The sequence below is a fragment of the Pangasianodon hypophthalmus genome, chromosome 15 (assembly GCF_027358585.1).
Source record: "Pangasianodon hypophthalmus isolate fPanHyp1 chromosome 15, fPanHyp1.pri, whole genome shotgun sequence".
In the NCBI taxonomy this organism is placed as follows: domain Eukaryota; kingdom Metazoa; phylum Chordata; class Actinopteri; order Siluriformes; family Pangasiidae; genus Pangasianodon; species Pangasianodon hypophthalmus.
Window position 1 is genome coordinate 13,419,273 of NC_069724.1, and position 144,179 is coordinate 13,563,451.

At 38.9% G+C, this 144,179-nt stretch overlaps 4 protein-coding genes across 11 annotated transcripts; 1 reads left to right on the forward strand and 3 right to left on the reverse strand.

Annotated features, from left to right (window-relative positions):
• The first annotated feature begins 335 nt into the window (after positions 1–335).
• ppp2r2bb (protein phosphatase 2, regulatory subunit B, beta b) lies at positions 336–62,783 on the forward strand. Of its 3 annotated transcripts, none has more exons than XM_026941512.3 (9): positions 336–1,080; positions 49,784–49,881; positions 50,794–50,959; positions 51,554–51,666; positions 56,527–56,704; positions 57,804–57,968; positions 58,097–58,266; positions 58,468–58,559; positions 61,960–62,783. In XM_026941512.3, exons 1-9 carry the CDS (start codon positions 1,002–1,004, stop codon positions 62,237–62,239), a joined length of 1,341 nt encoding a protein of 446 aa, XP_026797313.1. In that variant the 5' UTR covers positions 336–1,001; the 3' UTR covers positions 62,240–62,783. The 3 variants fall into 3 exon arrangements, with proteins under 3 accessions (XP_026797313.1, XP_026797312.1, XP_026797314.1); XM_026941511.3 differs by lacking the exon at positions 336–1,080 and adding an exon at positions 30,663–31,439 and having other exon boundaries at positions 61,960–62,782; XM_026941513.3 differs by lacking the exon at positions 336–1,080 and adding an exon at positions 42,995–45,985.
• Positions 62,784–62,879: 96 nt separating this feature from the next.
• Positions 62,880–82,204, reverse strand: tcerg1b (transcription elongation regulator 1b (CA150)). The gene is made up of 20 exons (XM_026941505.3): positions 82,066–82,204; positions 79,898–80,126; positions 79,505–79,657; positions 78,940–79,207; positions 75,502–75,759; positions 74,430–74,630; positions 74,200–74,306; positions 74,032–74,120; positions 73,753–73,913; positions 73,561–73,639; positions 72,659–72,794; positions 69,624–69,713; positions 69,393–69,511; positions 68,591–68,741; positions 68,138–68,302; positions 66,159–66,341; positions 65,584–65,763; positions 65,159–65,242; positions 64,971–65,071; positions 62,880–63,526 (listed from the first exon to the last, which is right to left on the reverse strand). The coding sequence occupies exons 1-20, from the start codon at positions 82,179–82,181 to the stop codon at positions 63,325–63,327; spliced, it is 3,072 nt and encodes a 1,023-aa protein (XP_026797306.3). The 5' UTR covers positions 82,182–82,204; the 3' UTR covers positions 62,880–63,324.
• Positions 82,205–82,262: 58 nt separating this feature from the next.
• Positions 82,263–88,737, reverse strand: LOC113543376 (SRY-box transcription factor 30). Of its 4 annotated transcripts, XM_053240445.1 has the most exons (6): positions 88,037–88,716; positions 87,665–87,940; positions 84,714–84,953; positions 84,394–84,591; positions 82,907–83,150; positions 82,263–82,774 (listed from the first exon to the last, which is right to left on the reverse strand). In XM_053240445.1, the coding sequence occupies exons 1-6, from the start codon at positions 88,326–88,328 to the stop codon at positions 82,483–82,485; spliced, it is 1,542 nt and encodes a 513-aa protein (XP_053096420.1). In that variant the 5' UTR covers positions 88,329–88,716; the 3' UTR covers positions 82,263–82,482. The 4 variants fall into 4 exon arrangements, with proteins under 4 accessions (XP_053096420.1, XP_053096419.1, XP_026797308.3 ...); XM_053240444.1 differs by having other exon boundaries at positions 82,263–82,771; positions 87,665–88,726; XM_026941507.3 differs by having other exon boundaries at positions 87,665–88,717.
• Positions 88,738–91,729: 2,992 nt separating this feature from the next.
• On the reverse strand, positions 91,730–116,826 carry clint1b (clathrin interactor 1b). 3 transcript variants are annotated; one of them, XM_053240443.1, is made up of 13 exons: positions 116,576–116,826; positions 115,485–115,654; positions 103,969–104,073; positions 103,504–103,600; positions 103,143–103,251; positions 102,066–102,236; positions 99,990–100,170; positions 99,505–99,739; positions 99,105–99,186; positions 97,293–97,370; positions 95,604–95,848; positions 95,265–95,460; positions 91,730–93,655 (listed from the first exon to the last, which is right to left on the reverse strand). In XM_053240443.1, exons 2-13 carry the CDS (start codon positions 115,487–115,489, stop codon positions 93,312–93,314), a joined length of 1,848 nt encoding a protein of 615 aa, XP_053096418.1. In that variant the 5' UTR covers positions 115,490–115,654; positions 116,576–116,826; the 3' UTR covers positions 91,730–93,311. The 3 variants fall into 3 exon arrangements, with proteins under 3 accessions (XP_053096418.1, XP_026797239.2, XP_026797237.2); XM_026941438.3 differs by lacking the exon at positions 115,485–115,654 and having other exon boundaries at positions 95,265–95,409; XM_026941436.3 differs by lacking the exon at positions 115,485–115,654 and having other exon boundaries at positions 116,576–116,825.
• Positions 116,827–144,179: the final 27,353 nt, after the last annotated feature.

Here is a 144,179-nt window from a genome sequence, read left to right on the forward strand (position 1 = left end):
TTTTCTTAAAATGTGACTTGTCAAATTTGTTACCTGTATGGCTGGGTGAACAGCAAAAAACACACTGAATCTGATACGTGGCAGTGCAACGATCATAATTCATGCGACTTTTACGTCAATCCAACTAGACATTCGTATAAGTTCGTGCTACCGGGAAGGAAAGATGGAGGATAATAGTGAAGAAGGATTTCAGAGGTAGGATAGTGAGGTAACGGACCTCAAATCTGTTCCCTTTTAAGTCTGGTTCCTCTCAAGGTTTGATGTTGCTGTACAAGCAAAATCAGAAGGCACATATCGCAACTGCTCTGTGTTTGATGAGATCTCAAAAGAAATGGCCGAACGCGGCCATAGAAGAACCCGGCTGCAGTGCCAGAAGTTAAAAGTTTTAAAAACAAAATTTAAAGAAACTAAGGACGCGAACCAAAGAAGTGGCCGAATAACGCGCCGTTTTTTAAAGCGAGCTTGAACGCATCACGTGATACATTGTTCCTTTGCGCATGCGGGTCAGTTTAAGAGAGTGATCTGTTCAGACTAATGCCAGCCAGGTATAGGCCACATTGAGAACACAGTGTAAACAGCCTAACAAAAAACAAAAAGAAATCGGATTCGGGCCACTTTTGACTGCTGTGTGAACGTAGCCTAAAACCAGCCCTCTGCCTATCCGCAACATTTCCTAACTTCTGACACAGTAAGTATGCGAGCAGTGACGAAGCAGGTGCTAGTGCTGAAACCAGCCCGTCTCGCGCTTACCGCCCTCACTTCGAAGCACCGCCCCCCTTCTCTTCCCGCCCTCCCTTTCCACCATAAATCCTCTCCCACCGGCCTCGCTACTGAAATAAGACGTACTCGCGTCTGCTGGAGAGTGGAGGAATCAGTATGGTTCACCGCAGCGCCGTTTCTCCTCCCTCGGACGCTCCATGTACACATGAACCGAGGCTGAAGAAAGGAATAAGCTTCTCACAGTTGTGTGTCTGAGCAGGAGTGATGCGCGCGCTAAAAAGATGAAATGCTTCTCCCGGTACCTGCCTTACATCTTCCGTCCTCCGAGCAGCATCCTTTCTTCCAGCTGTCACACTGAAGGTAACAACTCAACAACTGTACAATGTGTACAGCTAGCTAGCTGTGTGTTCCCTGCCTCTGTGTGTGTGTGTGTCTGTGTCTGTGTGTGTGTGTGTGTGTGAAGTGTTCTGTAAACCAGCACACGCTGCTTGCCTGTGTGTACAGCTAGCTAGCTGTGTTTATGTGTATATGTAGGCTATACCCTAAGTACTAGAAAGCAAGCTTTAAAAAAGAGTGACTTTATCAGCAATGAGAACCTTACATGATGATATGAAAAACTCCAGCGTCATGCTTTCCTCCTCCTCATTACATTATTAATGTTCTTTCATGTGGTGTTGATGGAGCACACATACAACGAGTCACACTACCTAATGAAAATAAACACACAGATAGACAGATAAATGACGAATGGAAATAGCTACAGCATAAAAACAGATGTAAACATGCATACAGACACATAGACCTACATATGTTTGGCTAACAAGAAACACTGTAATACACAAGTGTGTAAGAAATCCTCCTGTCTCATATACTTACTTCTTTCACAAAAAGATAGATGAAGCTGAATGCAAAAGATTGGATCTCCCATGGACAAAAAGAAAAGTGTAAAACAAATCCAAGACAAAAGCAACAAAAGTGAACATAGGCTAAATTAAAATTATTGAAAAGAATGAAAAGCTTATAGGAAACTGTTCGCCATGACTCTCAAGTCTCCAGACCTGATATGAAGTAGGCAGACGTAAAGAAGTATGGACAAACATTGGCTGATCAATCAATATGTCAAGAAGCAAATGGGGCAAGTTTTTCAGAGGATATGAAAGAAGTTGGAGGCAGTTGGGCAAGACATTAGAGTTTTTTTAAATATCACATTTAGAAATGAAAATGCAAACGTTTGAATTATTTTTTACTAACATTTGTATTTGGCCACTTTTGTTACATAATAATAAAGAAACATCTGTCAACTTTACCACACTAAATGCATTGTTGCTATAAATAAAATTTGTTATAAATTAAAATTACTTTTGTCATAAGAGTATGCGCACTTTTACAGTCAATTGTATATGGCTAGATAAACGATAGATAATTAATAGATAATAGTTAATAATTAATAGGTATGGTTAATCGATAGAAAGACAGACCCAAATGTACAGATACTAGTGAATGCTTTTAAAATACTCACATAAAAATGGCCTCTTTGGTGGGGAAATTACAAGTGCCACTTGTTTAATTTGTTCAATACCTTTCAATGCCAAGGATATACACTAAAAGTGAAATGAGTAATGAAGTAAAATTTTCAGTGTATTATTAGGGTAATGTAGCTTTAACCTTATTAATCTCACTCGCAGTTGGGGACAGTTTGACGTGTCAAGTGCTCTCAGTTTTCCTCTAAATGAAGCAGGTCCAGTTTGGTAGCACTTTTAATTAGGGGTAGGCCATATGTCAAAAAAATATCATATGATTCTCAAAGGCATTTCTACAATACACAATACGTATCATGATATATAACTGCCAGCAATATACTAGTGCTGCATTTAAAAAAACTATTATAAATAATAATGCATTGGTGTATTATTAATAAAATATTTTGTAAATTTTATGTTTAAAATATAACATTTTAGTTCTAAAATTATAAAACTAATTTCTTTATAACTTTTAAAAAATTATACTTTTTTACATTTTACAATTTTAAAGATTGAGTACAAAATATTAACATCACATCAGTCTTTTTCTATCTTCAGTGAACATCTAGTTGGATTGTAGTTATTAAAATTAAAATAATTAAACAAAAATATGACAGTATTCATGATATCTCTGAAAAGCATATTGTGACATAATGTATTACAATATTGATATTATATCATACCGCCCACCCCAATTTTAATTCCCTGCTCCATGCTGAAAGAGCTGCTGATGTTCAGGGTCAGGAGTGAGCCTGTCTCTGACTTCTGTACTAGGTTCACTGACAGATTAAGGCCTTTAACAAAATTTTGAATTGCCCAGATTAGGTTCCTGTGACCTCGCAGAAAGAGTATATTGCCAGACGTTACATTCATTCATTTGCTAACTGCTTTATCCTGGACCAGTTTTAGTGAATCCAGAGCCTATCCCAGGAACACACCCAGGATGGCATGCCAGTCCATTTCAGATCACCCACATATATTCATACACTCATTCACCCTTCGGGGCAATTTAACATAGCCAGTTCACCTACTAACATGTTTTTAGATAGTGGGAGCAGAACCCAGAGGGAACCCATGGGCACATGTGGAAGACATGTGAAATTTGTCACACACAGTAACCTGAGCTCAGGATTGAACCATGGAGCCTGGAACTGTCTGGCAGCAACACGTCCCACTGCACCACACTGCTGTCCCAGATGTTACGTAGTATAATCATTAAGTCAAGATAACCATTTTGTAACCATTTGTATGATTTATGTAACGATCAAAATGTACTGTGTAGTGAGTTATGGATGGGGGCCAAGCTTTTTATACACTGTTGTTAACAGGTAACTTTTATATTGGCCAAAAAGAGCAAGATGGTGTTTTTTAGAAGCTGCATGGTTGTGTCCACTAGAGACATTTATTCATTTATATTTAATAAACTTTGATGAAATATGATGGACAGTCCAAATGAGGACGTGACAGGTTGAGAAAGAGAAACAGCAATAATATACACAGATTAGCCGTAACATTAAAACCATCTGCCTAATATTGTATAGGTCCCCCATGTGCTGCCAAAACAGCTCTGACCCATTGAGTAGTGGACTCCACAAGACCTCTGAAGGTGTGCTGTGGTATCCTGCACCAAGACGTTAGCAGGAGATCCTATAATTCTTGTAAGTTGTGAGGTGGGGCCTCCATCCCACAGATGCTTGATTGGATTGAGATCTGAGGAATTTGGAGGACAAGTCAACACTTTGGATTCTTTGACATGTTCCAAACCATTCCTGAACAATTTTTGCATTTTCGCATTATCCTGCTGAAAGAGGCCACTGTCATTAGGGAATACCTTTGCCATGAGGGGGTGTACTTGGTCTGCAACAATGTTGAGGTAGGTGGTACATGTCAAAGTAACATCTACATGAATGCCAGGACCCAAGGTTTCCCAGCAGAACATTGCCCAGAGCATCACACTGCCTCCGCCTGCTTGTCTTGTTCCTATAGTGTATCCCGGTGCCATTGCTTCCCCAGGTAAGTGACTCACACGCACCCGGCCGTCCACATGATGTAAAATGAGATGTGATTCAGCAGACCAGGCCACCTTCTTCCATTGCTTCATGGTCCAGTTCTGATGCTCACGTGCCTATTGTAGGCGCTTTCGGTGGTAGGCAGGGGTCAGCATGGGCACTTTGACCGGTCCACGGCTACGCAGCCCCATACGCAGCAAGCTGCGATGCATTGTGTGATACCTTTCTATCATAGCCAGCATTAACTTTTTTAAGCAATTTGTGCTACAATAGCTCTTCTGTGGGATCGGACTAGATGGGCTAGTTATATTTTTAATGACCAGCTTCAGAGTTTTTTACCAAGTCACAGAATGTGGGGATTAATGTGCCTAGAACAGTAAAGGAAACAAATTCAGGCAATACCTAGTGTTAAGACTGTTACCATAGCTTTAAATCTTTAAATGAGCTCTCACAAGCACTCGCACCTGAATGTTTCCTTTTCATGTGCTGATTCTGCCAGGCTAATTCAGATTTGCATTACACCAAATTTACATTTACATTTTCATTTGGATGTAGCTACTTACTATAATTTATTTTTTACTATAAAAAGTGCTTTGAGGATAGATTTTATTGATGCCACACCACATTGAGAAAGTACAGCACCCTGTCTGGCAATTAGGTTTGAATTATTTTACTGTTTTTGAATGAATTTAATGATTAAATTTGTTACACTTGTTGAATATTTTTTGCAACCCTACAGGAGACACAAGCTTTTTATTCCTCACCTTTTCACAGAATAGAAATGGGTTACAGTGTGTTATATATTGTTATATTTGTGTTATGGTAACGGAGGTCTTTTGTTGTGACATTTACTCGCATGAGCGGATATAAGGCAAGTGTGCGCAAGCATTTCAGTACGGAACGAGACCTAAGCGCACATGGTTGTAGCGTCCAACGTTCATGGTTTTCAAAGGTTAGAGAGATTTAGCTCCTGGTTTGAATGGAGAACAAGGTACGAATATAGACTTCCTGTTATCTGTTAGATTTGTGTGATTGTTTGGAGTTGTTCTGTAGTAAGTTGTTCTGTTGTTTATGTTATTTGATCTTTGCTAATAAGTTTATTTATGTGTATTTGGTTTGATGTATGTTTGTTTCAAAGTTTATTTATTTTGGTATTTTGTTTTCTTTTTTGTACAAGCTCTTACATTGATTCTCACTGAGTTACGGCTGCATTCTACATTCTACAACGATGATCTTATCTGTGACGGCTTTCAATAAAGTGTGGGAATCATCAGTCGGAGGGTCTATCCTTTTTTAAGCCAGGGAGCTACACAGTGCATTAAAATGTAGATTTGTATCATATAATAGTAGCATTAAAATTACATTTCAAATGTTTTCACGACATGTATGCTTCTTATTAAACTTTAGATTAGATAATAAATAGCTTCCCATAAGAAACTCATTCGTGTATAATTTTAAGGCCATTCAGTTCAAGTGACTCATCAATTAGGCTTATAACTATAATAGCTAGATATTACCTATATCAGTGATAGTTGTTCTTGGTTATAGTGATCTCTATTATGTTATTAGTAAATAACAATAATAAAATCACAGTTTTGCTGCCTGTATATCGTAAATCTTCAGGGGTTTCCACACTCCACTTTGAAAACAATGGATATAATCAGCATATACAGTATTAAATAAAGATCATAGGTCAGCCTTCACTAAACCAGTTTACATGGTGTAACTAACATTAAAAAAGCAACTTTTATGGAAAGATCCTATGGTCAGGGTGGAGACAGGTTTTGTAGCTGTAGCTTTTGCTACAGTTTTAGATGCTTGTTTTTCTTGGCTTTTCCAGTGCTGTTTGTCTGTCAGTCTCTGTCTTCTGCTCAGGCACGATCGATCAGCTCATAAAGGCTTCGGTTTCATTTGCTGCTGTACCTTTGTTTTGATGCCAGCCTGCTGTCTGGAAGCTGCAGGCTTTAAGTGATGAGAGTGGGTGGGCTGGTTTTCCCCAAGCCTAGAAAGAGTTCTGTAGGAACATGATAGAGATAATAAAGCCATGCAGTGTGGTTGGTGTCGGGGGGATTTGGGGAGAGAAGGAGGGAGGGTGAGCGAGAGGGTGAGCGAGAGAGTAGAGGTTATGAAATTACCACATCAGTGTATTTTGTTCTCCCTGTTGCTCCACAAAAATGTAGCCTTAATTCACAAGAGATGAATTTGTGAATTGAGTGAAAAGAGATAGCGAGCTAGAGAAAGAGAGTTTGCTGGATTCTAAGTCACTGTTGTAACTATTAATTTGGAGATTGTAAGAAGCCTTCTGTTTCTATAATTCTGGCAGAACTACTAAAGAAATGGAAACTAACACAGCTTAGCAGTATGTCACTGGGTTGAATTTTAGTGGTGATGGCATAATGTTTTTGGGTTGCCTGTCCGTCTGTCCACCTGTGCGTCCATCCGAAATTCTCATTAGCATGATATCTCAAGAATGAGTTGAATGTCTGTAGGATTTATATGGAATTACCATTGTAATTACCAGCTGATGAACTGCTTAGATTTTGGAATTGAGCCAAACAGGATCAAGGTCACAGCAAGGTCAAATGGTTCTTCAATAGCTTCCTTCCTGTTTCAAGTATATGTAAAGGGTATTTCTGGCATATAAATTAATAAGAAGAAGGACTAGACTTGTGGCGAAACCTTTTTCATTAGACTTGGCGGTCTAATATCTCTTTGGTTAATGGTTTTGTACATTACCTACAATGCTGCTCAATAGCCCACTGTTAGTGTCACCAGTAGGAATTCATCTCTGCCTAAAGCATCCAGTGCAGCAGCTCTTTAATACATTTCTCTGTCCAACTCTCACCTTCCCAATGTATACTCTGGTGCAAACACATTGCGTTCCAAAATTTCAACTGCCATAATACTTGATGTGTCAAAGATCAGTAAGTAGCCAAGCCCAGTTTTTTTTTTTTTTCAATATCATGTCCCTTAACTCACCGCAAATGTGTTGTATAGCTGTTGTATGGAACTTGGAGTCCACGTTGGAGTTTCGTTGTCTCCTCTACTTCTACTATGGATTTCGCAGTAATATGGCATTCAAGCTCACTGAAAAATGGTGAGTGAGGAAAAAAACTATTGCTTTTTTTGTTTTTAGGAGCTGACCTAACCTGACAGTTATCACTTATTTTTGATATTGTTGAAAATTTTTCTCCTATTAAACTCCAACACTGGGGAAAAAAAAAAAAAAAAAAGATATTTTAGCAAGTGAAAATACACTATACAGCCCAAAGTTTGTGGACCCCTGACCATCACACACACTTGTATGTGCTTTTTGAACATCCCATTCCAGAGTTAGTCCCCCTTTGTTGTTTTAATACTCTTCACTCCTTTAGGAAGGCTTTCCACTAGTTTTTGGAGCATGGCTATTGGGATTTGTGCTCATTCAGCCATAAGATCTGGTGAGGTAATGTCTTTCTAGAAGGCCTGGGATGCAGTCAGCGTTATCTGCCAATAGAATAAGAAAAAAATAGGCTTGAAATGAGTGAAAAATTAAAAATACCACACCAACCAACAAATTAGCACCATAATTGCATGCATATCTTTTTTAAAAGGTGTTGGTGAAGAGGTTACTAAAGAACCACTGTTTAATTAAGTGACTGCACAATTTCAAATTGATTTCTTGATGTTAATATAGGCATTTGTAGTCACAGATTACTGATTTGGAGTTGTGTGCTGTACAAACCAGAGAACTGTTCTGTGAGTCTTAACTCTTCAGTTCCACAGCAAGGGATCAGGCATGTAAAAGGACTGGAACTGCAGTAAGGTGAGGTGGATAGGGATAAAGAAAACAGATATAGTAGGTTGTTTTTTCCCTTGCATGCACACAAGCTGTGTAGTTAACTGTGGCAATATGGGGTTAAGAACATGTTACATAGGAAAGAGAATATAGCAGGTGAGATAGGCAGAGAGAGTGATGTTAAAGGATAAAGAAACCAGGACCATAGTCAATGTATAACCCGGCTGACTCCTGTAGTTTTTCGATACACAATCATTTCAAATTTTACCAATTTTTTTCTTTCTTCTACCCAGACATATTTTTGGGTATATATCAAGTTATTTTCAGAGAACACTGTAGAAGTACTGTATTAGATGCATAATAAGACACAGTTTCTCTCAAGACATTTACTATGTAGTCAGCCACTACATTGTGTTTCACTGCTGTAAAAAGTCTTGTCGTGTTGTGAAATGCCAGTTTATCAGTGGTTGAATTTAGGTCACAGGTATTGATTTTTAAAATGAAATATGATGCACTATTGCAACCTTATTTGGTATAACGATTTCTGGCTCTCAGGGCCACTGCTGAAATTAGTCACCTAAACATAGACATTTTCTACTTAAACTGCAGCAAGGCACTGACTTGTGTTTTCACACTGTGAAAGGACCACACAAAACACAGTAACTACTAATACATATATTTGTAACAGCTTAACAATTTTTATTTTAATGCTAAGGGAACACAGAAATTTGTCAGTTGTCTTTAAAAAACAAGTTCATGTTTGTCTGTATAGAACAGTAAGTTTGAATTTATTTATAAAATCAATACTTATCATATTTGTATGTTTTATTATTATATTTGTATGTGGAGAATTGCATTCTCATATGCAAAACTCCACCATTCAGGTATTTTGTCATGTTTAATAAATTTTCTTCTACAAAGTTGATGCCTTCATGAAGCCACTGCCCACAATGCCACTACTGGCATCTCTGTTACATGGAGGGCACAAAATTATTGTAATTCTGTCACCGTTTCATTTTAATTAAATGATGGCTCACTTTATTTGATGGTCATTGTGTACACATTCTTCTCTGATGAATGCTCTTGGTCTTCAGAGAATACTTTATGTAGATTTAAGTAGACTGATGGTGTATGTAAGGTCTCAAGGTTTCAATTCTAGCAAATGAGCAAGGTTGTCACCTGCACACCCCTGTGAGCACTCCTTGTCCAATCAGAAATCCCTGTTCATTATGTAAAGCCCCTCTCCTTCATCTGTCCCCATGACCTGTTAATTAAAGTTACTTTGATATGCCATGGCATAATTTTACAGTTAAATTTCTATTGTAATTCATGTATTGTTGGCACTAGTGTGTATTAGTTGTAGGAGGTTTTGTACTGTACCATGATTCCATTGTCCTCTTTTATGTATTGTCAGGTCAACTCCAGTATCCTCAGAGATCTCCGCTTTCCAGAACATACCGTGGCCTACAAACATGGCCGCCCTGGGCTACACTTCCCAAAGCACACGAACTCCATCATGTTCACAGTCACTAGACTTTTAATCATACACATCTGTTGCCATTCACACCCAATGTATAAATAGGACTCACCATCATCCATCACCTTACCAAGCTGTTCATTAAGTGTACTGATATGTTGGTTTTTTATGTCGCTTGCTATCTGGTTTTGGATTTGCCCTGTTTGTGTGGTTTATCACCTGATCGTTTTTTGATTACGCCTTCTGCCTTATGATTTGGATTTGTCTGCCAGTTCTTACAATAAACTCGAACTGCATTTGCATCCGCTTCAGCCTACCTTTCATGACAGATTACTTTGCCGCTACCATGGATGCAGCAGGAGAGCATGACTGGTGGCCCCCGATAGAAGCACAAGGGCAACTGGTAGGCGGACAGCAACAATGCTTTGCAGATCTGGACGCTAAGGTGAATCTGATTTCGCAGGCACACTGCTGCCACACTGCACCCGCTGACACTTGCAGCTAGCTCACTAATCCCCCGGCCAGACAAATATGCAGGTGAAACCTCCCCTTGTAAAGGCTTTCTGCTGCTCAGAGCCTGAGCCCCAAGATCCTCACGGAGAGACAAGCTGACTCTGGACTCCTTGACTGATCTCACCATCCTCCTGGATCACCTGCTTCACAACAGAATGCCTCCAATGAAAAACAAGAGCTCACTGGGGCTAAGCAGCAATTCCGAACCCATGCAACTGGGCCGTGCCAGTTAAAGGTGATTGGGAGAAGTGTTGCAGAGAACAACGGTGCTTCTACTGTGTCCATTCTGACCACTTTGTGGGACAGTGTCCCCTCTGTGCCCAGCCCTCAGCCAAGCCAAGCCCAACGGTTGCTGATAACTTCTCCAACCAAGAAACCGTAAACAGATTAAACATCCCGACTCAACGTATACAACACCCCCTAGGTATCCATGCCATTGACAGAGGACCCATCGGCGATGGTGCTATCACACTTTGCACACAGTCCCTCCTCCTCTAAGTCAGCATGCTGCATCAGGAGCTCAATTCTTTCCTCGTCTCTGTGACCACAAAGCACTCCATCATCCTGGGGCTCCTGTGGATTCAAATTACATCACTGTTACGACCACTGTCTCAGAGTGCCTCAGCTGCTAATGGCATCGACCAAAGTAGAAAGTCCAGAGAGTCACACACTTCTCAATAACCCCTATGAATGAACACTTCCCAAAGATCATTTTAGTAAGATTAAAGCTAGTGGTCTACCACCTCACCGCCCCTATGTGCGATTGAGCTTCTGCCCAGGGCCACCCCAAATCACAACAGAATTTACCCTAACTGAATGCATGCCATGGAGGAATACATTCAGGAAGCATTGGAACAGGGGTACATCTGTCCATCCACATCTCCCACCTCAGGAGGCTTCTTTTTTGTGGAGAAAAAAGGGGGTGGTCTCAGACCCTGTATAGATTATCAAGGGCTTAATCAAGTAACCGTCAAGTACTTGTACCCACTGCCACTGGTTCCCACAGCCCTCGAACAAGCGCGTTCAGCTCAAAGATTCACAAAACTTGAACTCAGAAGCGCATATATTCTGGTACAGATTCGGGAGTGAGACGAGTGGAAAACGGCTTTTAGCACCACCTCTGGCCACTACAAGTATTGTGGTGACAGTGACATTCTACGAGACATGTTAGGAAAATTTGTCATAGCTTACATCAATGGCATCTTGATCTACTCTCTCTACCTCAAGACTGATGTCCGCCATGTCCACCAAGTTCTTGAACGCCTATTGCAAAACCAACTATTTATTACAGGAGAAAAATGTGAAGTGAAGTGAAGTGACTTGTGGCCAAATATGGTGACCCATACTCGGAATTCGTGCTCTGCATTTAACCCATCCAAGTGCACACACACGGTAGTGAACACACACACACCGTGAACACACACCCGGAGCAGTGGGCAGCCTTTTTTGCTGCGGCGCCCGGGGAGCAGTAGGGGGTTCGGTGCCTTGCTCAAGGGTCTCACCTCAGTGGTGATATAGAGGGTGGGAGAGTCCGGTTGCAAGTCCGACTCTCTATCCATTAGGCCACCACTGCCCCATGATAATTCCACATGTGCATGATTTCCTTCCTGGGATATATCATCAGCCCGGGAGGAGTAACAATGGACCAGGCTAAGGCGTCTGCCATCACTGAGTGGCCCACACTCAAAACTGTAAAAGATTTGCAGAGATTTCTTTTATAGATGTTTCTGCAAAGGATGCAGCTTGATAGCCCATCCATTGATGTTGCGCCTCAAGAAGGGAGCCAAACAGCTGGCAGGGAACAACACAGCTGAGGAGGCCCTCAACAAGCTCAAGACCTCTTTTACCACAGCCCCGATTCTCAAGCATCCAAACCCATCTCAACTTTTCATAGTGGCGGTAGATGCCTCTGAGATGGGCGTAGGAGCAGTTCTATCACAGAGGTTTGGTGACAAGCCCATGACCTTTTTTTCCCAAGAAGCTGTCCCCCCGCCAAAGAGAACTATGACATTGGGAACAGAGAACTACTGGCCATTTATCTAGCGTATGAGGAATGGCATCATTGGCTGGAGGTGCCCACACATCCTTTCACCATATTCACCAACCATAAAAACCTTGAGTACATCTGAATCCTCGCCAAGCCCGATGGGCCCTGTTCTTTGCCTGATTTCACTTCAACCTCTCATATAAACTCAGTTCCAAGAACACTAATGTGGACTCTCTGTCTGCCTGTACGCAGCCCAAAAAAGGATAGTGAGGAGCACAACCTTCCCTCCCTCGATGAAGAACACACTCATTTTGTTAATGAAGTGATAGTGATAGTGAAGTGACTTGTGGCTAAGTATGGTGACCCATACTTGGAATTTGTGCTCTGCATTTTACCCATCTAAGTGCACACACCGTAGTGAACACACACACCCGGAGCAGTGGGCAGCCTTTTTTGCTGCGGCGCCTGGGGAGCAGTTTTGGGGGTTCGGTGCCTTGCTCAAGGGTCTCACCTCAGTCGTGGTATTGAGGGTGGGAGAGAGCACTGGTCATTCACTCCCCCCACCTACAATCCCTGCCAGACCTGAGACTTGAACCCACTGAGACTTGAACCCACAACCTTCAGGTTCATCTTCGGGTTGCAAGTCTGACTCTCTATCCATTAGGCCACGACTGCCCCCTGTTGAAGGTATGCAGTGAGCTTCCTAAATTTCAACCCAGGAGGCAGCCATAGTGCACAGTAAATGGGATTTAAGGGAAGAAAGCATCTTTTAACCTGTGTTTTAATGTGCTTGTGCAATCACTTCCTTTACTGAATGAGATAATCTGTATTTAGACCCTTTATTGTGCTCCCCAAAGCACATATAGCTGATCAGTGACCTGTCAGCTGGCGGTTACTTCCACATAGGGCTTGAGAGTCCTCACTGGACCCATGTCTTGCCTGGCAACATTCTCATCTGCAGGAATGCTGCAGCATTGTGACATGTTCAAACTCCACTGCCCAGTGCAAACACTGCATGCTGACTGATAGTGTATGTAATTCACTATCTTGTCTGGACATAATGATTTGTCATTTTAAACACTCACTGTCCACTTTAATAGGAACACATATACACCTACACATTCATGCAGTTATCCAATCATTCAATCATGTGGCAGCAGCACAATGCATAAAATCATGCAGATATACAGTTGAGGTCAAAAGTTTACATCCCCTTTTCAGAATCTGCAAAATGTTCATTATTTTACCAAAATAAGAGGGATCATACAAAATGCACATTATTGTTTATTTAGTGCTGAACTGAATAAGATATTTTACATAAAAGATGTTTACATATTATTTCACATAAAAGATGTTTACATTTAGTCCACAAGAGAAAATAATAGCTGAATTTATAAAAATCACCCCGTTCAAAAGTTTACATCCCCTTGATTCTTAATACTGTGTTGTTACCTGAATGATCCACAGCTGTGTTTTTTTGTTTAGTGATAGTTGTTCCTGAGTCCCTTGTTTGTCCTGAACAGTTAAACTGCCTGCTGTTCTTCAGAAAAATCCTTCAGGTCCCACAAATTCTTTGGTTTTCCAGCATTTTTGTGTATTTGAACCCTTTCCAACAATGACTGTATGATTTTGAGATCCATCTTTTCACACTGAGGACAACTGAGGGACTCGTATGCAACTATTACAGAGGGTTCAAATGCACACTGATGCTCCAGAAGGAAAAACCATGCATTAAGAGCTGGGGGGTGAAAACTTTTGAACAGAATGGAGATGTGTACATTTTTCTTATTTTGCCTAAATATCGTATTTTTTCACTTAGTACTGCCCTTCAGAGGCTACAGAAGATAGTTACATGTTTCCCAGAAGAAAAAATAAGTTAAATTTACCCTGATCTTCAAATTCAAAAAGTTTTCACCCCCCGGCTCTTAATGCATGGTTTTTCCTTCTGGAGCATCAGTGTGCGTTTGAACCCTCTGTAATAGTTGCATATGAGTCCCTCAGTTGTCCTCAGTGTGAAAAGATGGATCTCAAAATCATATAGTCATGGGGAAAAATGAGATCTCTGTGACTTTAACCATGCCATGATTGTTGGTGCCAGATGGGCTGGTTTGAGTATGGTGAGAAAAACAAAAAACATCCTGTGTGTGGAGGGTCTGCAGGCTGAAACACCTTGTTGATGAGAGAGATCAGAGGAGAATAACCAGAATGGTTGCTGTTGTAGCCCATCCACCTCAAGGTCCGATGTTTTGTGCATGCTTTTGCATGCAAGGTCCGATGTTTTGAGTTGCTTTTCTGCTCACCACGGTTGTAAACAGTGATTGTTTGAGTTACTTTGGACTTTGTGGCAGCTTGAACCAATCTGGCTATTTTCCTCTGACCTCTCTTACCAACAAGGCATTTTCACTCACAGAACTGTCACTCACTCATTGTTTTTTGTTTTTTGCAGCATTTGTAAAAGAGTGTAAACTCTTTTCTTTTCCCAGTTGCTTACCAAAGATGTAATCCCTATAGGTGAGCAGGAAGAGACAGAGTGATTCAATTCAATTCAATTTTATTTGTATACCGCTTTTAACAATGGACATTGTCACAAAACAGCTTTACAGAAATAAATGGATTCACAAAAAAAAATATATTGTACATATGTGAATTTATCCCTAATGAGTAAGCCAGAGGCGACGGTGGCAAGGAAAAACTCCCTGAGATGATATGAGGAAGAAACCGTGAGAGGAACCAGGCTCAAAAGGGAACCCATCCTCATCTGGGCGCAACAGATAAATTATAAATAAATCCCTTCTATTATTGTGTACTATATGGACAAATAGTGCAATTGTGCAACCAATAAATTCATCTCAGTTGTTGCAAGAAGTCCGGTTGGTTAAAATCTATCCACTGTCCACCGATGGAGTCCTGAGTACGAAGGTGTTCGTGGCAAGTGCAGCCTCAAAGCCACTACAGCAATCGCAGTCCCAGGCCATTACAATACAGCTCCCAATATGTGATCCCCAAGCCATCTCCACAGCCCCCTGGTGGGACTATCCCCAGCAAACCGTCCATATAGGGCCGCTCCCAGCAGCAGCGAGCGAACTCAACCAATGAGAACTCCAACCAGAAGTAGGGCATCGGGATGGGTCAAGCAGCGAGGAGGCGCAGAAGGGGCATCAGGATGGGTCAAGCAGCAAGGAGGAGCAGAAGGGGTCAGGATCTCTGGCATCTCAGAAGTAGCATGTGTAGCTCGACAGAGAGTGAGGGGGAGAGAGAGAGAGAGAGAGAGATTGTTAGGTAAGCTTTTGTCCTCTAATGGTTAAGGACAATGTACTTTGTGTGCAGAGTGCAAGCAGGGACTCCGGCAGGACTAGCTATGACAGCATAACTAAAAGGGAGAGCCAGACGCTAACACAGACATGAGGGCACCCTGGGACATAAGTCAGCCAGCCACTCCACCATCGATATTGATAGTGATAGCCACTCCACCGTCGATATTGATAGTGATATTGAGCTTGCTGGAATATATAACAGTACAGCTTTTCAGGCAGCAAGAAAAAATACTTTTGTCTCAGATCATACACTCATTTTTGCTTTGTAGCAGCCAGGTTGCTCCACCTGCTTGCTGCTCCACCTGTATCACTTTGTGTGCAAGCAGTCACTCATTAAAACTGAATGGGGGGTGATTTTCAACTCCTGTGTGAAATCTCATTTACATAGGAACATATTTCTAGCTGTCACAACTTCAATCAGCTTTCAGCTCTACTTAAGTTATTAGTCATGCCCTCACCTCACATTTAACCCCAACATATGGAGCAAAAATAAAGATGCTGGCCACACAAAACAACCAATAGACAAAGATTTGGAGCTGTTCAATTTTGTGAAATTCTTGTTGAGTGCATATACAAATGTAGCATAATGTAAAATGGTAGTAAAATGTTAATAAATTGAGAGAAATACTAAAAAAATTTCCATAAGCACTTAGATGAATCTTTAGAAATGTAAGCTGGGGAGCTCTTCATTTGGTTGACATTATCACAGCTCAGTTGTGTCAGATGCAAGGCTTTGTAGCAAGACCTACCGTGCTTAAATAATTCACTGAAAGCACTATGCAGTGTCTGTATGATAGGTGTATTTTAAAATTGCATTATTTGGAATATCAGATGAAGCATGGCCTGACCAGTGAACTTCAACCTCATTTGGGATTATTTTGTATATTAAAAATTTATTAGATACTCATCTGCACACATACTTGCCTCTGGTAGTAAGTTGGCTTTACTTTTAACTGCAAGAGTGTACACAGAAAAGTGACTGTGATTTCCTCATACAACAGCTTTGCTTTCGGTTAAAAACAGAGCAGCTTCTTTGTTGGTGCAGTTTGGGATTGCATAATATGGCTACAGTGAAAATCACAATTATTTTACTCAGCAAATAATGGTTATTTATCATTAGTACTTAGCCAATTCAGGAAAAAAAATAGTCATTGTCATTATCATTGATAATTTATCAAATTATAATTTTTAAATGAAAATGAAAAGACATTTCTTTCACATTGTGCAATATAAATATATATTCTTTCATATGGGTAAGATTCTAATCAGGATTTAAAAAGTTTGATTGTGAAGACTTATTATAACCATATATTCTGCCATTGTCAGTACAATGTTGCGAAGGACGCCAGTACCACATAGAAATCATTTACGCTTCAAAGAGAGCAGCTATCAGTGTGTCTAAGTATAGAGCCTGCAATCTCACATGATTTATTTATATCACTGTATACCCCGGAAATATCGCAGACACCAGTGTTTAATGCTTAATGACAGTGTTCACTGTTGAGGTAAGCTCCTACCTATTTAGCAGAGAACAGCATTTTTTTCCATGTTACTCCATTTAGAAAGATAACAAGACCAGGCAATGTGTTTGAATCACCCACCTTCACAGCAGTTAGCCCATCTTTAAGGCCTGCCAGTGTGAGATAGCCAGTTAATGTCATACTTTGTGTAATAGTAAATGTTTTTATTACTACTTTTTTAATTACTACTTATTACTACTATTACTGCTCTGAGATGCAGAGGCAAAACAGTAAACCAAATATCTAAAGTTTACTGATAATTGTAGTGCCATTTTTTGCTTTTGTTCCAGACTGCTAGGCAATTTCCTTCTAAACTAGTGGAACCATGTATCAAAGTCATCACCAGTGTTCATTCTGATGGTGTACCTTACAACACTCATAAATAGTGCTAATACCATACTTTATTTAGACTGAGAATAAGCTTTTTAGGCAATCAAGGATGAAAAATCACTCAAGGTGCTGATATTGTAGACATTTGAATGTACCAATCACTCAACACCTTAATATATTCTATTGAGTGTGAGGAGCATTCACAATGGAAATAGAACTACAGAGCCTTGAGAGCTTTGAGATGAAGCAACATTCATACTGTATCTGGCAAAAGTAGATGGTGAACTGTATGTTGCCTTTTCACAAATGTCTGCAAGTGACATTCCTCTTTGTTCATAGTTGACCTCTGTTCCCCAGCACAGATACTGCATGGAGACCAATAACGCCTGCAGTTTGCATACTTGCTGGCCATAGTGCTGCCTAGTAAAAATGCTGTCTAAATCAAAAGCCACTTTATTTCAGCATCTTTTGGTTTATTTTACAAGTTCCCCAAACTGTTTTGCACCAAATTTACAACCCCTGGCAAAAATTATGGAATCACCACACTTAGAAGATATTTACCCAGCTTTTTTACTTGATAGCAAACAAACAAATCACAGATATGACACAAAAAAGGTTTTGTTCAATAGCTTAACATTCTGGTTTGTGAAATATACATAAAAAAAATTCAAGGACATTTTTTTTTATTAATGGCATGTCTTTTTCCAAATCAAGTAGAGGAAAAAATTATGAAATCACTCAATGTTGAGGAAAAAATTATGGAATCATCAACAAAAAAACCACAATTAATACTTTGTTGCTCCTCCTCTGGCTTTTATTCTTTGAGGCATAGACCTCACTAATGAAAAACAATATTCCCCATCAATCTGGTTCCAACTTTCTCAAATAGCAGTTGACAGATCAGCTTTGCAGGGTGGAGCCTTAACATGGACCAGTTTTTTTACTTTCCACCATAAATTTTCAATTGGATTGAGATCCGGACTGTTTGCTGGCCATGTCATTGAGTTGATATACCTTTCCTGAAAAAAAGCTTTAAAACTGTTTGCTCTGTGGCAAGATGCATTGTCATCCTGAAAAATTATTTCATCATCACCAAACCTATTTTCTATGGATGGAATGAGAAAATGTCCAAATTTTCACTGTACAACTGTGCATTGACTGCTGAGGTAATGACTGCCATCTCCCCTGGTCCTTTACCTGACATGCAACCCAATATCATAAATGAGTTGGGAAATTTGACTGATTCAGGCAGTCATCTTTATATGTTTTGTTAGAATGGCACAAGACAAAAGTTCCAGCATCAACTCCTTGGCCAATGCAGATTCATGATTCATCACTGAATTTCACTTTCATCCAATCATCCACACTCCATGATTGCTTCTCCTTAGCCCACTGTAACCTTGTTTTCTTCTGTTTTGGTGTTAGTGCTGGTTTTCTTTTGGCTTTTCTATATGTAAATCTCATTTCATTCAGCCGGTTTCTTACAGTTCTGTCACAAACATTGACTCCTGTTTCCGCCCATTTGTTTTTCATTTGTTTTTCATTTGTTTTGTTGTGCATTTTCTATTTTCAAGGCATAGTGCTTTGAGTTTTCTATCCTGATGCTCTGACATCTTCCTTAGTCTGCCTGTATATCTACCTTTCATAACCTTCCCATTAAGTTTATACTTGCAACAAATTTTAGACACAGCTGACTGGGAGCAACAAACCTCTTTGGCCACACTCCATGTTGAAATTCCTTGTTGAAAGAGTTTTATAAACCTTTCCATTGTTTCAACTGACAACTCTCTCATTGGAGCCATGTTTCTTTTCAATTAGCCAAGTCCAACAGCCCATTAAAGTGTGTAAGCACTCCCTTTTAACTGCTGACTTATTAGCATTTTTAGACTTGTCCCAGTATTTGTTTTAGAAATGGAAATTAAAAATTGATTCCATAATTTTTTCCTCAACATTGAGTGATTCCATAATATTTTCCTCTACTTGATTTGGAAAAAGACATGCCATTAATAAAAAAAAATGTCCTTGAATTTTTTTTATGTATATTTCACAAACCAGAATGTTAAGCTATTGAACAAAATCTTTTTTTGTGTCATATCTGTGATTTGTTTGTTTGCTATCAAGTAAAAAAGCTGGGTGAACATCCTCTAAGTGTGGTGATTCCATAATTTTTGCCAGGGGTTGTAAATCCAAAACAGTAACCAAGGGCAAATCCAAAGAATAGTCAAGAACACAGCAAGGGTCTAAACATGGTAAGGCAGATACAAGACAAAGTCTCAGAACTCACGCAAATAAAGATAATCGACATAGCTTTGCAATATGGCATCGTGTACTTGCTTCCACAAACAGGAAATGAGTGTGACAACCGATTGAGAGCCCTAGAATTTGGGGGAGGGACCCCTCTGGTGGTGTGATGGAGAATTGTCTCTACTGAATGTGACAAGACACTTCTAGTTGACTCTACGAAAGCTCTAAAACACTGTTCACTGTGCAGGACTAAGGGGTTTATGCCCAGTGTTTCGCACCCAGTGAGAGAATTTTTCATTTGCCTGCATAGAGCAGGCACATCGATGCAGCACTTGCAAGTGTGACTGACCCTTTGTGCACAGTATGCTAGGATCCCTCCCAGGGGCCAGACCCAGAATTTCAAGGTGGGTGAACTACTATCAATAATTGTTACAGTTCCCAAAAAAAAAAAAAAAACATCTTTTAAGCATCTGGTGTTCTCATTTAATTTAAAAAAAAAAAAAAAAAAAGCCTCTGGATCCAGTGCCTACAGGACCAACCGCTCAGTGGAGGATGCAGTCAAAATGGGGACTCCACTATGTCCTTGACCATCTGGACAATACTGGTGTCTAGGGCAGAATCCTTTTTGTGGATCTACAAAACTATTACCCCTGAAAGACTGCAACATCAGTGTCTGACCTACAGATAACTTGTTCAGTACTGATGGCTGTACTGAATGTGCAATACATGTTATTTGTATACTACTTCAAAAGAATGTACCTCATATGATTAATATGTTTATAATATGTATGTGTTATTGTCTAAGCACTTGTCTGATCTGTTTCTGTATCTGTATGTTGATTTGTGGCTCAGTTGTGGTGACTCAGTGTTTAAGACATTGTACCTCTGATTGGAAGGTAAAGAGTTCAAATCCCAGCTCTGCCAAGCTGCCACTGCTGGGATCTTGAGCAAGGACCTTAACCCTCAACTGCTCATTTGCATAAATAAGATAAATGTAAGTTGCTCTGGATAAGTGTGTCTGCCAAATGCCATAAAACGTTATGTAAGATGTCCACGGCACTGTCGCATCAAGAGAAATTCCAGCATAATGTATTTGCAAATAAAGTGGGTTCTGCTTCTGATGCCAGTTATCTGTTCATCTGGTGCATAGCAGACACTGAGGGCCTATGAGTAATATTCCTGTTCCATAGGATTAATCAGTGATGTCCTCATAGCCTTTAGAACAGTATTTTCACAGCCTGTGTGCAGTGCTTCACGTGTCTCTAATGGTATTATGCTGCAGTTCTTTAGGTGCCTGCATCAAAGTTCAGGTGACAAACAATTTGGGAACTGATCATGTCCATCATCCAATTCCACTAGCTTGGCAGAATACACCATCCTATCCTGAAATACACAGGGTTGGGAAAGTTCACAACATTTCAACAATTACTAAGCTTATAAAATTAGCTACTCCCCCAAACTAAAAAAAATTGACTAAATGTCTTGTTTACCCACAGACAATTGTGGTAAATGAATCAAATATTAGGATTACAATCACCACTTCCTCAGCTCCTCAACGAGATGAGAATGGGAAACAGGACGATTGTAATATAGTGGGGATCTTTTATAGGCTATGCACTTGATGTCTCAGTCACCAGGTGATATCTTCGCTATTGATACCCAGCAAGGAAACAAGCAAATGGGGAGAACTCCACTAGTTCCGGAAGGAAACTGGCCGCGTGGTCCAGAATGAAAGGAAGTAGAACTCGGATTTGTGCTAAATATAGTGACTTTTTAATGCCAGACAATCAGTAATGCCAGTCCACGATAAGTGTGATAAGTGTGATATCACTTAGATAGTAGGCATTGAGCAGCCAGGACATTTTTGCTTTTCCATCTACACCTGTCTCATTCATTTAAACTGTTTAGGCATTTACAAATCACATGAGCTGAGTGAACTGAATGAGAGATTTGTCATTATATCACAGTAGGTATTTTACCTCAGCAATTTTGAACTCATTAAGTGTTTCTGTTAAGCATCTCATGTCTGTACACAATAGAATTCCGGAAAGAATTGCATACATACAGATGCATATTAAAACATAGCAGTAATGTGGATGTTCAAAGTAACACAAACTAAAATGGAAACAGATGGAGCTAGTTCACACACAAACACAAAATTCAGCATGCATTTATGAGAAATACAGTTCAAAGAATCAAACTATCAAAGAAACATGACACTGTTTTCCACACTGTATTATCTCATCTTTAACCTCCAATGTCAATAGTAACCATTAATTAAACATAGAATTTTGTTTAGAGGATGAGCATAAATGTACTCATTCTCAGCTGGGCAATATGGTTATTGTATTAATGTCACAAGTAAATAGTGTAAAGGTAATGTCTGTATTTAACCTTTAGGGGGTGCTGCAGCGTAACAGCTGTAACAGTACAACCAGACACTGCAATGAAGTGACAGACAGCTGGGGATGAAGCCAGCTGGATGTATTTTTGTCTCCCTGTTCTGCTCTGCTTTGATACTATGTGTGTGTGTGTGTGTGTGTGTGTAGCTGTCTTTTTATTAAGGGACCTTTTCTTTCTCTGCCTCAGAGTACATATGGCTGTTGTGGCTGTCACAGGATGACAATTCAGAGAGAAGGACTAAATTTAACACTGAATTCGGTACATTGTTATCAGTTTAAAGCAGCACAGGACTATAAATTGTATTCCCTGAATATGCAGTACAGACCATTTCACTCATCGTGTGCAAATATATCGATCTCTAGAACTGACTTCAAAAGAAACAGAAGAATATGTTTTGCAATTTGTTTTGCATACACTAGATTGAATATATACATATAGATAAAGAATTATGTACACAATGAAGTTAATGTCCATGTATGAATTTATTTCTGAATCAAAATTATGTTGTACTTTAAAATGTAGTTTTTAATTTAAAATTAAAGTCACTCATAATCAACATGGTGAAGATTTCTGTAGGGAGACATTTATTTAATATTTCTGGATAGAGTCACCTGTGTGAGCACTTTGTAACAGTGAGATGTAAAGTCTAAGGATGGAGAATATGGCATTTTGCTGTTTCTTTGTAGCAAATTGTGTTTTTGAAGGGAATGACTGTTTATAGTTGCTATAACATACACAAACTAACTTGTTTTATGGATGTTAAAGATTAAATGTAACTGTAAATGGATAAAAAGTATGATGTCATTCTTCAGTAAAAAAAAAGAATTAGGCTAATTGTTGGCAGATTGCTTTGGTATGAGGCATAAAACACTTTGGGACATGCTGTTATAGGAAACTAATCAACACACTTAGCCCCATGGCTGATTATTTTCCTAAAACACTATGCTCCTACATGAAATCTCCTCTGCACAACACTGTGACATTTTTCTCCTTTCCATTTGTCATTGATACTGAGTGGAACAGTACAGCGATGAAACCTTTTGTTCTTTGCACTTTTTAAATTCAAATTTATATCTGATTCTATGTAATGAGTACAGTCTTAAGAAAGAAGGTTCTGTTGGGTTGGCCTGATTTTTTCTTTTCAGAAAGGGTTCCAAGTAGAGAACCTTTGGAAAGGTAGAATCGTTAATCATCCATAGAACCACTGAGGACTTTTAGTGGTCTTTTTGCTGGATACTTCCTCACTCTTACTCACGTAATTATTTGGTGACTACTATAACTAATACTATGTACATATAAGAACAGTATTCTTATTTATGGAATTTTTGGCTACTCTACCCACCCCTCATATGGTGTTGCCTCAATAAACTAAACAAACAGGCTCAAAACCAGAATAGACTACACTTAGTAGTAAATGCCTGGTAACATCAGTAGTGATTAGCTAGGGGTGATACATCACAGTGAATAGAGGTTTTTGGTGTCACACTGTCTGCCAGCAGAGGGAGACGAAGCACGCAGCCACCTCTCTCTACATGTCACCACATCACACTTGATTATTGCTTCTAGCCCTCATCTATTTTCAATCAGTAGCAAGCATTAATAGAGACTGAAAGAGAACTTCAGTGCTCAAACTACTCATCTCTACATTTTTCTGCTGAGTTTTTCCCCCAAGGTTTTCCTAGCTCCTTTGTTTTGGAGGACGTTGTTACATGATCTCCATTTTTTGTTTGTTTTTGTTGGTGGAAATAAAGCTGACTGGAATAAATTCCACAGTTCAGCTGCAATCTCTTTTGATTCATCTTTGTGAAGGGAAAAGAGTGCAGAAAGTTGAAATACCTGTGCCGGTATTTTGAATATTAACAGACGCCTCTTGAAAGCCCTGCCCCCTAAACCCCAAACTCATCCCTCTTGTTCTGTCAAGGTAAGTAGAAAATGTTTTGAGTTCATTAATGTGAAATAAAATTTATGAGTGTATGTCTGACTTAGCTAACATTAGACACGTATATATTTAACATTAGTTTATCATATTTATTAGGGATGGCGCCGAAAAATTTAGGCTGAAAATCGTCAAAACGGTTCTTTCAGTTTTCGGCCAAAAGAGAAAAAAAAGGATGGAGATTTTGACCCGAAAAGATTAAGCAGGCCTTCCATGAAATATCACATTTAACACTTTACAAAAAATGTTAATGGTGCTGATAATTACAGTTATTAAAAATGCTGTTTTGTTTTTCCTTTTTTGACTGGTGCTCTCGTGTCCCGCACAGGTGTAGGTCCTTACCAGTCACTTTTTCTGGCGCCACCCTCCATTAACAAACTGGTGATCAACCATGCGCTCACATTCACACTATTATATCAGAATGTGCTTTTTTTTTTTTTAAACTACGCTTATTATCCACCACTGAGCTGAGGTCACAGGTGTTTAGTATACTACCATCTGTATTTTTATTAACTGGAGGAAAGTTTTGTGGAATTTGTTATTCAGCTGAAGAAACCAATAGCCAGCGATACATACAACCTATACGTAACTATAGAAATTGCGTTACATACTGGAGGTTTGAAATGTATCATACTCATATTTGTATCACCAGAATTCAAAGCAAACAAATAGTGGGATAGTCCATGTGTTTACGTACGTTACTGATAAATTACATGTTAATCATTTGTTAAATACCAATATATATCATGTTTATTTAGCATAAGGTATGGACTTTTTTTTTGGATAAATTCCTAATTAAAAGAGGTGTGACTTGTGTAAATCTAATAACTTTACCAGTTTTGGTTGTGGCTTTAAGATCCCCATGTGTCATTGGGAGGAGACAACACTCTCAGTCTCATCAGAAAAAGTATGATGAAAAATCATACCTTTATCTCATGAATCAATGGTTCTATCCAGGCTCTGTGAATATCAGGCACAAATATATGGCCAGCCTCCATGGTGTACTCAAGATGTCTTGGGTATCGCTGTCCATGGTGCTGAATCCTTATGCTTTTTGATAATACGTTGATGATGATGCTAAATAGGACCTTTAAAAAGGAATGACAAAGGAGCATTATCCTGAAACACAGACAAAGACACCTCTCTAGTGAACAATAATTGATAACACACCACCTCCCTAACACACAGACCACCCTTACACAAAACCACACACACTTCTCAGCTACTTCTTCATGCTTCACAATGTCTTATTAGGAAGTGAGCCAACTCATCTATTTTGGAAATTGGGTAAAAAGGAGGGGAGATTAGAATGGGAAGGCAGAGTGCCACCCATGAAAATTAAGCGGATGCAGACTAGACAGGCAAAGGTGTGATGAATATAATGCATGCTGTGCGGTTGCAAGAGATAAAAAAAAAAACGTAATGGTGTGAGGGAAAAAAGATGTAAAAATGTAAGCACAATAGACCGAGCATGGAAGATTGATGAGCTGAATGAGGATTGTGTACAGTCACGTGAGTGTAAAGAGTAAGAAGATAAATGTGTGTCTTTTGTCTTTTGGGGGTACAGATTAAAAGGCATTTAAAAAATCACTGTTCACAGGGTAACAAATTGCAAGCTTGAAAAAAGCCAAATAATAATAAGACTTATAAGCTCTCATTTCTGCTGTGGGCACAGAAAGGATATACAGTACCTTTTTATTATCAATTTCTATGCTTTGATTGGTGCTATGACATTATTAAAACAACTGCAGTCATGTTCATTTAAATGTCTAGCAGCTCAGCAAGTGGGCCTTCTCCTAATTTGCCTGGGTACGATCCTGTCAGTGTGCCCACTGCTTAACTGTCATTGGCCCACCCACTTTCCACTAATGTGTTGCATGCACCAGGTTCCCTTCAAGAGTCTACTGTTTTATACCTGGATTTGTATGTTAAAACTCTTCCTGATTAATGTTTTCCTAATCTTTTCCTTTCTATTAAACCACTTTTCTGTTGACTGTAATTCACATTTAACTTACTAAAGCTTAGGCCCTTTCTGTGGAGTTAATAGTGTGAAACCTGATCTACATAAATACGGTGATCAAGTTGAAATATTATGAATTGCAAATATATAGTCCCTTCCTAAAGTATTGGAACAGCAAGGCCAATTTTTTTGTTTTTGCTACACCCTGAAGACATATGGGCTTGAGATCAAAAGTTGAATATGAGATGATAGATCAGAAGTTCATCTTTCATTTCCTGATATTTACATCTAGATGTATTAAACAACTTAAAACATGGCACCTTTTTTTTTTTTTTTTACCCCACCCAAAAATATCAAAAATATTGGAACATGTGACTGACATTTTTTTTGTTGCCCAGATGTGCCCTGTTGCCCTGTTGTTTAAACATTTAATAGCTGAATATATATAACTGAATGTCTACTCTTGGTTTGAGCCCTGGATTTTGCCTGTGAAGACTGCATTTGTTGTTAAAAAAAGGATGAACCAACATGAAGACCAGAGAGTTGTCTATGGGAGAAAAGCAAGCCATTTTGAAGCTGAGAGGAGAAGAAATCTATCAGAGTGGTTATGTAACAATGAAAAATGTATAAACATTACTCTGGTGAAACTTTTTATTTAAAATTTATGAAACATGACTTCAGTCTTCATTGTAAGTGATTTGAGGTAAAGCTGTTCCTATGTTGTCCACGGTAGGGACATTCTTCAGGATAGAAAACTGCATTTTGATATAACATTATATGAAAGTTAAAAATAGAATCTGAAAATATCCTTGCATAAGGCAGTTGTATAGTTGTCAATAACAAAAGTAGGCTGTTGGACCAATGACTTCTGGAGTCATTTTATTCAGTAGCGTAAGGTCTGGAGTATAGACCTATTATTCCAGTCCACTGTTGGTGATCATTTTAAGTATGTAATTGTTTTGTGACTACCATATTAATTGTGCCTGTTTTGCATCCTGTAACATTGCCATCCGAACCTATTGATCTGATGTAGTAGCAGTGAGTAAAGCTCTCTGTCATTAGCCCCTGCCCATCATGAGCTTCATGGCTTTGTGAGCTTCTTCAGTGGTGGGGGTGTTGTCTAGGGCCAACTCCACAGAGTACATCAAGGACATTCAGACACTGATCAGGAGTTATCATACACCTAGGCTAAAGACATTGAAACTTAATTTTGCACAATTCCACACATTTCATGTTACCATACATTCCCTGTGTTTAGTCAATTATTATTATTTCCATAAGAGATCATTTCAAAATAATATCTTAGAGACAGGTTTATTTTGGATTTTATTTACTATATCAGATTTTTGGTGGGTCAAATGTTTACATACACATGTTTACATGTTAGTATTAACATGTAAAGGCATTTTAGTTGCTTTTAGTTGCTTAACTTGAATCAAATGCTTGGAGTAGTCTTCCACAAGGTTCTCACAATGCTTTACCAGATTATTTGCCCATTAGTCCTGAAAGAACCATCAGGTTTGTGGCCCTATTTTTGTGTGTTTTTTTGTATGTTTGTGTATTTTCTATGGGATTCAGATCAGGGCTTTGTGATGGCCACTCCAATACTTTCACTTTGCTGTGTTTAAGCCATTTTGTTATTACTTTGAAGGTATGCTTGGGATAATTGTCCTGGTGTAAGACCCAGTTGCAATCAAGTTTTAACTTTCTAGCTTATATCTTGAGGTTTTTCTTCAGTATTTCTAGATAATCCTCCTTCCTCGTGATTTTCTGAAGTGCACCAGTCCCTTTTCAAGCAAAACACTCCCACTACATGATACCGCCATCCCCATGCTTCACAGCTTGTGCATGCCACACATGAGGCAGTCAAGTTTGCACTCAGCACTTGAGCAGTGCACATGTGGGAATAGTGCTTCATCTGGTAAGACCACTGGCTATGTAACATAAGCTTCAACTGCTTGTAGTGATTGTAGTGTAGTGATTCATCATCTTAGTCATACGATGCACCACAAAGCTGGGGCCTGAATCCCCCTGAAAGGTGTCAGTAGAGTACTTGCAGAGTGGCATATCAAACGCTATTATAAAAGGCCATTTTTAGAGTAGTTGTAACAGCTAATTTACAGTCTGTGGTAGGTGTCTGTGAGCTGGCATAAACTCCGCTACTGGTCATTGTATTTATCTCAGAGATGCCTGCTGCCAAGTCATAGATTCATCTAGGGAGAACTTTCGACTGTTTTCTTTTTGTTGTACTTGTTGGGTACCTAGAGAGTATGCTTTACTGTTTTCTGGGCTTTTTGTTATGCTTGTTGATCATTGCCAGGCCTGTGCATTTGTGACTAGCAAGCTGTTCAGGCTGAGAGGCATATGCCAGATTCAAATCTGTGCCAGGATTCAAATCTGACATTTGAACTTGCCATATCAATGGCATTGCTGTGCAGTTTGTCTGAGTCATACACAGTTTTCTTGAGATGGTCAATTCCAAATCAGTGAGCACATAGAGTAGCTGGTGCACATTTTCGCATAAGAAATTTAGACTAGCTGCATGAGTGCAAGTCTCGTAGTATGGTTATTTGGGGCTATCACTCAGCATAACAAGAACTATGTTGGCAGTCTGACCCAAGTGGAAAAAAAAAAAGTATATTGTGTGTTGTGTGTTTGGGATAGCCACTCCAAAACAATGAGCTGTGAATTAGCATGAATTCACCAACGTCAGCAGTATGAGGCTGTGTTTGTGTGTGTAACTACACACACTGAGCACTTTATTTGGAACACCTGTACACCTACACATTCATGCAATTATCTAATCTGCGAATCATGTGGCAGCAGTGCAGTGCATAAAATCATGCAGATACAAGCCAGCAGCTTCAGGTAATGTTCACATCAACCATCAGAATGGGGAAAAAATGTGATCTAAGTGATTTTGAGCTTGCCATGATTGTTGGTGCCAGACAGGCTGGTTTGAGTATTTCTATGACTGCTGATCTCCTGGGATTTTCACACACAACAGTCTCTGCTGTTTACTCCGTTTATACTCAGAATGGTGCAATAAAGAAAAAACATCTAGTGAGCAGCAGTTCTGCAGATGGAAACGCCTTGTTGATGAGAGAGGTCAACCATAGAATGGCCAGACTTTTTTGAGCTGACAGAAAGGCTACAGAACTCAGACAACCACTCTACAATTGTGGTGAGCAGAAGAGCATCTCAGAATGCACAACACGTCCACCCTTGCGGCGGATGGGCTACAACAGCAGAAGGCCATGTCAGGTCCATTCTGTCAGCCAAGAACAGAAAGCTGAGGCTGCAGTGGGCACAGGCTCACCAAAACTAGACAGCTGAAGACTGGAGAAACATAGCCTGGTCTGATGAATTTCTGCTACCACAGATGGTAGGGTCAGAATTTGGTGCCTGAATGAGCCAGCATGAATCCATGGACCTAAACTGCCTTGTGTCAACAGTCCAGGCTGGTTGAGGTGGTGTAATGGTGTGGGGAATGTTTTCTTGGCACACTTTGGGCCCATTAATACCAATCAATCATTGCTTGAGTGCCACAGCCTATTTGAATGTTGATGCTGATCATGTACATCCCTTCATGGCGACAATTTGCCCATCTTCTAATGGCTACTTCCAGCATGATAATGCACCATGTCACAAAGCAAAAGTTGTCTCAAACTGGTTTCATGAACATGACAATGAGACAGAGTGGTCTTCAGTGGCAGTAGAACACCTTTTGGATGTGGTAGAACAAGAGATTCGCAGCATGAAAGTGCACCTGAAAAATCTACAGAAATTGTGGGATGAAATCATGTCAACATGGACCAGAATCTCAAAGGAATGTTTCCAACATCTTGTGGAATCCATGCAATGACGAATTGAGGCTGTTTTGAGAACAAAGGGAGGCCTTACCCAGTATTAGTATAGTGTTCCTAATAAAGTGTTCAGTGAGTGTATATGCATGTAGAACACCTGAATTCAGCTGGAGGCAAAAAGGGTGAACATCAAATTTTTTTGAACATCAGAGTGTATTTGACTGAATCATTCTCTCTCTTTGTGTTGTGACACACCCATACCATTAAATGTATTGAAATCTGCTTTTGCTCTCTTTACATAAAAAAATCAGTGGCAAAGGTTTAATTTCACATAGTCACACTGTTCATAGCACCTGACTCATAGCACCTGACTACACATAACAATGACATATGAATGAACTATGTGCCAGCAGAGGTGACCCTAGATTATGTGGGGGCCCCAGGCAAAATAAATGCATGGGGCCCTTCTGACAGATTTTTGATGTTATGTCTTCATGTTACCCAGAGATATAATTATACAATGTACATTTAAAAGTAGTCAGAACACATCTAACAGAACATAAAGTATTTATTTATTTGTATTTATTTATTTGTTTGTTTGTTTGTTTATTTTCCATTTCTAATTATTTAAATGGTCAGCCCTCAGGAGCCCTCTCAGAATGTGGGACACCAGGCAATTGCCTGCCCTGTAGCTACACCTCTATGTTCCAGTAATATATCACTTTTAAACACTTCAAATGATATTTTGAACATTTTACCTATATGTTTCACTAAGCAGACTTACTCAAAATGCCCATAATGTGGAATAAATTTGAATAGTTAAGAATACAAAATAGGCAGCAACAAACAATGTCCAATTATTTTTCTGAGATAGTCATCATGGTTATGGGCATTATTCTTCGGCTATTGTGAGGAAGGAACTCCGACCCTGTCCCAAATGGTACCCTAAGCTCTGCAATCCCCTTCCAAGTCTGCACTTTAAAGACTTATTGTATGCAAGTCCTTGAGGATGCATAAATTTAAAAATGTGGACATTTAGGATGCAAAGTTTGTTCACTCATCCACATAGTCACACCTTTCTGATCTAATGTATTAACAAATACACTCATCAAACCCAGACACTGAACGTTGCCAGTGTTAGACCAGAAAATTGGGCTAAACTGGCCACCTTTGTCAGCCATTGCTAATAAACCACCAGTGGCTGTCAGACAAAACACAAAAAATATTCACTTGGCTAAAAGGCCACTTGAATGGACAAGAATGTGGAAGGAATGTGCTTCCAGTAGCAGTTAATTTAGCTTCATGTGCGGGGACGAAAAGACATGACGGAAATTTAAACTTGTATGCCGGTGTACCAGGCGGTTCTGAGACCCCGCATGCGCGCTCTTACGATCCTGCAGGAGAGAGGCGCGCGGTAGTGGGCGGAGCCAAAAAGGCAGGGTGCGAAGCAGTGACTGCAGCAGCGCGCGCCGCTTGCTCGTCCTCTCGCTACACAGATGCAGCTCGGCCACACATCTGTCTCCAGAGCATGGATTTTTACCCACCCCGCTTAGCACCGCTGAGTGTTCATTCCGGCCATTCTTCATTAAAGAAGTCGCAGTTCGTTAGTCGACACTGACACACCCAGAAATTGTGACAGCGCGAGCCGGTCCGCTTCTCTGCTGCATAAGGATTGCGTGTGCGCGCGCGCGCGCGTGTGTGAGTGTGTGTGTGAGTGAACTAGCAGCATCAGCTTGTTCTGTGCCGGCTGGATGTGGCTGCTGCGCGTGCGGACTCCTCGGATCTGAGTCGATGCGGCGGATCATGGACGCCGGCTTCTATGCTTTCTGTTTCCAGCCACACCGCCTTATACATGGATGAGGAAATAGACACCCGCAAAATCAACAGCAGCTTCCTCCGCGACCACAATTATGCAACAGAAGGTAGTCAAAATGATTTCAGTCTTTTAAACTGTTTAACTGCGCGCTGCTTTTCTTGTGCGTCTACAGGCCTGGTATATAAAATGTTGGACAGAGCTGTAAAATTGCTTGACAGAAGCGCAGTGATGTCGAACAAGTGCATGGTGTATTGTTGGTGGGTTTAATTTTTTTTTTTTATTATTGTACGAAACACATTCAGAATGTTTCCCTCGTCTACTGGCCAAAATAGAAGCAGCAAGATTAACACCCTAAGCAGATTCAGCGTATTAACCCTGGCGCAGAAGAGCTTAAAATAATTTTGGACTTGGGATGTTATAGTTTGGTGTGCTGGAACTAATGGGTTTAGCTAGAACCACACACCCAACTTTGGTGCATGAAAACAGCATATGGTAATTAGAGATGCCATGTATTACAGTTGGACTTACACTGGTCTGAAACGCTGGCTCGGTATCAGATCAGATCATGGTTTTGATCTGAGAACATTTTTGTATAAACTGTGAATGTGATGTGATATTTGTGTTAAGACAGGTCTTGCACATGAAAGTGTTGACTCATGTTGTCTTAAAGCATGCCTCGACTTGCAAACTTGTAATCAGACACATGCACAAAGTAGATTTGCTTACTAAGTGGTTACCGGTCCATATTCAGAGCTCTGACATTAGAACTGTATCAGAAATGGAAAAAAAATGGACTGCTTACTGTTTGTCTCTCTATTACTTCCATGATGTACAGATGTTTTGAGTTCACAAAGCTTACAATGATTTCCATCATTCACATCACTAAAAATAAAAGTCAAGCCTAGGATGAATGTCTGCCTCTGGCCTCCCTAAAAATCCATTTACATTGCTCACATCCAGTGACTGTTAGTGGATGAGGAGATGATGGTGGGCATTTAATGTGGTCTTACTCAAAATACTGCTGTGTAAGTGGAATCTGTTTACTACCAAATAATACTAAACAAGAGAGATAAAAAGTAGAAGAGATGGAAAGGGATGGTCAAATTTAAACTGCATTCCTTGGGCTCAAAGCAGGATATAAACCTTTTATATGAATAATGTAAAAATGGTTTAAGGAACTCAAGTAATTATGAGTAATGAAACATTTAATTAATAAAATTGTTTAATTACTGATTATTTCATATTATTTTAATTATTATGTAGTTATGTGCATAACAACAGCAATAATGTTAAATGACACATGCCAACCCAAAATATCCCCAGCACGTCACATCCCATATAGCTACCTCTTCAGTTCTCTAAAGCACTACAGTATTCTATAGGGGCTCTACAGGATCACACTGCAATCTGTAACACACTTTAGCGCAGTTCCATATCAATTGAATGACCTTGCTTCACCCACTGACCTAGAGACAGGTTGCCCACCTGGGGATTAAAATCTATCATAATCCTTGTCTTCTGGCTCCTGTCCTCTCCCCAGTCCTCTTCACTTCATTTTTTCAACCATGCAGTGAATTACACACGTGCTTTCCCCTCTCTCCCATCACCACTGAAGCTGCGTCACTGCGACTGCATCCAGATTTAATCTTGTATAAAAAAGAACGATTATGGTGCATTATTATATGGCTTTTAACCGTTAACATGCACATACTACAGTGGTTTTGACAGTCAGGTGAATAAACTGTGAAGTTTTTTTTGACATGTTTATTCAGTATCAACGTGCTTAATGTACAGTGCACTTTCCTGAGGGAGAAAAATACAATCATTTTACAGAGGATCCTCAGAACATCGTGTTACATGGATTTTGCTTCAAATGAGCTCTCCTGTTCTCTTTAAAGAGACAGATCTCCTCACAACATGTATACGGAACATAACATTCTGAAAACAAAAGCAGAATATAAGAGAAAAAAACAACTAAAAGTGAATAAATTTAATTTCTTACCAAATTAAATTATGTCACAAAATGGTTCAGTGACTCTGATTCAATAAGGATTAAAAAAATAATAAAAATAAATAGATTAATAATAATAATAATAATAATAATAATAATACCATTTACAAATATTAATGTATAATTTGTGAATTTTTAGATTATGACCTTTTAAATATTAGAGTTTTCAAAATTGCTTTTATGCACCTGTGCTTTCCTGGTTATTCTCTGATCAAAATCCCCAGCATTTTTGAGAAAGTGTGATTGTGCCAGTACAAATTTTAACCATAAAATGAAAACTCCAGCACAGAAAATATGCTTTCACAAACCTTTGTGAGCACAATGATACAAAAGCCCACACAGTAATGGTAATAATACAACACAGTGAAGGTCTGAGCAATAAATCAATACTTGATGCCTAAAAATATTTCTCTGAGAGTTTTAGTATCTCCATAGTGCTTCATCAAATCATTAAGAAAAGAAGCTTCTTTTTGTTTCTGTTTAACATATACTGTATTTTAGCCTCTTGCTGTGTTTTTTCTGTATTTCCAAAATATTATTTGGTAAATTTTAAGAGCCTGAAAGCCTACATAACACTTGGTAAGCTTTAGTTTTAGGAGTTTACATTATGAATTAGTGCTGAACAAATGGAAGAGGCAGGGTCACACACTTGCACGCTCCCTCTCTAATCTGTGTGAAATTCTTAGGAGGCTTACCCCTGCCCCCACTAGATGTTTCTTGGGCACTTGCTGGCAAGTGAGTAGATGCTTAACCACCAGACATCCACCAAGTGGACTAAACACTTTAAAAGCCACTCACAGATAAACCAAATTTCAGTAAAGGGAACTGGAATTAGCGGTGGGTTTGTGGAAGTTGACATGTGACATTTAATGTATGATTAGGTTTGAAACATGAGCAGTATCTTACTGGAGTGATGAAACAACACACCAAACAGCGCATCCACATTGAATACTGACATTGAGCAAGTGCAGTATTTAATTGAACTATCTTGGGACATGCTCTGCACACCTCTGTCTTTAGCGGGAGCTTTAAATAAGGCTGGGTCTTTAGGGATAGCGCACCAGTTCAAAGGGAAGAGAACAACAAAAGAAAACAGACAGAGGGGGCTGTTAGAGAGAATAAATAAAGCGCTCTGAAACATATTAATTCTTATTAACCAGGGACCTGGCTGACCTAAAAACATTGTGCTTTCTGTCTCATGCTAAAACAGTGTAACCCTGCAAAATCTTTATTTCGATTGTGAAAGGAGAGAACTTATAAACAGATCTAAAGCAGCTTGCTACAAATAAAAGTGTGTGTGCCATGTAGTGTGTCATCCCAGATTAAGCTAATATATGCTGAGGTGTGTAATGCTAGACACTGACTTGCACATATCTGTGCAACTGTAGAGTAAAAAAATTGTCTGTGCACTGAGTTTTTAATGTACATTTTTATTTTTAGCCTTAGAGCAGATTAATGAGCATCCCTTTGTCTCTGCACAGTGTGAGACACAGCAGAGTTGGCCTGTGATTACCAGAAGGACAGAGTCTGGGTTGGAATAATTATTATGTTAATAAAAGCCCTTGTGTCAAAATATGTGAATTTTTTTTTTTTTTACATGCATGTCCTTGAGCTAAGTTTATACGCATAGTGACTTCAGTGCATGCTGTCATCTGGCTCAGTCATCCGGTCACAGACTTGTAAGGAAGTTTACTTTATTGTTTATCATCATTTATCATCATTGTTTATATTTTTTTAAATTTGTAAATGCCCTCTTTGGGACTACATACAGTAGTAAAGTATAAATCTAAAATTAAAAAATGTTGGGTTTCCAAATTTAATTTCTTTATCACTGTGTTTTATTTAATGGTAAAAAGAAGAATATAATATCTTATTTATACATTTAACAATTTAATTCTGTAATTCATAGACTGATAAAAAAGATTCTGGGCTTAAATCCAGTAAATTATGGTGCATTAGGGCAGGGCAAAAAACTAATCTTTATGATATCTTATTAAAAGTATTATTATTAGAAGTAAAATCTCACTAAAGTCTGTGTGTTGGTTTGAAGTGAAGTTTGTTCTGTTACTGTGTTGATTATATTCTAGACGGTGGTTTATGAACGGCAGTCCTGGGCAAGCACTGACGTGTATTGCTGTAAAAGTTGGTCCTGGGGATTGTGCTTGAGGATCCCTGATCTAGACAATAAAGCAACTTAAGAAATTCTTATGTAATTCTTATGTCTGTTTCAAAAATCAAGCTAACTAACAAAATAACCATTTGTTGATGGTTAAAAGTATATGATTAGTTATAAATGATAAAAAAAATGAAAATAATTGTTTGCTGGAACTCTAAACTAAAGCAGTGCAACGTCAATTGACAATTACTATTTGTACAATTTGTTAAATGTTTGAACAAAGTTAAACTGGAGAGTATAAGGTTCCTTTTCCTAAGAGCTACAATAGCCTTGTAGCTTAGGTGTAAGACTAAAGAAGCAATCATCAGACACTAAATTTACCTCAGTGGCTGGTTGACTGCTTATGTGGCCATAAGAAAAACTTTTTTTTTTTTACATAATTAAGGACCTAAAAGGTCCACAACATTGTCTTTTACCCCCATTCAAAAGAACTGTACAGTTCACAATGTTCGATAGAATAAAAAACTGAAACTACTAAAAAAAACAAATAAAAACAGGAAAACAGTCTTTACAGTAAGATAACACAAACATCACAATCATGACCGCTTCATGTACCATTATTTGATAGTGTTGTTTAAAACAGTGCTGCATCCTGGTTTAATATCTTCGGCTGAAATGGGAATTCCACAGTGGAGATGCTTTGATAGTGATACAGTGACCTATTAGCATATAGCTGGAGACAGGCACCATTCTTCTCTCAATGGCTTTTTGTAAACCAACCCCCCTGGTTTAACTGCATCCATTTCACTCATTTTCGAGATCTGGCTGTTTATTACTTTCACAGACAAGGTTGACCCTGAGTTTCTGTAACAGCTGTAACTCTCAGTGGAAAAATTATGGCTGTCTCAAACAAGTTCTTTATATTCACACTGCTAATGTCTCTTTTTCTAGTTCCCTTTATATCCTTGTAGGACCAGTCTGAATATCCTTCCACCTCTCTCTGTGCAGTATGTATACTGTATGATAAAGCTAAGCCATATTCCCTTTGGCTGATATGTTGCTAGCACCATGGTGTCTACCTTCATTGTAGGTGCCATGAAAGACAGATTTAATTAATCAGCAGATTAATTAGATTGTCTTTTAAGTGATTCAAATAGTACAACTACAAAAATCTTCAGTTGATTTCAGGTTGTCATTAAAAGTGCAAGAGAAAGTGTTAACAAACAGCTTGTAATCATTACTTATTAGTCACATACATTTGCTAGACCTTTTAAAATGTGCATATTTTAAATATTTTATATACGTTTTAAAATATTAAAAGTGTTTTCCTTCCTTCAACTCACCATGTTCAACCTAGTTCTGGTTTGTTAATAATAAGTTGAATCAGGTGAGTTGGGAGGAGGTAAAACACCATAATGTACAGGGCAGAAGGTACTCCCAGACCAGGACGGAGAAACACTGATAGAGGGTAAGCTGTGGAACAGCAATTTACTTGCTATTACAGAAGATCAGCCTCTAGATGATAAAGCTGACACAATAGTCATTCAAAAGAGTTTCCTGGCAAGGGAAACTTCAGTGCCTTGCAGATATGGACCATGATTACAGTGGTTAAATATAGTCATCCTTATCATTTTCTGTATCCAGCTCTATACACTCTTACCTCTAACTCTTAACACAAACCAACAAGGATTGCACAGGGTGCTAAGCTCCTTTGGCCCAATCCAATGTAATCCAAATAATTAACTCCACTGTTTATCTTGTCTTGATCATACAGGCCCAGGTATTTCATACTGTGATGTATTGCTGATGCTGTTGCAGTAGCAAAGGAGAACTTAAAGAAGTTATTTTGTTTGAGGCTTTTCAGTTAGACACTACTCTAAATGCAATACACACTGGGAGCCATTCTCCTTCAAATGGATTACTCCATTTACCTATTATCTGCTTGAATTGTTATTATGAGCTCATTAATATGAATGCTTTTTATGGTGGCAAATGCTGAAGGATCAGGTTCTGGACCATTAATGGAAAATTGATTTGTTTTAATGATGGACATTATACTTACTTCATTATCCCATATATTTCTTAAAATGACTCAACGTGGAAGAGTTTCCACAAATCAGTGTAATGTCATCTCTTGCACAATGTCTTTGTATGCTGTAGCATTACAATTTCCCTGGCTGAATGAGCAAATCCACACAGCCACATTACAAAATCTAGTGGAAAGCATTCCCAGAAGTGTGGAGGTTATTTAAAGGTTATTTAGTTTAAAATGCAAAACAATAAAAGATAGACAACATTTAAAAGGACTGAGGAGCACTGCTTTTGGGGGTTTTAGGCAAATCATTGCGTTCTTAGCCCGGGTATAGCCTACATGGTCATGTGACCTACTAATGATTGAGTACACCTTGTGTGGCTGCACACAATATACATAGAGATTATTTATCCCATGCAAATCTAACATAATTACTACAGATGTTCTTTAGCAACATTACCTACATATGTTTGAAAATCTTATTCTGTCTGAGAAGTACTTAGAAGAATAATAGTAGAATAACACAATCTGGAATCTGGACCTACCTCAAAAAAAATCTCTATTTTAAAAGTCTGACCTATTATTTTGCTTGTGCTAAAATTTAAAACAGCAAGGAATTCAAGCTAGATAGGTCGCTGTTGGCCTTTATCTCTTTACAACCAATACTATGAAACTCAAGGTTTCCAATGAGAGTCTAGATCATTGGGGTCAAAGCAACCCAACCACTCCATTCCACTTCACTGATATAGTAGATTGGAATGAATGTCCCATAGCGTGGTGCTCATGGTGAGCAGCATCAGCTGGTTCAGCCTTGGCGTGGGAATCAGGGAAATTTGTGATGGTGGCATCTGGAAAACACCTGTGTTTCTCATTAACACACCAGCCCAGGGCCTCTGTGCCCTCCCTTTTCCTCTGGTGTAAGAATGCAATAACGAAACAGTAGAGATGGAGAGATTAGCAGGTGGACACAGATGTTGGTGTTATAGAGATGAATATCGCCAGTATGAAGGGAGATGTAGAGAGACTACTGATGCTGGTCCAGGAGTGAGCAAATCCCGGAGTCACACAAAGGTTTATTAATGTTCACCATATGCCACATTTGTTCTTTCTTTATGTTTATTTCAGTTCACTTTAGCTCATTAGAAACTGGTAGCTATCCCATATTAGACTGTTAGTACAAACTGCATGTGAAACTAAGAGAGAAACATATTGAACATATCGAAACTAAAATGCTTTTCATATTTCATGTCCAGTTTTGAATTCATCACATTACATGCAGTAGCTACAGTATTAGTGTACGTAAACTGTTATATAAATATTAGGGATGACAAACTATTGGAATATTTCATAATGATTAAACATGTTATTTTGTGCAGTTAATCACAATTAATCACATTTTTTATTTGCTGAAATTTGATACATTTGCAGCTTGCTGCTATCTTTGGTTGATTTTGGTTTTAGTGAAGTAGATAGAGATTATCCTACAGCAGTATAAGATCTTAGTCTGAAAGCATTCTTAACATTAGCAGTATTAAGTAAGAGACAAATTAGTTATTTTGTATTTTAAGCAGTTCTTTTCTTTATATCTACTCTGTCTCCTTGATATATTACAGACACAATGCATAGGTTTTTGTTTGGTTTAATTTCCACATCTCCACATCCAGATCAGTTTGAAACACTTACAGTATAGTTTTGATTTTAACCTTTGTTTTTCAGTTTTTGTTTCTCATTGTCTTGTTTGGATATCTGAATAGCAAATGGTTAAAATGTCTCTAAAATATGTAATGAAATAACACATATCTCTTCTATCTTAGTATAGTAGCTTAGTATAGTAGCCTGGACATGAATTTTATTTGTCCTTGGCCATGCTGCACAGTCTGGGATTGATTTGATTTCTCTCTTCCTGTTGATGCAGAGGTTTATTTATGTTAACTAGCTCTCCACAGCACTGCAGTGTTGCGTAGAGTGCAGCTACAGTATCTGAGCTCAGCATCCCACCTCTATTCATTGCAATCCCCTCTTTCAGCATCCATTTGATGGGCTTCTGGAGAGAACAATAGATAGATAATGCCACAGAGAATTCACTCTTTGCAGGGGAAAGGCCTCTGACAGAAATATTGGAGACCAGAGAATGGCAGCCAGGATCTATAAAATCTATGTATTTAGTTTGTTGGCATGTTCCTGTTATTACACAAGTTTCTAAACATACACATAATAGAGTTCGTTTACAGATACAGCTGAGGCAACAAATTTACCTCACATATGGTAGAGCCTGAAACGGTGTCTGTCCTTGGACCAGTGACACCCGGAGTAGAAAGCAATATTTCAGCAAGAGGTGTCACATTTCTGTTTGGGTGAAGCCAGCTGAATGCTTATTTAAATCAAATTTAAATCGAAATAAATAGATTTTAGTGAATGTTGGTTGCATTTAAAAAAAAAAAAACATAGTTCTATATACTGACATACTATTTTAAGAGTCATACACAAAGTAAAACACTTCTATGTAAATCTTTGATCTGGAAAATCTAAAAAAAAGGCAGCATATCTGCTTAGTCCAAATATTTATTTTTAGTAGTCAAGTCAAACACATGTTGGCTTTAAGCTTGCAACCTTCCTGACAAATAAACAGTGAGGGAGCAAAGACCTCTGACCAAACTGTTGGCTGCTCACAACAGACATGCGATCTCTCTGGATGACAGAATGGGAAGCTGCGCATGGTTCTTATTGACTGGGGCTAGCTAAGCATGGATGCCAAGCCAAACAACCCCCTGGCCACTCTATTCCATCAGATTTATTCATTAAAAAAATATTTCAGCTCCAGCCCCAGGAGACGCATTCATTATTCCCACCAACACAAAAATGCTCCAATGCATGATGCGCTCAGCATAGTGAAAGAGGGAGCAGGTGGTGATGGTGGGGAGGTGGGCGAGCACAAGAGCACAGCCTGATTCGTTTAGATATTCACAGATTTTTCTGTCCACACTACAATTCATGGAAGCCATTTTGGAACTCTGTACTACTTGTTTGTGCTAGGTTTAGATACTGCAAATTTTTTAAAGTAATTACACAGTCAGGATTCTGGCTATGAAAAATGACAGGTGTTGCATTAGGGAGGTTGTATGTAAGTAATTATGTATTACATTATTTATCCGAATATGTATTAAATTTAAGTTTCTAAAAAAAAAATTTTAATTAAATTTTAGTGTTCTACATGGTGCTCTGCGACCAGCAGTGGCTCGTTAGCGCAGATTTTGGTGGAGCATAGGCTCAAATGACATTAATTTCAGAGGCTTTCACACATGAACTGGCTACCATCTAGTGAATTTTTAGAGATACCCAGTAAGTTGTGAGTCAACAACATACAGCATACAGTGCAGCTCATTTTGAGTGGTTTTAGATGTACCTTTATTCAACTGTGTTTGAGATAATATCATTAACAAGGGTTGGTAGGTTTCATTAAAATCTCAAAAACCAAACAAAAGACCTGAAACAAGCCCAAAAAAATTTGGGCATCTGAAAAGAGAGAAATTCTTCTTCTATTTCTCAGGCTTTTCATGGGAGAACAAGTTTTTCACAAGTATTTCTGATGTATTTACATTATCCACTCCATAACCCCCTTTCCCTCTCCCAGTATATCTTACAGTAGAAATGGGTGTATATATCATTGACACATTGTCTGCACTTACACTTTTCCTTTATTAGATTTAGTTCAGATTATTTGCTATAAAACAAGATCTTGGCAGCTGCAGAGCCACACTAGGGGTTTTATGGTAAAATTCTTTTTTCCTCTGCCTGCTAGGATCTTCTTTTTAGCAATGTAGCCACCTCTGCATTGTGGTCCAGAAAGCACATCAGCTTTTTATATATATAATCAGATTTCTACCTGACCAACACCTTTACCACTTTTACCTTGGTCAGCTTTTCAGTTTCCTCAGAGCTTTTAATAAAATCAGAGCCCTGACCATTGTTTTTTTTTTTTTTTAATTATTTCTTGGCATATTCCTGGTGCCTCTTGAGCTAAAATGCAAACATATTGTCTCTCATTTTAATAGTGATATGGCCTGTACCTACTCTATCCCTGCTTCCCTCTGCACTTTAATTTTAGGCTGGCCTCTGACACAGCATTATCTCCATCCACTCAGCCCTAAGCCTTACATCTCCTGCTGATGCTGTGTATGTAGGAGACACAGTGCCATTCAATCTCATCTACAAAACAGAGAATATTACATGTGCGACAGGACACTGGAATCTGCAATCTCTAGTGCTCACACGCAATAATATGAGCATTACCATTTGTAATAGTATGATGGATATTTGTCGGTGAGGATGCTCTCAGCTGTTGTGTATCTTGGCTGCCTCTAACCATTTATGATCATAGCTGGCTTTATTTTTTTTTTTTATGAATTATTTTTTCCTAGGTCTCCTAACCTATGCTAATTTGGTTTACAAACTACATTGCTCACTCCCTAACCTTGATAGCTACTGATAGGTAACTGAAAATTAACTCCACTTTAATAGTGAGTACCAATAAAGCCTCTTACAAGTGTATCAGTAATTCATTTAATCTTCGTATGTGCTCCTTTCTCCTGGAACTCCAAATCCCAGAATCCCCAGACTGAAACCACACCCACTCTTCCTATCTTCGTGAACTACTATCACTCCAGCTCATAACTGTTCATCATTTGGTCATGTGTGTATTTATACTCCTTAGGTTCACATGCACATTTCTTTGTCTTGTTCTCAAGTCTCTGCCTAGACCTATGAGCCCTATTCGGATTGGATTAGTATATCAGGGGGATGTCAGTAAGAAATGTTTTTACACATTTCTTTAAAAAAAAAAGGGCTTGCATCCAGACAGTAATAAAATTACCACAGGAGGAGTGAGTTTCTAGTGGGTAGTATTTTCTATGAACCCAGATGTTTGCGTCAGGTGGTCAATTCCTTAATTATCTAATGATAAATGCTGATAAATTAAATGTAAATGCTAACTAGTTTGAATATAAACAATGAAAACATTTAAAGTATTAAGTTATCAGCATTTAACATGCAGGGAAAATCACAGACATCCGTATCCAGTTGAGAATAAAATGATCAGACGACCGCTGAGTTTGTCGAAAAACAGTACGTAATTCTCCTGTAATTTTTTCGCTAATCTGGATGGAAGTAAAGTCACAGAGTAGCACCTGTACAATAAGAAATTACCCAGGACTCCAGGTAAATTTAATCCTGTCCAGATCGGGCTTTTGTTTAGACTTTCTGCTCTGTGTTGTGGTCTGTGTTTGCCATGTCTGACTTTGCTTTGATCTTCTGTTTTTTTTTTTTTCTGTCAGTTTGCCTCCTTTCCTTCCTCATTTGTTTTGTGCAGCACGGTGACTTTGTTCCCCACACAACAGCAAAAAAAAAAAAAAAAAAAGAGAGAGAGAAGAAAAATCTGTCTCCCTTTTTGAGGGCCTGAATTTTTCAGGCTAGTTTCAGGTCTTTTGTGTTTTTTGAGATATAGTGGAAATTTTGCTGAACCCTGGCAACCGTGGATAATGCTATTCCCTCTTCTGTGTGCACCTCACTGTCGACGGAAAGTGTGTGTGTGTGTGTGTGGGTGGGGGTGTGTGTGTGTTTTCACATGTCTGGATGTAAGTGCCAGACTGTCTGTGATCACAGGACAAAGTAGCAGTGCTTCTGCTCTCGTCAGATTGGTTCAATTAATTAGCTTCTCCCATTCAGTTGCTCCCATATGTAATGTGTTAATAACGACAGGGAAACCCCAGTTTTCAGATTTGGCTGCCTCCTTTTAAGAGGAGATGGCAGCCTCACTTGATTAACCCACTGACCATTATAGGCTACAAAAGACGCTGTCACAATCCAAGTGGATGCATAAAGGACATTGGTTTCTCATTTTTACAGACTGCATGCAAGTTTTCCATCCACCAGCTTTCTATCTCCTTGCATGTGTAATTGTGTTCAGTTTGCCATATTACCAGGCTGGGTTTTTTGTGCTTTCTGTTACTGATAACGATGAAAAATGCTTTGAGAAGGAGTCAGAAAATTGGATTCTCCTAGGGCCTAATTAGGTCAGCATGTTTCACATCTCCGAGAAACTGAATTTGAAATTCAGATTCCACAAGGAATGAGAATATGATTTAGATGTAATTATTTGTGCCCCAGTACACCTCTTTGTGATACACCCTATGATGCATTGTGCATGATATGATTGTTTGACATGTTGACAGAGCAGCACATTGAGTGCAGTTATTATGGGGCTCTTTGTGTGTGTATGCGTGCTCAAGGTACAAAGCATTCTAATGAAAGCTCCACTGGGAGAACACATCTGTGGCAACACTGATGGGTCACACAAAGTCCTCTATTCTTGTCTTTTTCAAACCTATATGAACACAATAATCTGATCTTTTTAAAAAGATTTGGGTCATATGTTGGTTATATGTTCTTAGTTGGACACATATTTGATACAAGCCCATGCATGCCACTGTCAGATTGAAATTCATCTGCTGGATCCTCTCCTCTACCCACATAGAGATGGCAGTAGCTGATAAAATCCTAAACTAAAGCTATGCATCTGTTTTTGTTTTTTTTTGCTGCCATCTCTTCTGGATCATGAGCAACCACTGAAGCATAAATATCTTTGTGGTGAATCTGCTGATTCATTCATTTTATCACTACTGTTGCAATGAAGGATTGTCTCTTAAATATGCTTTTGTTATTGTCTTGACACATGTAAATTTCTGTCCTTTCAGACCAGGACATCTGATTCTAATAATAATGAGAGATGTGAGTTGCTTACACGCATGTGAACCATCAAAGGTAGAAAGATGGGATCTGAGCAAGAAATAAGAATGGAGTAATGGAGTAAAGCTTGTAATGGCATTGCAGGTCTACTTAAACTGAGAAAGCCTCAATGGGTTATTATGTGGCCCAGCTTGTCTGAGAGCTAAATGTGTTAAGTAGCTTATCACAGTTTGTGTGAATGATACAGTGAGAGAGATATAAGGTAGGGTTTCAATAACAACACAATAAGTATTTGTACTAGAGAATCAAAAGCCCTTACGTAAGTAAATGTTTCCTTATATTATGAAACAAGCCTTTAACCATGCACACAATGGCTCATTTACCATCAGGGGCCATTAGGTAAGAGCACCATTAAACAACTGTACCACTGTAAGCATAGTACTTCAGTCTGAGTCCAATTGTTCTATTTTAGTGTTTCTTACATAAGAGGGTACAGAGTCACTTCATAGCCACTAGACACTAGTAACTGTAGTGCAAGCACCACACTTATGGGAGGTTCTCCCCAACTATTGTGTATATACTGTATTCTAGGCTCTTCCCTGACCTGACTTTATACTGGTTTTGTCTGACATTTTGTCTGACGTGTTTTACAAGTTTATGACAATAACACAATCCAATTTAATGAGACAGACTGAGTTGCATGTCTCAGAATCTGAGTTGGATTGGATTTGGAACAACATACAAATATGGTTTGCATCTGACTGTATTTTTTTTGTCTGTTTAGAATGCAGCAATTCTTTCCTGCTCAAATCAGATATGCTGAAAATTAAGATTTGATTTGTGTGAGCATATGGGTTGTATGTTGCATTTTTGTTGAACAGTTTGCTTAAATAACATCCTTTCTACCCTGGACATTCGGGAAATGAAAAGTTTTTTATTCTGTTGACTGACAGCTTACAGACTGAACTTTTCATATGGTTACATCTGTTGGCCTCAGTACAATTAATAAATTAGAAAAGTTATATAAGGTCTGTGCCCAATTCCAAAACATCAACATAACCTCAGTAAAAGCTTATTTTTGTCCAAAGTGTAAATACTTCTGCCCCTTCTTGTCGAGGCTATTGCTAGATGTGGCTTAATAGTGTGTGCCAGTATTGAAAATCCTGCTGCTGACTGAATTGAGTGTTAATTCTCTAAATTTTGTGGCTCCTGTTCAAATCTCAAGAACAAAATCTGTGGAAGATTCACATAAAGCCTTTCCTCTACAGTCCAGAAAGGGTTGTCATGGAAACTGTGCACTTAAATTCTCCACTGAGACGATAGAAAAGCACATGAAGGTGTGTTGAGGGGTGAAAAACAACAATCTAGTGCTTCCTTTTTCTACTATTCTCTTTCTTTCAGTACACTATGAAGAGTTTCTGAAGAAACAAAGGGATTATTCACAAACCACCTCTTTTTGCCTTTGCCTTGAATTCAAGCTAATGATGGACAGGAGACTACTTTCAGAGCTCTGGGGATACTATGAGAATGTGAGGAGAGAGCTGATTAGATGCAAGGTGATACACTGCTGATACCAAAGTAGCCAATAGTGAAGAGACGATAGAGGGAGAGCAAAAGAGATAGAGAAGGCATCTAGCATAGCCGAGACAGTGCCTTTTCTTTTCTAGAGAAGGACTGCATAGCAACAGTGCATCTCAAAATCAGAGAAACAGATGCATCTGCTTGAAGAGGACCATCAGAGATGTGACAAAGGTAGGAACTCTTCTGCATTGCAGAGAGTTAACAGTTTTCTGATGAGGTCATCTATTGAACACAAATGTTCTTTTGTATCAACGAGGGCTGTTAGAATATAGTCATGTGCTGTTCAGTGCTGCCTTAGCTCGGCTCTCATTTTGAATTGGTCCATACCCATCGCAGGCTTCAAGAAAAGCTTCATGAGCAGTTTTGCCTTGGGTTTCTCTGGTATTTTTGAAAACCTGCCTTAAAGCAGTTGCTTATGAATATGTACTCTGATGCCTTAGAGACTGTTTTATTGTATTTTTGCCTTCAGCACTTGTTTGTATGAACTAGTATTCTCTGGTTTATTTAATTTGCACTGTGATTCATGTGTGAAAATTCCACTCCTCAGTGACAGGCTTTTGTGTTATTATAAAAAGCTACAGAATAAAGCAATTTAACACATCTGATGAGAGTAGTACTGTACATATTTTACATTTCTTTAGAATTACTCTACTTACTGAGATGTCAGGACTTTGAGGCTGATTTCTTTTTTTTTTAAATGATCCAAAGCTATCTGTTCAAACTAGGGGTCACATTTATGAAAACGTGTAGAAAATGTATGCACAAGAAAATTGGCATGTCACATGTATACACACAGTTGTACACATTGGATATTGATAAAAAAATAAAATGCTCTAAAATGCTCTGCTCATGCATGCACACACTCATTTACAAAAAAGACACATCTTCGGATATATAGTAAACAACTTGCCTTTAAAAGGGTGATTTTATGGGTGCAAGCTATTCCCCAAATTATTTGGAGCACCAACAATAGTGTGAAAATCTCTCATTGTTGTCTTTTCTTTTGTTTTCTTCCTTTGCTCAGCATTTTTCAGCACTTCTTGAATCATGGTCTTGCTTAGAGACACACACCAACGTAAACACACACAATTCAGTGCAGCTCAGCTCTTGCTGTGTGGCTCTTATCTCTCTGTCGTCTCCCCCCTTTATCTTCTCGCCACCACTCACTGAAACACAGAATGCTTGTTAGTAAATCACCCACAGGTGCAGCCCCATCCTTACCACTCACTCTCCCGACTCCACCCTCCATTCACAAACCCACACTGGACCACACCCCTGCCTCCACACCCATGTTCCTCCCAAATTGGGTCACCTGCCAGTTCCCTCCCACCAGCCAGCTCTTCCCTAGCATGCAACAGCTACCAACCAGGGAGAGTGAAGGCTAATGCAGGCTTCCTCCAAGACATGTGAAGCCAGCCTACTGCATCTTTTTGAACAGCTGCTCGTGCAGCATTACTGCCCAGAGCAACACACTCTGAAGAAAGCACACCTGAGCTCATAGAAATCCATGACTGTCTAGTGTCACTGTGATTGACAGGGGAGAGAGAGTATATCATCCCTCTCACCCAGAGAGCATGGCCAATTTTTTTTTTTCCAATGCAGTTTCTACAAATGTGTTGTCAGAAGTATTTCTAAATATATGCAAGTCTTCACATACAAAAATAACTTGATAAATCACATTAGAGGTTAGCTCCTCTACTGCATAATCCAAAGCCCAACTCCAGTATGTTATAAAGTGTGCTGTGAAAGTCACTGGCTCCATTGGTTCCATTCCTCACCAAGCTACACCAGTCTAGAGCAGTAAAATACAGATCCCTCCTGCCTGAAGTATCACATTGTGTCAAAGCCACACAATCAAAACCAGTAAAAACCTTAACAATGTCTTTCTCCTATTTTCACCGAACCAGCATCTTTCCCTGAAAACACCACATTCCACCAGGAAACATTAAACTGTAGTGCTGTGTTATGCAAACAGTCTGCAGTACTGAACTGGGACAGCTGAAACTTACACTTACCATTTTTCAAACAGTTTTGGACTTCAGTTTGCACAGAAACATGTGTACTATCAAACTTCTCCTGTGCTAGTTTTCCCCTGTAGTGGACATCCCAAAATATTTGTCTAGGAGTTGAGGTCTTAGCTATTTGTGGATATGAATTTCCAAATACAGGTGTGACAGAAAAAGCAAATAGAGGTAAAAGAGAAACTACTTCACACCCTCAATGTGTATTGCAAGGAAGAGGATTTCTGGCCAGTTAAGATTGCTTGCTTTGAACTGAAATATATCCAGATGTTCAAAAAACAGTGCTAATTTTTCAGTTCAGGTCTACAAATAAATCCCAAATGCACATCTACTTCTAAAATGTTCAGTGGTTTGCATTTGTACACAAAATATTCTCCACTTGTGGGTGCGTGTATGTTTACCATGGGTACGTGCAGACAGAGCGTTTTGCCATGGAGCTGATGTTAACATGATGCCGACAGAAATAACTGTGCATCAATATGTGGTATGACGTGTGCTGTATCAGATGATACCACATTCACATCTCATTGCAGAAATGTACACAGGTTGTGTATATCCACATGGACTGATGCTTTCTGCAGTGCATGTCAGTTTTGGGCTTATTAAGGAGTGAATTTTTTTGGGAAAAGAATAGCTGAGCAGAAAGCAGCCATTGTCTAGCAAGTCCCGTTTATTGTTCATGGCAAAATATTGTTGATATAGCAAGCATGGTGAATTTATAGCTTGACATTTGTTAATCAAATGGTGCACATTCTTACACATATTGTCACTCAGTGCAGCACAGAACTGTTTTGATATCCAAGCAGCAGACTTTACAGGGCTTCACGCTTTTCAAGTGGAAAGGATCCCCCCACTCCCTTGTTTTATTTCAGGATTTATTTTTATTTTTACTTCAGACTGTGCTGAAATTACACTCACAGCCATTTTATTAGTAACACCTCTACACCTGCCCATTCATGCAGTTGTCCAGTCAGCCAATCATGTGGATGCAGCACAGTGCATAAAATCATGCAGATACCTGTCATGAGCTACAGTTAATGTTAATCTCAATCTTCAGAATGAGAAAAAATATGATCTCAGTGACCATGGATGCTGGTGCCAGATAGTCTGATTTGAGTATTTCAGAAAATGCAGATCTCCTGGTATTTTCACACACAACAATCTATAGAGTTTACATAGGATGATGCATAAAACAAAAAAATAACTTCCAGTGAGTGGGAGCTCTGTGGGCAGAAACCCCTTGTTGATGAGAGGGGTCAGAGGAGAGTGGGCAGACTGATTCGAGCCGACAGGAACTCTCTGGTAATTCAACCCCTCTTTACAGGGTTTGGCCTTTTTACCTGTCTAGTTTGGGTGAGCCTGTGAGCACCGTAGCCAGATTCCTGTTCTTGGTTGACAGGAGTGGAAACCAATGTGGTATTCTACTGTAGTAGCCAATCCATCACAAGGTTTGGCATTCTGAAATACTTTTCTGCTCACCACGGTTGTGAAGAACAGTTATTTGAGTTAGTGTAGTCTTCATGTCAGCTTGAACTAGTCTGGCCATTCTCTTCTCCACTCTCTCATTAACAAGGCATTTCTGAAACAAAAATTCTGCCACTCACTGGATTTTTTGTTTGTTTTTTGCACCATTCTATGTAAACTCTATAGACTGCTATGCATAAAAAACCCAGGAGATCCACAGATTCGGAAATACTCTAACAATCCAGTTTGGCAGCAACAACCATGCCACAGTCAAAGTCAGTAAGATCACAATTTTACCCCATTGTAATGTATGATGTGAACATTAAGCTCTTAGACTGTACCTGCATGATTTTATGTTTTGCCACATAATTGGCTGATTGGGTAATTGCATGAATGAGCAGGTGTTTAGGTGTTCCTATTAAAGTGGTCGGTGAGTGTATATTCCTATTACTAATATACACATTATCTTTTTATCTTTATCCAGCTGACATCATATCCACTGTTGAGTTCAACTCCACTGGGGAGCTCCTTGCCACAGGGGACAAAGGAGGTCGAGTGGTGGTGTTCCAGAGAGAGCAGGAGGTAGGAGTATGTACTATACAGTACTATTCACTGCTAGCTGATCCCCATTAACTGACTGTTAGCCTCAGTTTCATACTTTATACCCATTCCTCAATAAAACACACAGTACTTTATAGTTTGATAGTAAACATAATAAATCAGGACTAATTTAATTGCACTGCTTTTGACCCACTCATATCTCACAAATTGTAACTACAAATTTATATCTAAAATGTGGTGGTTTGGTTATTTGTTAAAGAGAAACTGAGTAAGGCTGAGTAAATCCATCTTTGTCCCATCTTCCTCTCTTGTTTGCTGTTTGCTCTCTAAAGCCGTTTCATGGTACATGCTAATCTCTGGTAACAGTGAGGTGTCCCGCATTCCCCCTCCCTTTAAAACCCACCAAGGTTAAGCCTGGTCCCATTAAGATATCCCCCTCCATTCGACTCTTCTCTTTCCTGTCTATTGATTCTGATGCTTTCCGAAGAGATAGTCCACCCTTTGGGATTCCATGGCCTGATTGAGCTTGCCCACAATGACGAATCACCGAAAAGGCTTATGTTAATGCCTTGCTCTCTCCTTCTTAAAGCAAAGAGAAAAAATGAAATAATTACCCACACATGTGACATTGCAATGCAGTACAAATGAGAGAGGTCTGGGGATTTCAGCCACAAAGGAACAAGAAGAGAGATACATATCCAAAAGCCAACATATGATGTACTTATTTGTTCCAACCCTCTGACTAGGATATATGTATAATTGTATTGACACAGGGGCCATGTGTATACTGAAAATCAAGCATATTACTTTGCTGTGCAAATTGCTTTTAATTATCTGCCATTTTCAAAGGTATTCCTTTGAGAATACCTCTGAAAATGGCAGACACTTAAAATTTCTCTAACAGCGTAGTCTTTTATCATTGGTTTTCTTCAGAGTAAGAACCAGCCACATCGACGAGGGGAGTACAACGTTTACAGCACTTTTCAGAGCCATGAGCCTGAGTTCGACTACCTGAAAAGCTTGGAAATTGAGGAAAAGATCAACAAGATCCGCTGGCTGCCTCAGCAGAATGCTGCCTACTTCCTCCTCTCCACCAATGGCAAGACAGATCAGTTTTTATTTTGATCTCATGACTATTTAAATATTTAGAATCCCAAGGACTGGGAGGAGTTACTGGTTTAAAGGAAAGGTGAAAACTAGCAGTACCTGTTATAACCCCCAGGCCTGAATGCACCAACTCTGTAGCCTCAAGCATCATATTTGAACAGCTGTTACTGAACCCAAGAAAAATGTTATACATCACAGAGTTATACATCACTTGGGTAAAATGGCACAAGGGAATTAAATTTTGCTACCCTAGAGTTATAAACTCTCATATACCTAAGTTCACTGACCCATACAAAGCTGCAGTCTGCATTTACTTGCTTTGCAGATTAGACTGGGAAGTGTGCCAAGAAGCCAGCATGAAAGTGTTGGCTTGCTTTTGCTTTAATCAGGTTAATTGGAAGTTATTGATCTTATCTGATTTTTCTTCTATCTGTTCTGGTCATGCCAATTTTGTTCACTGTTCTTGCTTGCCCTCATCTAGTGAAGTGATTCAGCACATTTTTGATGTCCTGAAAGCACACATGGTTTGGCACCATACTCTTGTTATTTTAGACCATAGTTCTCATAGTTCTTGTTGTTGTCTCAGATAAAACTGTCAAGTTGTGGAAAATCAGTGAGAGAGACAAGCGACCAGAGGGTTATAACCTGAAGGATGACGACGGTAGGGTGCGGGACCCCACCACCATCACAGCGCTGAGGGTAAGATATCATGCTTCCTCACTCTTTTCTGTGGTGGTAGCAGACTGAATACCGAGTCTTAATTACTTGGCACTACAATGTGATATGAAAGAAAAGCTTATGGAACCAGAACGTTTTTATAGCTTGCCAAACACCAGAGATGGTCATTCAGGGATTTTGGGGGAGGAGATGATTTTGGGCTTCGGTGGAAAGACCTTTGCTAATGTTTCAGGTCCCCAGTGACTGGATTCTAAGCAGGTCCATCTGTCAGTGCAGACCTAGAGAGGGAGGGTCAAAGCCATGTTGGGTATAAATGCCAAAAAACATCTTCCTTCGCTCCCACATAAAAGATGATCACACTGGAAAGATAAAGCTAGTTCTAAGGGCAGCCCATAGATGTTAAGGATGTGGACAGATCTTTGGCAATGCCAGTTTAATACTAATTAAAGGAATAGTTCAACCAAACAGTGTTAGCGTGGCATTTTGCCATCTGTTCTTCTCCTCCTTTTTTGACTTTCTCGACTAAGACCGATCACCTTATCAAAATGCTGTTGTTGCATTATTGTAAATGCCATGTTATTACTAATCAAATGAGGAGCTTAGCTAAACAATACCAACATGGCTAACATAAATCCTTTTGGGATCTGTGTTGCATTTCTTCTACTTTTTTTGCCGTTTCGTCTTAGCTGAGGCAAAGTTCTTAAGCTCTTAGGATTTCTTAAAGAGCATCATCTGGGTCTATGATAGGAGGGCACACTATTGTGGTAAGCACAGAAAGTCTACACACTATTTTGACCTCAAGCAGTGTCAATCATCTCTATCCCTCCATAGTTTCATATTTCATGCAGCACCTTAATAAGCCTTTATTCACATCTTTGGAAATCAATTGCAGTTGCATTGGCTAAATGGGATATTAAGGCCAGCCTTCCCATTAGCACCTATTGCTCTGAGATCATCAAGTGAGTTGCTTATCATTTTGCTGTTATTGGGATACTGACATGACCAGTAGTCTGCGTTTTTTTTTGTTGTTGTTTTTTTTTAAAGATACATAATGATGTAGAGACAAATGTAATACCTTGGGAATGGTATGAAGAGTGGATAGTGTAGAGTAGTATGCAGCACTGAATTGCATTTTGTAGCTTTTTTTTTTTTTTTATTAGGGACAAAGGCTGTAATGCCAAGAAAATAAAAAAAATAGAAATGAAGTAAAATATGTCCTCTGGAAAAAGAGACAATATGCACAAAGGTTAATAAAAAATCTTCTGAATTGAAACACAATCCATGGGAGATACTTTATAGTCTCTTTTATAGTCTCTTTTATGGTTTCTGTGCTCAGAGTCAGGGTAATAGTGTGTTGCTGTTATTATTATTATTATTATTATTATTATTATTATTAGTCAAGTCAAACTTTATCTATAAAGCACATTTAAAAACAACAGAAGTCACTGTTTTAAATGCATGTACAGGAGGATAATTGCATTACTGTGCCATGCCAAGCTGTTAACAGATGGCTGTGTTAGACAGTACTCAGACAGTCACTCCCTCAACACACACATTTATGCTATTCTTTTCTTTCTCACTCCCTCAGTGCCTCTCCTTTTTCTCAGACAGCTACTGTAATGAGTCTTTTCCTTCACATAGCCCGTAACTAAGACAACACCCACTGCATACTAGACTGGGGTAGTGTTCACTAGCTTTCCTCCTGTTGTTGCACTTTAAAATTTATAGGGAATTTCCTAGCAGAATTGTGTGTGTATGTGTGTATTGTGGAGAGGAGAACCACTCCAAATAGAACAATAGCTTCCTCACATCACAAACAAATTGTGGCTTAGCTGTTCATTAGAAACAATAGCGTGTGATGGATGTTTGGGTGTGCTAAAAAACTAGAGATTTTTTAAGCCACATAATAGAGTAGGAATAGGGTAGGAAGCATCGTGAAGCTGATATAAATATATGCTCCCCTCCTCCAAACACACCAAAGACACACACAAACACACACACACACACACACACACACACACTTTGCCAGATGATTGCTATGACTTGCACAGATGACTGCAAGTCTTAATACATCAGTTCAAAAATAAATGAATGATGAAGTACTAGCAGCTATGCCAATATTTAAACATAATTGGCAGAGATATTATTACTAACTTGTCTCTTCCTTGTTAATTGCTGAATATCCCAGCACATAAATTTAATTAAAGGTTGATTCAAATGTAACCTCAATCAGCCTGTGTTTCAGTACTGATACTGACTAAAGGCCTTGCAAAGAAGAGCTATGTATATAATTATTAAATATACTAAGTTTTACTAGACATAAATGAAAGTTGACAGTGGTGTTACTATGGTGTTAAACATCTTTATTCGTCACTGCTCTTGTCTTGATTAATGGTGCATTTTATTTCCATTAAAAACTTTTAACAACTCAGTTTCACCAAGCATGATGTACATGGTGGAATATGTTTTCCATTTAGCTGTAAAGACTGTCTTTCCTCCCCCAAAACACCTTAAAAATACCCCCTGTGCAGTGATAATGACCTGCCTCAGCAGGAACGTTCAACCCTTCCCCCTCCCATCACTCTAAACAGCGAGACACATCTGTAGTGTTAGAGAGGGCTGTCATTAGAGGGGGTCTATCCCCATAAAGCAGGTGATGGAATGGAGGGGGTAAAAGCACTCTCCTGCAGGAGGGTGCATGTAGGGGCTGCACTCTTTAAATTAGTCATCATTAAGGGAAAGCTTTCTGACAAAAGAACTGTGATTCCTATTAGACCCCACTGTAGGAGCTCTTGGTACATAATGATAAATGGTCTGGCTGCACAGTACTGCCAGGGTCAAGTCATTTACTAGAGCCTCTGGCTGGATATGGAGGATTTGTGCAAGAGAAAACACTGTCAGAGGAAATGTGAGAATTATTTAAAAAAAAAAAAAAAAACTCCATATGCTTTTAATGTAATTGGGTGAACAGTGTAGGAATTACAGCACTTTTTATATGTGGTCCCTCCTTTTTAAGGGGCAAAAAGTAATTTGACAGTTGGCGGCTAACTTGTTCCATGGCCAGGTGGAACCCTCATTATTTCACTGGCAAGTAAGCAAATGAAAGATCTAGAGTTGATTTCAAGTGTGGCACTTGTATTTGGAATTTGATACTGTTAACTCTCAGTATGAAATCCAAAGAGCTGTCACTGCCAGTGAAGCAAGCCAACATTTGGCTGAAAAATCAAAACAAACCCTTCCTAGAAATAGCAAAAGCATTAATTGTGGCCAAATCAACTATTTGGTAATTCTTAAAAAGAAAGAACACCAAAAAGTTTAAAAACAACGGTGGTGGATAAAAGAAAAATTCTTTCAGAAGAAGAAGACAGAGTGACAGAAGAATTTCTTTCTATATCAAAGTCAACAATCAAAAGAAGACTTCACAAGAGTAAATACAGAGGGTTTACCACAAGATGTAGACCACTGGTAAGCCTCAAAAACAGGAAGACCAGATCAGAGTTGACCAGATGATCCCAAAACACCACATGTATGGCTACCAGTGGAACTGCTTCCCTCGTATTTATTGATGATGCAACTGCTGATTAAAGCAGCAGGATGAATTCTGAAGTATACTGGGCTATATTATGTGCTCGGATTCAGCCAAGTGCACCAAAACTCACTGGATGGTGCTTCACATTGCAGATGGGCAGTGACCTGAAGCATACTTCGAAAGCAACCCAAGACTTTTTTTTAAGGTGGAATGTTCTGCAAGTCATTCACCTGACCAGATTATAATTGAGCATGCATTTCACTTGCTGAAGATAAAACTGAAGGCAGAACACCCCAAGAACAAGCAGAAACCGAAGACATTTGAAATAAAGGCATGGCAGAGCATCAACAGGGATGAAACCCAGCATCTGGTGATGTCTGTGGTCCCAGACTTCAGGAAGTCATTTAGAACCAAGTATTAAAATTGAAAATTTTATTCTTTATACAGTTAATTATTACAATTAATTATGTAACTGTTAATTTGTCCAATTACCTTTGGTCCCTAAAAAGGTCCGGGGGGGTGCATATAAAAAGTGCTATAATTCCTACACTGTTCACCCAATTTGGATGTACATACCCTCAAATAAAAGCTAGATTAAAAAAAGAAAGAAAGAAAGAAAAGAAAAAAGAAAAAATAGATGTTCTCCTTTGGATAGCCTAAAGACTGCACTTTTTCCAAAAATATCTTACGTCTCAATCATTGAACAGTCCATAACTTCACTTTGATACAACAGATGTAAAGTTAAAACTGAGATGAGAAATGACTCTTATGTTCATACTCAAGTTCTTTTTAACACATGCAGCATTGCTTGACTCAGTATTCAGTTAAATAAGAGAAATGATTTATAATCAAACTATCTGGTGTTACCCGGATGAGGATGGGTTCCCCTTTGAGTCTGGTTCCTCTCAAGGTTTTTGCCTCATGTCATCTCAGGGAGTTTTTCCTTGCCATCGTTGCCTCTAGCTTGCTCATTAGGGATACATTTTAAATTTTAAATAAATTTTTTGTACCTGGATTTCTGTAAAGTTGCTTTGTGACAGTGTCCATTGTTAAAAGCTCTACATAAATAAAATTGAATTGAATTGAATTGAAAGTTTGCACTTTGAGCTCATATTCACTATTTAATTTCATCTCTGATATACTGTGGTAGATAGCTGAAATAACTTTCTAATGTCCAAATATTTATATTTATATTTATACCTGACTGTATGTGATGTATATAAAACAGCCGCAGATCTATTTTATAGCATTATGCTTTTGTGGGTGATACAGTACAATACAAAGACATTTTCTTTTAATTTTTCTCTCTCAACCAATCACACTCCTTCTCCTCCCCATCTATACACTCTAAGGTGCCAGTGTTGATGCCCATGGACCTGATGGTGGAGGCTACACCTCGGCGAGTGTTCTCCAATGCACACACCTATCACATCAACTCTATTTCAGTGAACAGTGACAACGAAACGTATATGTCAACAGATGATCTTAGGATCAACCTGTGGAACCTGGAAATCACTAACAGAAGTTTCAGTATCCTTTAAGCATGTCTGTCCTACACTATGACTTTTTTTACAAGGAGACTACAAAGGCCTTAGACATTTAACCATGACCGTCTCAGACTTGTGATATAAAAATGAATGAATTTCCAGTGATAATTGAAGATGAGGCCAGTTATCTTATTTCACTAAATTAAATAAAAAGCTTGGACAGGTAAACACCACAACCCTGGCATACCTCGTTTGAATTTTGCCGTTTCACTACCTACAGACAGTTTGCCTTAACTGCATCCCTTCGAGGGCTTCCCCTATGCTACTGCACAGCGCAATTACCCCTTAACTAGTGTCCTTACCAAAGGTCATCAGGAGACAACTTACAGGCACGTCTGTCCATTGGTCACTATTGATCAGCAGGCTAAAGAGTCAGAAGCTTGAGTCTGAATGCATGACTCAAGAGACACAGAGCCCATACTGAGCCTCTTATTTGCCATGTCTCTAGCAATATCAGTCAGGATGAAGTCAGTAATCTTTTGATCCCATGCCACACCATGACGAATATCCTGTCAATGCTAAAAATAAACCCGCTTTTAAGATTATAGCAGATGTGCATCACCAAACCTGTTGGAGACATTTGCCATGGAAGGGGTTGCTCAGATGTGTGATTTAACCTTAGTTTATAGACCTCTAACCAGTCATTTGGGAAATATCAAGAAAATAATACACCTGTATAACTAGAATCAACTCAGCTACTGCATTTTTAAATACAACTGTTATGGAGCCATTGTGAAAATGTACAAAGTTTGGGTGGTTGGGTGTGTCTGATAATTTCAATGATTGCACTCACTGAAGTATTATTTATATAGAGAGGTTTTATCTCTGAAAATTCTGACCAACCTAGAATGACTGTGGACCTCTAGAACCACTGTCATCCTGACCTGGATAAAACAGTTACTGAAGATAGATGGCTGGATGAATGGATGGATGGGTGGATGGATGAATGAATGTTGACTTTTACCCATGCTAAAAATGACTAAAAATTTATTTTACCAGGAAGGGAACATTTGAGATTGAAAGGTGGTACCACCTTTCCACACAGAGTTTCATGTTACTGTTCCTTCACCATAACTCTTCAGACATTGTAGATATAAAGCCAGCCAACATGGAAGAACTCACTGAAGTGATCACAGCAGCAGAGTTTCATCCCAACCAGTGCAACACGTTTATCTATAGCAGTAGCAAGGGTTCCATACGACTGTGTGACATGAGAGCAGCTGCACTCTGTGACAACCACTGCAAATGTAAGTATATTCAGCATTTAAACATTCCTATTTCTGTATGTACTCTGATTTACGATGGATTAATTAACAAGAAGTTGTTCACACACCCATTCATGTCTCATTAATATGGTTCATTTAACACCCTCTAGTCTTTGAGGAACCAGAGGACCCCAGTAATCGCTCCTTCTTCTCTGAGATTATTTCCTCCATCTCTGATGTGAAGTTCAGCCACAGTGGCCGTTATCTAATGACCCGCGACTACCTTACTGTTAAAGTATGGGATCTTAACATGGAGAGCAAACCTCTGGAGACCTATCAGGTACAAGAGTTGCTTTTTGGTTAGGGGACTCCAAAACGATCACAGCAGGCTGCATTAGTCACATCAAATATCTTGAGTCACAATGATCAGCCTATGATAATTTCTTGTTTTTGTTCTTAATGATCTATAACCCTTAACATTTCTGTCTATTTAGACTGAAATCTAAATCTGAATCTGTTCATCTTTGTCTTTCTTTTACAGGTCCATGACTACCTGAGAAGTAAACTGTGCTCCCTCTATGAGAATGACTGTATCTTTGACAAGTTTGAATGTGTGTGGAATGGAACAGACAGGTACGTTTATATGATAACAGTGGCACACAGCAGGGTTTTATATAATAAAATCTTCAAATAGTTATGTTTAGTGCAGACTAGCTGCATCACTGTCATTCATTGTGAACCAGATACAAGTATTAGGGCAGTCATACAAATAAGAGAAGACATGTGCATTCAGTGTATGACCTACAGTATCTTCATGACAATGAGGCTTTGCTGTTTTCCACAATCTCTCTTTTAGATTAGGATTAGAGCTGAAATGCCAATGAAATAACATTTTAAAACATAGAGTCTTTTTATGTTATGTCCTCTTGGGTTAATTCAAATGATCCATTTTAATAAAAAAAATTTTTTTTTACATTTTTTTTTTATGTTTTTTATGTAGCACCTTTTACAAGCCCAAGATAGTTGTATAGAAAGTACAGAGCAATAACTGTATATATGGGTGGACATCATAACAGGGGTTGAAAAGTGACTCCAAAATGTCTCTGAGGCTCTTCAGTGGCTGGCTGCAGTACTGTTTTTAACCCCACCCATTCCCATGTTAGTGAATGGAAAACAAGCAAAACTTTCATTTTATATTACATACCCACAAATTATTTTCAGGATTGGTTTCAGTTCAGTTCAGTTGACTTTGGCATCTGCCCCAATACGTTTATCCACAATAAATGTGTTTTATAGGAGTTATTAATTTATAGGGGTTGATTAAGTGGGGCTGATGAACAGTTAGAAAGAGCAGTCTAGCCTCATGAACACACACACACACATTCTAACATCCAGCTCATACTGAGACTAGAGACCAGCGAAATTCACTTGTACCACAGATTTCCAGTGTTAACAACTTGGATAGTTATGTAGTAAAGCAATTGCTGAGTTGAAGCACATTTTCTTCAACTCAGCAATTTTCAGGTCATGCCCCATATTTTCAACTAGATTTAAATCTGGGCTTTGACTCAGCCAATCCAAAACACAAACCTGCCTTTTTTCAAGCCATTCCTTTGTAGTTTTTGGCTTGTGCTTTGACTCTTTGTCCTGTTGGAACATAAGTGTAGATGTGTGGCTGACTGGAACAGGTTTACCTCCACAGAAGGATTATATGTGGCTCCATTCTTACTGCCTGTGATGGCAACAAGCTTTCCAGTTCCTCCTGCTGAAAAGCAACTCTAGAGCATGATGCTACCACATGAGCTTGATCGTAGGAATGGTGATACCTGGGTGTTGGGTTGTATTTGGTTTTCACCAAACATTATGCTTTGGCTTTAGACCGAATGGCTAAACTTTAGTCTCATCAGACCACAGCTCTAAAATCTTTTCCTAACTATGGTAAAATCAACATGCTTGTCACCGTGCATGTTCCTGGCATGAAGAAGGGGAGTGTCCATGATCAACACGGGAGGGCAAGAGGCAGACACACTGTCTGACCTCCTGTATCTACTGCACACACACTGTCTGACTCTGGTTTCGCCTGCTGCGCTTTATCATTCAAGATGGCGACCTTCAGTTCAACCAAATTTAGGCTTCAAAACCACACAATGGGGGTCAGTGGTGCCATGCTGTCTGCTCATCTATACAGTCATTGGTAGAGACAGCCAAACTGTTTCCACAGCTATACTCTGTTCAGGTGGTTTTGCCCTGACAATCTTATATATCCATCTTGTATCATCTTTTAGTAGTGTGTAAATGATTTCACAGGCCAAACTGAACTAAAATTTACTGCCAGATTTCTATCATACTCACTAGGGATGTCATCAAATATGAATACGTTATTCAGAAATAGGACTGAAAGATAATGTAATATGTTCCATCTGTCCGTCTATCCCAATGTCCGAGATTCTCATTAAGAATCACAAGAATGAGTGGTTGAATGTTTGTAGGATTTATATGGAATTATCATTTTAACCACGGGATAAACTTCTGTAAGAACTGATCCAGTGTCAATATCACAGCAAGGGAAAATGTCTATAATAGTTTTTCTTCAATAGCTTCCTTCATTTTTAGAAAAGGGAGACACACTTTTCTTCTTTTCCTCAGTCATTGCATGAGAAGCAACAGTGATGCGCATTTCTGATTTATTTATAGCGACGCCACTCAGTGTAGCCCACGCAGACTACACTCTGTGCACAGGGCAGCGTATCTCTGCTGGGGTGTCGAAAAAAATATGCCCATAATTAATTTTAAAAATATTAACTTACACATGTTCCTTGCATTTTTTTTTTGTCATTCTTAAATGAATGGTGTCACTTGTTATTAAAAGACAATCTTCCTGGAAAATTATACAGATGTTATTGACTGGCTTCCCAAGTTTATATTACATTCTGATAGCATGTCCAGCAAACTTTTCTGATCTTTCTGGAATCTAGAAATTCCAAAAGCTAAAGTATATCTCACTCACTATCTTGATTTGGGAAAGCCATTGTTTTGAAATATATTTAGCTTGATTACTTAGTCACATTAAGTCACAGCAAACGTCCACAGGGCATTTATAGGGCATACATTATATATATATATATATATATATATATATATATATATATATATATATATATATATATATATATAATGAGAGAGAGAGATATATATATAATGAGAGAGAGAGAGAGAGAGAGAGAGTACTGTGCAAAAGTCTTAGGCACATGCAAAGAAATGCTGTAAAGATGCCTTCAGAAATAATGAAATTAAATGTTTCTACGTTAAAAAAAATCAGTAAAAAAAGCAGTAAACAGTAATAAATGAAACAAAGTCAATATTTGAATATTTGATGTGACAATCCTTTGCTTTAAAAAAATTATATATATATTTATTTATTTATTAGTCTCAGGTACCATATATGCAGGTTTATAAGGAAGTTAACTGGTAGGTTTTACTGAAGCAGCCACAGTTCTTCTCGAGACTTTGACTGTCACACTTGCTTCTTATTTTTGCAGCAAAATCCAGCAGCCTTCATTATGTTTTTTTTTTTTTTTTCTGGTCTGGAAAGTGTCTCTTATGTAATATTCTGCTTGAATCTGAATCTAATGCAGAAGTCATAAAATAAAAATCTACTAAAAAAAAAATCTAAGTTTTTACTAAAGAAATATGCTCAGTACTGGGTATATGTATGTATGTATATATATGTATGTATGTATATATATTGAAACTTGAGGGAGTTTCCCTGTTTTAATTAGTCTGCTAATATGTACATAAACTCAGGAGCTTTTACAGGATATGAAGGAAAACAGGATTTTCATGAATACCAAATTTCTTGTGTAAATGCTCCTTGCAAATAATTTGTTCATATCCAGCCTGATAAACAAGGCCCATTATTATAGCTAATAATTGTAAAATTAAAGTTAAACTTGTAAGCATTTAAACCACCTTTATATTATGAAGCACTCATTTGTTTGAAGGTTGTAAATCAATCTAATTCTTTCTCACTCAGTGTCCTGATGACTGGATCCTACAATAACTTCTTCCGCATGTTCGATCGTAACACCAAGCGAGATGTGACACTGGAGGCATCCAGGGAAAACAGCAAACCTCGGGCCATCCTAAAGCCACGCAAGGTGTGTGTGGGTGGCAAGCGGCGTAAAGATGAGATCAGCGTAGACAGCTTAGACTTCAGTAAGAAGATTCTTCACACAGCCTGGCACCCATCAGAGAATATCATCGCTGTGGCCGCCACCAACAACCTCTACATTTTCCAGGACAAAGTCAACTAGCATGTAGCGCTCAAGTTCTCCATCACAGAGACTGAATCTGATCCTTAAGGAAAGTGGCAGATTTGCTGCTTCTGGCTTTTGATTCGAAGGAGAACGTCTGGTTGAGCTTTTTGTTGAGCAAATAGTACCCACTGCACTCAATTATATGCACTGTTCATTTCAGGTTGCCAGAATGAAAAGATGGCTGCTGCCTGCTCCATTTCTTTCCATTTCCAAACCCCCTTGTTCTCCCGCACTGTAGTTCAATATGGACAGCAATAAAATGGACATTCAATTTTGCTGCAAAATCAGAACTGATCGCTCTCAGCCCCACATGTCTGACAAACTCACAAGATGCAGATATGGCTTAATGTTGCCAGGCTGCAGTTACCTCTTTTCTTCAACTATTTATTCACCATTTGACTTCATGGAGGCAGATGCATAATTTTGACATGGGACTACAGTTCGGATAGTGCGGCATCTCATTGGTTTAAGATGGAATTTAAAAAAAAAACAAAAAAAACTATGTAGCAATTTACTGCTTTTGTTCTAATTTTCTAAATAAACTCTAAAAAGGATAATAAAAATCAAGAGGAAGTGATTTTTCGTTTCTGGTGTCATGGCTTCTTACCTGTGTGCTTGAGAACCACTCACGTATGCATTTAAAAAAAATGAAAAAGCCTGAGGCTGCATTTATTTCCAGTCACTGCTTACAGAAACAGCAACATGTCATAAGCAATCCACTTTAAGAAAGATGAAACATCTGCACCATTTACAGAGTGGTAAATAATTAATGAAAATGAACACTGCACTGGCTTACACACTTCTGTCCCTGCTGTTTCAGCAGTATCTGACTAAAAATACATATTCTGGGTCATGAAGAGACGAGGCTGCTGTATCAATCATGGCTACGTCTACAAACTGATTTGCTTGACCCTGCTTCACAGCCAAAGATCACAGATTAACGTGAACATTTAACTTGAGCTAGCCAACAGCTCAGCAGCAGGAGATGTACATGGTTTGATTAAACACACACATGTTCTGGGTAGTCACTGTGCTCAGTGCAGGATAAATTCTGTGTTCAGTTCTCAGAGGTCGGGCTTTCGTCACTTGGTAGAGCGTCTTGTTGGCTCTGATGCTGTTGGGGGAGGTGGGGGTCCTCGACGGTCCAGATCCTCTATATAGAACATGGTGAGCTTTCGCCGCTCCTCGGGGACACACTCAAGGACCAGATAACGTTTGTCATTCTGTAGGATTTTCTCAATGTCCTTCAAGTGTTGGTCCGACTCCTGGATCAGTCTTCGGGATCTAAGCAAGAAAGCACAAAGAGAAGAGAATAGTTCACTATTGTGTAGAATTTGTTTTTCTATCACCACAGTTGAAAAGCTGATGTTTTAGAATGAATTCCACTCAATGATGGGCTTTAAAGTAATAATAAAAATGCCTGGCTGTCTGGGAAAACCCAGCAGATGTCACTGTGGCTGAATACTGGCAAACAGGCCAAAATAATGAAAAATCAGGCTTTCTTTCTGCCTATAACATACAGTAACTCCAGAAAGTATTCATCCCTCCAGTGATGTATTTCTCTTTTTTGCGTATTGCAACAACAAATTACAGCAAGTATATTAGTGCTGGATTTTTTTTCTGCTCCTTTTGAAATGCCTCTAAATTATATATATATATATATATATATATATATATATATATATATATATATATATATATATATATATATATATACACACACACATAATTATATTTTATAAAATGGTATTATAATGTATTTAGATGTCAGAATTATTTTTATAAAATAAAAATTCCAAAAACTGCTTAACTGATTAGGAGCACTGTGAAATCCATTATAATCCAGTGGACAAAATATGACACTGCCAGACACTACCAAGATCAGACCTAACTGAGTGCTCGGGCAAGAAGGGCAATTATCAGAGAAGTGTTCAGGAGAACAGCTACACTTTAGGGGTTGGAGAAAATTTGTACTGAGGAATGAGAGAAAATGCCACAGAAACCCATCCAAGATAAGTCAAATCTGTAACTGCTGCAGCAGGGCAATTCATGCTGATGGAGTGAATACTTATCAATTAAGCAGTTTTTTTTTTTAAATTCATTTATTTATTTTAAGATTTTGTATTTTGAAATAATTCTGACATCTAAACAAATAATTTTATTTCTGTAAAGAGATACTTCAAACGGAGCAGGAAAAAACCCCATTTTGATGTGCTTAAATTTGATGTTGCAGTACAGCAAAAAGTGAAATCATTGGGAGGTGAATACTTTCTGGAGGCACCGTATTTTTAACAGTTTAACAAATGCAGCAGGAAAAACAGTCTGCCTGAAGATACCTTTCTGGTTAAGTGTGCTTTTCCCACACTGTGAAAGTCAGTGATCAAGCTGTTGGATAACTACAGGCCGTAGAGGAATGGACATAAGAACAAAATGCTCAAAATGCCTGCAAAGCTCCTGCAGCACAATGGGAAGGCAATCTGTAAATGCAATTTTCTCTCTTTTCACTATTGGGGGTAACTAGACTTTAAAATCCTAGAACTCTATTACTGGTTGGGAATCAAATGAGAGACATAATTCAGTTCAGGAAAACCTGCAGTATTCACAACTTCAGATACTAGAAAATGTCAGAATTTCACCATGTGAGGGGTTTCCCAGACCACCAGACTTCTACAAGCAAGTTATGTTTGTTGTTTGAACACAAACAGAATACAAATAAAATTTACATTACCTATATGTAATGAACTTTGTCTCTTTTAGAAGCGTTCTGAAGTCAGCTTTGGCTGTGATGTATTTGTCCTTTATGTAGTCTTCAAATTCCCTCTGTCTTTTCTATAAAGAGAAACTAATGAGGTTAACACTGCTTTTTTGCATATGAAGAACTCTTTTACACTGTGCTAATGCATCTGGCTCACTCACTCGATCACTGCTGGAGAACTTGATGCACCGAGGATCGTCTTTAATGACCTTCTTTACCTCCTTCCATGTGGTGGTCAGTGTGATCTGCAACACAAGGAAAATGGCCTATCAATGTCACCAACACTTTTATTCACCAGTCAGAACTTGAGCACCACCTTCAGGCAAATCAATTTGCAGTCAGTAAGTAAAACACTGGAGAAGCCAAAATCCATATAAAGCAATTAAATTAATTTTGCATACAGCAGGGAATAAGTACTCAATACATAACTGTATATATAACTATAAGAATTACAAGTTATATAATATTGTAATAAATAAAATAATATTACCAAGTTATATAATAAATAAATACTTCGACAAATACATATATGTGTTACTCTGTTAAAGGCTGTTTAAGCTACAAGCGATGGCAGCATGCCCCTCACCATGGTGGTCTCATCCAATAGCTGCCTGAACTGCTCTTTTTTTCTTTTAGTGAGTACTTCCACATGCTCTTCAAACAACTTCTCCTTCTCATGGCGCTCCAACAGGGCAGCAGATTCCCAGCGATGATCTTTGCGCAGAATGCGCCTTGTATCGGACCAGGAGACATCAGTCGACTTCACCTATTCACAGGAGCACGCATGCATATTCAGAATAAACACAACGGGACGTGCTGAGAAAGGGAAGCAGGTACGTACAGATACAGTGTTTGGTTTTTTTTTTGGTAGGAAATGCAGAGCCCAAATTAACCTCAACTATAATGGAGTAGTTAATGTATGAAAGGTAGAACTCAACATCCTGTGTTCTGTATCAGGCCAACAATATTACAATTTGACAATTATTTATTCATATGGTTACTTTTAACTGTTTTTAATCATTTTCTTTGCTAAATACTTTGTGGGTTTTCCCCACTCATTTGGTACGTTTTGCAATGCACTTGACAGTATACTGCAATATATAAACAAAGTTACCATTATTATTAATAACAACATAACGCATGTGCATACAGTGTACTGACCATATCAGACATCAGAGCTTTGAAGCTTTGGATAGCTTCCTCACGCTTGTGCTGCTCTCTCTCTCTGTCGATTTCCTTGGTTTGCTCAGATCGGGCTTTTTGCACTTCACGCTCTCTCTCACGCAGACTTGCCTCGATACGGGCCTGGCGCTCCAGTTCCTTCTCCTTCTCAGCATCCACACTCTGCAGAAGGGCAGGGACAGAGCCAGTCACACACACACACGCAAGACTACAACATAATGAAGTCGAATTACTTTATTTGTGTAGCATTTTTCAGTAACTCAAAGATTACTGTGAGCAAAAGCTTTACACATAATACATATACACATTAGGCCTGGACAATCATTTACCTAGCTCAAAGAAATCATTTACCTAGCTCAAAAATAGGTAAATGTATACGCCACCACAGTAGCAAAGCAAGTAGATAAAACATGAATACGCAGTTTGTGATTTAACATATTGTCAGTAATAACAAATATTCAACAATTGGCTCTCTTTTGCCAAGCTGTCCAATATCACAATTCTGAGCGCGCTTGTATGCGTGCGTATGTATAAAATGAACCTTCAAGGCATGGACTCCACAAGATCTCTGAAGGTGTGCTGTGGTATCTGGCACCAAGACGTTAACAGCAGAACCTTTAATTCTTGTAAGTTGTGAGGTGGGGCCTCCATGGATCTGACATGTTTGTCCAGCACATCCCACAGATGCTTGATCAGATTGAGATCTGAGGAATTTGGAGGCCAAGTCAAAACCTTGAACTGTTTGGCATTTTCTTCAAACCATTCCTGAACAATCTTTGCAGTGTGGCAGGGAGCATTATCCTGCTGAAAGAGGCCACTGCCATTAGGGAATATCGTTCCCGTGAAGAGATGTACTTGGTCTGCAACAATGTTTAGGTAGGTGGTACGTGTCAAAGTAACATCCACATGAATGCCAGGACCCAAGGTTTCCCAGCAGAACATTGCCCAGAGCATCACACTGCCTCTGCCGGTTCACCGGTTGTCCTTCCTTGTTAGAACCTTTGGTAGGTACTAACCACTGCATAAGAAAAACACCCCACAAGACCTTTTTGGCGACACACTTAGATCCTAACGCTTGCCAAATTTTCAGGCTTCCAACACTTCAACTTTGGTAACTGACTGTTTACTTGCTGCCTAATATATCCCACCCCTTGACAGGTGCCACTGTAAGGAGATGATGTTATTCACTTCACATGTCAGTAGTTTTAATGTTATGGCTGATCATTGTATGTATACTCATACGCTCACTGTCCACTTTACTGCATGTTCATGCAGTTGTCCAAATCAACCCCTACCCTGTGGAGGTTACTGTTTTCGTCACTGACTTATTTTTGGGTTTTTCTTCACAACCCTCACAATGTTTGTCATCCCCTGCTGTTGTTTTGGCCGATCTGTTCCATATCTGAGTGTTAGTATACCAGTAGTTTCTTTCTTTTTCAGGGCATTCCAAATATTTCCCTCTTTTTTTTTTTTCAGCATCAACATGGTTTGCTTTACTCCCGTTGACAGCTGACAGCTCTCTGGTCTTCATGATGGTTTATCCTTTTTAACAACAAATGCAGTCTTCACACGTGGGACCCAAGGCTCAAACCAAGTGTAAACATGCACAACTATTAATTGTTTAAACAATCACTCTAACAGAGCACACCAGGGCAACAAGAAACACCTGCTAGACACATGTTCCAATATTTGTGAGTGGGTTCAAACAAAGGGTGCCATGTTCTAAGTTCAAACACTAATTATTCAGTTACAATTACTGTACTTTTGTAATGTTGAATGTTTTAATAGATTGAACATGGAAACCTAAGGCACATATTCAGGCAATGCTTGTTTTTGCTGCATCGAAAATGTGTAGTATCAAGGCATCACTGTATCCAATTTGACTTTTGCGTACACCCTTAAGGCATATAAATACATAGAATAGACAGAGAGCATTAAACCAGAAAGAGGTCCCATACCTTCGCTTGCTTTTCCACGTACTGTCTGTAGAGCTCCTCTCGAGCTGCAGAGCTCTCTACAGCTTTGTAGCGCTGATCGGTCTCCAGCTTGTCCTTGACTTTGCTCCAGCGCTGCTGAATGTCCACATGGTGGTCTGACAGCAAGTCAAAAAAATCCTGCTTCACCTACACACACAGAGGAAGGAATTGGTCAGGGAAGAAGTACTGAAGTTTGGACTTGTCAAAACTCAGTATTAGACCAATCTAATATAATTTCTTGGGTAATCTGTGGAGTCCAGTGATTGTCACAGTCTGGGTCTAAATTTTTTTTTTTAAAATTCAGTCATGACTACATCTAGCTTTAGTTACTGTTTTTAAGAGACATATTTACTGTAGTACACTTATTAACAGAATAACCCGACAATCCTTTATTCGAATTTGTCAACCTACCCTTTAAATCCTAGTTAGAGTTACCTTTTCTCCTTTGTTTTTGGAGTCTTCTTTCTCTTTCTTCCTAAAGGCAGTCATGAACTCTGTGAACATGGCCTCTCTGTCCTTCATCTTATCAATGGCCTTGAAACGAGGATCCCTTGCATGTTTAGATGCAAACTCGCTGAATGTAGTTCTAAATAATAAAATTGCAAAATGTATTATTCCTTTCCTGTATAGGGACAAACAAAAATGGATAACATAATATTTCATTTAATAGTCATTTGTGATAACTTCAAATGGGACAATATCTGGCAAAAAGGTGGATAAAAATCACTGAGGCACATTTTTAGCAACAGGATAAGGGATAGCTGGTTAAATTAACATAATCGCCCCTTGGTCCCCCTTTGCTGCTACAACAGCCTCCACTCTGCTGACAAGCAAATTTTGGAACATGTCTGTGTGGATCTGCTCATTCAGCCACAAGAGCAATAGTGATATCAGACACTGATGTCAGACAAGGAGGCCTGGCACGCATTTGGTGTTCCAATTCATTCAAAAGTTGTTCAGCTGGGTTGAGGTTAGGGCTCTGTGCAAAGAGAAATCTTCATGATACTCCATACAAGACATTCTACAAAATTCTGTGCTTCCAACTTTATGAGAACCATTTTGGGAAAGCCCACATGAGAGTGTGATGTTCAGGTGTCCACATACTTTTGGTCATACAGTCTGCATTCAAAGTAGTTGCAGTCACTGTGTAATTGCCCTATTAATTTACAAAGGGAATACGAAAACCTGGCATGCATAAAAGACTTCTCTAAAACGTGAAGCAAACCCTCCAACAAACCTAACATTCAGTCTGGCATCCTCCATCATCTTTCTAAAATCTTCTTTCGCTTGCATGAGCTTGTTTTTCTTCTCTTTTCTCTCCTCTTCAGCCCGAGTCTTCACAAACTGATCAAACACCTGTAGATACAAATCCTTTTTTTAGAAACAACAGCTGGATAAATTGTACTATAGCTCAAAAACAGGCACCTTTTCAACTCTGCTTTTAATAGTAGGTAAAAGTATTCATGACCTGCTTCCTCTCTTTGGGATTGAGAAGTAAATAGCGTGGATCAAACACTATCTTGTGCAACTCTTTGTCCCATGTGGAAAAGGCTGAAACCTGTAGGTATAAAATGTGATTACAGGTTAACAAAATATAACGTTAGGAAGAAAAAAAGTCAAGTGTAAAGAACCTTAATGCTGCAGATGCTCTGTTTAGTTACTCATCTGCTTACTTTATTGTCTGATAGCTATTGTCCATTGGGAAATTGTACTTTGGTACAGTGGCAATCAGTTCTTACTGTGCAATACAGATAGCAATTACACAGAAAGAAAAAATGAAAGCACATTTTACTGTTTAAAAATAAACTGCAGTATAACTAGACAAACTGAAGAAGTTCTTGCCCCTGTGGGTCCCGCATTCTTTCTCTCCTTTCTTATGCTCATTCATTACATAGTCACAGTATGGGCACTAGTCTACTCATTCATTGCAATCATTCAACTTTATACTACTGTCATCTTCTTCAAAAGCATGGTCAGTGCTGAAAATATTGATAAATTTACATTTTTAGTAATCACATGGCCCAGTTAACTGTTAAAGTCATATATTATATTATACATCAGGTATTTTATTAAAAATGTCTGCTTTATAGCACATCAAAATCCACTATATGGTGCTGCCAGAAAGTATTTACCAACTTGTGATTATTTTTCTTTTTGGTCTATTGCAACAAAAAAAAAAGGTCTATGTGCAGACCTCGACAACATTATCAGCTCTTCACAAACATCACCACAATGGGAGAGAAGCCAGAAGGAAGCCACTTCTGAGAAAGGCTAACAAAGGCATGCCTCGAGTTTGATAGAAGGCATGTGACAATATCTGAGAGCTTTTGGAAAAGAAAAAAAAATTGAGCCATTTGGTCTAAAAGCACGTTAAGACCAAACGTTATATGTTTAGCGCAAGCATCAAGGGAGGTGGTGGTAGCATCATGCTCTAGGGTAGCTTTTCAGCAGGAGAAACTGTTGCTTGTTGCCAGCATGGGCAACTTGGATGAAACCAAATACAAGCAAATTGCTGAAGAGAACCTGTTCCAGTCAGCTGGAGCTCTGTGTTTTGGGTGAATATCTATGTTCTAACAGGACAAAGAGTCAAAGCACTGGGCAAAAAAAAAAAACTACAAAGGAATGGCTTGAAAAAAGGAGTTTTGTGTTTTAGACTGGACAAGTCAACGCCCACACTTAAATCCAACTGAAATTCTGTGGCATGACCTAAAAATTGCTGTCCATCAACATTCACAATCTAATTTGGGAGAGCTTTAGAGCATCTGCAGTGAGGAATGGAAGAAAATGCCAAAATCAAAATGCGCAAAGCTCACAGAAACTTTTCAGAGAAAACTCACACGGAGGGGGTGAATACTTATCAAGTAAGCAGTTTTTTAATTTATTGAAAAATTTATTTTCAAATAATTCTGAGGACATCAAAATAATTTATTTAATTTTATTTCTGTAGGAGTGTCACTTCAAAAGGAGGAGGAAAAAAAATCCCATTCTGATAGGTTTAAATTTGATGTTGGAATACAGCAGAAAGAGAAATAATCACTGGGGGGTAAATATGCTCTGGAGGCACTGTATATTTAAGTGCGGCTGCACATTTCTGAATTTCAGATACACTGAAGGAAAATACTTAATCCAATGCTTAATAGTACACCATAAAAATAATCATCAAAATATGTTGCAAAATGAATGAGAGAGACAGAATTTGTTCCACGTAAACACACTGACAAAAATGAACAATTTTGAGCAGTAAACTATAGGGCTGCACAACAACGTTGGTGCCGATAGTCTTGTAGGCAGTTATTAGCCAATTTAATGTTAAGATTTGTCCAATAATTAATACTATGATATCCAGAGGAGTACATATGCATGCAGAATTTTTACTGCCAGTTAAACCTGCAGCACTTTGGGAAGATGACATACAGGCAGGCCACAAATTGAAGGAAAAACAAAAACAGTCTTTGCAAGGTGTTGGGCCACCACATTCTACCAGAACAACTTAATGTGCCTTAACAGCTGGAACGCTAATGGATGGAACATTATTCTTCAAAAGATATTCCCTCAATTGGTGTTTTGAGGTTTGAGGTGGAGAGGGCTGTCTAACATGTCTTGGGGCAAAATCTTGTGAGTGCACAGGCCATAACATCTGATCTGCATCCTTTTCACACCCATTAAACCATTCAGCAAGCCATGTGAATGGGACCACTGTCATCCTACAAGAGTCCACACCCATCAGGTAAAAAACCTTTTCATTGTAGGATAAAGGTGATCCATCAGACTAACTCTGTATTGATTTCTAGTGACTCTTCCCTCAAAGTGGACAAGTGGACCCAAACCATGGCAGCAAACTGCCCCCATGGCATAACAGAGCCACCAGACCCCTTCACTTCAGGGGGAGGCTTTCAGGTCTTGGTGTACACTATGTATGTACTCACCCACTTGTTAAGGATACAGTGTAGGATTGCTGAGAGATGCCCCAGGTAGGATGTTAACTGCTTAATTTTATCATTCAGTACACTTGTCTGGAAGCATTCATTATGCAGTCATTATGTTTCTCCACTCATTTTTTCATGTTTTTCCTTTTATTTGTCACCTATCTGTATTTTCATTAGAAATCCTTCAAAATATTTTGAAATCTTTCAATAAATGCTTTTCAATATGTAATTATTTACATATTTGCCCATTGCACAGCTACTTTTTAAATATCGGCCCAGCATTTTCATATTGATGCATCCCTAGTTCATATCCAAATGTCACTGTTTCAATTACAACTGACAAAGAAAAGCTCTAGAAAATACAAATATACAAACTGTCTAGAAGAATCAATACACCATTTACTCAAATAATAGAAACAGATCAGTAGAAGCAATAGAGAAAACACCAACAAGAGAAATATGAAGATAGAGGACAGGAAGGAGAACAAACTGAAGATTGTACCTTGGTGGGTTTCCATTCAGATTTATGTGTCTAACATTACAGAGCTGGTTAGAGTATTGCGTTGAAGTGTTTTACCCCTCTCTCCAGCAGCATGTCCTTGAACTGATTGAGACGGGCCTCCAGGGGTACAACTGCCCGATCCCGAGCTGCCTTCAGCTCGGCCTCCACGGCCGCCTCTTTCTCCGCATCACTTTCTTTCACCTCCTCTTTCCTGGAGGGGGAAACAGCAATGTGAGAAGTAATCAGTGAGAATGGCTGGTAAATATGTGATATTTCATATTCTGAGGAAAGAGACATATTATAGACTGATTATGATTTTCATCCTTTGACCATTCGTTTATCATTTGAAAACTTTGTATGGTCTTGACCAGGACAATAATTAGGCCTAATTTTTGTTCCCCTGCCTTACTATTACTTCTGAATTCCTATTATTCAAAACAAGAAGTAGAAAAATCAGGGTTCAAATGAGGGCGTTTCGATTGCTTCACTGGGGTTTTCCTAATGCAGGCTAGAGAGAGGTCAAGCAAGGTGGGTTACCTTGGAGGCCCATGTTGGCATCGCCAGAGCTTAGAAGCGTTCCCTGAAAAATAGTCCCCAGTGCAACACGACCACTGTTTGGGGTCAGGGAGAAGCAGGCTTGAAGGGCACTGATGGGAAACAGTGACTGATTTGACTTGGTAAATCTGGACAATACGACGTCACCACTCAGTACAGATCCGAGTAAAGATTATGAAAGTTAAAATAGATCAGCATTGGGTTCATTTCGACAAAAAAAATTCTCCAACGTAAAAACTAAAATAAAGGTCCAATTAACAATTAGTTTATTATGGATACATGTACGTTTAGAATCCTTTTTAATGAGTAAACTATGTTTATTCTTCATGCTCATAGTTCAACACGTAGCAGAAGCTAGGTGCCCCTCAGTATTGTTTAACTGGTCCCCTGCTGTCTCTATATTTAACAGGACTGGTACTTACTTCCTCTTCTTCGCCTTAGAAGGTTCATCTTGTGTTTCTTCTGTGCTGGCTTCAGGGTCCTCTTTGTTGATCCCTGGGGCTAAAATAAAATGGTTGCACTACTTCATTTACAATCTGTTTTGTATCCTCACTTAGTTTTTCCTAATCACACCGTTCATGGTTATGATCTGTTTAAATTATGAGGGTTTATACCCGTTTTCTTTGAGTCATCCAAAGTCTTCTTGTGTGGAGGTTCTTGGATGTATTTATCCACATCCACCCGACCAACCAATTCATCTGGTCGATCCCACATGGAGTGTCGTGTAGTGGGATTGTAGAAGAACACACGGTCATCACCAGTCCACACCACACACCTACAAAATAAAAATATTTTGAAAAGAAGGGGAAAAAATTACACTAATCCAAAAGAATCTATACCAATTATAGTTGAAGGAATTATGAAAGTTTTTTTTTCCCCCTATAAAAGCTTACCAGGGAGTTCCAGGGATAGGGTTGGTGGCGACTGGTTTAGCCTTTTGGGCTGCCTTTTCTTCTTCTGTCATTTCTTCCTCCTTTGGTGCCTGAAAGACCAGAATAAAAAGCTCTGAAGCCTGATTCATTTCCACAAGTCTAATAAATCAATACAAGAACTGCTTTTACCTCTTTGGCCAGAATGGAGGCTTCAGCTTTAAGTTCTACATCACCAATATCCATAGCCTCAGAGTCATCAGCAGACTGGTCATCTTTAGCTTCATCTCCATCCTTGTCTAGATGATCAGACAGTAAGTACATCATCATATAATGTTGCCTGTTTTCTCGCCAGTCTACTCTTTCTATGTGGGTTGTTAAAACAATGAACAAATGAATTTTTAAAAAGAACCATATCACACCTTTCTCCTTTAGTTCAGGAGGTTGGTCCCAGGTGGATTCCTGAGTACGGTTATTGTAGTAGTAGGTCTTGCCATCCACTGTTTTATATTCAGACCATTCTAGGAGCGGGTGTGCACCTGCCAAAGCAGCAGGAGCTGCTGTGATGGCCAGCTGTGGGTGCATCATGGGTACTAAAGGAGGGCCCATGCTCGGTAACATACCTAAAAATCAGATTTAATGTTCTACAACATATACCAAATGCATAATCATCATCATGAATATAATAAGGAGCTAAAGACCATAATTATTCCACAATTCCATGTAGGGCTGGGCGAGATGGACAAAAGCTTATCATGATATGGACAATTTCTTCATACGATACACATCATCATATTACGTTTTCTCTAAAACTGATGATAAAATAATAGAAAATAAGTGCATGCATGCTTTTTGATAATTCAGTGAACATCAGTGAAATTCACGTTTTGGTTCACAAAAGAACGATCACAAAAGAGAATAAGTAAAAAAATAACACTGTCAAAATGGGAACAATTTTAATACAAAATATAAAAAATAAACATTAAAACAGTCTATTCAAATTCAAGTTCTAGGAATCCAAACAGAAGAACCTCCCTTTTTAGGTACAAGTTCCTCATCTTTTAGTTGGGCTGATGCCCGTTTTGTGCCAGAGTGCTGCAGGGAGTTTCACTCTGTGTCACACTCCTCCATGCTAGTTTTCGTTACAGCATACCACTAGTAACACCTAGCACTGATCTTACTGAAGTAAATTGGCTGCCAGAAAGTGGCTTTTGCAACATTGGTGATAATAGAAAATTAAATTAACTGACATTTTTCTATTGTCCTACAACATGCATCACCATATCACACAGGCCTAATTCCATAATACGGGCAATAGCACCCTGGTGCCATCTAGTGTTAATGCTCAGTTAAATTAATTAATGTTCAACTGAAACACAGCACAATACTAGTAGACCTTTTTACTTTTAACATGTCAGAAGATGTTAGAGCATGACTATTGAACAAACAATTCCCACAGCAGACACATAGTTTGAGAGTGATATTCTGCCATACCTGGTAGGGGGATGTGCATGCCAGGTAAAGGCACTCTAAATGGGGGCACCATGACCGGGGGAAATGCTGGGATTGCAGCAGCAGGCTGGGCCACAGCATGGGGAAGACCTGGTGGGAGGCTTCGAGGAAGTAAAGGTACCGTCTGCCCTGCTGTAACTGTAGCTGTGACTGTTGGAACACTGACCACAGCAACTGGTGTCACACCAACACTGGCAGGAGGGGTGGAAGCTACAGGGGGGATCTCAGATACAGCAGGAGCTACAGTAAACAAAAAGACATTATTGCAGCAAATTACTGCACTAGTGAAAACATTACATTGAAAGAGCACCTCATATTACACATATTATATTATTCTGTCTACCCAAAAAACATATTTAGATCTTGGTTATAAGCAGTCACAGTCATATGACAGGAATACTTGAAATGCTTGGAATGCTTTGCATATTTAATTTGCAGCGGTGCCAAAATTGCACAAAAACCCTAGTGTATATTAGTGGACGAGGAAGCTCCATGCAGAAATAATCAAATGTAGTGGGATCATTCCACATTTACCACAAGTGTCTGCACTATGATCTCAGAATTTGCTCAAACCTTTAGTACATAAACGACTGACAAATCTAACATACTGGAGTGATGGGACCATCGTTTTTTAAAAATGTGATGCATAGAAAATTGTTCATTTTTTTAAACTAATTTTTCTTCAGCTTTCTGTATTTTTTCGTGGCTTTGGTTTTAATGACTTTACAAAGCTGTACTCAAATATTTCTAGCCAGAGTTAATGCACGTCTTCAGTAGTCCAGTTCATAGCAAGGCTGTATCTGACTGATTTAAAGTAATAATAATAATAATAATAATAATAATAATAATAATAAATACATGCATCCCTCAAAATGGCAAGTTAATATTGCTGAAATTGGTCAAACTGACAAACGTACCATTTAAAAAAGGGTAAAATTCAGTGTTCAGACAAAGTACTAGAGCTTTTTTTTTTTTTTTAGCATGCATAAGCAATGGTTCTAGTGCTAACAGAGATGTCTTCATATATTTCTACTTCTGTAAAAACCATATACCCAACATATCGCATTAATGTGGAAGCAATGGGAAGTCCCTAGAAGTTCCTAAAATGCTCCACAAACCAGTTATCAGTAAAATTGTCTGCTGCCTAGAAGTATTGTGTAATTATAGATCTGTCCTCACATGGATTTTAGAATTGCGCAATCTTGTGTGCATATAAAAGCCTGTGAAAACAGCACAGGCCCAGTTGTCTCAAATTATCATCTTGTCTAGTGCAACAGCAGTCATGGCATCCATTTCATCTGTTAGTGGTCTCTTAAATTCTGACTTCCACTTTTTTTTTTTTTTTTTTTTTTTTAAAGTCATACCCACAAGGTTGGAAGAGATAAACTTAACACTTTTACAGCAAACAACGTAGAGCTCATCAAAAGAAAAACAGTGGAGTGGTTTACGTGGAGTTTAAGTGGATTTGGTGCCAAAGATTACATTTGCATTCATCATAGAATGGTTTATCTCAACTGAATTGAACAATACCAAACAAAATGTTGTGATTCCTTCAACAAACCCAAAAAAACTGTAAGAGCTGGACTCTGTGTTGTTTCACAGAGTTGAACTGACTGGCCTCTTGAAAAGAATGCATGTAGCTGAGAAACCTGGAATGACATTATGTCCAAGATGTCACTCTGAGGCCGCCAATGACCCAGCAGAATCCAGTACTGAGGTGGAACAGAGTGACTTTGAAGTAGAGACTGAAGATATGTCTCTGGAGATGGCATCAACAAGCTTTACATCAATGGGTCTGTCACCATTTAAAATCACCAAATTAAGCAAACCAAGAAAATTGTCATATGTAAAAAGGAAACTTGGTGATGCACAGAAGGTTTTGGAGACAGTTGTTGTTTCAGCCATTGGTGCAACACCCGAAGGCCTACCAACCACAAGGTAGAGGGAAAGTGCACCCAGTGTAAGAATTATGAGGATCTAATTGAGGATTTGATGAAGTGTCACACCTCAGACATGAACCAGCAACTGGAACTGCTAACCTTGGTGCCCTGAAGCTCTACTTTGGAGAAAACATCTGAGCAGTTTGGTGTCACACAGTACATGGCTAAGAAAGCAAGGTCACTCCTGCATCAAAACAGTATATAAGCAGAACCAGATTCCAGGAAGGGAGAGCCCTGAAGTGATGAAGTCAAGCAAAGCATCGCCGAGTTTTATGAAGATGAAGAAGCCTGCAGAATTTCGCCTGGAGCAAAGGATTTTTTTTTTTTAAATCAATTTGTATTTATTTGTACACACAGTCTTAATTTTTTTTCATAATCATGCCAGCCCTGTTGACAAATGACATTTGAGGCTCATACAGTACTATGAAAATAATGAAAGCAATGGAGGTATTTAGTATAGGGAATTTTCTATAATTTTTCTAAATACTATTCACAAGTAGTAAAACTGACTATTTTAGTAAATATGAAACTATCACTAAGAGTACAAACATTATTTGGTGTCTATAAAGGTATCAGTGCCATCAGAGCCAACTACTATAACAGCAAAGGTGTGACATTTATAACAGCCTCCCCTCTTCTGGGAAGGCTTTCCACTAGATTCTGGAACATGGCTGGGGGATTTTTTGCCCATAAGAGCATTAGAGGAAGACATTTATGGCATTTGGCAGACTCACTGTTTGCTGTAAAAGTGTTAAGTTTATCTCTTCCAAACCCTTGTGTGGGTGTGAAGGTCAGGTGTCCACATACTTTTGGCCATATAGTGTATATGCTGTTGAATAACTGATTGTTTTTTTAGATCCAAGCCAGGGCTGTAGGACTCAAGTCTGGTCTCAAGAGGTTTTCTGTACTGACTTGGACTTATTGGCATTTGTACTTGGTCTTGTCTTGGTTTTGGGCATTGGTCTATCTAAATATCGCTCCATATGACATTTTGTAAAAAAAATAACATGAAAGAAAAGCATCAAATTAAAAAAAATATAAATATGCTCAAACAGGAACACAAAACACTCAATATATGATGATTACTGTGTAAAGTAATATAAAGTTTTATATATATATATATATATATATACACACACACACACACATACATTATATATATATATATATATATATATATATATATATATATATATATATATATATATATATATATATATATACATACATATATATATAAGTTAACTCATTTGAATTACTCCCATTCAAATCCAGAGAGACTTTTGGTAGCATGTAAACTAACTGATCACATGGTACAGTGGAGTTGCATCATCGAAGGTTGTCCTGGCGGATGTTAGGCCACTGGTACACCAGATTATCACCACACTCTTTATGCTGCCACTTCCGCATATGATAAACTTTTTTCCCTGACAGATCTTATATTACCTCTAAATGGTCTATAAATGAGTTCAGTACTCACTGGCCACAGGCTGGGAGACAGTGGGTGTGGGGCTAGTGGTCCGTTCAGGGCTGGCTGTGAGGGTGTGGGTGGGGGAAGCCTGCTGGGTGGACACAGCAGTCACTGTAGTTGCATTATTGGCTGTAGTAGAGGCAGGGCTGCTGGAAGTAGATCCTCCTGCTCCTGCTTGGGCAGTCACTATAGACGTAAGCTCTGACTGCTGAATAACCTTCACCCCCTCTGGTTTGGTCCAGGCGGACTCACGGGTCCTAGCATTGTAGTAGTAGACCTGGGAAAAAGAAATAAGGTAAGCGGTCTAAAATCCAACATCTAAAACATCCAGGTACCTGCCCACAACAAACTATTATGTATTGCTTGAATAAAAAGCACTCAAATAGATATAACATAAAGGCCACCAACATTACAGTACAAAAAAAAAAAAATCCTTCAAACCAGTGCCAATAAATACAGCCCATACCTAACAGGCACACGCTGAACCTGATCATGAAATGGCCTCCATGTTATCAGCAAGAGTTTGTTAAAGTAAATAAAAAGATAGGTGCACAGTATCCAGTGGTGTCAGTACCTTTCCCTCCGGGGTAGTGTTCTCCACCCAGATCTCCTCAGTTGCTGTGCCTCCAGCACCCCCAGCTGCTGGTACCGGGTGCATTCCAGGAGGGAAGATCATGCCAGGAGGAGGGGGCATGTTCCCCATGGGTGGAGGCAGAAAGGGGGGCCTCTGGATATTTAAAAAAAAAAAAAAAAAAAAAAAAAAAAATTATATACAATATACAACATTTATATATATATATACACATTTATACAAACAGAGCCTGCTTTATAGCACCAAATCATTACAGTTACATTACCAGTCACATCTTTGTACAATTTACATTAGTGTATTTTGGAATAAGCATTAGTAAACACATTAATGGTTTATGAAAGTGTATTGTATTGGGAATGTTCTGAGCAAACGTACCTGTAGATGAGGCGGCGCGATTGGTGGAGGCATGGCACCAGGTGGGGGAATCGCTGACATACTCGGATCAAAAGGCGGACGTCCGAAAGGAGGTCTGGGTGGTGGTGGAGGCCCCCTCATCATGCCAAAAGGAGGTGGTGGAGGTCGTAGAAGCGGTGGAGGACCTCGCATCACTGTGCTGGGAGGGGGCGCTGGGCTAGGAAAACGTAAAGCTTGCTGCAGGGCCATTCTGAAAGAAGAGTTCATGGTGAACTTAATTCATGAGCGCACACTCAGTATCACTCATGATACTATTTGCCATATTGTGATAACAGCATTAGGAGTGTAACAGTATGGTGTATCATATAGATGAGTTTGATACGAGGCTCTCGGTTTGATGCATGTGCGTATTGAACACAGGGATTGTGTTAACCGAGAATTTACTTTCTTTGTTATTTGTTTGTGTGTCTATAAGTCTGTATGTTGGTTGATCTATAATAAATACTTGCACATACAGTACAAGTCACTTGACGTCACTCCTTAAACTGGGGAGGAACTTGTAGTGGAGAAGACTGCTCCAAGCTGACGAGGAGGAATTTCATACTGAGGAGGCGTTTTCTTTGGCTTTTACAGGTTGGTTACAATCTCGCCTCGAACACAACAATACTGTTCAAGTTTTGTTAGGTTATCTCAGTGTTAACTCTTCCTGCATCTCAAATCGCCTACTATCCATCCTAAATAGTATCCGAGATTAGTATTAGTGTGTCCCACATCATAGTATGCTGAAATGAGTATCCCAGAGGTACCCGGATGGTCTACTGCTTCCTGAAGTGTGGATCCGTGGACACTGTTTCAGCTAATATTGCCCACAAGGCCTTGTGCAATGGAGGAGGAGTTTTGTGATGGTTCGCTTTACTGCGTTCAAGGAGACATTTTAGAGCGGTGTAACTGAATAAATCAAGGGAATGATAAATTAAATTATATAGTAGAAATTATAGAAGGAATAATGAATGAAGAAAAGCTGAAATGCAGTGAAGAGTTTGTTTATGGTAACAGTGTTCTCTTCCAGGCAACAACATTCTCTTCCTTTACATGGTGTGTTAGTATGTCCCAGTACTTGCATACTCTTTTGCTACACATTGAAAAGTATGTACTTTTTCTTCACAAAGAGTGTGCATACTTTTAGTGCATAGTATAAGTAGGCGCATTGAGACGTAGCGTTTGTTAAATGTCTGCTGAAAGCTGATTGGCTGATGGCGGCCATGTTTTTTTTTTTTACGTGACCTAGTTGTCATTAGAAATCCACAACCCTAACTTTGCAGACGTCCTGAAAATCATCTCCTGAACGCTGCTTTCACTTTGTTTTTGCGAAACCATGCCCTCAATCATGAAGTACAGCCCCCGCAAGGGCTGGCAGCCATACTGCTTACAGATCTCTAAATGGGTTTGGTAATTATTGAAGAGCATTGTCTATTGAGTATATTTTTTTACACACAATAAAATAATAAAACAATAAAACAGGCATATCTTTCAGCTCCTGCAGTGTGAACAAAGCACTAAACCTTCAAAAATGGCGGAATGATCCCATCATGCAGCGCGACGTGACGTCGGTTCGCAAGCCGTTTGCTAGGTGCAAGTTAAAGATAGCGTTAGCGATAACTTGGGCAGCTAGCAGAGTAAGCCGTTTAGCCAACTTCATGAAACTACCTTGTAGGAAGCAAAATCAAGATAAGTGCATGCAATAGTTTTCAGGGGTTGCGTATAAATTATACAGCTATACGTCAGTTTTCATGTGCAACAGGAACAATCATTTCTGGAAGCTAGCTGAAAGTTAGCAACTGAAAACACAACGCATCCCTGTTACGACACCTTCGTGCCACAGTTATTCCTACTCTAATGCGCAAAGTCATATTTTCAGCCATCAAAATTAATAATTCAGCCATGTTTTAGTCATTTGTTGTAGCTGCAGTGCACCACAAAACATAAGGAAATAAAAACTCAGTGAATGGTGCGATTTATTTGACTTGGTTTGAGAAACAGCAGCTAGATAAGATAACATTAGCCTGGCTGCTAACCTGCAAGACAGTTCCTTCGCTACTGAACTGTTAGTCTGCTCGTCGCACTAGCAGGGTGTCACATAAGGAAACAGTCAATACTCTGTGTCATATTTAATTACAAGCTGGTCTCACCTGCTATCGCTAGCTGCACTGCTTTCTCCCTCTATGTGCTCCGCCATTACGCCAAAAATCCAAACAGGAAACTTCCTGCCGACAAAACCGTCTTTGACGAGTTTCTCGCACATCATTGGCTGCTCTGTGCAGGCGGCCGTGATCTCACACAGCTGATTGGTCCAGAGATCCATCAGTCATGCAACACGTTTCTCGAACTCCGTGTGTGTGAACAGCGTCATACTACCTCACTGTGTTTAATAAAGGGGATTTCAGGGTAGAAAATGAAATGAATAAATGTTCTCCGTCATTGCGAATTCGACAATCACACATTAAGCCCTTGTTGGTTTCCAAAATCTTTATTTCAATGAGCATTAAAACTTGTTTTATTAGAAATAAATATGAACTGAACTGAAGAAGTGCATGACCGCATGTCCACTAAAGCACTCTAAGCATTCTAACTTCACCACCCTCTTCCACTTCTGAGACCTTGCCCTTCTGAGCAAGGCTGTTGAACACATTCTCCAAGGCATGTTTGTCCAGGGCCGGTACAGAATTCAGGACCTCTGTGCTGTTGTGGGTGTCTTTGCTGTGAGCTTGTGCCCCAGCCTCTTTACAGAAGGCATAGTCCTGGTTTAAGGCAGAGAAGGCGTCGTAGTTCTGGAAAGAGTCATCGTACAGGTCCATGAGATGAGCCATACTGCTTGTGTAGTCAGAATAAAGCAAGCTGCTGTAAACAGAATTAAACAGAATTCTACCTGCATATTACAAAGCAAATTGGTGGCTATTATGGCAATTACTGAAGATGCCAAAGTAACACTTCATTTGCATCCATTTGTCTCGTGAAACCTTTCCAACTCACCTGGTCTGGTAGAACGGCAGCCCAGACATGTAGAATGGTGGAACAAAAGGGAAAGGAGGTGGGGCAAAGAGGGTGCCTCTAGGAGACAGTGGTACTTGTGAGTATAAGTGGGCAAGGCCAGGGAACTGGCCACTAGATCCAGACACCAGGCCACGGACTGGTACTTCTCTTGGCATGTCCATGACTATATGGTGGTTTGGCTCTAGAACAGGTCTCCTCTGTGAGGCTCTACTCTGCAAACTGCCTACAAAGATACAGAGATATCAGATGTGTGGTTTTGGCTCACTCCCTATGTGAAAAGACATTGTGTGATTGTGATAGGACAGGCAGGACTGTGTTCATGGATAAACAAGATAGAAACATACCCTTTGATTTAAAAGCATGATGCAGTTCAGTTTTGACTGGTAGCCATTTTGGCATACAGAATAAATGCTAAGGCTAAATGTTCATCATACCTTAAAGAAAAAATAATCTGAGTTTAGCAGAGTTTGGGGTACATTTTACCTGGTAGTATACAAGGACATATTACTGTATTTGACAGACAGCTGTATGTTCTGGATGTTGTGTATTGGAGATATACCTTATTAATTCCGCGAAAAGGACAGTAGTATTAAATCTATTAAAATTCTTAAAATTATTAATTAAATTTCCCTCGGTGGACGCTAACCAGCCTAAACCGGTTACTGAAAATTAATGAAATTGAAAGAAAGTGCAAAAGGAAACTAAACTGTAAGTACCATAATTAAGCAATATCACATGAGCAAGTGTGCTGTTATCCTGAATATCAGCACGGCTGTGATTTGTTGTAGGTAATCACAGCCACGCTTTTATTCTGTACAACAGCATGATTGCGAGTGTGATATTGCTTTTATACAACAGCTCTCTAAACAAGAAATGAATATGGAGTAACTGACATTTCAGACACAATATGGGCAAATATTTTGTTTATTTTTGCTCTGACAATGAAAATAGTTCCCAAAGAAGCCACAGCCAGATAGACCAGTGTGTGTTGCCGTGCCAACCTGTAGACTGACTGACAGCCCGTAGTAAGTGTATTAATGGCGTCAGTGTAATGAACTATTGCTAGAATGGGAGTGTTATGTAGCAAAACCAGACAAGTGGAATGATACAAACAGAAAAATGTACCAGTCCTGCTATACTAAATATCAGCAGTATTGGATTGCTGCTTGGCTGAAATTAGTGGACCGTAACTAACTGTTGCATAATTAATCAATTACATGCAATTATGGGTATTCATTTATTATTCTTATTTTTATTCTTCTTATTATTATAGCTTTTAGGCATAGGTTACTACTGTACTTGGTATGCTTGCTATAATCATTGATATTGACTTTGAAATTGATGGATAAGGGAATTGCTGGAGTTTGAGTATGAAACTTTTTACGATCAGGTTTGAAAATACTCAACTTTGAGGAATAAGGGCCATTACTGTGTGTAAGAGGAATAAGAATGACAGCATTTTGTACCAGAGAACATTAGATTGGTCTGCATGGCTGAGTCCTGCGAGCTGGAGTTTCTGCGTGATGCTACAGGGATGTCATGAGGCGCAGATCTCTGAGGAAGTGCCAGGGCTATGTTTGGTGAAGCGTTAGAGGTAGTGTCTAGAGGTGCCACTTCTAGGCCGAATCTCTTTCTCTTCCCTGGATATGGCTTATAAACCCAATCTACATACAAAGAAAGGTTTCAAGAGTAATTCAACAAGGGGCATACAAGCAACAAAACGTCTCAGGGTTGACCTGTTTGTCTTGATATTTTATTATTTGTCTGAAAACCATATGCACCTTACCGGGAAATTTCTGTCTGTGTTTCCATTTAAGCCTCCGTGACTCTGCGTAGTAGGGCATCTTCTGTTCTTCACTCAGTTTGTTCCACTCAATCCCAAGCTGCATGCTGATCTCTGCGTTGCTGGCATTTGGGCTGGCCCTGGACAAGATAGGCCGGTGTATCCTCGCCCAAACCAGGAAGGCATTCATGGGTCTCTTGATGTAGCCTTTTTTATCTTTGCATTTTGCTGTGTTAAAATCATCTTGGAAAAAAAAAACCTCACTTTAAATTAAGTTAAATAATATTATTCTAAACTACTATTCTAGTTAAAACAGTGAACAGAATAGAGGCACACAGTACTGTGCAAAAGTCTTTTAAAAAAGCACCCCTTTTATTTGTTAGTACAAATTTTGAGATTTTATAGATTACAGATTTTATAGATTATAGAGTCAGTACACAAACATTTAATATTTCCAAACATTACTTTTCCAACAAAAAATTAAATGTTACAGAAAAATGTTTGTATGTTAGTAAAGAAAGTAACATTAAGTAACAGACCACGTTTCAGACGAACACATAATGAATACTGAAGGCTGCTGGGTTGTGCAAGCAAAAAACAGAAGCAAGTGCAACAGTCTCCAGAACTGTGTCAGATTCTCCAAGATGCTTAGTGAACTTCCCAGCCAGTTTCCTTATAAAACTGCACAATCCACACCAAATATTGACTTTGTTTAGTTTATTACTGTTTATTGCAATTTATGATATTTTTAATGGAGAAACATTTCACTGAATTATTTTTGAAGGCATCTATAATCTATAAAATCTATTTCTTTCCATGTGCCTAAGACTTGTGCACAATGCTGTAGATTCATCATCTATGATTTACAGTTAAATCAATGTCACCAGTAACTATAGCAAATAGAGTAAATAGAGTAGTATAAACAATAACGATAAAAATCATAGCATTAATAATCAAAATTGAGCACATAGGAATCTTGTACAAATATATGAGTAATGGAGTTTACTGTATAACTGAAAATTGTAAATGTGAATCAGAGGTGCAGATGTAGATTGTAATTAGCCCAACTGTGCTGGCTACATTATCTGCAAGCTACCATGTAGCTCTGACCTGAATGGGGAGTCTTAGGCAGACAGGCTCTTCAAAGATGCTTGAATATCATCAATCGTTTTCTGAGATTATTACATAATTTCATATTAACATTAAAACACACCAGACACAATTGTATTAATTTGGCCTCAATTTAGTTCTTTCAGAATTTTGCTCACATGAACTAAGTCTCTATTTCACCCCTTCTATCTGCAAAGGATGGTGACAGTTTCCAGTTGATTGGGATAAAAGTATAATGTGGCTAAGAAATCTTGTTTGGAAAACTGTGGTCTAGTGCAGAATGCTTGTCTGTGTTTATATGGGCTTCCTGTCAGTCTTTTTATAGACCGTCTCTAACCACTTCACCCCATCTCAGTTTGACATGGCAGAATCCAGTGAGCACTCACTGAACCACCTTCATAGATACATAGGTATGTAATGCTAGCTAATTGCATCAAACTACCATGCAGCCAAGGATGCTAACTCCTTATGGTGAACAGTTTACTGCCATTGCGTCCAAAGACGTCCAATGGCAGTTCTGGTAGTGTCCGAATTTTTTTTTTAATTAAATTCTCAGAGTGTGACTGATGCTACAGTGCATCAGTTTAAAAGCCACCAACAGGAGAACAGCATAGGATGGTGCAAAACTCCCCAGACAGCTACTAATACAGTAGAGGCAATGGCGAAACAGAAATGAAACGTGGGAGTTAAAAGAAGAGTGGTTGTGCTGATTGATGACGTAGTTGTCGAATGATGACATATGGTGCGTCTCAATCAGTTCCCTAGGTCGTGAATCGGTATATCATGCCCACGAGTTCGGCTCACTACACTTTGGGACACTGATGACTCAATTTCCGGTGGCATGACTACATACACGCCTTATAAAACATCACCACTGGCATTTATCAACAACAGGCAGGACCGATATCTTTCTGACATTATCTTTTTATGTTGTTTAACGTACATTATGAAAATTACCTTGATTGTCCTTTTACATCTCCTTGCAACATTTCAGCCGAATATTAACTATAAATGTTAACTAGATTGTGTTCACTACCTGTCTAGCGTGTGTTTAAGCTTATGCTGAAATATAAAGGTTTGTCTTTTCAAACCTAGATAATATTTATTGAGTTGGCTCGTGCAATTTATGTGTTTCATGCCATTAATCCATATATCACTGAGAGCTACCTTTTACCACTTTAGTTTGTGAAGTAACTGTTTGGTTCTGGTCCTTTTACAAAAGGTTTCCCTTCCTGATCTTTTTGGGAGTTTGTCTGCCATTTTATCGAGCTGAGAGGCTTCAGAAAACATGATGTCATTTCCAGTAAGGGAACATATTGAGCACTGATGCTCCCTGGTTTCTGCGGTGCATTGTGGGACTTTTTAGGGAGCATACATTGCAGTGCACTGGAAGCATTTTGCGATTGAGACAACCCTTGAGATGGCCGACTCCCTAATCAGTGCTCTGACTACTGAACTAGAGAGCTGATTGAGACGCTCTCATAGTAAGTTGCTTGAATCGCTGGTCTATCATTAGAGGATCTCCGTCGTATAAGCTGACATGGAGAACGTTATCCTTATGTTATAGATTTCTGCCAAGATTTTATTAGTATCAGCTCACACAGTGTGACAAGTAATAATCATAATCTTAAAAGATCCACAGTCTAAAAGTGACTTCATGCACTAGCATCACTTCATCACTTAAATTAGTGACCATACACTTGGAAGTGTCAGGATGCAGATGATAGCTAGTGCCCCTTTATGCTACCTGCTGAGGCTTGGCTTGGCTGTTAAACGACTTCAGGCCCTTATTTGATTAGAAAACAGTTTAGTACCTCTGCTAGGACCTGGCTCTTGTTCTCTACCTGTGTCTGAGGGAAGCTGAGTGAGGCTCGCGCCCTCAGGAGCAGCGCTGATTGGCTGGGAGGACGTGACGTTACTGATGGTGAATTGCGGCTTCACTTCAGGACTCAGAGTGTCCGCTGTGTGGAGAGCAGAAGCGCCAGAACATGGAGGAAGATCTGTCACAAGACTGGCGTTAGTACAGGAGACACTCTCTTCTTTACAGACCCTCACCGCAGCTGGAGAAGAAGCAGGTGTGATAACGCTATTCTCTGGCTCATTAACCGGGGCGGTTTCGTCTTCTTCTGTTTGAAATTCCCTCTCTTGGGCTGAGAGAGCATTTCCACCGTCTTCTGTTTGAAATTCGCTCATTTGGGCTGAGAGAGTATTTCCACCGTCTTCTGTTTGAAATTCCCTCTCTTGGGCTGAGAGAGCATTTCCACCGTCTTCTGTTTGAAATTCGCTCTCTTGGGCTGAGAGAGCATTTCCACCATCTTCTGTTTTCACACTTTTTCCACACTCTAGGTTCTTTCTGGTCCTGTTGTCGTGGGAGCTGACGGGGCGAGCGGACTGGCTCACATTATGACTATCTTCTTCTTTCACGAGAATTTCGTGTACAGGTTCGTCGGTTTTGCTTTCTTCGTGTTTAAGTGATATTTGAGCTCTTCGTTTGGGGTGTCGGTCCATTGTTGTGGTAAATGAACGTCTGTTATCTCAGGCGTCACTTGTGCTTTCTGTTGCACTTAACCGTCATGGAACAGCCGCGCGAGCGCATTTTCTTTTCAAATGTCGCGTAAACAGAACCACAACAAACAACGACGTCATAAGCGCAAACATAATGACGCGCGAGTCATAAAGTAGTCTTAAGTAATAAAGAGTAGTTTGTGTTACAATAAACTGATTTATGTGGTGATTTATTTTTAATTCTAAAAATCTCCTTTTAGAATATCATGGCTTCTATTTAACTATGAAGTGTGGGCCATTGTAGACGTAGGCTACTTTTCCTTAAAAACCCAGAACAGTTCAGAAACCATACTTTCATACTATGCAAAATAGGCATCCTCCTTGAGAGGGCTAATTGAGTTGACTAATGAAAATGTGTTCTCTTATGGGCTCTAATTCAATTTATCCTGTATTCAGTGAGCTGTGAGCTTCAATGTATTGTGTTGATTTATTTATTTTTTTTTTTACATATAAATTTAATTTGACAACAAAAGCACAATCATTTCATACAGTTGTTCTTACACTATATGGCCAAAAGTTTGTGGACACCTGACCACTACACCCATATGTGGATCTCCCCCTAAACTGTTGCCAAAGTTGGAAACAGTTGTCTACAGGGTGTCCCAAAAGTCTCCATACATAGAGGAAATTAACACTTTTTAGCAAAATGTCTCCAAAATGTTTCATACCTGTTGTTGTTGTTCTTTCGGCTGCTTCTGTTAGGGGTCGCCACAGCGGATCATTGGTCCTCATATTTGATTTGGCACAGTTTTTTTTTTTTTTTTTTTTTTTAATGCCAGATGGCCTTCCTGACACAACCCTCCCCAATTTTATCCAGGCTTAGGACCGGCACTGGGAGTGCACAGTCGTGTGCAACCCCAGTGGCTGGGGTCGGTTCCCTGGCCAGGAATTGAACACGTCTCCAGCAGTGAGAGCGCCATGGTCTAAGCACTAGTCCTCCAGGGACCCAAAATGTTTCAAACTTACTTTAAATTTTATATATACACTATATTGCCAAAAGTTTTGGGACCTCTGCCTTTACATGCACATGAACTTTAATGACATCCCATTCTTAATCCGTTGGGTTTAATATGGAGTTGGCCCACCCTTTGCAGCTATAACAGCTTCAACTCTTCTGGGAAGGCTTTCCACAAGGTTTAGGAGTGTGTTTATGGGAATTTTTGACCATTCTTGTGAGGTCAGGCACTGATGTTGGACGAGAAGGTCTGGCTCGCAGTGTCCGCTCTAATTCATCCCAAAGGTGTTCTATTGGGTTGAGGTCAGGACTCTGTGCAGGCCAGTCAAGTTCCTCCACACCAAACTCGCTCATCCATGTCTTTATGGACCTTGCTTTGTGCACTGATGCGCAGTCATGTTGGAACAGGAAGGGGCAATCCCCAAACTGTTCCCACAAAATGTCTTGGTATGCTGAAGCATTAAGAGTTCCTTTCACTGGAACTAAGGGGCCAAGCCCAACCCCTGAAAAACAATCCCACACCATAATCCCCCTCCACCAAACTTTACACTCGGCACAATGCAGTCAGGCAAGTACCGTTCTCCAAATGCCAAACCCAGACTCGTCCATCAGATTGCCAGACAGAGAAGCGTGATTCGTCACTCCAGAGAACACGTCTCCACTGCTCTAGAGTCCAGTGGAACGGTGCTTTACACCACTGCATCCGACGCTTTGCATTGCACTTGGTGATGTAAGGCTTGGATGCAGCTGTTCGGCCATGGAAACCCATTCCATGAAGCTCTCTACGCACTGTTCTTGAGCTAATCTGAAGGCCACACGAAGTTTGCAGGTCTGTAGCTATTGACTCTGTAGAAAGTTGGCGACTTCTGCACACTGTGCGCCTCAGCATGCGCTGACCCCGCTCTGTGATTTTACGTGGCTGAGTTGCTTTTGTTCCCAATTGCTTCCACTTTGTTTTAATACCACTAACAGTTGACCGTGGAATATTTAGTAGTGAGGAAATTTCACGAATGGACTTATTGCACAGGTGGCAACCTATCACGGTACCACGTCTGAATTCATTGAGCTCCTGAGAGCGACCCATTCTTTCACAAATGTTTGTAGAAGCAGTCTGCATGCCTAGGTGCTTGATTTTATACACCTGAATTCAATAATTTGGAGGGGCGTTTCAATACTTTTGGCAATATAGTGTGTGTGTATGTATATTTTCAAAAAGACTGGAAGTGTTGCGGACCAGCCGAGAAGTGGATGTCCACTGAGGAATGCACAACCGATGTGGTGCTGGCATATATAATCCCCTATGTATGGAGACTCTTGGGATGCCCTGCAGAATGTCTTTGTATGATGTAGCATTAAGATTTCCCTTCACTGATACTAAGGGGTTCAAACATGTTGCAGCATGACAGTGCCATTGTGTGTAAAGCGAGCTCCATGAAGACAGGGTTTGCCAAGGTTGGTGTGTAAGAACTCGAGTGTACTGCACAGAGCCCTGACCTTAACCTGATTAAATACCTTTGGGATGACTAGGGAATGCTGATTGTGACCCAGGTCTCCTCACCTGACATCAGTGCCTGACTGCTCCTGTGGCTGAATGAACACAAACCCCACAGCCACACTCCAAAATCTAGTGGAAAGCCTTCACAGAAGAGTGAACATTATAACAGCAAAGGGGGACTAAATCTGGAATGGGATGTACAAGCACATACGCTGAAGCATTTTTCTTTTCCTGGAGAAGGTAATTTTACAAATGCTTATAACTATTCTATTATCTAAAAAATACAGGTGTGCAGTTTTAAGATGAATATGTGTTTTTGAGCAAACAGTGGGGTTTAATTTTGCATTGGAATTAGTTTATACTGCACAGTTAAGAATGTGTTTTGATAGCTGATACTGACTGGACAAAATGTCGTATTGTTTTTGGAAAACTAATTGTATCATGTTCATCAACTGTCCAGAGTTGAGCTACTTTAGGCATCTCATGGGACGAGGGACTAGCTACAGTACTAGAGACATATGGTCAAAAAGTGGAGTTTTCCCAGACTTTTCATTTCATTTTCCATAAATTTTTCATTTTATTTACCCTCTCTGAACTGATGACATGGCTTGTTAATAAAGCCAACAACAGAAACAGAATTTTTAAAAGACAGCTGGACAGAGAAGTGCATTTATAGTCTCGTCATCATTCAGTCATAATTAGTCGCTCATCCAGAACTTTGTAAGCAAGGAAGTTTATGTAACTTGATCTTCACAGATTTTCGTTGAATAGCCCTGCTATAGACTATCATAAGAACAGAAAAATGTGTGATGGTAAAATCTCTTCTGAATTCACATGCAACAGAACCCCCATGTCCATAAACACATCATATTTATAAATCACAAGGTTAATGAATTGTCATACATAATTTTTTTTATTGAATACAATCAAGTCCAAAAATTAAATTCCAAAAGAAACAATTTTATGAAAGAGGCGCTTGATCTTGATTTTTTCCCCCACTCTCTTTACAAGCACCTAGTGTTTTCTCAATGGGCCCATGCCGACACCATAATATGCACAGGATTTGTATAATGGTAAAGTATTAAAATAAGAAACTAAACCCCTATAGAATCATCTTAACAGTATTAAAATAAAGATTTGGTCATTTTTGAAAACAACAGCTTGGTGTGGAATGGAGGGCTCTGTTCACCTGTGTACAGCAGCAAATGGGAGGGGGAAAGAACAAAAGATAATAATAAAAAAAAAAAAAAAAAGTGACAAACTTCGTTTGGAGTTGACATTTCCTCCATTGACCCTATAGTTGACATGCCATCCTGTGACAGACACAATGAGTGTTAACACTGATCTGAGGTGATCCATGAAAAGATGCACTTTAAAACACTTTAGTCCATTTCATGCATGTTAGTTTTGAGTTTTATGAGGCATTAGAAACAATTCAAGTGGTTATTCATTAGAGCTGCAATACTACTTCCACCAGTACAAAGTGCCCTAGTGTGACATTGCATCATTTAAAAAAAAAAAAAAAAAAAAAAAAAAAAATCAGAGTAAGCCAAATGTAACTCCCAACTTTTTGCAAAATCTTTACATTCCAGATTAGACTCTCACTCTGCCATTGACATCAGTGCTAGGGGTGGAACAGGAATGTAACCACATGACCCAATATCATCACCTTTTATATGTTTGTTCACTATCTATACTGGTATAGCATAACATTTTTCCCCAGATTTCTTCATTGTTATATACAATCAGAACATTATATCCTCAAATCTAATAAAACTGTAAGTCAAATAAAAAACAGCCTTCATATTCTAATTCTGTGAGACAAAGACAAACCATTGTACAGTAACATAAATGATGAGTTTGTTTGTTGGAGTGTGAATGTAATGGATTAGCTGTAAAAACAAGGAAATACAAATGAAACGAATTAAGAACTTGTGCTACTCCTTTGACTTTCTGAGCTTGTTCCCTGCATACCATCTGAGAACTCCATAAAACAATGCAATAATTTATAGTTATTTTCTTCTTCACAAATGGAAAAAAAAAAAAAAAAAAAAGATATTTACAAAACCAATCACTCGCAGCATTTTAGTCACAGCATGAACAGTGGAAGTTGAGGTAATTCCTGAATTTAAATGGGTTTAAAATGGGGAGAGGGAGTATGTGAAAATGACAGGGCAAATAAACACACATCTAAAAGTGATCTTTGCATTTAACCAGCCACTGGCAAACATCCCAGACCATAAAAGTTTTTAGCGTACCTTATCAAAAAAAGCATTCCATCCTCAATCACCCATCCCTCACTCAAAGAAAACAGATTTTAGACACTCCCCAAACATCTGTTAACATATGACATTAAATGATTGAAGGGTCCAGACACTGGATAGTTTTGTCAGTTTTGTCCACTTTACTGGATGCAGCTCCTTCTGTTAATTAAGAAGGTATTTTTGGACCATTTCTTTTCAGCGCTGTTTTTCCTTCATTGTCCAAAGTTGCCAAAGTTAGGGAAGGCCTGTGGTTTGGGTTGTAACATGGCAGAGCTCATGCCCTGGCCCATGGTCATGCTGGACACGCCAAGGCCACCTGGGAGGCCCAAACCAGCAGACGCCATGTTCATTCCCATTAAACCCTGATTGGCAGGCATTCCTCCAATGACCATGGAACCGATTCCCATGTTACCTGTTGCCATGGTGGGGGGCATCACCATGCCCATGTTTCCACTTGCCATCACAGGGTTCATGGCTGGTCTAGCAGGCACAGGCTGGGTGTTAAGTGTCATTCCAGCAAAGTTCTGGGCGACCAGGTTCACAGGTGGCTGGACACCTGAGTGAAGTAGGTGAATAAGAAGCTTTGTTAGCCAACTTTCCCTTTCAATTTCAATATGATTATATAATTATTCTGTTTGTGTCAACTACATTACAGCTCTGCGGGACTGAAGATTTAATAGATTGATTTAAATAACTAACCCCATATTACTTATCTGGATATTGGTTGAGGTCTCTATGATGTACATGAATGTCTGTATGGTGTATTGTCTAATAAAAGCAGTATGCCTCAGTCATCAAATACCAAATTTTAATGCTAATATTTTTTGAAAAATGTAACCAGAGACAGAAAATCATGCTTCATGCATAAAGAGCATCTCATCCCACTCCTGTTGTAGGTCTTCTATGCACCTGATGATGAAATGTGCAACAGTAAATGGAAAAAACAACTCATCTGACATGTCATTTTTACCAATGGATTAATTTTTGCTCTTCACCATAATGCTGATCTAAAGAAAGTTAGCCAGATTATAGCCTACATTTTCCAAGTGGATACTCGATTTCCTAGCAGTAGCCATCTATTTCAACTGTGGCTTCTGACTAATCCATTTTAAAACAGCCCAACCACAAACATTACCGTAAGCGGTTGTATTCCTTCCAAAATGTACATTCATCTCCAAAAAACATCACCAGGAGGAGGTTCTCTTTGTCAAACCAGTAAATCTTGCTCCAGGGACAAGCTGTCAGGACTAGGCTTGGGATAACTGATGATAGTACTGGGAAACACTGATAGCCATCACAACAGTTGGAGTCTATCAAGTCTGGCAATTTAAGTGTCAGTTGGAAAGCGTGGTTTCTGCAGCTTTAAGATCGACAAAATAATGTGTATTGCATTTCATAATATGCGTTTCCATTTCCCCTATTTTGTATCCCATACAAACCTTAATAAACTGCTGTCTGAATTCAGAGCAGAGCAACAAAACATCTGTGTCTCATGCATCTTAGTTTCCCTTGTCCATGCTGCCAAACAGATAAAGCCATGAATATCAGCAGTGTGCTGTTTATCAGGGCTTCTTCACTATTCAAGAACTCACTAAGTGTCTCCGCTGCCGTTCACCACAGAGCACATGCACGTGTAGTACTAGTCCAATCCTTCTTGTTACTAATCTGTATGCCAGAATTACCCTTAAAATATACTTCAAACAGGAAGGAAGGTAGGAAGGAAGAAAAACTATTTTGACCTTGCTGTGACCTTGACCCTGTTTGGATCAAATCCAAAATCAAATCAGTTCATCTGCTGGTTACTATGATAATTGCATATAAATCCTACAAACATTTAACCACTCTTTCTTGAGATATTGTGCTAACGAGAGTCTCTGATGGACACGGACAGACAACCCTGATGAGATGAGATTTCATATAAACCTCCACTGTGGAAAACATACAAGATATGATTTAAAAAAAAAAAAAAAAAAAACTCCACTTTTTGCTGGAAATGTGCATTTAATTTAAAAGTGAATTGTGAATCAAGTGAATTTCTGTATGGTAATAAAATGGGTGTTGTATGCATGCATCATGAATTCGAACTGACATATTATTGTGTTTTTATGCACACTAACCTAATCATAATTATGCAAACAGTGAAGAAGGTGAGTTTTATGCCTCACCTTGTTGCATCATAGTGTTGAGGCTAGGTTGTGAAGGCTTGGGAGGGTTCATGCCCATAGACAGAAAGTCCAGGCTGATGTTGACGCTTGGGTCAGACCACGTGGCAGGCATTGAGGTTTTTCCTCCTGGTTTCTGAACTCCCATCTGCTGAGGCAACAAAGGACCTGCTAAACTGTGCACAGGCCCCCCTAGAGTCTAAATTAATGGAAACGTATGAAACTAATAAAATATCTGTGTTGCTGAATCGTCTCTGTTAAGCATAGATTTCATAAACCATTAGATACTCTTTAGATACCCATTAGAAAACTCAAATTAATCACCACAATTTCCAGAGCTACCTGTGATCTGGACATAGAGAACCCTGTGCTCTGGGGGGACATAGTGAAGGTCATGCTTTGGGAGGCATTCAGACCGCTTTGATTAGGGCCCATCAGGTCAAAAAGGTCAGCGGAAGGTGGTTGGGTGGAGGCTGGAACATCACTGAAAAGATCTGGGAGAGCAGACGAGGCTGTAGACGCAGGTGGACTGGCTGATGAGAAGGCGCTCCAGTCACCAAACTCTCCATTGCCAGTTGATACTGATCCTGAAAGCACAGAAGTTGTATTTTACCCCCCTCATAAAAGGCTATTGTCTGTCAGTGCTGGATAAAGTAATATGATATTTTTTACTGTTACAGTGAGAGGCCTCAAATTAAAAAAAAAAAAAAAAAAAAAAGAACGGAAAGTGAAGTCTGTGACAGTGAGTTCCATGTCTTACAGATATAATTCTGTCAAAGTGAAATTCTGAGTCAATTAACTGTAAGTTTCACAAAATGAACATTACGTTCTTTGTGTGCGTTTTTTTTTTAAAACAAATCAGAAAGTTAATATTCTAGTACAAATTAACAAAAAAGTCCTCAAATTAATTTCTGTTGCAACCTTGCCACCTTTCCGAACACCACTGCTACCTGCACAAAGATGAAAGTTACTGATTATTTAGTTAGATCATACAGAACTCAAACAGAGGCACGTATATATATGCATAAGCCTCTCCACCTCCTCTCAGAGATTTGGTGTTGTCAAGAGAGATGATGCATGTAATGGACACTGACAGGTGTCTGTCCCCATAAGCCTCAGCAGGTAGCTGCTCCATCTGGAGCCCTCCGTCACTCATCAATATTTTACCTGACCTCTGTCTGAGTCTGATGGAACATGTAAGCCCTTCCAAAACACTCAGAGTTGCACGTTGTTCTCTCTGCACTGACTCACAAAGGGGAAATATGAGAAAGTACACCAAGTGTACATATAATTATTCTTCTTGCGGCCTTAAATGCAAAGGCATTTCAGCATAAACCCAATAAAACCAGTATATTACATGTCATTTATCTGTCATGCTATGCATTATTCTGTATCACACCTGTCAGTTTCAGAGTTTTGTAAGTATTTATGATATTTCTGCCAACTCTTGGTCTGTCACTATGACACCCAGCATCTAATACATGAAGTACAAAAATATCATATAATCAATAGGAATAGGAATCCTCACTGTGATCACTCAACCCTATTCTACTGACACCACGTGCATTAGTGGTGTACCACATACTGAAGAGCAGAAAGGACATGCTTTTCCAAGATCTGTATCCTCTCAGCCTCAAGATATTATACTGACGTAGCAAGCTAATTTACTTAGCTTTTGGCTTTTTTTTTTTTTTTTTTTTTTAATCATCGATATAGCTAAGTCTAGCTACAATTTTTAATAACCTGGTTATTAGGATGGCATAGTGGTGCTGCTGGTAGAATTGGCTCCTCATAGCATAGTGTTACTGCTGCTGTAAGAGGTCTGTACATCTTTACAACTGATCTGTCAATGGTCACATGAAAATATTTTTACCAGAGCATCCTTTCAGTGCTCTAAAGAACCATCCAATCCAGTTCAAATGCTGAGGGTTTCATTTGAGGGATTGGTAAGGCAAAGACAAGGGAACACAAGAGTCGAAAACAGGCACTTTGTCTATGCTGAGAGTGTGTGTATAGAAGCTGCACACATACCAGCAGCTGGAGGGAGACTAGCAGAAGCAGCTGGGGAGGAAAAATCTGCAAAGTCAGCAATGAGGTCTGAGCTCCCACCTACAGAGAATCAATGTTAGACTGATAGTGATGAATGTGATTGACATAGAGTGATAAGAAATGAAGCATAAAACAGTAACAATTTAAATATTGTTAAACACGACTGAGAACATATAGAAATACATTATATCATAAGTCAGTCTTTTGAAAGGGACCAGACAAAGATGATGAGCTGCTGAAGAAATAAAGAACGACAGCAGCATCTGTGCAACTCGCACATTCATTCCCAGACTTATTTCAGTCACCCTCTGGACCACACTGTCTACATCTCTAAACCATTTTCTCAGAAAGGTTTTGATCTGAAAACCCAGCCCGAGCAGAGAGGTACATGGTTCCTCATGAGAATGCCAGCTTATTTCCAAAGTCACAGAACCTGAACTGACTTCTTTCCCCACAAGTTACAGTGAGAGAAAGTGCATTAGGATAGCATTTTTACACGACTTACATTCATTATATTTAGTGCAGTAGTTTACACACATTGGTGTAAATTGATATTTTGTTTAATCTTTTTTTTTTTTTTTTCCCATTCAGTACTGCCCTGCAGAAGCTATAAGATATTTACATGTTTCCCAGAAGACAAAATAATAACAATTTACACCGATCATCCTGTTGAAAAGTTTACACCTTGTGTTGCTTTCTTGAGCATCAGTGAATGTTTGCACCTTCTGTAATAGTTGTGTTTGAGTCCCTCAATTGTCCTCAGTGTGAAAAGATGGATCTCATTATCATATAGCTGCTGTTGGAAAGGGGTCAAATATGCAGAAGATGCTGGAAAAGCAAATAACGTGCAGGACCGGAGGATTTTTCTGAAGAACAGTGGGCAGTTTGAAAAAGAAAACAACTATCACAAAACACAAAAACAGTTGTTGATCATCCAGGTAACAACACAGTGTTAAGATTCAAGCTTATGCAAACTCTTAAACTGGTTCATTTGTGTAAATTCAGTTATTATTGTGTCTTGTGGACTATATGTAAATATCTATAATGTGAAATAGCTTATTAAGGGCAGTACTAAATAAACAAAATGCAATTTTTATGATCCTTCTTATTTATTTATTTATTTATTTTTAAATTATTAATATTTTGCAGATTCTGCAAGGTGTATGTAAACTTATGACCTGTACAACTGTACAAAGCATTCTAACAACACTTGAGTCATGATCTCTGAAAGAAAAAAAAAAAAAGTACTTTATCCTCTCCTGAAACACTGTAGTCATGTTTCAGTCATGTTTTCTGCTAGGAAAATGCCATCATAATGCAAACACACCCACAGTTCAGATCAGGCAGAAACACAGAGTTTTTGTAGCATTTAACTATAAATAAATTATAGTTAATGATATGACTTTCATTGGATTATAAACCAGCAAAGCCAAAGCTTATTTACCTACAGTCTGTAGTATCACAAAGTGATTTAGATTGACATGAGTGTTAAAATCAAAGTTTGATCAAAAAAAAAAAAAAATCAAATCTCATTTGGAATCACGGTATATAGTTAAGTGCAAATGCTTGTAGTTTCAGCGTGAAAAAGCAAAACGAACCACTTTTTCTAATCTATCTGGTAGAATGCCCAATGATCAGCCAAGCACACCTGCAGACAACCTGCAGACTGTGGAAGACTGAAAAGTTTTGCATCAGCTGCATCGAATCAGTTTAGAAGAACAGAAATCAGTCGATACAGCTACAGTTCAGTGTTTGTAATGTTTCCTTGGAACAGAAATAAATGAGTGGCTTTACCTGAAGGTGCTGGCTGAGTCGCTTCAGAGTCTACTACAAGCAAATCTGAAAGCCCTCCACTGGAAGATTGACTGCCTGGGGTCTAAAAACAGGGGGAAAGATGGTGATTGAGAAAAAGATAGAATCCACTTCCACAAGAGGGCAGTATTGGCACAAATTAAAAAATAAAATTAAATTAAATTTAAAAAAAAAAAAAAAAAAAAAAAACAACCGTGAGAGAAAATGTTCTTCCTAACATCTCAAGCAGCATACTTGGCCTACAAAATGCATGCAGTTTTACATGACTCAAATATGTGACAGATGTGATCATAATGACAATACCTGCACACATACAACATACAAAGCTCATTCTGAATTCACCATGATTCATTTCAGGTGACGCTAAACAGATGTAAGCTACCTTTGTATTGTCTGCATCTGGGCTGTTCTTGTCCCCTGTGTAATGCGCAGCTGCGCCCAAATCCACCGTTTTGGAGGGCATTCCACCCCGTTTGCGTGTAGTGGTGCTGCTGGTAGTGGTACCCTCAGTGGCCTGCATCACCTGTGCACTCTTGGGTGTCACCGCCTCCTCCTCATCCTTGAACTCAGACTTTGCCGGCCGACCGTTCTGCGATATTCTGTCCTCCTCATTGTCACTAGAGATGAAATAAAAAAAATTACTCTCATTTTAAAGGTCAACTTGTCAGAGCTAAGATACAATCAGATGCAAATCTGCTTATGAAAGTAAAAAAAAAAACATCCTAAGAATCTACTGAGATGTTCAGTAAGCAAAAAAAATATTTTAAGTCAAAGTCTTCAGTTCATTTCAGCCCAGAGTTTTCCTTTGAAGCCAGCCAAAGATCATTCAATCTGTAGACGTGACCACAGAGTTGGAATAAGTTTCACCTGATTCGATCGGGAGAGTCATCTCTTTCTTTCTTGCGGAACTTGTTAATGGTGTCATCGATGGTGCTGCCAATCTTATCGCTGATCTCGCCGAGCTTCTCACTGAAAGGAAAGCCACTTTTGCTCTTCTCCCAGTCTTCATCCCACTTGCTTTTAGACTCAGAGTCAAAGCGCTCTCCCGCTAAGGACAAAAACACACTTTACTTTAACTTTGGAAAGAGGATTACTTGCAAAGGGATATCAGGAGATAATACATATACATTCTTTTTTCCCTAAAATGATTCTAAAAGCAGAGACTGAACAAATCACTTCAATAAATATTCAGTTCAAAAGGCTCGGAAAAGTTAAATTACATTACATTAAATTACATGTAAGCAACATCTTTGCATCAAAGCTAAACATTGCATAATAGCTAGCTACCATGAGGGCAAGGATTATCACATGCTGTAGTAAAGCTTTACGGTTTTTTTTGTTTGTTTTTTTTGGCTCCCGTATAAGGCACTGTAAGTCATGGAAGAATTTTTTCAGAAGCCTCATTAGGCACTTTTTAAGTGTGAAAAAGAAAACAAAACTATGCCCTGGTAAACTCAAATATGTATTAAAAAAACTTTGCGTAAAAGCATATCGCATGAGATACCTGAGATACTACTCAAAATTACCCCCTATTCTGTCAAACGCAGTTTGTTCCTGTGAGACTAAAACAAATTCTGATATGGCATCATTAAGTGACAAATTGTGACTACAGTGTGACTAATGAAGTGAGAAATGATTGCACCAAATCAAAGACGTCAAATCAAAGTGCAAACTCCTGCCTAGTGTGACTTCCAATGCTAATGACATGATGGGGAGAGAGAAGCATAATCTGATTAGGCAGATCTAAGAAAAAACCTACGTTATTCCATTACAAAGACAAGACGTTTCTACAGCAACATGATCACACACCTTTATGCACAGAGTCACATGAACACATGAAGTAGTGTCTCATGATTAAAGAAGTGACTGTTTTGATATTCAAATAATTCTTATTCTGTCAGAGTGGGAATTTGGTCCCCTTAGGGGACCTGATTAGGCCTGCCACGATAATTACACTATCACGATAATTACGTTATCAACTTAACGTACGATATATGGACATGACCTCGATATTGCCCATTGTGTTTACATAAGAATGAATGTCACCAACATTTTAGCCATTTGCGCTGCTTCTGTCCTCTCTTCTGCTCTAGGGCTGTCAAATTAAAATTTGAACTTCGAACATTCATCGAATTTAAGATAAAAAAAAAAAAAAATGCACATTCGAATGCAAAAACTGTGTGCATTCGAAGTTAAGATGTTTAGCAAGCACTAGCACTGATTTTAGTTGAACCGTACTGTTAAAAAATGACATGCAAGATAATAATGCACTAACAATGTTTTTTGAAGAAGAATAATCTACAAAGAATAGTTCTAGTGCTTCAGATAATCCAGTCATAGTCAATAATATCGGGGATTGACCTGCTTAACCTGTGAGAGCTGAAGCTGAACAGTGAATGAACACCGGTAAACTGAAGCGCTTTACTAGCGGGTTAATTAACTCGCTCTAACACCTCCTATACACATATGAGGTTAATCAGACACATACACAACAAAAACCTAATATTACAATTTGCTTCTGCACAAAATGACGCAAATGCACAAGTGAACTTGAACTTCAGTGAGGCGCTAGGTAAGAACAGTAAGCCACGCTGACAATAAATAATTAAAGCATAAACAATTCACAATATTGTATTACAATACTGTACTCACTGTAATGTTATTATTTCAGGAGATCGGGTTTTCACAACAAGGGCAGTTTTCACTTTTTTTTTTTTGCTACAAAAAAAAAATGTGCGAATATTTGGTGTAATTTTTGCATTTTCTCTTCAACTACAATACCGTTGACTAATATTCTGTCATTTTAGTCGAAGTAAAACTGACTAAAATTAATAAATGTGACATGACAAAATATTGACTAAATTTAAAAGATATTTTCATCAGTCAAAATTATTAGTCAATATCTTTAATAATTTGGCACAACATTCACTCCTCATTACTTACAGTTACTTTGTTTGAAGCCTCCCATGCCATCTGATGATACTCCGATGTATTTGTCCTTGTTCTTCTTTGCTTTTTTCCTCTCCTCCCGTAACCTGTCGTCATCCTGGACAAACTCCACCATTTCTTTGACCTTCTGCCGTACATTGATACCCTGGTCTTTCCCATTTTCATCTAGTCAACAACAACGACAAAAAAGAAACAAACAAACAAAAAAAACTTTACCTTAAAACTTAAATCTAGATCTAGTTAAACCAAGGACAGGGAACTCCACTGTGTAAATATTATGGTGTACAATGTCAGGGACATTGCATAGTAATTTCTCCAAATCTCCATACAATTGTCTTCTGAAAATATAGACCTTACAAAAAATGTAAGAAAAGATAAGATAAGATAATCCTTTATTCGTCCCCCAATGGGGAAATTTGCATTGTTACAGCAGCAAGGGATAAGAGACATAATACTTATAATAGTAATTATAGTAATTGTAGTTATATACAATCTGATTATAAAAAGATAGAGAAGCTGTCAAGATATATATATATATAAATATAAAAATATGAGAGAGACACACCAAGAATGCACAAAAACACAAACACAAAACAGTATTAAAGTGACCCTGCAAGTTAAGTATGTTAGATGGTTAAAATGTTTAGGAGAAAAATATAATTACTGCATTGTCAGACATGATGGAAACAGAATAACGGTTCACTGCTATAAGTTTAGCTAACTATATAGATTACATATTTGTGGATACATATGTTTTCATTCTTTCACATTACTACATACCAGACACTATCTATACATCCCAGAGTTACCCGAGCTATATGCAACAATTTGTTTGGATTTCCCCCACCATTCTCACTGGTCACCTGCCGATTCCCACCCACCAGGTCAAACTTTTTCAAACTTCTATCCATGCTGTGCAGGGCAGAGTAACACACTCGGAGAAAACCGCTATCTTTTCCACATACATGAGCTCACGGACATACACAAGTGGCTAATGTTGCGGTGATTGACAGGGGGAGAGAGTGTATGCCACAAAAAGCGAACGTATTTCTGTCATAAAACTCAACTCACCTACAAAATGATAATTTTCCAGAGAGCGCAGGTCATAGATGTGTTCTCTGGCACTCGTAACCACTCGTTCTGATCCGTTTCTGATGAGGTACGCTAGTAGTAGTAAGGCCTGACCAGAAGAACATGTTGAAGAATGTGTTAATCAGCAATAACCTTCTAAATGGCATTTAATAATGATTAATAATGATTTGTAATTAATAATCTGAATATCCATCTATGAAACACAACATTTACAGTACTACTTGATTACGAGTTTAAGCTAATTATGATTACAATTAGACGGAAGAGTAAATGTTGTAATATTACTGTACACACTGGGCTATTGACACGGTTTGAGAGACGGCTGGAAAGGGCAATGTACCTTGTAAACTCTTCTCCAGTTCTTTTTGTTGTCTTTCAGCATTCTGGTCCACAGCATGTTCATCACCTCAGGGAACTGCTCATACATAAATGTGGATCTGTATAGTATGGAGAAATGTTCACAGGTAAGCCAGTTCTACTGCATACTTCTGATTTAGGATAATCTTGCTCATCATTAAGTTAAATTCTAAGCTGAACAAAATTGAACAAGATTGTAAGCTCACCAAGTTTTAGGGTGAGAACATACTAATATGTCAAAATCTGAAATATTCTATGCAAATCCAGCCAAAACAAGAAAGCAATAAGTAAGCTATTAGTTTAAAATGCTGAGTCTAAGCAAAGACTTATAGGTCAATGATTACATCAGTTGATGTCAGATCTGTTCAGTAAATCCCAAAGAGATCATTTTTAGCAAGGCCAAGCCTGAAAGAGTCATTAAATGTGTAACGTGGCATCCAGCACTTACTTGGCTATCTCGCCCATAAGCTGACCAGAGGGGCCCCAAGGGTCATCATTGGTGGCTTCTCGAACCTTGGACTCTATCTCTGAATAGTTCATCACCACATTGGTACTGGGAGAAGGAGACAACAGGAAAACATGTGGAGTTTATATCATGTGAATTCACTTAAACCAATCATGTGAATTAAGCTCATAATTAATGAAAACACGTAAACCTTTCTAATAGTGATGTTTTGGGAAGAATGTTGATGGATACTCATCCCTGTCCTGAGGGCTGTGGCTTTTCTCAACACAAGAAAGACCACCACCATAATGACTAGCCAACTTGCCTAGAGACAGCCATGCTAAGAGAGCTCTGAAGCAGGCTGATGCATGTGCTTTTGTCACCAACTCAAAATGGCCAACTCTCGAAAGGTGCATGACATTTAACAAAAAAAAAAAATAAATCCATGGACAAGCAACTATGGAACAGGAGGAATCTCTGGAAAATGTAGAAGAGCCTGATAACATCTGAACATGTGAAGCAGCTATCACGTGTGTGAAAGCTAGAGCAGATAAATCATTTTCAGCTCCATTCACTGGAGAAACAAAGGATATGCAGACTAGCCAGCCTGTCATTTTGGCTGCCAAGAACACACAGCACAAGGAGGATACTACGTCTTCATGCTGTTTCCCAGTGCACCTCATAAGCTCAGTGTGAGTTGGCTTTATTCCCCACCCGCTCAAAATTTCACAAGATGTGTGGGTTTTGTCCTTCCTCTGGTCCCACCAACAGGTAGGCAGCATCTATCTGTGTATCCAGAGGATCATCAATAACTGTGGATCACATTGTTTGACATGCCACACAGGGACAGAGGAATGTAACTGAATGAACCAGTGTCTCCTAGTGGATCATTTAGCCAGTCACTGGATGCCATCCAGACATAGTCTCAATAAAGCGTGTAAGAGATCTCCATGTGGGTCTATGCACCCTGCATGTACTCATTTTGAACCAGGCCTATGTACCTAAGGTTTTGCCCATGAATTATAGTTCACTGGCATTTGAGCTGCTGTCCATCTCTCCTCCTCTGTTTGATTCTGAGGAGCACAGCTGGCTGCATTATTCTCCTTACCCACGGCTGTGAATATATATTTTATACCCATATTAGACCAAGTGAATCGACTGACAGGGAACATTAGGTTATGCATACATCTGCTGATTCCTGAGGGACAGAAATGAAGTATAAGCTAACTCTGGGCTGCCCTGCACAGCAGTCATGGAAGGGAATGGAAAAAAGGAAAGCTCAGGGAAGGGAAACTGCTGAACTAAAAGAAGACGGTGGTGCTGGAATATAGTTGTGACACCCTGGTTGGCACAAAGAGAATGAGGACACAGGAGGCAGGCAGGAGAGAGAGCGGTGTTACATTTATTTCTGGTTTTTGCCCTTTGCTTTTCAGCATGGCAACCTTCTTAACTCAAATAATTAGACACAAAATTTCAGATTCCACATACGCAAACACACACACACACACACACACACAAGCTCAGCAGGATGCTTTTGGATGAAGTTGCTTCACTCTGCTCCACCGTCTCTCTGTGCTTGACATGTCCCGCCTCATTGCAAGACACACAGGGTATAAATACAGCATCCTTAATCACACACAGGTGTACACTCATTCATGAAATTACCCACTCCATCAAGACTCCTCCCCCCACTTACAACCAGCACTCAACCACGTGCCTGCCGACACAATTACTTACACAACCCTCTACATCAACGGTTCTCAAAGTGGGGTCTGTGGAGCATAACCAGGGGGTTTGTGATAGTTAATTTATTTATTTATTTATTTATTTTAATTGTTACAGTGGTGGAGATCACAACCCACCTTTTATATTATACTGAGTTCTTATATTAATCTGTTAGCCTGAACAATTAAACTGAATGGGCTTTATCAGAACCTTAGTAACTAAAAAAAAACTTGGCCTATAAATAATGTCAACTTAAATCAAATGGTAATTATAAATGTGTTCTGTGAGTGGAAAGTTTAGGAATGTGTAAAAAAAAAAAAAAAAAAAAAAAAAAAAAAAAAAATCTACAACTTAAATAGCCAAAATATCATTGCACATGTTTAAATAATGTTCCTAATATTTAAATAGAAAAAAAAAAATATGTTCATAAAATAAATCTGTGCTGAAGGGTTCTGTAGATTTTTTATTTTTATTTTTTACAGTTAAAGGTGTCCATGGCTGAAAAACTTCGACTGAAAAAACAAAAAAAACAACAATATCCAGTTTGTACTCAGGACATATTTTCCAGCTTTAACTACATGTGTATCCTCACAGTTCATATTTACGTTGTGAAACAATGCTACATCACAACCCTTTTTTATCTCTACCAAATTTTTGGCTTTTAATTTGCCCTTTTCACAGAAATGCTGATGATTAATATAAAAAATTCTCAGCATGATAAACCATACCAGTTCTTGATTATGGTGTGTCCTGTTATCTGCTTACAGTATTAAATGGTGTTTCAGAGAACTGTTTAAAAACTTGCTTAGTCTTTACCAGGTGACGTAATCCTAGTAATCCCATGTTTTCACGCTAATAAACATAAGACGTGAAATGACAGCGATCTGGAATTATTTTGTGATTAATTACGGCAATCAAAGCAAAGCAGACTGCAAACTGTGCTCTGCATAAATATCAGAAGGAGGAACTACAGTATCTTCCCAAAAGTAACCTTACTGAACATTTTAAACATAAAACTCAGCATGAGGACTTCATTACTAGCAGCAAATGCTGGCTAGGTGAGAAAAACATGTCTATAGACAACCCTGTATGAGCTCTTAGCCATTATGCTGTTCTTGACAATCAGCCACTGTCAGTCAGTGACAACGAGGGATTCTGATGCAATGAAAACAAAGATGTATTTTACTTACAGCTGTACAGAAATGTTTTTCTGAAGTGGAACAATCTCCACTTTTCTCCGATTCAATCGACGGTAACTAATGTAGCTAGTGAAAGCACTTAATTTAAAATCAACTCACCAACATTATAACGCATGTGTGTGCTTTTCATGGCCACTATTTAAACAGTGGAAACATAAACAGAGCTAAAATACATATTCCATGATGTCCCTGATTGATTAATACTAAACTCCAAGTCAAACCACAAGCGTCGTGTAAAGACCTCATTCAGTTTCATTTTAATCCACAGCAGCTGAAGCTCTGCCCTTGTTTTGCACCCTTGGAAACTCCACAGAAACTCACTGAAATCTCAAACCCACTTTCTTTACATTTTACAAAGATGTCCTGATTGTACAGACTGTAGCTGCACAGCAGGTGTTTGTGCCGCATGATACTCGTTTTACACCAACATGGGGAAACAAAGTAAATAAAAATAGACACTAGTTCACTGATGGTTTGTAATTACAGCTGGCAAATCGCTAGAGTCAAAATAGGCAAAATGATGAATAATGAATGAATGATGAAGCCTTGAGAGCAAAGAAGACGTCGATGAATGATTAGATTTAGGTTAGATGATTAGATTCGGCTTGGCTAAAAGGGGGCGTGGCTAAGAGGAGCACGTGGTTGTTGGATGGGGATTATGATAGCTCTCTAACTAGCCTTATTCCATTAATAATTAAACATTAAACAGCATCTAAAAGTGCTTTTGCACTAGAGTCAGTGTCAATAAAACATGCAGGCTCCATGCTAGTTTAACACCCCCTGCAAACCAGCATGCAACAGTATTACTCTTCTTTAAAGATGGCCAAACCACAAACAGACATATTGCTGCGATTGCTGGCGATTCTGGGAAACGTAGTAATTCCAGTGCATTGATTTCAATGCGTGTCATTTTCTTCCCACTCTCAAATTTTGTGGCCTACCTGCTCTCAATATTTATACAAAACTACAAATAGTTTCCGGATTAAAATTCAAGTGTGCTCAGTCTTCCAAATATTATGCAGCCACTGTGCATTATAAACAGGTTGGTTAAAAAGCATGCTGGACCCAGTCTGAACACAAACAAACCTTTTGTGGGACCACAGAGTTAAGGGTATTCAATGGCACTGCATTACCATAACAAAGAAAAGAGTTCTCACTTCGACAGAATGAAGTAAGCACTGAGTGCAGCAAAGCAGGCCTTAGATTATAAGGGAAATCTCAGGAAACTGAATAATGAATGATGGTGGTTTAAAAAAGCAGACAGCTCCACTGAAACACATACACACTCACACACACACACACACACACAACTGTGTACTGCGCACAGTACTAGAATATTCAATTTGCAGGGAGACAAAAGCGAAAGAGCGAGCTTTCTTTCTCGCATGAGAGAAAAGGACAGGGACAGGTGTAGGGACATTGTGCCACCCTTTACATTCTCTGCCTCTTTGTTCCATGGACCTGGTGTGCTAGACTCTTCCTTTCTTTTTCCTGACAGTGGTAGGTAAGCTTGCTTAGGCACTCACTACATACCAGAGGTCTACAAAGAATGCTATATGGCACACTTAAAAGCTTGGAGTGGTTTCTTTCTTCCCTATGCCACCCACCATCATTCAAAAAAAAAAGAGAGAGAGAGAGAGAGACTACCTGGAGCTTCAGAGGCCTGTGTGAAGCTTCCAGATTGAAATGAGGAGGCAGCCAGAGAAGGTGATCTGTCTGATGGAGTGGGAATAAAAGCACTTACGAAAGTTGATGAAAATAAAAATGGTCTGGATATGCAGATAAGGAGAAGCCCCAAGGGAAGGGAGAAGATCCAGGGGTGGACAACGGATAAAGAGAATAAGACAACATTAGATTAAAAAAAATAAATAAATAAAAAATACATGGCGAGCTAGTTAGCTAGTTATGTGCATTAATAAAGACTATGGGAAAGGAATATGAATTCCCAGTCCCAAGTCATGACTTTGTCTAACCTTAGTCCTTATCATCTACAAAATGTCTGACAGCATGCTGTTTTTGTGACTTTGATAAAAATGGCAGCAAGCTGTTGGCCAACCTCTTGGCTATGAGCTGTGGTGTTCTCTCCTCAGATAAAATGTACAGCTTCATTCTCTCTGGATATGGTTAACTGTAAGTTGACTATGTGTCGTGCTAGCAAGAGAGTTATATGACAGCTTCGCACTGCACTTTATTTTGCTTGGTTTTATCAGTTTCCACATAACTGCGTTTCCTGATTCTGAAAGGAATCTGTCATCGTGCAAGCTTATTACTCCACCTGTTATCCGGATCAAGCCTCAGCCAATGGGGGCACTGCAGCAGGCAGGGAGTTTCAGAAAGAGTAATGTGTGCTACAGTTACAGCATTGTGGTGTAGCACACCACTGTGAAGAGCATGAAGTTTAAACACTCAGAAAATGAAAACCTTTACTCTGAGAAAGTTAATATCGAGTAGTGTTTTCTATCACTGGTTGCTGAACCTACTTCTCTGCCAGAACTCGTCCAAATATCACATGGTCGCTTTTGTCACTACACAACGTGATTTTTGATTCCTGGCTACTTTGTTTGCTTGTGGTTGTGGCAGAACATGTTAGTAGAAAAACTCAATCATACTGAATCATCATCTCAGTCTCTACTGTTTTTTTCTTTTCTTTTTTCTGTTCTTTCTTTTTATTTGCTAAATAAACCAACATCTCTCCTGCATTCTTGCCTCTTTCACAGCAATCACCAATGTTCTTTATTCATTTGCTGTTGGAAAAAAATACTTAAAACATGCCCCATTCAAGCCTATACACAAGCCTATAAGAGCATGCATGTGATGGATTGTGAAGTAATTCTCTGGTTTTCTTCTTAATAAAGAAGAGGAATAGTTTTATTAAAGTGTCATGTACTGTACATACACAGGTGTTGTCTCTTCAAGGTTCAGTCCTCAACTGCCTACATACCAAAAAACCCTTTCCCAAAACATCTTACCTAGGTTTCTAACCCACGGTCAGCACAGAGATAAAACTGCCTCCTAGGCCCTGGCAAACACAGGGTGTTTCCTGTGCACAGTATACGCCCAGCGAAGAGGTTTTCCTTAACACATGAGTCTTGAGAAATGTTTAACATGCTCCAGTAAGTCTGAAAATTAAACATCATACTGTGCTGATAATGTCAAAAGGTAAGAAGAGCTATAATTAAAAACCATCAATATGCTTCACATGCTATTGTAACAGGTACTGTAATATTTAGAAGTGATGTCATACAATATATTATTATACAGCAAACACAGTTCCTGTGCGCTAAAACGATCTCATTTTTAAAAATATTGTGATGAATGAAGAATACTTAGAATGAATAAACCAATTCACTGGTGCACATCAGCAAAGTGGTGAGTTATCAAGCTGTTTTCTTTTAGAGCATTGGAAAGGCACTTTGAATGGGGTGGAACGTGAAGGTCAGAAAAGTTGCTCTCAGAACCTGAAGCACCCAAACTGCCTGTCCACCTCCACTGTGGTAGAGACAAGTGGAGGAATGGAGCAGAAATCAGTGGGAGCTCTGATAAAATGTCTCATGCTTATCACAGAAAGTGTTAGTTGAGGCGGAGGACACCCTAGACAGGTGGCCAGCCCATTGCAGAGCACACACACCAAGGACAATTTGGAAACGCCAATCAGCCTACAACACACATCTTTAAACTGGGGGAGGAAACTGGAGTTTTGGGAATCGAACCCCCAACCCGGAAGGTGTGAGGCAACAGTGCTAATCACCGAGCTACCGTGCACCCCTGCCGTCGATATACAATATACAATAAAGACATCATATCACGGTGTGTGAAGCAAACATGAAACGCAGGTGGAAACCTAATGTACTCGTGTTTTATATTTATACTAGCTGTTTAGTGCATTAAAGTTTATTAAAGACAACGGTGTAAATACGTCTAAACTAACATTTGTTTCTGTCTTAAGCTTTATTTTTAATGGACTTCACTTTCAGAGAAGGGTTGAGGAGCACAAGCGCATATATAGTTGACAGAGAGTACTCAATGTGATGAACATTTTACCATTTACACAAGATGTATTTGGAACAATATTACTCTGAACTTTACAGTATTATTCTGAATTTGATTAAACCCATGGAAGAAATAACATCTCATCACAACATGTCTGGGTTTGCAACCGGACACACCACCTCGCCAACCAATCAGCGTTCACCTGAACACCAGTCAACACGGAGCACTGAAGATACAAGCGACCTGTAGTCAGCTCTCTGAGGGGGAAACGAGCCAGCACATCTCTATATGACAGTGAGCCACGCTTTCCCATAATCTTAACCCTAACCCTCGCCGTGTTGCAACGTAAATGTGTGTTAATGCAGAAATATAAACCAGGCCTAACAAACTGGTCAGTTGGAGCCACCTTTCTCAAAGTAGGGGTGAGTTATATGGCAATAATATTGCAATACTTGAAGAAATTTTGTACATACACATGACTATATCCAGATATGCCAGCAAAACAAAATGGGAAAAAGGAGGAATAATGAAACATCCAGTCCAAAAAAAAAAAAACCCACACCTTTTAAGGTCCAGTCAGCTATTGTTAACTGTAAGTATTAATGGAGTTGGTCAGAGCTCCAACGCTACTGCCGATACCTGTAAAATGTGTACTGTGACATTTCCACAATATCGTTTATAGTCTTATATTACCCAGCTCTTGTTGAACCATGCTTTCACCTAAATGTTACCTGTAAGATGATGCAATTCTGTATTATCTTCCTCAGATGAAGCTGCAGCAAAAACGGCATGTCAGTTAAAACTCTGCCATTTTCTATGAACAAACCCACACAAGACATTAAGCAGTCATACTTGCAAAAGCATTCACACAAAGCCACTACCAGACCAATGAGGTGAAATACTGTGTTAGGTTCGCTGACCTCTCATACATCATGAAATGAAGCAGACGGTGTCCAAATTTGTTTTTGACACCAAAACCAGAAGTCTTTAAAAAAAAAAAAAGACTCTGATCAGATTGTACAATATCTCATACACTTTGAGCAGCAACTATTTTCTGTCCCAACTGGTAAAACCATAGCCTGTAAGTCAGGATAATACAGCACAGTCTACATCTGCCCTAACCTAACATGAATGGTGTTGGTGTTAATGAATGTTAAAGCTCTAAAGCAGCTAATAGCACATGACAGCGTTCTCATTTATTGACGCAAACTGCTGTACTAAGTGCGGTGTGGCTTCCAAATCAAGTTATGGTCAGCCAGTGACCCACATTCATACAGTAAATTATTAATGGACAGAATATTTTGTGGTTGTTTATTGTTGCTTCATGGAAACTTAACACTGTCTTAACCACAAGTTACATCAGTGGGGCATTTAAGAAACACACTTCACGTCTATGGTCTCTGTCCTGGATACAGTGTTGAACTTCACACAACTTGGCGCTCTTTCTAAGCTACTAAGCGACTAAGAGAAGAAGACATAATGGTTTCTCATTACTTCATCATCATTTATTACTGAACGTGCAAAGATAGTCCAGCATTACAGGGTCCCAGTCTTATACTATTCAGCATTCTTCAATTCAGTACTCAAATTTAATTCAATACTCTTCAAGATTAATCACATTATATTTTATTTTCTTTAAAAAAATAATAAAGGACCCAAGTACCAGTTTTCTTCATAGTAGAGATGTTGAGCAAAACTGGGATCTCTCTTGGGACCCACGTGACCACAAAAATGTTGCAGGGGTGTGCATGATTTACTCTCATGGAGACAGGAGGTCAGATATGAAGCTCCTGGGACAAAGAAAGGCCATGTTCATTACCATGGAGGCACGCTGGACATGGCATGGAGCTGTGCAACGTGTTTACTGTCTCTGTGTATATTATGCTTTACTCATTCATTTTCATCTTCAGTTACTGCTTTATAGTGAGAGAGCGATTAAAGGTGGAAAAAGATCTGGCATGATTTTTCTTGGTTTAATTTTTGTTTTGCATCACAAAAATGCCATGATAACAGGGGTATGTAGAATTTTTATTTCAACTGTAAATAACACCTCTACTTCATAGTTCCCTCCAACTCAATATTAATCGATAACATTTTGTCCAAAGCAACATATAATTGAGAGAGAATGCAATCAAAGCAACTGAGGGTTAGAGCTGGTTTATACTTCTCTGTCCGTGTATTTAATCGGCTGCATAGGTGTCTGCTGGCACACATGTACTTAATGTGAATGTGTACACTAAATGGCAGAAAGTAAAAAACTAAATGAGAGTCTCACATTTCACTACAGAAAGAATGGATAGAAAAAAAAAACAGATCAGTGTTAACAAAGACCTTATAGTACTGTCTGTCCACTAGGCAGACATCATGACAACACTCCAGTTCAATTCAATTCAATTCAATTTTATTTGTATAGCGCTTTTAACAATGGACAATGTCACAAAGCAGCGTTACAGAAATAAATAAATTTAGGATATAAATTTTAAATGTATGAATTTATCCCTAATGAGCAAGCCAGAGGTGACGGTGGCAAGGAAGAACTCCCTGAGAAGATATGAGGAAGAAATCTTGAGAGGAACCAGGCTCAAAAGGGAACCCATCCTCATCTGGGTGCTAACGGACAGTGCGATTATAAATAAATCCCTTCTATAACTGTGTACTACATGGTCAAAAGGTGCAATTGTGTACCCACAAAAGTTCATTAAAGTTTACACACGAAGTCTATTTTGTTATCAGTTATCAAGTTATCAACTGTTCACTGATGGAGACTTCAGTACAAAACTGATCATGGGAATTGCAGTCCTAAAGCAGTCGTACCAGCTGAAGTCCAAAGCCATCTTAATGGTTTCTAAGTGGAACCATCCACAGTAATCTCATGTAAATTTAGGCTGTCTGTGTGGGATCATCCTTAGCAGCAGCGAGTGATCTCCAAATGATGAGAACTCCAACCAGAAATAACAGTTCTTTTCAGTCCTACAAGACCAGAATCCTGTCTGCTTGACTGGGAAGAGACCCACATACCAGCTCACCAAGAGGACATCTCAAACATGGATTTGAAATGGCTGTTGAAATATAACAAACATGAAGTGGTCTAAAGTGTAAAAACCTGTAGCTCCAGCTACTGCACATGCTTGTTTCTTCATTACAAATGGAGCAAAGAGGCCTATATCTGCATGTGTGTCAGTGTAAGCACCTGATAGATGAGGCTTTTTAGCTAATGCGTTTACTAGCAAGGAGAATGGCAGCTGCCATGTTCAGCATGATACAATGAAATATTCCGTGCATATTTCAAGCAGTGGTCTGTATCTACTCTGACTGTCTCTGACACTAGCTTTTCTGTCAGCTCTGGGTTCTGATACACTGATACGGGGCTGTTCAGTATTAGAGATGGGCATTTCAGGCAAAATCACTACTCAGATTTTGAATACTATTATTCGCTGCAATGTGTGCATGGATGAGCAGCGTGACACTTTAACTACAGCTGGCACACACTGGCATTTATTTTACTTCCTGGAGAAACGATGGGTTAACTTACAACATGTTTAACTAGCTAAAGTACTGCCACAGTTAGTTGGCTGCACACAGACGAAGAGGAAACTCTGCTTTAGTGTTTATGCCTTGCAAAAGTTGAAAAATTCTCAACGTTTTACAGAACTCATTTACACATTTACTGAAACACTGGGCTAAAAATACTGCAGTGTGTTAGGAGTTAGACGGATACACCATGACATGCTGACAAGGGATAGGAATCAATCTGCGATATTTCAGATTTTCTAAAAAGATCGAGTCTAAGACAATTCAAGATAAAAAAAAAAACAAATATATAAAAATATATATATACATTCATATAAAAGAAATAAACAGAAGATTTTAGAATTTTTTCAATATCTTGAGTATTTAATATTCAATAACAGTGCACACTGTCGTTAAAGCCAAAAAGGGGATGTACCAAGTACTAAGAAAGTCTGAAATTCATGCAAATATTTCAAAGATTCTACTTTTCACTCAGGTTGTTGTATAATTTGTAATGAAAATTGTTGTACTAATTTAGAAAAAAATTGCAAAATAGGAGCATTTTCACTAGTGCTCTCAGACCTTTGGGCCTCTATTGCACACCATTTCTAAAATGCAGTTTTAAAATGCACGAACTGAACACGAACGGAAGCATATATACTTGTAGTACACTATATAACTAAAATATTGTTGTGTGTGAAGATGGATTTGGACCCATGCTGATGAGTGGAGCTCTGACACTTCTCTTTCTCTCTCTCTCTCTCTCTCTCTCTCCTTTATCTCGCTGCACATCAGCACTTTCCGGATACTTTGTGAAAATGATGGTGTTCTATCGGAGAAATGCCACATTTGCAGTCAGATTAAAGAACTATATTGTCAATATTACTCTGATTAAACCCATATTAGAGGGGTCAGAACATCTCGTCACAGTCTCCTGGTCCATACACACGCCTTCCTGCTGCAACCAGTCAGTGTGTGTCTGAAGACATGTCATGCGTGTCTTTCAGCAGATATGCATTTTATGATGCTCTGTTAACGAGTGAAGGTGTGCACATCAGCCCATCAGTGCACCTCTGCTACCCCTAACCACCTTACCTCATAAGCTGTGTCCCGATGCAGATTCACCCCAATGCACAAGCATGTCAGAGAGCCAAGTCAAAGTCCCAAAGGGAAACTGGGATTCAAACTTGAACTCACAATCAGATCTCTAGTCCAGAGCCTTATCCATTGCGCTCCCACTGATTACTGCATCAAGCATCACGTTACTAAATGTTTGAAACAGACACAGAGATGTTCTGAGATGTTCATCATCATTCTTTTGTATCTAATATATGAGGGTTCGTGTGCGGCCTTTCTTTTCCAGTCTAAGCACTGATCAAACCCCCTCCAAACTGGGAAAGGGTTTGTACTGAAAAAGACACAGACTATAGTATATGTGCTTCATGCAATAAAAAAATGCACTGCAAACTTGACATTCTTCTGATTAAGAAGGGAATAAATGCAGTGTAAGCCATGGTAAGCCCTGACTGCTGCAGCAGAGCTTTAGTGTGATGGAGGTGTGAGTTAGTGAGATGAGGTGCAGTGATCAGATGAACTGCTGTGGTGTCAGGGTCAGCACATCCAGCTCAAAAACAGTGATGTTGGCATGACACACACACACACACACACACACACACACACACACACACACAGCTAGCTAATGTTAGCTTATTACATATACCCATCAAAACACTGGCTGCATCTAGCCAGCCACAGGATACTGTATTCCCCAAGTGATAATAACTGCATGAAGACTTGGGTGTAGATTTATTAGAAACATTTGTGTAGAAGGCGACAGTCATGTACATTTCTAACCGCGCGCATGTTTTCATCCTGGAGCCAGCCTTAGCTAGCTTTAGCTACTCCCAAAACCTGCTAGCTTAAATAGCTGCTTAAAAAAGCTGTATCCTACCGGGCAGCTTTAGCCGCGAAGCTAACAGTGAAAATGTGTGAGTTCAGCGTTTGGTAAATGAGATTTAAACCAGCTAAGTAATATAATTAAATTTGTGCTAGATAACAAAACTACGGTTAGCTCCTATGAGCTCAGAACAGCTCTGACGTCACGCTCGAACTCGGCGTCTCCCTTGTGTGCGTTAGTAAGTAACGGTCCAGCTACAGGCCTTGCAAAAAACCAAGCGCATACTCACGCTTTATCCACCAGCTCCCTGACTTTCCACATATTCAGCATATTGCCACTTTAGCAGGGACTCTCCGTCTCAGCGACGCCTGATCCAAGCGCTAAAAATCCCACAAATGGACTCGGATATCTGTTACGGAAAACAGAATCCCCCTCTACAGCCCTGTCGCCGTCTCTACACAGCGCTGGTACAGAGCAAGCCCGTTACCTCGGAAACACGCGCTGTGCGTCACGCGGATGCGGAAGTGCCCGACACCTGCCTGCCTGGCAACCTGGGAAATGTAGGTTCTGATGTAGAGTTTTCCCCAGGAAATTAAAACATACAAACAAAAAAACAAACATTTCTGAGAAGACAATGAAAGATCTTTGATGACTCATCCTGTACTGTCCAGTCTGCTCCAGCTAGCATCAAACATGGCTTGTTCAAGTCAAGTGGCTTTATTGTCATTTCAACCATATACAGCTAGTACAGTACACAGGGAAACAAAACAACATTCCTCCAGGACCAGGGTGTTACATAAAACAACACAGAACTACATGAGACTACACATCACTACATAAAGTAGACGTGCAAACATGTGCAAACAGCACAAGACAATAACTACAAAAACAGTACAATAACTACCAAAACAGCACAAGACAATAACTACAAAAACAGTACAATAACTACTAAAACAGTACAATAACTACTAAAACAGTACAAGACAATAACTACTAAAACAGTACAATAACTACTAAAACAAGACAATAACTACTAAAACAAGACAATAACTACTAAAACAGTACAATAACTACTAAAACAGTACAAGACAATAACTACTAAAACAGTACAATTGGGGCAGTTGTGGCCTAATGGATAGAGCGTCGGACTTGCAACCCAAAGGTGAACCTGAAGGTTGTGGGTTCGGTCTGGCAGGGATTGTAGGTGGGGGGAGTGAATGACCAGCACTCTCTCCCACCCTCAATACCACGACTGAGGTGAGACCCTTGAGCAAGGCACCGAACCCCCAACTGCTCCCCGGGCGCCGCAGCAAAAAAGGATGCCCACTGCTCCGGGTGTGTGTTCACTACTGTGTGTGTGCACTTGGATGGGTTAAATGCAGAGCACAAATTCTGAGTATGGGTCACCATACTTGGCCACAAGTCACTTCACTTCACTAACTACTAAAACAAGACAATAACTATGAAAACAGTACAATAACTAATAAAACAAACTATACAATAGGACAATAGGCACAGTAAGAGACAGTGCAGCACAGAGCAGTACACAGTTCTAGTGTGAAAGTGTCAGATATAACAGTAGTGCAAAAGAATAACAATATAATAAGATGCTGTGAATGTAAACATAACATACTATGACAGCATTTTAGCAGATAGCTTATACCATATTGTGTATAAGCTACATGTTGTGCAGCTACATGTTTTTCTTCTTCCAAACCATCACTTGTGTGTTGAAAAGTTGACTGAATTTTGTGTGTGTGTGTGTGTGTGTGTTGTGCTCCTTTAGAATATGGAATCAAAACATAGCTCTCAAGCCATTTCAATGGCACTGTAACTCAGAATTGGGAAGTCAGAGCTCAGGATTACACCATTTTTGACCTTAGCGTGTTCAATTATGTTTACATTTACATTTACAGCATTTATCAGATTCTCTTGTTCAGAGAGACTTACAGAAATGCTTTGTAGTCTCTATCAAAAACATATGCTCATGCTAGTTCACTAGGTCAAGGACTAAGTGTACCATCACATTAAAACCCTTCTGGAGGAGTTATGTACAACCTGAAAGAAAAAAACACAAGACAAGGGATTTTTTTTTTATAAAAATGTTCATTCAAGTCCTTGTTGAAGAGGTTGGTCTTTAGTGTTAGAAGAAGGCCAGTGACACAGCCACCACCTGGGTGCCAGAACAGAGAAGAGTCTTGATTCATGTCTTCCTTGTGTCTTGAGGGATGGCGGGTCCAGCTGAGCTGTGCTAAAGGTGTGAAGGGAATATGTTGCAGTGTGGGGTATAATAAGTACCTTAAGGTAGCTGGTGCTGGTCCGTTTTTTGTCTTTGTAGGCAAGCATGAGTGTTTTAAATCTGATGGGACAGCTACAGGAAGCCAGTAGAGGGAACACAGCAATGGGGTAGTGTGGGAGAATTTGGAGAGATTAAATTCTAAATCAGTTGCCAGGGTACGGTGGAGTGCAGAGGCAGACTTGCCAAGAGAAAGTTGCAGTAGTCAAGTGTTGAGATGACAAGGTACCAAACAAGCATCTGCGTGTGATCTGATTGTTGGTGTGATCTGAATGTTGGTGTGATCTGAATGTTGTCCAGGGTGATCACATCTTGACATGGGGATGCATTTCCAGATGCCTGCTAGTCAGATTGAGATCCAAGCAGAAACATGAGCAGCTGAGGGAGGAAAGAAGAGGAGGAGTTGAGTGTCATCAGCATAGTGGTGGTATGAAAACCTATGTGAGGATATGACCTCACTAAGAGAGTGGGTATAGAGAGAGAACAGAAGAGCACCCAGCATTGAACCAGTGGAGCAAATGTGGATCGCCTCCATGTCACCTGATTTGACCACTTCCCCCCCACTCCCCCCACCAGGTAAGAAGCAAACCACTGCTATGCTGTGCCATGAATGTCAAGTCTCATGAAGATGGACAGGAGAGTCTTGTGTTTGACCATGTCAAAGGCTGCTGAAAGGTTAAGGAGGATGTGGACCAGTTTGGCTGATTTGGCAGCATGAAGCTACTCAGCAACAGCCCCAAGGGCAGTTTCTGTATAATGTGTCACTTTGAAGCCAGACTGGTCAGAATCTTGGGAGGTTGTTCTGAGAGACAACTGATTATATATGCAAGAACTTTAGAAAGAAAAGAGAGAAGTGAAACTGGTTGGTACTTGCTGATATCTAAAGTATTTAGGGTGGGCTTCTTCAAGATGAGAAGATGTCTTGAAGGCAGTCAGAACATGACCAGGTGTTATGCAGTCAAATATAATGTACGTGATGAAAGGGAGGAGGTCTTGTGAGATGGTCTGTAGCATTGTGGAAACGATGGGATCCAGCAGACAGGTGGTGGAATTGCTGGGGAAGGTAAGCTTTGAAGATGCAAACTGGGAAAAACTTGCGGTGGTTCTAATTTTTCAAATTGCCTTTATTTCCTTTCCTTTCTCACTTCTTAGCTTTTGAGCAAAGGCTGCAAGAAAGAAAACAAGGACAGGAGCAGGGACAGTGGGACTAAAGAACTTCCTGTCTTTAAAAGACAAAAAGACAGCAATATAAGGTTTCATTTATGGCTTCCCTGTCAGATTATTTGCTGTTAACAAATGTTTTAAGGTGGAATTTTGGATTTTTTTAAAACTAAGTTTAACAGCACCACTAATGGTCATAAGAAGGTATGAAGTAATGAGGCTGATTTCTCTCATGCAGCTTACCAGTGACAGTCATGTCAGATGATTACACAGAGTGAACCGCTTCCTAGATTTGATCCCCATTTAGACTAATATTTTTCAGCCCACTTCATTGGCACATCCATAACATATCATCAGTAAGGAATGAGAAGGCACAGGTGAAATACAGTTGCAGGTGTAATGAATGTGAACAAGGTGGATTATTTACTCTATCATCCTTTTTTTTCCTAAAATGCCTTTGGAAAAGAAACCCAAAGTAGACAGACTATGTGTAAGCACACACTGTCCAATCAAATGACACAAAAGGGAAGACTGTAAGTTTACTGTTTTTCTATTTTCTGTTTACCATGTTTGATTTTTTTAAAGGAAACATAGTGTGAACCCAGTAGGGCATTATGGACCTGAAAAAATAGAAATCAAGTGTGCAGCTGCCTATCTGTCTTTATATATATATATATATATATATATATATATATATATATATATATATATATATATATATATATATATATATGTGTGTGTGTGTGTGTGTGTGTGTGTGTTTGCCAAACATCATTTTTATTATGCCATTGATGAGTCATATCATGAACAGCCAACACTAGACAGGAGGAATTGAGAACAAATGAGATAAGACATCCTTGCTCAGTGCAGTGTGTTCTTTAAAGCAACGTAAGTTAATCTACCTATTAATATGTTGCGTAGTTGTATTATATTTTAAGACAGATCTGCCTATACTCAGCCACATTTTGCCATTATGCCATTTTGATATGACATCACATGCTGAACCTGGGGTTGAGAAGACCTTCCAGAATTTCCGAGTGGTTGAGGGGCGTTCCCTTTATTGTTTCTTAGTCGAAGTTTGAAAATTCCAATTTACAAGCTTTAGCTGAATGGGAAAGTGTAATAAATGCATCTTCTGTGTGTGATGTAACATGATACACACGCATGTTGAACACACTTGCAATTACCCAACTACTAATCTAGAAATTTTAAGTGGGTTAGCCCATGAGAGGTTTGTTCAAATCAATTGTGTGTTTTAGGGAAATGCTGCATATTGTAAAAATTAGTGGCAGATTGTAAACAGTTCTATCTGACCTTACCTAACTAAACTAACCATCAATCTTTGCTTCAGTAAACCTTTCTTTAAATATACTTTAAAGGTGTCTCTCTGTGTCCATGTGGGTTCCTTCTGGATTCTCTGGTTTTCTCCAAACTCCCAAAAACCTGTTGGTAGGTGGACTGCCCATGCTAAATTGCCCCTAGGTGTAAATGAGTATTTGAATGTGTACGCATGGTGCCCTGCAATGGATTGGCTTCCCATCCAGGGTGTATTCCCGCCCTGTTCCCAGCGTTACTGGGATAGGTTCTGGATGCACCACGACCCTGACCCAGGATAAAGCAGTTACTGAAAATAAATGAATGTAGTAGGTTAAGTAGGCTAAGTCTTTTTAGTATATTTTATTGCATTTTTTTTCATGTTTCTACTTATGAACACTCTCCTTTTCCTGGAACACACATACATTCAAATATGAAGGTTTTTAAATCAGAGTTTCCCACTGGGCCGCATACACACACACATAAACACATATATTTGGAGATGACGCATCCCACACATTCAGTTTCTAAGCCTAACATCTACTCTTTCTCACATATACACATATTGGCTGTAAATGTGTGTCATAGTACATAGATGCAACATAGTGTCATAGAATCATTTAAATGGTCCTCCACCAACAAGTCATAATTAACCCTCTTATCAAAGTCAGTGCAGCCTGCTGATTCCCCTGTGTGTCACCGCCCCTGTTCCCTATCTCTTCCGCCTCCCACACACTGTACAATATGTTGTCGGATAAAAAGTTTTAAAATTTAAAATCTAAGATGACCAGCAAATCATTTGACCGTTGTAAGGCTTCTATAATGTCCTTCTTGTGGAACCCATTTAGCAGACTAACGACCCTTAATTTCCCAAAGAACCCTTAAAGAAGATTTTTGATGTTAAAAAGAAAATAATTACGAATAATTTGGAGTTTGTACCACACACATACCCAGTTAATACATACGCTCTTCAAATAGGGGTTTATTGGATAATTATGTGTTCTTAGCTTCCAAAAAGTGCTCTGTTTGGAATTCTTTTTTAAGAGGGTTCTACATACAAACTTTAAGGGTTCTCCCAGATGGACAAACAAATGAAGAAGCTTTAAGCATTCTCAATTATTTAAGAGAGTGTCTTGTTTTCCCCAGTGTCAAGGAGTTCTTCCCTCAGGGATTTTATTTTAATCTTAAGGAGGGGAAACGTGGCTTGTTGGACTTCAAGACAACAACTGAGGCAATGGAATGCCACGTAATAGACCTATTCTTCACGACAACATTCTCAAAACTCAAACAACTGTTACAACTAATGTTGCCAATAATGCATACAGAAACTTCTGAAACCCAACTCTGTAAACCAGAAACTGATACAAAATTCCAGGTTGATTCTTGCTGGGAGAAATTATTTATTTAAATAGAAAGAACATCCTACGCTTTGACGTGGAAGCAACTGTCTTGAAAGTCTACTGTGAGTTCTGTAATTCTTTTTTTTTTTTTTTTTTTTGAATGTTCAGTTAATGGAAGGCCTGAGACAAGAAACAAGAGCAGATTTATAGGAAGTTGGCTCAAATAATTCTATGAAACATGGACCCACTAGCTCCCAGGAAGTAAAGAAAAGCCTGGAACCACACTGGCAAGGTGCATTACCTACCTGGAGAAACGGTATGACTATATTTTATGAGTGCATCATTTCATCACCATTGCCCCTTCACTTGGTCTATGCCACGATGTCACAGTACACTAAGAAAAAGGAAAGAAAATGTACATTTCTACTTTACCCTTCAACAAGAACTCCCTCCTGCTGCATTCAAAAAAACAGCCCAAAAGAATTTGAACATGACTTGATTCTTGTTATCCCAAATATAAAAAGACAGAAAAAAACATTTTGCAAGTGTGCCATCCCTACAGAACTTTAACATCTTGACTCCATCAGGCTTGTCTTCTTGATGGACAAAACACATCCACACAGGATGTGGTGATGGTTTCCTGATGTCAACTGGAATTCAAAGCCCATTACTCAAGAGTCTTGTGTCAAGTTACCTCCAAGTGTGAAACCAATTAAATTCTGAGATTCTTTTGTTTGAAGATGGAATCAGATGTACAGAAGAAGCAGCCTTTCACATGAACATATACAATTAAATCAGTACCCAGATAACAAAGAAACAGCAGTAAAATGAAAGTCTTGAGAAAAGACTAAGTGTAAACACTTAATGCCTTTGAGCTGAGCTGCCACTGCAGCCTGGCACATTCTTGTATGTGGACTTACGACATCAGCCCACTCAGGATCTGCTGGATGCCAAACACTGTCAGAGACTGACAGCTGAGCATTTCCTTTATTTTTCATGTGGCCTCTTGATAAAGTATTCAAGAGCTGTGCAGCCACTGGGAGAGTTAAGTGGTAAACAATCTCATGCTGAAGTACTTAGACTGAAGGCCACTGACTGAGAGAGTGCTGAGCCATGTCCAAGCATGATGTGATCAGACTGGAGAAGATCAACTTGACACAGTCCAACATCACTGCCCTTCCCATTCCACCTCAGCCTCTGGATTTTGGCTGACCATGACTGCATATGAGATACAAACACAAACACAGCACAGTCCAAAAGTCAGAATGTAGAGCATTGGTTAGTCACCATTATGTGTTGTTGGTTCCAATGAATTATTACAGCAGACCATTAAATCAACATTAGATTTAAAAGGTTTAGATTATAATATACCAGAATGGTTAATTACCATTAATGGTTTTAAGTGTACTGCATTTTACTGCAGTCATCTTAAGAGGTGAAAATGTTATTCTTTTGGAATTTTTTTTTTTTTTGGAAAAAGTCTGTTCTTCTGGTTTCCAGATACAACATAGTACAGAATCAGGACTGGCCTTGGGTTGTAGATATGTTTCTGTTTCATCACTGCTGTATCTAAATGAAGCATTTGACACAATTGTCCATGATATTTTAATAGACACGTTTAAATTTTATTAGACAGGTCTGTTTCGACACAAGTTTCTGATTGATAAGACATCCCACAAGGTTATGTTCTAAGCCCTTTTTGCTCTCCCTTTATAGAGACCCCGAGTGAGATGCATCACTGACATCAGCCGTGCCTCCTGGTTGCAGAAACATTACTCTTTTTATTAGTGGTTTTTGTTAGCAAGTCAGAATTTGTTATCTAATATGATGTATTGTGCTGTTGGGTGTCTGAATTAAAAAAAGTGCTCATACCACATACTTTCGTATCAGACACCTTTCCAAGCTAACAGAAGATGGTTGTGGTTACAATCATTTTGCAGTCATTTTTGCAGTCATTTCAGGTAAGTAGCAAACTATCATATCAGTGAAGTTGGCTTGCTAACTAAGAATTTACCAGCCTTAACCATTCCTAATTTACATTCCTTTAACAAACCTACGTAGCTCACCTAAAATCTAAATCAATAAATTAACTATGTAATGCTAGATAGCTAGGTCACGTTATTACTGAGGAGATCAACACCTCGGCAATCAGTGCAACAACAATGTCCTCGATGTTGTGATCATAAAACATTACGTCTTGAACATGCCTACAAACAACAAAGTTGTAAGCATCAAGAGACTTGTATGCCTTACATTTCTCTCTAGGATAGATGCTTGGAGTTTTATGAGATCTGTATATATGTCCAGCCATTGCAGGCTAGGTCACCGCTTAGCATCATTTAGCCACTGACAGCATGACAAGCAAAAAAAGATCTCCTAGAGTTACTTCTAGAGTTAGTGCTAGTTTAGCCAAATAGCACTCCATGTCTTTTAGTGGTAATCCATAATAATAAGTGGAGAATAATAATAAAACCTGGATTTTAGCTAATGTCAGTCTGATTTCTAAATAAAAATCTTGATAGATTCATTAGTCAGATTATAAAAGTTCTGCCAGGTTGCCAGGCTCTTTGGGTCTTGCACATCTAAGTTGTGGACTTTCCCAAATTCTGATAAAACAGAAGGACTGAGTATTAAGTATTAAGTACACTATATGGCCAAAAGTTTGCGGACACCTGACCATCAGATCCATATGTGTGTGTGTGTGTGCGTGTGTGTTTAACATCCCATTCCAGATTTAGTCCCACTTTGCTGTTATAATAACCTCCTCTCTTCTGGGAAGGCTTTCCACTAGATTTTGGAGTGTGGCTGTGGGAATTTGTGCTCATTCAGCTACAACAGCATTAGTGAGGTCAGGCTCTGGTGTAGGGCGAGGAGGTCTGGCACACAGTCAGCGTTCCTATTAATCCCAAAGGTGTTCAGTGAGGTTGAGGTCAGGGCTGTGTGCAGGCCATTCGAGTTCTTCCACACCAGCAAACCAGGTCTTCATGGAGCTCGCTTTGTGCACAGGGACATTGTCATGCTGGAACAGGTTTGGGCCCATTAGTTCCAGTGAAGTGAAATCTTAATGCTACAGCATACAGACATTTGTGAAGACATTCTAGACATTTGTGTGCTTCCACTTTTGTGGCAACAGTCCCACATATGGGTGCGACCGTCAGGTTTCTACATATATTTGGCCATATAGTGGTATAAGGTTTGCTAAATTTGCAATATCACCTGCTAAAGCAAGCTTCATGACTATTCTGTGAAACCAAAAGTTACAGTTAAGGACCTTGGTGTAATAATATAGATGCTGGTTAATAATTTGATTGCCAAAAGAGTAACATCTCTAAAACTAAAACTACTATCAGATTCATACTGACAAACAGGCTACAGTGGATAAAATGTGTAGACAACTGGCATGCACTTGTTTTATACCCATCAACATTTATAAAGATGAAATAGTTTCAGAACTGAATAATTATCAGTGCAGCCACTGTATTGTAGTAGTTGCTGTTTATTAAAAATCTTCTATATACTGAGTTGCCAGTTTATTATATTGCTGGTACTAAATAATAAAATAGCCTTACGATCCTTTATGGACTGTGTGGACCAAAAGATTCCCAATCATTTTGTACAAAATCTAGTGTGAAGAGAATGTTACATCCAATAGAGGGCACTGTGACTCTTGGTAATGACTCGATGTAAACTGACATGAGAGACTAAGAAATACATAGTCTTGCTTTAATTATTCCTTTAATGTCATATGGAATGTACTTGAACTATTAGTGAGGGAAAAACATCCCACTAATCAAAAAGAACTTCTAAAGCACTTTTAATAGCTTGCAATGCCATGCTAGCAGCAAACTGTCTGAAACTTAAGCACCAAAATATGTTTATACTACTGCTACAGATGCAAACCTTTTTTAAAATTTATTTTTAAATGTATTTTGACATTTTTAGTTTCGTCTTTAAATCAGTTATTTTGTGGTTCAATAACGCAGCTCAAAAACTGTCCAAAGGTCTTTATCAAAGAATGTGAGTTCAGGAAGTTCTTTCTAATGGCATTTACGGTGAATGCAAAATGTTGCTCAAACTTGATGTCATACAACCAACCTAAGATCTGTTTTTCAAACCAGTCTCTATCTACCACATCTATAGTATATAACAATAATTTCAGCACATTTTCCTGTACTGAGAAAAAAACCAATTTAAAACAGCACACTTATAGTGGAAGTCTGTGGAAGTCTTTGATTAAGTTTCAGTGATATGTATTTCGAAATTAAGTTCTAAATCTTTATAATTTGTCCATTCACACAAGACCACTCTTACAAAGGTAAAAATCTGTGGTAGTCATAGAAGCATCATTTAGCAGAGAAAAAACGTTGTGAATTTATTAGATACGGTGTAAGATATAAGATAAACTAAAGCACGTTTAATCAGTTTCTTGTCATACTCTAGAAATGTTGCAGTTACTGCATGGTAAGTCACTCTTACTATAGATGTAAGAACCTCAGTCAGGCACTGCTGATTTATGAGAGTATGGTGCTATTGTCCAAAGATGACTAATTCTCAGAAATTGCCAGGAAAACAGCAAGCAACCTTAAGTGCTTGAAGAGATCCTTTGTCCAAAATCCAGTACTGGGGCATTATTCTGAAGAGGGCAGACGAGCCGGGGTAAAAGATAATCTACAAACAGCTATACATATGCATTAGTCTATGTAGTGTTAGACCAACCTAGCCAGCTTAGTGAATGTCGTTGTAGATGCCGCTTCTGTAATGTTAGCTAGCCATGTTGCTACTCAGGCTTTTTACTTTTTCTCATACCAAACACCACAGTTTGCTAATGAGCTTTCTCATATGGCTGTTTCATCCTAAAGGATCTAAAACCTATAACAAGACTTTTAATGTTAGAGAGGAGTAGTTTGTTGTGATTTTTTTTTACTGTGTACTCACATATTTTAACCATTTATTCATTGTTTAAAGTCAAAAGTTCCATAAGTTTATTCTGAGTCAACATATTTTCTTTTCTTTTCTAAGTAAAGGAAAACATTTCGATGCTGTGGATAGAAAATTGAGTATTCTTTTTTTTTTGGTTTTTTTTTTTTTTACTTAAACAAAATAAGCAGTAGAAATTTAGCTAAATGTAATATTTCAAATGTTTTGAGGCATCTAAGTGTATAGTTCCATTCAGAGCGTGGACACATACAGTACATTCCAGTTATTCAGATGTTATAAATGTATTGGTTTTGACAATAAAATACTGTACAATGTCAAGAAAAAGCTGTGTAAAATGAATCTAGTGGAAGCTGATTCCCAGAACTGTGCTGGAGACTGTGAAACATGTCTAATATATATTATATCACTGATATTACTTGGGTCATAGGAGCACACTAGGTGGAATTTCATTACCCAAAATGAAGAGGTGCCAAAAAAAAGCTATTCAACAGCAGGCTCATACAAAGGCCATCTATCCCAAGCCTGAATTTTCCAGCTGCAAATTCAATGTCAATGAAAGGAAACACTAAACCTGCTTCAAAACTGAAGTCATAGATAATGTGTTCTTTAACTTTTTGTGTATATGTGTATGCCATTTATGGGTTAGTTTGAAGAGACTGTGATGTTTTTTCTTTGGGATGGATTACATTAAGACATTTACACCCTGGGAATCAAGTAAAGGAGTTAAATGCAGCACTTGTAAAAGGGGAAAAAATGGGCAAGAAAATAAAAGCCCATACTGAAGAGTATAAATACTTAGAAAAAAACCCACCACCTTGTCAAAGCTGCTTCCTCACCAGTTATAGAGGGTGCTGAAATCTTTTGCAAACACAGTAAAAGCTTGATGATCTTACATGATCCGTGACACTGCTAGCAAAAACAAATATTATTCCTTGGCTGGTCAGGAGAGAGCCCACTGCGTCCGAGAAAAGTTGTTAATTGTTTTCAGACCTTCAAATTTACGAGATGTTGAGATCAATTACTGTCATTGCTCTGTGGCAGGTTGAAATCCAAATGTGCTCTCAGAAGGGAAACCTAGTCTGTTTGTCATATTGTATGGAATTTGGGGCGCTGACACTGAATAACTGTGTGAAAACAGGCAGTGAGAAAGCACTTAAACCCAGAATGTAGCCCAATTCACTCACAAGTAGGAAGTGAATAGTTTATTGGATTTTGTTCTGGAGTCAAATGCAGTGAAGAGACCATAAAATTTCCCTGTACACATTTTAACCTCCCTCTCCCTCGCTCTCTCTCTCTCTCTCTCTCTCTCTCTTTCTCTCACACACAAACAGATGAGTGTTTAAATATATAGTCATAGTAACAGTGAGTAATCCAGACACATCTGTTGAGGAGCAATCTGTCGATAGAATGATTTTTACTAGGTGAATCTTTTCAGAATCAGGAACATGCAGTTAGGTAGAAACACTAACACACTGAACAAAATGAAGTCCAACGTAAAGGTGTCATTTAGCACAACCTGCAGTCACCTCATAGTTTTAGACATATCAAGAGAAAATTAAGCCACTAGCAAGACTCGAGTCAAACGGACTCTAATTCTTAATGCTACAGAATACAAAGACATTCTAGACAATTGTGTGATTCCGACTTTGTGGCAACAGTTTGGGGAAGAACCACATACACTTGTGCCATATAGGAATCTTTATAGGTGAAATCACTGATAGCTGAAATGTATAGGTGAAACGCTGGCCAGTGACTTGCTGAATTTTGTCATGATGTGTTACATGAACATATACTTGGTCGTTTCTCTTAGTCGGTATTAATGCACTAGCTAATTAGCTAGTATATGTTATTAATACTTTATTAAATTAGTGAATCAGCTGCCACATTTTAGCCTAGTTATTTAGGTTTCTGTGCAACCAAAACATGGAACTGGGCAGCGTAAAGCATAGAGCTGATTTGTCAAGGGGCTATATTTTATGATTTCCAGCCTATGTTTAGATTTTAGTAGAACTTTAGTATAACTTGCAATCACGTCTTTGTGATTATGTTTGGTTGTGGTACTTTAAGGGTAAATATTGGGTAAACATTTTGTGGTATTTTAGTTTGTACTATTTTGAATTTTGTTTATTATTTGTATATCATTTGGGTAAAATATTCCAGGCCCTGACTTATGAGATCCAGTGGATCAGTGGAAACTTCAACAACCCAAACCACACAACATGAATATTTAATTTTACATTTGCATGGGACTGTCTCAACCAATCAAACACCTCATTTATTATCCACCACCCACTCTTTGCCATAGCGACAAGCATGGTTCTCTCTTGTGGGATAGGAAACATCTCCATGCTCCATCAACAGTAATTATCAGCAATCGTGAGAAGGAAAACTATTACTGCTAATGCTGAGAGAAAGTTATATCTGCACAGATGGCTTCATGCTCTTTCTCCTCCTAGCTCTGCAAAATCCTCAGAGAGTTCTCTTCAGCAGATTAGCGCTGTCAACTGACAAAGACAGGCAGCTGGTGCTCCTCCCCTGCGTCTTGTCTTTTAGACTCATGTGATGCAATCGTTCCCACTGATACACTTTGAGAGGACAAGCTGTGAAGTTCTGAATGGCTCACTTGCCTCAACAGAATCTTATAAAGTCCTAGCCACTGTGTTTTTCTGAAGAAGCTAATATTTATGATGGGTCTTTGCTAACGGAGTGAGTCCTAAAAAAAGATGATTTAGTGTATCTCTTTGAAAACACTATTACAAGTTTATTATTCCTCTATCTGTTTGATTAATTCATTCATCTGTATCTTCTCTGTAAACTGCATTGCTGTTCAATGACAGCTACAGACTCCACTGGTATAAATCCAGGTTATGAGATAAGGCATCATTAGAGCATAATCTTACAGTTTGAATACATATATTATTCAGTCAGTAAAGGTATGGATACTACTGTGATAAATCTTGCATGAGCGCCAAGATCTTCTGGGCCATAAGGAAGTAGAGGCCAAATACAGGAGCCACGTGGGTAAAGCCTGCAGTTCAGACAGGATGGTGAAAGAACACTTCTATAAAGGTAGCGGTGACAAATTATGAGAAGTTTACATATATCTAAGGAATATTTAGGAGAGAATTTGAACAAAAATCCTTAAATATGTGTTCAGTTGTCCACTGGAATCATACTTTATAGCCTTTGTAGAGTACTTTGCAGAGTGTTGTTGCTGTTTAAAACATTCAGTTGTTGCAGTTTAAAACATTCAGTTTTTCACTTTCCTGACAGCACTAGTCCATTTAATTTCCAACAGATGTTACAAACACTGTTGCTCCCAGTGCTACCCCCTGAAACAACAAAATGACAAAATCACAGAAACAACAAAAATGTAAACCTTTCTAATAACTCAGAGGGAAGCTTTTCTCAGACCTTCTTTAGACGACTTGGTTACACTGCAGGCTTGTAAGAGGAGTTAACTGCAACACATTTCCATGAGTAAATCATGATTTTTGCTAACCCAGGTGAGCTGAGGACAGATTTAATAGCATGTCATAAGAGAGTATCCAGATACTGATTTTAGACCCACATCGCTTATTTGCACTTGAGCAATAAAAATAATCCACATAAATCATTCCATGTCAGAACACATACTCATCTCCTATTTGCATGTTGGACAGGATTGGGCAGGATACAATACATAATATCCTACATATACAATATTTTATGTAAATATTGAATGTGAGAGAAATTGAGAAGAATAGCTAATCATCATAAGAACAAAGCCCTGCTGATGATGGATAGAGCAGAAGTGGGTTAACAAAGCACATATTTAATGTCTGGGAAATACAAATTTAATGTGTGTGAAGAACACCACACCATAAACCATGAGGAACATGAGAGCATGAATGCTTTCTTTTGCCCCTTGGTGCTTCTCAGTCAGATGGAGTGGGTATGTTTGAGGATGGGTGTATAAGAAAATAAATGCTTCACTTAGCCTTGCCATATATTGCCACTTGTAAATATTCAATTCTTTCTCACCAGCTCTCTCTTCATGGTGATGTAAATCCATCTCTTAGCTTTTAGGTCTGACTGTCCTGTCCACATTTATATGTACTGGGAAGAAGGAACAGCAACTTTCTCTATCTTTCTTTGTCCCTGTCTTACTCTCTCTCTTGCCCAAGGAGTAAAGACCAATTTTCATCCCATGGTGCACTTGGAAATCTTAGGGGGACCTGAAGACTGTCAGTAAAGCCGTCAGGCCTTGTGAATCCAGTCAGTCAGAGAATCCACCCTACGCTATCCCCAGACAGCACTTATCCCTGTCCTCCTTTTTTCTATCCCTCTCTCCATCTCTCTTACTTAGTGATAGATGAGTTAGGACAGTGTGAAGACATGCATATATCCTCACAGAAAATGTGCATTAGGCCAAGAGCTGTCTGTTATAGGCCTGAACAGATTTTTTCCTAAGTCAGTGTGTCTGTGTGTGTGTGTGTGTGTGTGTGTGTGTGTGTGTGGGTGTGTGGTGTTGTATATACATGTTAATGGTATTAGTTTCCTACTGTTTGCTTCCTAATTTCCTAACAAATCATGTAAAGTAATCAGATTCAGTTTAAAGCTCAATTCAATGCCACAATATATCTATAATCTGATCATAATAATATACAATGACCTTATGACTCACCTCAATGATGATGAGAAAACATGTAGACCCCCACGGCTGGGGCAGTCGTGGCCTAATGGATAGAGAGTCGGATTTGCAACCCAAAGGTGAACCAGCGCTCTGTCCCACCCTCAATACCACAACTGAGGTGAGACTCTTGAGCAAGGCACTGAACCCCCAACTGCTCCCCGGGCGCTGCAGCAAAAAAAAAAAAAGGCTCACTACTGTGTGTGCGCACTTGGATGGGTTAAATGCAGAGCACAAATTCCGAGTATGGGTCACCGTACTTGGCCACAAGTCACTTCACTTCACTTCATTACTTCCCCCACAGATTCTCAATGCCAAGATAAATTATACTTCTTACTCTAGAACTAGGATGAAACAGCAACACAGGAACACATATAGCAGGGTATGGCTGAAGAAAAGAGAATATGTATATATACTGTAGGTGTGTGTGCAAACTTTATTGCAACACCGCAATAAATAACTTAAAATCAATTGATAATAAATCATGCTTAATTGATAAAACATCCATGAATTCCAAGTGATACCAGTTGGCTAGATACATGAACCAGTGTGGAATCAGCACTTCTTGAGAGATGTTGGCCTTTCCTTTTTTCTAATTCCAACCATATGATGTGTGAGCAGTAAACAAGGTGACGATTCAAATAACAATTCATGTGCTTTTGGTAAATGGTTCCTCAGTGCACGGTCATCACATGCGTAACAGATCAACCTTTTTGGAAAAAACACTGGCAAACATTACAATGCATTCTTAAAAGCCACATCTGTACTTCTTAATGTACCATTCATTTGAACTTTGGCCATTCAGGAATTAAGGGCCATACTGAGAGTTGGCAAGAAGATTTCCAAAAGTTATGGAAATATATACATGGGGAAAGTTACTTCTATTTATACTATGGTTACGCATTTCTTTTTCATTAGCATCTGGACAACCACCTTTAAACATAAGCACTTGCCTTTAACCCTGAAAGAAATTGGCAAATACAAAACATGGAGTGAAGGAGCAAATTACTGGAGCAAGCAGACATCTGGTACTCTTTAATTAAGTGTTATTAATTTTATCCATAAAATATTCAGTCTTCATGGTAAGCATAATTGGATGGTGTTTCCTCTTATTTAAAAAAAAAAAAAACTGAAACTGAGACACGCCTCTGTTTTGGGCAAATTCCACTTTGTATATGCCACTCTCATGTAATCTCTTCTAATACCCATATTGATATATTACCTAATATTAAATGAAAATTTGAATGTAAGCCTGGGATTTTACTTTCTGAAATAAAAGTTGTTTTTCATTTAATGAACGCAAGTCTGGTCACTGCAACCTTTTTACCCTCATATGTGTATATATATATATATATACTGTATATATATTTAGTATATATCTTTTTTTGACAGATGACAAGGTTTGACCAGGGATTCATTTTTTTCATGCTCCCCAGTTTTACAGAATGCATGTTGCAGAACTCAATTAAATACATTTTCTTGTGTGAATTAAGAAATAAGAACAAGAGCAGAGATGACACAGTAGCCACAGATCACAGTGATCTACTCTATAAAACCCCTTTTTTATTTAAAGATTTTTAGTGATATTAGAGATTAAAGAACCTCAGATTTACTGTTTGATTTTTCAAATATTTCAAGTATAACAGAGACATATTTATGATAATCATTTTTAACTTTAATTTTTAACCACATGATCTTTACGTCATAAAAGTATCCAGATCTCATACAGTTTTTATAGGCAGCAAAAGCTATGAAAGTATAATGTATATATAACCATCCATTCTCTGTACCACTTATCCTACACAGGGTTGCAGGGGAGCCTGGAGCCTATGCACTGCAGGGCACAATCACACACACACATTCACACTCTGTGGACAATCTGGAAATGCCAATCAGCCTACAATAGACTGGGGGAGGAAACCTCCACAGCACGGGGAGAACATGCACGCGCTGCGCACACAGGGCAGGACAGAGGCAGGATTTGAACCCCCAACCCTGGCGGTGCGAGGCAACAGTGCTAACCACTTTGCCACCATGCCCCCCTGGATTTAGAATATATTAGCTTTAAATAGATTAGTATAATAAGAAAAATCTACAAAGCTGCTTCCTTTTAGTGGCAAATCTCCAGCCCAACCTTTTACTACACCCTTCCATGATTGCAGCAAATGGACAGACGTTTCCTGTCTCAGCTTGTGACTAGGTCACAAACTTCACATACACACAGGCATAGTGTGTACACACGAATGACGTGAGTGACAAATAAAAGAAAAACTAACATAAAGTGTATAGTGTAGTGTTGGGCAAACACAAGCCACAAGAAGAGCTTCTGGTCTCTGGAACTGTACTGTAGGGATGAACACCATTCCTCCTAAAGATATTCCTTCACAAACCCTACCAGCAAAATGCCCCCACAGCGTAAGTCACTTTGTTTTCTCAGTAATCATAGCAACTTGTCTGCAAGTACACACACACCAGCAAAGCATTAATCACTGAAGATCCAACAGCACTTGCCAAGATGAAACAAATCTGACAAAGAAATCCCCACATTAGTTGATACTTGTTACCAGTGATGGCTGGTTGTAATATTAGATGAGAGGGCTAAAATCTAATATCTATTGATAGCTTGGCAATGAAACTATTACTGCTGATCAATGTATTATATAACAAGGTTTCATCAACAGCATAATAGGAATGCTATGGGGCAAATTATTATACACACACTTAAAGACATATAGGCAAAGACATATAATGCTTTACTGGGTTCATGCCATGGTTCCTCTGAATACCAAACATGGTAACAGACAAGGTAAGTTGTAACCCTTGTGTTCAAAACCAAAAAAACACTACAATAATGGTTCTGGCTGACAGCGTGGGCTTAGTCTATCCACTGTTAGTTTCTCATCCAAATGCATTTTGGATTCCAAGAAAAGGTAGTGTAAATAATCTGGCTTGTTTGTGTTCATTACACCCACGACTGTATTTCACATGCACCTTCTCAATCACTGCTGATGATGTGTTACAGATGTGTCAGTGAAGAAGGCTGAAAAATATCAGCCCAAATGGAAAGTAAATCCAGGGGGCGTTTCACTCTGTGCAATCACCTGACATGACCGTCACTGACAGGCTTCAGGAATTGACAGTCTGTGTTAGAATACACCATTCTGTGTATTTTTCTTAAGATCATTGGTACTGCTATTGTTCCTGGCTCCATAAAAGTCCACAACAATCTGTTTTCAAGGCATTTGTTAACTGCAAATAATCTGAGGTGGATACCAGAAATACCGAATAAAAAACCGAATATTGTTACATTGCAAAGAAAAGCTAAAAGCTAATGCTCTTGAGGTTTGAGGTTTATGTCTTCCTGACTATAATGTCTAATATTAATTTTGCCTGATGGGTAAAGAATGATTATATTAGCTTTTTTTTTTCACACTCATACAATACAGAAACATCTGCTGAAAATTATATGTTTAACACTGAATGTTTGTGTCTGGCTCCATTTTCCTTTGCTGATGTATAATTTTTCAAAGATATATCATCACCCAATTAACACTTTCATTAACGCCGGATGTAGACATTTAAATTTCAAAGCAAAATTCACAATTTTCACATTTTATTTTATGGTGTAACTAATACTAGGGAGAAAGATTAATTTAGAGAGCAACAATTACTCTAGAACAGAAAACACCAACATGTCCTATGGAAAAGGTGTAAATGTGAAATAATTCATGTGAACTGAGGGACAGCATGAAAAGAATGGGAAGATGGAGAGCAACGGAGGCAGGGATGAACACCTTCTGCCACTCCAGCATGGCCACAGAAGCGCACATTAATCCAGCCCTCTCCACTATTGCTTTCTCTTTTGCTTCTCTCTAATTGAGAGGAAGCTCTCACATCATTAATCCCAGTGTCAGTTTCTGGGTGAAGAAAGAAATTATTACTTTAGAAATGACTTTCCTTGTTTTTATTCTCTTAGCTAGATCAGGAAGTATGGTGATCTCTTTGCTCTAAGAGCAGTATCTAGAGCCGAAGATCTTCAAACTACAGATGTTCCCTCTGTACTAAGGACAATCACTAACAGGGGAAGAAGAATTCTAGCTAAGGGTCACTTCGATTTAAAGTTGACCAATAGACACTTAATGTCTACTTGAAAATGTGTCAAGATTCATTCACAAAGATGGAAAGACTGTAAAATGATAGATTGCAAAGAAAAGTAAAAAGTACATTATTTGGAAAAGTAAGCTAAGATGTTCTTCATGCCTGTAGGTGGATTAACTAATCTAAATTGCCCCTAGGTATGAATGAGTGCGTTAAAGGGTGTGTGTTCATGCCCTGCTTCAAGCAAACCTTTTAAATTGCATATAGAATAATATAGTGCATAACACCAATGCAGCAGGTGTTCAATTAATTGTTAAGGGAAACATGCAAAAAAAAAAAAAAAAAAAAAAAAAAAAGATTTTTAACTGGGCTTGTTCAGTGAATTGTCATTGCCTTAATTAACTAATACTTTAAGCAATAGACTACACTCCTTAAAGAGTAGGTTTTCTGGAATGGAGTCTGCTATGACATTCGAGTAGCTCATATCACCATGACAAATCTTCAGAAGCATTGCAGAGGCAGAACATTTCCACATGCATATTCCAATAAATCACTTTTACTGGATTTTCAACTCCATTGGCCAGAGTCTACATGTGAGCCAACACTAGCACATGAGGCAGTAATAATTACAGCAGAATGAGACAGAATTGGTCAGCATATGAGTAAGAAAAAACAGTGCAGTGTCAAAAGTCCTTGTGCCTCTTCTTCCCCAAGTTTACTGATGGATTACCAAGTGTATTGATCATACACTTCATACACTTCATACACTTCTGTACAGATATCCTGACTCCTGAGCATGTGCATTTCAGCAGCATGTGAGTCAGACAGTCTGTGAGCAAAAATTCCTCTTCTAGGCTAACCTGCTTGGAATGAACTTTATATTTCATGTGAACACCAATGCTGGTATGGCATAATGCTAAAGTTTTAATTATTATAGATTTTAGCATTGCAATCTGACTATATTTATTTGGGCTGCTGTTAGTTTGGAACTATGCATTTTAATTTCAAGGTAGTTCAATTAGAAATATAAATACTTTTTTTTTGGAACTGTACTCTTCTATACACTATGAGTATATGGACAGCCCATTCATTAAATATTCCAATATATGGTCCAACATATCAACTGACTGCGCTTGAAAGATGTAGTATAATTATGCCATCCTACACTGATCTCTGCTGCATCTGTGTGACTGACAGAGAGAGACAGGTAAACTGCAGGGCATGGGGGTGCAGTAACACTGGTCTCATCACTATTCTATCCTGATGTGTGTCACTATACTGAGTCGCACTTACTACCTCACATGCTCGTCTTTGGCCCTCATATGCATTCGGGGCCATGTGGGACAGCATTTGCATTAGAAAGGCGAATACAATCACTTTAATTTTTAACAAGACATTCTGAACGAGCCACAAAGACTGGAATCCTAGCGACTGAAAGAACCTGGGAAGAAGAAGAGGAGAATTATTATGCAGGGAATTAAAAGAAAAGCTGGGGGTTGATGTCGGTGCTGACATCAATCAAGTGCTGCAAGCATCTCCGAATGAGGGAGGAATGCACAGCCTCTGTTTCCAATAAAAATAACATTAAAGCAAATCCGCCATTAATCTCGGATATTCATCAAGCTTGGTCTTAAGGAATTAATCAGTAGTTGATTGCCCTACAAACAATCATAAATAAATAAACATCCCAAACAATGTTCTACTCTTGGGCTCAAGTCAATACCTCATTAAACCTGTTCTTGTCTTCAGGGCAAGAGCTAGATATGGAGTAAAGGCTATCATTACTGAGCCTATTTGCATTATATGGATGTAAATGATAAAAGTGTTGAAGAATCACGTACTTCTCATGAAATGTTCATCATAAAAACAATGCTAAAATTAATAATGAATAGATTGATTATGAGTCTTTATCAAGCCAGTAATGCTGTTTTTTATTGAGAATATTTACTTTTACTTTTAATGCTAGGACACAGGGAATCAGGGTTTATCCACCAAGAAAGCACTTTTCCTCTGTCAGGTCCAGGATGTGTTTAAGAGTGTAGATGAGTGGCGCAAAAAATGAAAGTAGTAATTATATTTTGATAAGTGCTTAGATTTCACGCACGCAGCATGGTTAAAATGAGGAGATGAAAACACTGCAGACCCCGTGGCAGGTCTGGGTGGGAAACTTTAGCTTTTAGCTCAATATCCGAGACCGAAAGTTAATTTGTTTCCATGTGTACTCCATATTTCTTTCTCCTCCTGTTAACCTGCCTTCATGTTCAGTGCCGGACTCCTGACTGGTACAGGTCATGCCCACTGAAGGAGTGTCCCTGAATAACATTTATACAATTATAGAATAAACAGCGGTATTACAAATCCTCTGAAGGAATCTTTGTAACATATAGATTCAGAGAGTAACATTGTGAAATACTAAAAGTAAAGATTGACCAGTTTTTGTTAATATGAAACAAAAAGGTGGTTTTGGTCCCAGTCACATGACCTCCATCTGTTATTTGCACCCATAGCTGTACACAGACTTGCCATCCTGAGGCTCTACGAGCATGTGAGAGGGTTTGGGGTGTCTGTTTCCATTGTTGTTGTTGGTATTAAAAAAAGAGATCTGGATCAGTGGGATGTTCATTGCTAAGTAGTTAACAGAATGAGGGTTAAATTACTGAAGGGCTAATGTTCGGTCTGCACATTCATGAGGTACAGCAGTGAAAAGGAAAAATTCCATCAGGTTCAATGCCATGTCCTCATTTGTGCAGTGGGGACCCTTCATCTATCCCAAAGGCAGAGAGAAAAAAGCTTTTGTTAGGGAACAAGGGGAAGAAGAAATGTCCTTGTGGCTCGCTTGTTAGCGCTGACAGCTGGCATAATCTTTGGAGATTACCTTTCTGTGGCAATAATTAACAGGGCAGATGTCGAGAACAATTACACCAACCACCTCATCTTGCTCCAACGGGCCAAGTTCTTTGCTCTGACTCCCACACCACCCCTTTTTTCCCCTCTGGTTGTGTAACTCACTCAAGTTATCATTCTTCACAGAGTTTATCAACACTTCGCATGCCAAAGTGAGAGTGATTGGCATCTCTGCTTGACTGACCACTGAAATGAGGGCTTAATGACCACAATACACAGAATCTCCTGATTTTAATTGCTTCAGGGAGCACAGGTGAATTGGCACTGTTTTCAATTATTCCATATCTGATTTATTTTAGAGGGACATTAGATTTGGGAAAAGTATTAGACATAGATGGTTTTAAATTGAATTAAATATTCAGTTGATTAAAGATTAAATTTAACCTTTTGCATAAGTTGTTCTCTACATATTATTAGAATGATATTAGCCTAACTAGTGATCATTTAATACTCACTTATACTTGCTGTTGTTGTTTGTATATTTACCTCCAAGCTATCTATCTATAGGTGGTTATACAAATCTTGCTTTGCACTATGCAAATAAACATTAAATAAAAATGAATCCATTCATGTAAAGCATTGCTTTATCCTAGTCAAAGTTGCAGTGGATCCAGAGCCTATTCTGGGAACACTTGGTGCAAGGCAGAAACACACCCTTGTTGGGACGCCATTCCATCGTAGGACACCATGAACACACACAATTTAGAGTACACAATCAACCTACTGGCATGTTTTAAAGAGATGGGAGGAAACCTGAAAGAAACTCCAATGTACATGGGGAGAACATGCAAAAGCTGAGCTCAGGATCAAACTGGGGCTCTTGGAGCTGTGGGGCAGTAATGCTACCCATTGTGCCACTGTGTCACCCATAAAGTAAAATTGCTCGTACAATATGGATATTGAGCAACTCATTATTATAAAACAACATATGGCACCCCAGACCTCAGCTATTATTATTAATGCCTGCTATGGCTACTCAAAAAATGAGGTTAAAAACAGAGACGACAGAGTTTGTACAGTTATCCCATTCTACTGTATTCGACCAGTTTCACTTCCCTCTTTCCTCTTTCTGGAGTAGCCACACTTCCTTCCAAACTTTCATTTTGTCACCAGTTGTGGTCAAATTCAGCACTGGTTACAAAACACTGTGTTCAGACAGCTCTGGTCTCCAATTGAAACCAGATGGTGCAAAGAGCTGAACGTTAATGTGTACAGTGACAACTGATCTATAAAAAGCACCACTCAAGTATTTATAGTCAAAGGGCTTAAATTTATAGTATGAATAATGTTTCTACAGATCCACTACACAAACCCCAATATCACTCATAGGACAAATGTACATACACTGGGGACAGGCCAGTTCATATTGTATTTATATTTTTACAAAGCTATAAATGAACAGTAAACACAAGTCTTGTGGTACGTTTCCCAGTGTTGCAGTGCTAATAAAGTATTTCTCTCCTTGTAGTTGGTACTGCCACATCCGGGTGCAGAGATACTACTATTCTAACACAGCTACGGCTTCTAATTTCCATAATTAACCCACCAAACCCATATGCTTGAGGAGAAGGCAACCTTGTCTCCTGCCACAGCCTCCTTGAGAGACAAAGTAACATATGCATAGACACTAGAGATTTCCAAATAATCATTTTATATTAATTTTGAATTTGGCCTGGCTTCAGTGAAAATTTCAGAAACAAAAGGCTAAGTATTACAAAAAAAGTAGGAAAATTGGCAAAGAGAAGAAGCAATTAAAAAGAAATGGAAACTGATTTTTCAAATAAATGATAAAGCAAGTATTTGTTCTAGGCACCCCATGACTATGGTTGGCTAATCTTTTGATTATGATATTTTGCTTCACTCTATTCAGAATTTTTTGTGTAGCATACTGCCACCTCCAAAAGTATTGGAACAGCAAGGCCAATTCTTTTGTTTTTGCTGTACACTGAAGACATTCGGGCTTGATACCAAAAGATGAATATGAGACGATAGATCAGAATCAGCTTTCATTTCCTGATATTTGCATCTAGATGTGTTAAATAACTTAGACCATGACACTTTGGTGGCAGACCACCCAATTTTTAGGTTAGCAAAATATAGCAACAGATAGTCTTAAAGTAAATCAAAGTAAATAACACCATGTTTTGAGTTTGTATGTTTTGGATCATGAGCAGATCCTTTCTTTCTCCACACTTTGGCCTTTCCATCACTTTGGTAGAGGTTAATCTTGGTTCCAGAACTTTTGAGGCTCATTTCTTTGCGAATTCCAATCTGGCCTTCCTCTTCTTACTACTAATGCGTGGTTTGCGTCTTGTGGTATGGCCTCTATATTTCTGCTCTCAAAGTCTTTGTCAAACGGTGGATTGTCATACTTTCATCCCTGTCCTGTGGAGGTTGTTGGTGATGTCACTAACTGTTGTTTTTGGGTTTTTCTTCACAACTCTCACAATGTTTGCTGTTGTTTTCCTTGGCTGACCTGTTTGATGTCTGGTTGGCAGTTCACCAGTGGTTTCTTGCTTTTTCACGACATTCCAAATTGTTGTATTTTCTATGTCCAATGCTTGTGCAATGGCTCTGATCCATTTTCTCTCTTTTCTCAGCTTCAAAATGGCTTACTTTTGTCCCATAGACAGCTCTATGGCCTTCATGTTGGTTTTTCCTTTTTAACAACAAGTGCAGTCTTCGCAGGTGAAACCCAGGGCTTAAACTAAGAGCAGACATTCAGAGCTATTAATTGTTTAAACAATCAATCTAACAGGGCATACCTGGGCAACAAGAAACACCTGTCAGTCACATGTTCCAATATTTTTCATTTTTATTTTTCATTTTTTAATAGCCCTTGAACAAAAGTTTCAAACAAAAGCTTTTTAACACGTCTACATGTAAATATCAGAAAATCAAAGCTGAAATTCTGATGTATCGTCTTTTGATCTCAGATGTCTTCAGTGTATAGCAAAAAAAATAAAAAAAATTTGGCCTTGCTGTTCCACTACTTCTTTTGGAGGGAACTGTAGGTGGATTTTGGGAAACTGGCTTATGATTTGAAAAACATTCACATGGAAACAATTATATCTGCAAACTCACGGCTATGTTTACACTCTCACTGATACACAAAGGCAGACACACAGACACATACTAAATGAATGCTCTGTGACACTAGGTAGCATAATGTCAGTGGAATATTTGGTATTTTGGACATGTCTGTGGCCATGCTGGTAAATTGGCCTTTTTTTCATTCTTCATTGCCAGATCCTTAGTCACTGATGAATTTTCGTGCAAGCATAGAAGCAGAGCAATCAAAAGGGCGAAGGATCAGCTGCATTCTTTTGGGACTGGGACTAGAATTAAGTATATAACACACAAATACGGGGAAGTTTGCTTATTTACCTGTTATTTCCTGTTTCATGTTCTGTCTTTGTCCATCTCATGTCAAATGGGGTTTGCAAAAAAAAAGAGAGAGATGAAAACAGGTATGAGAATGTAAATTGGTGGCAATTATTGTCCAAAAAGAGAAGATTGCCATAACACCTCACTCCATCAAAACACTACATTTTGCTGGGTGATATTCCAGTCATAAACAGTTCAAATGCAACACTACAGAAAACCCCCTGCCTGCTTCTTCTGGAACATTCCTGGTCTGGTCACTATCAGGATGTTTTAAATAAAATGTGATATGTCAATGTATTGAGCAGTCATTTTGTATGGCAGACTTTGGGTACCAGAACTTCTGAACGGATTTGAGCAGATGGAAATCTTACAGTGCTTAACGTCTTTCGTGTCTCTGTGTACTGAATTAAACGTGCAGCTCCCAAATTGTTCCGTGCATATTTTGCTAAATTATAACCACATTTACCTATTTTCATTAGTCAATCATTTGTTTTTAAAGGCTGAAACATGCTAGCACTTAGGCCAAGATAAAACCAATACTAAGAATTAATAAGAGTTTTCATAGTAATAATATTCATTTTGTTAAAATTTCATTAATATTCATAATCATAACTCTGTGCAATGTTTTGCTAAAAGCTAATTTGTGATTGCTGGACATTGACTAGCCTAATGCTTGGTCAGGTGGTACATTTTGTATTTTAACGAGTACAGGAGTGACATGGTACAGTGTCTATAGAGCTGTCTAACGAGAACACTTCTACACAACACTGTTCTATAAATGATGTTTATGGATATAATGTTGAAGGATAGGTTTTTTTTAATTACTTGGCTTTTGCCGTATCCCTTTACTTCACTATAAACATCATGGCATTAAAGCATTAACCCTATTAACATCATAAAGCATTAACCTTGGCTTAGACACATTGTATTCACTTGTCTGCAGGGGGTGGGAGGTTGGGAAATGGATCCAAATTGCGTTTTTATTCCAGGCTTGGAGATTTGATTGTCTGCTCTTCATAGACGTGCAAAACAGGATTAGCTGGTGGCCATTTAGTCTGTCCTGCTCTGTGGCTTAGCAGCTGGTAGGGACATCTGGGTACAGGTGGAAAAGGCTGTGCCACAATTTGTTCCCAAAGTCAGAGCAGAGCATTACAGGGGTCAAAAGATCATCTAGCAACAAAGCATAAAAGATTAGCATTTGTAACAAGGCCCATGGAGCTTGCACTGAATGCCAATGATCCAATGCCAATGGTCAGCATCTTAATGTAGAAGGTTTGAAAAATTCTCAGCGCAATAACCATACAATCCAATATTATTGTTTTCAGCATCTGCTTACAGCTTCACAAGAAAATAACATTACATGACATAGGATATATATACAGTAGGCTAATACATACATATTAAAAACAGCTGAAATGAAACGACTTTGTTAAGAAGATTGCTCTTAGCCTTTTGTACTTTTTCAAGATAATGTTGAACAACATGCTTTTTTGCCTGGTATGTTTGTTTTGTAAAATGTAGGCTGCTCTTATTTTAAAATTCATATGTCACATTTTAGGAAGTAATTTAAGTATTGTCCCACAACTGGACGTAGCATTTAATGTGATGCTGTTATCCATATCACTGCAGCTTAATGTTAACTGTGTAACCATTTTGATATTTCTCAAGCATGGCATTCATACACTCATACCATTATATTGTCACAGCCCTATTTCAATCACAAACCTTCTGTACCTAGTAGATAGCAGGTGGCATTTGGATTTTTGTTGTCAGAACATTTCTG

What these genes read in the sequence shown, in the direction of transcription:
- LOC113543376 (XM_026941507.3), bottom strand. Translation starts at nt 88,328, where the DNA reads ATGGACCGACACCCCAAACGAAGAGCTCAAATATCACTTAAACACGAA. An exon ending in TCAGCTTCCCTCAGACACAG is followed by an intron (nt 84,954 to 87,664) that starts GTAGAGAACAAG and finishes TTTTTTTCCAAG; the next exon opens with ATGATTTTAACACAGCAAAA. An exon ending in ACACAGACAGAAATTTCCCG is followed by an intron (nt 84,592 to 84,713) that starts GTAAGGTGCATA and finishes CTTTGTATGTAG; the next exon opens with ATTGGGTTTATAAGCCATAT.
- ppp2r2bb (XM_026941511.3), top strand. Translation starts at nt 31,337, where the DNA reads ATGCTTTCTGTTTCCAGCCACACCGCCTTATACATGGATGAGGAAATA. An exon ending in CCACCATCACAGCGCTGAGG is followed by an intron (nt 51,667 to 56,526) that starts GTAAGATATCAT and finishes ATACACTCTAAG; the next exon opens with GTGCCAGTGTTGATGCCCAT. An exon ending in GTGTGGAATGGAACAGACAG is followed by an intron (nt 58,560 to 61,959) that starts GTACGTTTATAT and finishes TTTCTCACTCAG; the next exon opens with TGTCCTGATGACTGGATCCT.
- tcerg1b (XM_026941505.3), bottom strand. Translation starts at nt 82,181, where the DNA reads ATGATGTGCGAGAAACTCGTCAAAGACGGTTTTGTCGGCAGGAAGTTT. An exon ending in ACATGCTGCTGGAGAGAGGG is followed by an intron (nt 69,714 to 72,658) that starts GTAAAACACTTC and finishes TTATACCTACAG; the next exon opens with GTTTCAGCCTTTTCCACATG. An exon ending in GATGCCAGACTGAATGTTAG is followed by an intron (nt 68,742 to 69,392) that starts GTTTGTTGGAGG and finishes TTTATTATTTAG; the next exon opens with AACTACATTCAGCGAGTTTG.
- clint1b (XM_026941436.3), bottom strand. Translation starts at nt 116,616, where the DNA reads ATGCTGAATATGTGGAAAGTCAGGGAGCTGGTGGATAAAGC. An exon ending in AGGGAGCTGGTGGATAAAGC is followed by an intron (nt 104,074 to 116,575) that starts GTGAGTATGCGC and finishes TCCTTCTCCCAG; the next exon opens with TACCAATGTGGTGATGAACT. An exon ending in ACTGGAGAAGAGTTTACAAG is followed by an intron (nt 103,252 to 103,503) that starts GTACATTGCCCT and finishes TCTTCTGGTCAG; the next exon opens with GCCTTACTACTACTAGCGTA.